This window comes from Gobio gobio (genome assembly GCF_949357685.1).
Source record: "Gobio gobio genome assembly, chromosome: 25".
NCBI classification, from domain to species: domain Eukaryota; kingdom Metazoa; phylum Chordata; class Actinopteri; order Cypriniformes; family Gobionidae; genus Gobio; species Gobio gobio.
In genome coordinates this window covers 5,060,306-5,175,488 of record NC_137121.1, presented here as the reverse complement: position 1 = coordinate 5,175,488, position 115,183 = coordinate 5,060,306, and the positions used below count along the sequence as shown (strand labels likewise).

The 115,183-nt window shown below is 37.1% G+C and overlaps 1 protein-coding gene across 1 annotated transcript; it reads right to left on the bottom strand.

Moving 5' to 3' along the window:
• Positions 1-16,881: 16,881 nt before the first annotated feature.
• Positions 16,882-91,748, bottom strand: pparab (peroxisome proliferator-activated receptor alpha b). Its single transcript, XM_079810406.1, has 8 exons — positions 91,559-91,748; positions 54,284-54,529; positions 49,567-49,724; positions 32,874-33,012; positions 26,399-26,598; positions 21,782-21,991; positions 19,687-19,930; positions 16,882-18,344 (listed from the first exon to the last, which is right to left on the bottom strand). Exons 2-8 carry the CDS (start codon positions 54,489-54,491, stop codon positions 18,100-18,102), a joined length of 1,404 nt encoding a protein of 467 aa, XP_079666532.1. The 5' UTR covers positions 54,492-54,529; positions 91,559-91,748; the 3' UTR covers positions 16,882-18,099.
• Between the last annotated feature and the right edge of the window lie 23,435 nt (positions 91,749-115,183).

The window sequence follows — 115,183 nt, the reverse complement described above, 5'->3', positions numbered from 1 at the left end:
CACACACACACACACACACACACACACACACACACACACACACACACACACACACACACACACACACACACACACACACACACACACACACACACACTGCACCTGCCCCTGCCCCTGCCCCTAAACCTACTCATCACAGGAGACATTCTGCATTTTTACATTTTCAAAAAACATCACTTAGTCTGATTTATAAGATGTTTTCCTCATGGGGACCAAAAAATGTCCCCACAAGGATGAGGATTTTGGATATTGGATATTGGATATCTTTGTGGGGACATTTTGTCCCCATAACGTAGGGATTACCAGTCCACAAACACACACACACACACACACACACACACACGTTGGGTTTTCATGTTTTATGGGGACTTTCCATAGGCGTAATGGTTTTTATACCGTATATACTGTATATTCTATCCCCCTACACTGCACCTGCCCCTAAACCTACCCATCACACACACACACACACACACACACACACACACACACACACACACACACACACACACACACACACACACACACACACACACACACACACACACACACACACACACACACACACACAGCACTTGCCCCTAAACCTACCCATCACAGGAGACATTCTGCATTTTTACATTTTCAAAAAACATCACTTAGTCTGATTTATAAGATGTTTTCCTCATGGGGACCAAAAATGTCCCCACAAGGATGAGGATTTTGGATATTGGATATCTTTGTGGGGACATTTTGTCCCCATAACGTAGGGATTACCAGTCCACAAACACACACACACACACACACACACACACACACACACACACACACACACACACACACACACACACACACACACAAACACAAAGATATTTTGAAGAATGTTGGTAACCAAACTGTTGTGTGTGTGTGTCCCCCCTACATAAAAAAAGTTACCAACATTCTTCAAAATGTGTGTGTGTGTGTGTGTGTGTGTGTTCAACAGAAGAAAGAAATGTATACAGGGTCACTAAATGATGACAGGATTTTCATTTTTGTGTGAACTATTATGGGATAAATTTTCCGCCTAAAGTATTGCTGTCACGAATCAAAAAATTATAATTAGCGTGAATCAAAAAATTAAAAACGCATGTAAAAATATATTGCACAAATGAAAAAAATGCATGCAAAATGATCAGAATAGCAAACGAGGAGTCATGCGTCAAAATATAAAAAGCGTGAATCAGAAAATGAAAAGCGCATGGGGGAAAGTTGCTTTGAAACTTAATGCATTACAATATTGCGTTACTCCCTTAAAAAGTAACTAATTGAGTTACTTAGTTACTTTTTAAGAAAAGTAATGTGTTATGTTACTTTTGCGTTATTTTTTTTTCACCTGGGCTGGGCTTGTTTTGTTTTTTTATAACAAAAAAGTTATATTTTGGGGCAAATATAAAGACCCTTTTTATCACACAGAAATGTTAAAATAAGCCTCAGGGTACATTTGTTTTATTTATAATGTTTAATTATTGCAGGTTTGCATCGTATTCTGTTTTTTCATTACAATAAGCATCATGTTAACACACAACGCCTGTGCACTTACGGTAATGCGCTACTCATTTGAAAAATATATTTTGTTGTAAATTTTAAGTTACTTTACTTTACTTGTAACTTGAAAAAGTAATCTGATTACATAACTCAAGTTACTTGTAATGTGTTACCCTCAACACTGCTTAAAAAAATAACAAGCATCTCAACTTTAAACACATTAAAAATGATATTCCACAAATCTTAAACTTGTGTTCTTAAAAGTTGTTTGCCTTGTACTTTGTGCTCTCTTACATTTTCACTCTTTTGTACGCTTGTGCTGTTTTTCTCTTCGCTCTTCTTCCACGATCTGCGCTTGTTTTTCCAAATGTTACAGTTTGAGTTTCGTGTAAATTAGGGTGGGCTTAAGTGTCCCCATTGGTCCACTAGTTCTAGATTGACAGCTCCTCTAGCCAATCAATTGAACGTGCTTATTATATTTTGATCCACGACCACGTTGTTTGCTATTCGGATAATTTTTTATTATATTTTTTTATTATTATTTTTCGATCCGTTACCGCAATACTTTAGGTGGAAAATTGATCGCATAAACGAACCCTTTAAAGGTGCAGTGTGTAAGTTTTAGCGGCATCTAGTGGTGAGGTTGTGAAATGCAACCGCTCACCCCTCCCTTTCGAAGCACTTAGAGAAGCTACGGTGGCCGACACAGGACAAAAATGTCATTGTCTGAGACAGCAGAGAGTAGCTAGCGCTCTGTAGAGAAGTTTGTCTGTTTAGGGCTACCGTAGAAACATGGCGGCACAAAATGGCGGCTTCACTGTAAGGAGACCCGCGGTGTGTGTAATTAGAAACGGCTCATTCTAAGATAATAAAAACATAACAGTTCATTATGTAAGGTCTTTATACTCCACTGAGAACATAGTTATGTATATCATATTGCATTTCTGTCAAATCCTCATAAGTATTACACACTGCACCTTTAATAACGGTTTCCATTGAGATACAAACGCGCATTCCACTAGGGGGCGCGCGGTGGCCCAAAAATACGAATCCTTGAACTCACTCAATTCTCAGGGATTTTTTTGTATTTATTGTGACGGTCATACACTAAAGATGTGCCATCGTGTACTTATGCTAGTTCTACAGATTGCATTAAAATATTAAAGAATAAGTAATTATTAAGATTTAAAAAAATAATAACAAATGACTGTGATTGGTCCACACTGAACGGCGCTGAGAGAAATAACAAAAAGGGGCGTTGACGAAATTGACAGTTAAGTTCCCGGATGTGCCGGTGTCATGAGAAATCCTGTCCGCCTGTGAAATAGTGTCCGCTTAGGACCCCAGCGCGATTCTATTGGCTGAAAGAACTTTTGAATGGGTAATCTGTTCAGAGCCTGATTACAATTCTTACAAAATCACGTTTCGATTTTTGTCGTTTAAGCCTCTGGTGCTCTTCGTTTAGGGGTTGCATTGGTTGTCTTCCCGGTCATAAGTGAAAAAAAAATGTAACTTCCTCCACCACAGTAAAACCAATGCAATTTATTTTTCTTCAATAATATTTTTTCTTTTTAATTTTGTATTTTGAGATGATTTGATGGTATTTTTTAATATTTATGCAATAATTATGGTCTATTTTTGCCATTGAAAATTATACAACATTTTTGTTGTTGTAATTTTTTGTAATTTTTGTATTATTATTGCAGTATTTCAGGTTAAAATAGAGACTAGGCCTCACACTCTTGATGTTTTAGTGTCACTCCTTTACTGCTGTGTACTTTTTTTTTTCAGCATCGTGGCCGATTTGTAGATTGTACACACAAATATTCAGAGAATTTTTGTGTTTTTGCTGATTTTCCATTCATTTCCTATGCTCATTTATGACCGAAGACAATGAACGCTACTTTTTTTTTTACGACCAATTAGCATGCTCGAATCATGACCCCAATTTTTTGTGTGCGTTTACATACCTAATGCTAAAAAAGTCACCAAGTTTCATATCATTCCGATGAAGCTGTGATTTTTAACATTTCAAAACAGAACATTTTCTGGTCAGAAATGACCGAAGAGCACCAGAGGGTTAAATTGTGTTAAAATAGTCTTTAACGTCTTGCTAAGCATATGTTTCACATACTAGTATATAACCGAAGCTATACGTTGTGAAATCAAGCATATCTCAGTTTTATTAGTTAGCGTACGTTCTAGCATGACATACAGCTTCCCGATTAGCTTAGTTTATACACCACGGTTGCACTTACCCTACATCTTAAAAGCCCACTTTAATGTTTATACATAAAAAAAAAAAAATCCAGTTTTTTATTCTTTATTATTTACATTATAGGTACATTACTATGTTATGATTTTGTATTGGTATTATTACTTTGTTTATCAATAGAAATAATTTACAATATGTTAGGCATGTTATTGCTCCCATTATAGCAATCGATTATATAGTTCAAATAAATGTCATTTGTGTGTACTTAGTATGACATATTTTATTTTTAAACAATTGCTGGTCCAGAACCATGTGTTATGAATTACTGTATTATAATCTGAATCGATTTCTATTTAAACGAAACATTGCGATAACAGCTTTTGATCAGGCATTTAAAACAGCTACCACGTTGGGTCCTAAGCGGACACTATTTCACAGGGGGACAGGATTTCTCATGTCACCCGTCGAATGTATCGCTGTTGAATCAGTGCTGCGTACTTTAATTATTAAAGAATAATACAGAAATACGCAATAAACTAGTTAAATATTTAAGTACACAGCTATTTTAGATTATAAATTAATTTTACCCCTCAAGCCACCCTCGCATAACAGCCCTTAATCCTGCCCTCGTGGACACATTTGGGCACGAAGGTCACAATTTTTTTTTCTAAATGTTATATCACTATCTTTGATCAAATGAATTCTATCAATTTATGCCTTTTTTGTGATTTTTGGGGTATTAATTAATTTATTTACCTCTAAAAGTACCATATTTTATATGTAAAATATGCTTATTTTCATGTTATATTTAATATTACTTTAACTTATCGTTAAAAAAAAACATATCATCAAGTCCAGAGAGCCAAAACCTAAAAAAACCCTTTGGTGACCTATGATGGGATTAATTTCTTTTTAAAGCTAAAATATCAATAGCCACTAGATGGCAATAACTCAATGGCTGCATAAGGGCTGAACTCTGTAAACCGATGTTTACTTATATCAACTTTTTTTAAATTGTTTTTTATAAATTGCCCAGTTATTGGCTCATTTAATTCCTTTGTTTGTGTATGTGTGAGTGACTGTTTTTTATTTGACAAAAATAAAAAAATAAAACTCGTTCTGTTATAGACTCATTCAATGGCTTTCAATGCAATGCTTTTGTGGATGTGTGTGTGTGTGTGTGAGAGTGTTTGCCACATTGAGAATGTTGTATAGGCTCACTCCTTTATTTGTGTGTATGTATGATCTGCATTGTGTTGGATTTATTGATTTTTATTGGACAATTACAGTTTTTCCCATTCATTCCTACGGGTGCCCACTTTTGTCCACGAAGGCGAGATTAAGGACTTTTTTTTTCTTCAAGCACTTAACATTGTAGAATCGAGTCAATTTTGTGTGTGTGTGTGTGTGTGTTCAGGTGGCAAACTTAGGAAAAGTAGCCAAGTCTTGTACCGCTCGGATTAAGGAAAGTATTAAAAAAAAAAAACGATTTTGCCCTCATTTGTCCAAAAGATGGCTTTAGGGTTAAATTATCCTAAATAGTATCGATGAAGAAAGAATTTGTACTGGATCCTAAATGACAATGTACTCACAATGTAGTGATCAAAGTTGTATTTTTTATGACTTTAAACCACTGGAAGGCGCTATACAACGCATTTTCTTCTATTATTAAATACTATGTGATGTGGAAAATTAGTATTGGGATTGGTCGCAACTCTTCCAAACTACTTAAACAGCGTATTAAAGATATCGGTTGCCACATTTGAGTTTTACAAAGATGTATTTTATTTTGAGACAGGACTAGATATACATTTATCAAACATTTGCCTATATTAAGCACAAAAGTACAGTAAAGTACAACAAAAACATCACCACTGAGGCCTTTATTTTTTGCAGCAGCAGTATATTAATAATCAGTTTATGAAGTCACAGATCTGTGCATCAAGCATTTATTAGAAATGACGCTGTCGGAGGCAGTAACCTGAGCTACAGCGACTAACGGGGAAGACTGAGACAATTCCCTGATATGACATTGTTAAAATCCCTTCTACGTAAAAACACCAAACACTCTAGTTAGAAAAGCAAAGTTGCTGACAATCAAACGATTCGTTTTAATCTGAGGAAAAAAAAGGACAAAATGAAAAGAGAAAACAACTTAATACTTTATGCATACGTTTGCTCAAGCAGCAAATATTATAAGACCAAAAGAAAAATTAATTTTGTGACCTTGCCAAAGGATTATAACACTTGATTTGATACTTAAAACAGTAAAGCGAGTTTCATTCATCCATGTCATGCAGTTTACAATCGGGATCTAAGGCACATCTGAATACAGAAATAGTATGCATATGTCATGCAAATTTTCTGTATGCATACATTTGCAATATACAACAACAGCACACATATGCAATGCTTGCCCTTCCATTTCCAGTGTGTGAACGAATCCGAAATGTCCAAGCGTACTAACAAGTCAACGAGGTGGAGGATGAATTCAGCTCATTCTGTTGGGATTTAAACATCACATTTACATGTCAAATCATATGAACTGCTATGAAAATAATCGGGGCACACAACGATGCACACAAAATGTGTTTTACTGCATTAATTGCTCATTTTTCTAAAATGTCCTGACAGCGTGACGGCAGGGAGTGCATCTTACAACAGAGAAACTGTCTGGATTTGTGTCGCAGGCAGTTGTCGATGATCTATATTATCATCAGTACCTCTATTCTTTACCTGGGACCGCAGGGATCACAGTACAGTACGTCAGGTGAGGAGCTCAAACACACACAGAGCAAAATCATCTTCATGAGATCGGACCTTTCCAATATCCTGCTTTATGGCAAAAATGATCACTTAGGTCATATGTACGGAAGGCCATTTATGCTACAAAAGAAAAGCATGCTTTGGTAAATCTTGATTGCGACGTAAAAAGTCCTAATTATGACATACAAAATCATAATTATGAAATTAAAAGTCAAAATTATGATCAAAATTGAAACAGCAAGTCTTATGACAATTCTAAATTATGAAATAAAAATTTGAAATTCATGATTATGAATTTTTGTCAATTTTGACACATAATTTCAACTTAGTATGTCATAATTATGAATTTGAATGTCATAATGTCAACTTTGTATGTCATAATTATGACTGTAATGACTCAATTTCGACTTTCTGGCATGATTATGACTATTTATTTATCATAAATCATAAGTTCTACGTTGTCATAATTGACTTTTCGTCCAAATTTGACTCATAATTATTATGTACTTTGTTTTTATGTGAATTTGACTAAGTGCGTCAATTATGACTTATGACTGAATGTCATAATTATGACTTTTTATGTCATCATTTGACTTAGTGTGTCATAATTATGACTTAGTATGTAATAATGTCTGCCCGAATCAATAGAGTCAACCCTCATATATATCTATGATTTTTCAGGCGCTGAAATATGGCTCATTCATGCTGCCATGTGGTTGCTAGGGTCCTCTAAATGGTTGCTAGGGTGTGGCTGCACAAATACCAGGGTGATACTAATAGACTAGATGTTTGACCAAATCGAAAAAGCCAACCGTTGTGTCTCTATGACACTCTGGTGCTGAGATAAGGCTTCTTCATGCTGCCATACGGTTGCTAGGGTGCTCTAAATGGTTGCTAGGGTGTGGCTGCACAAGTACCAGGGTGATACTAATAGACTAGATGTTTGACCAAATAAAAAAAGCCAACCGTTGTGTCTCTATGACACTCTGGTGCTGAGATAAGGCTTCTTCATGCTGCCATACGGTTGCTAGGGTGCTCTAAATGGTTGCTAGGGTGTGGCTGCACAAATACCAGGGTGATACTAATAGACTAGATGTTTGACCAAATCGAAAAAGCCAACCGTTGTGTCTCTATGACACTCTGGTGCTGAGATAAGGCTTCTTCATGCTGCCATACGGTTGCTAGGGTGCTCTAAATGGTTGCAAGGGCGTGGCTGGACAGTTACTAGGGTGATACTAATAGACTAGATGTTTGACCAAATCAAAAAAGCCAACTGTTGATTTTCTATGACACTCTGGTGCTGAGATATGGCTTCTTCATGCTGCCATACGGTTGCTAGGGTGCTCTAAATGGTTGCAAGGGCGTGGCTGGACAGTTACTAGGGTGATACTAATAGACTAGATGTTTGACCAAATAAAAAAAGCCAACTGTTGATTTTCTATGACACTCTGGTGCTGAGATATGGCTTCTTCATGCTGCCATACGGTTGCTAGGGTGCTCTAAATGGTTGCTAGGGCGTGGCTAGACAGTTTCCAGACATTTAAAAACTACTCGCCAGTCTGAGTCAAAAGAGGTCACCCACTTGTCTCTACGATGTTCTGATCCAAAGGTATCCATCGCATCTTTTTTCAATGGGAGTGGTTGCTAGGGTGTTGTAACTGGTCGCTCGGGCGTGGCTATGGCATTGTTATGTCTACTAATTGGCTGTTTGCTGGGGCAAGTCAAATGAGCCCATGACATACGTCATAATTATGACACACTAAGTCATAAACCTAAGGAAACTGTAGCGATAAAACCAAAATGGACGCCTCATCATTAGTAAAATTCCTACAAACACAATGAAATGTTAATTATTCCATGTGTGGTTGAAGTGTGCAGGTCCTCACGCTGCAGGAATTAAATAGGAATGTGGAAATCACAACATGAATTCTCCTGCAAGTGTCGTTCGATGGCAAATCTTCTCCCATATTTACATTGCACTACATAAAACTCGTTCATTTCACAACATCTGCTATATATATATATTAATAAAGATACCTTTGCTTTAGTATAAAAAGACTAAATGTCAATCAACATTAATCTAGGTAGTGCATAATACCTAGACGCATGTACAACATCTGAGCTGTTAAAAAGCATTTATCAAAAGTCGAGACAATGCCGCGGTGAAGCGGCCGCTATTTACAATGTTACAAAGCTTCAACGTTTCCAGTTACAAACATAACTTTACAGTTTAAGTGCATCCCTTTGCAGGATGGTGGCCGCAGGAATTGCGCAGGATCACGGACACAGCTTGAATGTGGTTGTCGGAGATTTGAGCAACAGTACGACTGACAAATACAATTATGCAAATGAGAAGTGACGTGCTGTGGAGCGATTCGCAACCAAGAGACTCGTTGACCTCCAGCAGTTTAATCGCTGTCTGTGTCGATGGGGTTTCTAAGTTTGCATAACAAATCCAGCCTAATTGCTATTAAAAACCCGCCCAATCAGATCGGCTGCAGACCTGAAATCTCCAAAATGGGGCGTGAACTCCAAAAGTGGGCGTGGTCTCTACGTGCATAGACTTGCGCCATTGGCTCTGGCTGTCATTGATTTACATTTCAAAATAAAAATACATAAATTAAACATTGTTTCTAGTTGATCGAAAATTAAAATGTTTTTACGCTTGGGAACGTTTTACTCTATTGATTTGTTCTAAGAAACGTCCAGGGGCTCGAGATTCGCAGGGTAGAAGGGTCCAACTAAAAATGTCCCATAACTGCTTATCTCCTGAACTGCCATTTTCTTTAGCACGCTATTCATCGCAAATCCCGACATGCAGTCGATTTCATTGGTTTAGGTTAGGGTGTAGGGTAGGTTTAGGGGTTAACATTAATGCATTGAGTAGGAAATCAGCACTGTGATTGGCATGACCAATGAAATCTTTAGAATCAGCTGCGGGGCGGAGTTTGCACTGAACTGGTTTGGGGTGGGGGGGATGAAACGCGTTTTATGTGTCTGTCGTTAGGAGGAAGCCACAGCCTATTTTGGAGCTCTCACCCTGATTTGGAGTTCCCACCCCGATTTGGAGCTCCCACCCCGATTTGGAGTTCCCACCACGATTTGGAGTTCCCACCACGATTTGGAGTTCCCACCCCGATTTGGAGTTCCCACCACGATTTGGAGTTCCCACCCCGATTTGGAGTTCCCACTACGATTTGGAGTTCCCACTACGATTTGGAGCTCCAACCCCGATTTGGAGTTCCCACTACGATTTGGAGTTCCCACTACGATTTGGAGTTCCCACCCCGATTTTGAATCCCCACCCCGATTTGGAGTTCCCACTACGATTTGGAGTTCCCACCACGATTTGGAGTTCCCACCCCGATTTGGAGTTCCCACTACGATTTGGAGTTCCCACTACGATTTGGAGTTCCCACCACGATTTGGAGCTCCAACCCCGATTTGGAGTTCCCACCCTGATTTGGAGTTCCCACTACGATTTGGAGTTTCCACCACGATTTGGAGTTCCCACTACGATTTGGAGCTCCCACTACGATTTGGAGTTCCAACCCCGATTTGGAGTTCCCACCACGATTTGGAGTTCCAACCCCGATTTGGAGTTCCAACCCCGATTTGGAGTTCCCACCCCGATTTGGAGTTCCAACCCCAATTTGGAGTTCCCACCCCGATTTGGAGTTCCCACCCAGATTTGGAGTTCCCACTACGATTTGGAGTTCCCACTACGATTTGGAGTTCCCAGCCCGATTTGGAGTTCCCACTACGATTTGGAGTTCCCACTACGATTTGGAGTTCCCACTACGATTTGGAGTTCCCACCACGATTTGGAGTTCCCACTACGATTTGGAGTTCCCACCACGATTTGGAGTTCCCACCACGATTTGGAGTTCCCACCCCGATTTGGAGTTCCCACCCCGATTTGGAGTTCCCACCCCGATTTGGAGTTCCCACCACGATTTGGAGTTCCCACCCCGATTTGGAGTTCCCACCACGATTTGGAGTTCCCACCACGATTTGGAGTTCCCACCACGATTTGGAGTTCCCACCCCGATTTGGAGTTCCCACTACGATTTGGAGTTCCCACCACGATTTGGAGTTCCCACCCCGATTTGGAGTTCCCACCACGATTTGGAGTTCCCACCCCGATTTGGAGTTCCCACTACGATTTGGAGTTCCCACTACGATTTGGAGCTCCAACCCCGATTTGGAGTTCCCACTACGATTTGGAGTTCCCACTACGATTTGGAGTTCCAACCCCGATTTGGAGTTCCCACTACGATTTGGAGTTCCCACTACGATTTGGAGTTCCCACCCCGATTTTGAATCCCCACCCCGATTTGGAGTTCCCACTACGATTTGGAGTTCCCACCACGATTTGGAGTTCCCACCCCGATTTGGAGTTCCCACTACGATTTGGAGTTCCCACCACGATTTGGAGCTCCAACCCCGATTTGGAGTTCCCACCCTGATTTGGAGTTCCCACTACGATTTGGAGTTTCCACCACGATTTGGAGTTCCCACTACGATTTGGAGCTCCCACTACGATTTGGAGTTCCAACCCCGATTTGGAGTTCCCACCACGATTTGGAGTTCCAACCCCGATTTGGAGTTCCAACCCCGATTTGGAGTTCCCACCCCGATTTGGAGTTCCAACCCCGATTTGGAGTTCCCACCCCGATTTGGAGTTCCCACTACGATTTGGAGTTCCCACTACGATTTGGAGTTCCCAGCCCGATTTGGAGTTCCCACTACGATTTGGAGTTCCCACTACGATTTGGAGTTCCCACTACGATTTGGAGTTCCCACCACGATTTGGAGTTCCCACTACGATTTGGAGTTCCCACCCCGATTTGGAGTTCCCACTACGATTTAGAGCTCCAACCCCTATTTGGAGTTCCCACCACGATTTGGAGCTCCAACCCCTATTTGGAGTTCCCACTACGATTTAGAGCTCCAACCCCTATTTGGAGTTCCCACCACGATTTGGAGCTCCAACCCCTATTTGGAGTTCCCACTACGATTTAGAGTTCCCACCACGATTTGGAGCTCCAACCCCTATTTGGAGTTCCCACCACGATTTAGAGTTCCCACCCCGATTTGGAGTTCCCACCACGATTTGGAGCTCCAACCCCGATTTGGAGTTCCCACCACGATTTGGAGCTCCAACCCCGATTTGGAGTTCCCACCACGATTTGGAGCTCCAACCCCGATTTGGAGTTCCCACTACGATTTGGAGCTCCAACCCCGATTTGGAGTTCCCACTACGATTTGGAGTTCCCACCACGATTTGGAGTTCCCACCACGATTTGGAGCTCCAACCCCGATTTGGAGTTCCCACCCCGATTTGGAGCTCCCACTACGATTTGGAGTTCCCACTACGATTTGGAGTTCCCACTACGATTTGGAGTTCCCACCCCGATTTGGAGTTCCCACTACGATTTGGAGTTCCCACCACGATTTGGAGTTCCCACCACGATTTGGAGTTCCCACCACGATTTGGAGTTCCAACCCCGATTTGGAGTTCCCACCCCGATTTGGAGCTCCCACCACGATTTGGAGTTCCCACTACGATTTGGAGTTCCCACTACGATTTGGAGTTCCCACTACGATTTGGAGTTCCCACCCCGATTTGGAGTTCCCACCCCGATTTGGAGCTCCAACCCCGATTTGGAGTTCCCACCACGATTTGGAGTTCCCGCCCCAATTTAGAGTTCCCACCACGATTTGGAGTTCCCACCCCGATTTGGAGTTCCCACTCCGATTTGGAGTTCTCTCAAAGAATTGGAGTTCCCACCACGATTTGGAGTGCCCACTACGATTTGGAGTTCCCACCCCGATTTGGAGTTCCCACTACGATTTGGAGTTCCCACTACGATTTGGAGTTCCCACTACGATTTGGAGTTCCCACTACGATTTGGAGTTCCCACCACGATTTGGAGTGCTCACTCCGATTTGGAGTTCCCACTACGATTTGGAGTTCCCACTCCGATTTGGAGTTCCCACCACGATTTGGAGTTCCCACTACGATTTGGAGTTCCCACCCCGATTTGGAGTTCCCACTACGATTTGGAGTTCCCGCCCCAATTTAGAGTTCCCACCACGATTTGGAGTTCCCACCCCAATTTAGAGTTCCCACCACGATTTGGAGCTCCAACCCCGATTTGGAGTTCCCACCCCGATTTGGAGCTCCCACTACGATTTGGAGTTCCCACTACGATTTGGAGTTCCCACTACGATTTGGAGTTCCCACCCCGATTTGGAGTTCCCACTACGATTTGGAGTTCCCACCACGATTTGGAGTTCCCACCACGATTTGGAGTTCCAACCCCGATTTGGAGTTCCCACCCCGATTTGGAGCTCCCACCACGATTTGGAGTTCCCACTACGATTTGGAGTTCCCACTACGATTTGGAGTTCCCACTACGATTTGGAGTTCCCACTACGATTTGGAGTTCCCACCCCGATTTGGAGTTCCCACCCCGATTTGGAGCTCCAACCCCGATTTGGAGTTCCCACCACGATTTGGAGTTCCCGCCCCAATTTAGAGTTCCCACCACGATTTGGAGTTCCCACCCCGATTTGGAGTTCCCACTCCGATTTGGAGTTCTCTCAAAGAATTGGAGTTCCCACCACGATTTGGAGTGCCCACTACGATTTGGAGTTCCCACCCCGATTTGGAGTTCCCACTACGATTTGGAGTTCCCACTACGATTTGGAGTTCCCACTACGATTTGGAGTTCCCACTACGATTTGGAGTTCCCACCACGATTTGGAGTGCTCACTCCGATTTGGAGTTCCCACTACGATTTGGAGTTCCCACCCCGATTTGGAGTGCTCACTCCGATTTGGAGTTCCCACTACGATTTGGAGTTCCCACCACGATTTGGAGTGCTCACTCCGATTTGGAGTTCCCACTACGATTTGGAGTTCCCACCACGATTTGGAGTGCTCACTCCGATTTGGAGTTCCCACTCCGATTTGGAGTTCCCACCACGATTTGGAGTTCCTACTACGATTTGGAGTTCCCACCCCGATTTGGAGTTCCCACTACGATTTGGAGTTCCCGCCCCAATTTAGAGTTCCCACCACGATTTGGAGTTCCCACCCCAATTTAGAGTTCCCACCACGATTTGGAGTTCCCACCCCGATTTAGAGTTCCCACCACGATTTGGAGTTCCCACTCCGATTTGGAGTTCCCACCCCAATTTAGAGTTCCCACCACGATTTGGAGTTCCCACCCCAATTTAGAGTTCCCACCACGATTTGGAGTTCCCACCCCGATTTAGAGTTCCCACCACGATTTGGAGTTCCCACTCCGATTTGGAGTTCTCTCAAAGAATTGGAGCTCCCGTCCTGATTTGGAGATCTCCAGGCTGCAGCTATACTCTTCCCGCCAATCACATTCTGAGGGGAACGGGGGAATCAAGTTCTTCCGTGCTTAAACCCACGGACCAAACCCCCCAAACGATAAAAAAAAAAATGTAATCACCGTAAAACATTGCTTAACTAGGTCTCAATCCAAGATGATCTTTCTAAGTGCTTCAGATGAATCATTATCCTGACTTTTTTTCATGCTAAAAGTTATTTTTTTGAAGTGAAAAGAGACAATACAGGTTATTAACCCATCATCACAAGAAATTCACAGAAGATGTAGGCTTTGTGTTTCTGGAAATCCAATTAATAGAAATTGGAAATCTAGCGTGCATCCCATAATGTTCACGCATTTTGACCACATGAGCGTTTACACAGCTAAAGCAATCCGTTCGAATGCATTTTCGACTACTGTTGAAGAGGTTGAAAGTGGACAAGCTCAAAGCGCATTGGACCCCGTTTACACCTGTATTTAGCATCGCCCACTTGTGATTCGATTGACCAAACCGCTTCTGAAATACCAGCTGTAAACAGAGCCTCAGTCAAACACGTCCATCCAGCGCATGTTTACACAAAAGCAATGGAAAAGCAGCACAGTGGAATAAAAAACACCTTCTGTGCAACAACACAGAGGAAATATTTTACACTATTAGCTTCTCTTTTTGGTTTATATAAGGAAGTAAAAACGTTGTTGAAGAATGAGACGTGTTGAATCGAGGCACTGCGGTTCTCTGAGAGAGAGGAGAAGAGCGACAGACTGCTGGAGGGACAGACAGATGTGCGAAGTCAGACAGGAAGGAAATGAAATCATGTGTGCAGCCGCAGGAGCGCATCGACAGCATTGCTGCAGATGCAAATGTGGGTCTATACAGAAAATAAAGTGATTTCAACTGCATTGAGTGTTTCCTATAAATTATAAAACGCTCATCAGAAATGGGCCCTTTGAGAAATGACACCACAAACGTTATAGTTACCTGAGTAGGGACGTCACAGTCACATGACGAGTGGTATTTAAACTACACAGAAAGAACTGCTTGAATGCATCAAGCCTGACAGACGCCCGTGTTTCAATATTGCATGTTGCTTCATAAAAGCCAACACTGCATTAAATGCAGCGAAAACACACTCGCAGTGTTGCTTATGCTTGACGTATGAATGCTGTAACGGGCCTTGCTCTTTCTTTTAGCCCTTGAAGCCCTAGAGGACAGTACAACAGCACTACCTGTAGGGTGGAGCGCGTGTGCTCTGTCAGAAGGCGTCGGTCGTGAGGTATTGATCTGCTTTGTATTTGGGCATCTAAAACTCGAAAGCTGCTTAGAGATGTCTAATGGTGCGTTCACACCGGACGCGAATTAAGCGTTTCGCGCGAGTGATTTACATGTTAAGTCAATGCAATGACGGCATTGACTTCGATTTAGCTAGCTCTAGTAGTGACAACAATGAGGACAAAATCATATGTGGATACCCGGAGCTGTACGATACATCTTTATACTTTATAGAAACAGGGATAAAAAGGATCTTGCTTGGAAGAAAGTGAGTGAGGAGGTCGGACAGTCTGGTAAGTTGTAAAAAACGCTCTTTACTCAATTTGAGCTCTACATCGGGTGATTTCAGGGCGATTGGGACACTTTTTGCCATTGAGATGACTTGGAAAAAGTGTCCCAATCACCCTGAATTCACCCTATTGAGACTACAAGCTAGCTAAAGCCGGCAAATTGAGCTTATTCACCGTATTTTAAAACAATCATGTCAGCCATTTCACAACAAGACGAGCCGGCTGACAGAAGCCCCGCCCATGAGGCGAATTCGAATGTCACGTGCGAATTAAGCGAGTAAACTTAAAATGTTCAAGCGTCCAACTACGCGCGAATAGCGCGATTTATTCACGCAAGTCGCGTCTGGTGTGAACGCACAGTTATGTTGCATTCACACCAGACGCGAATGAAGCGTTAAGCATGAGTGATTTACATGTTAAGTTAATGCAAAGACGCGAATAGACATTCTGTGGTGCGAATGAGTCGATTTGCGCAAATGACACGTCGTGAATTGAGCGTTTGACGCATAATTTGCGCAAATCGCGCAAGTTAAAAAATCGGAACTTTGGCGGATATTCGCGCCGCGCTAACCAATCAGGAGCTTGATCTAGTAGTGCCAACAATAGGGACAAAATCATATGTGGATACCCGGAGCTGTACGATACATCTTCATACTTTATAGAAACAGGAATAAAAAGGATCTTGCTTGGAAGAAAGCGAGTGAGGAGGTCGGACAGTCTGGTAAGTTGTAAAAAACTCTCTTTACTCAATTTGAGCTATATATATATATATATATATATATATATATATATATATATATATATATATATATATATATATATATATATATATATATATATATATATATATACACATATATATATATATATATATACATATTGAGACTACAAGCTAGCTACTGAGACTACAAGCTAGCTAAAGCCGGCAAATTGAGCTAATTCGCCGTATTTTAATACAATCAATGTCAGCCATTTCGCAACGAGACGAGCCGCTGGCAGAAGCCCCTCCCATGAGGCGAATTCACATCTGTTGTGAAGTGAATGTCACGCGCGAATGAAGCGAGTAAACTCAAAATGTTCAAGTGTCCAACTACGTGCAATTTATTCACGCAAGTCGCGTCTGGTGTGAACGTACTGGTCAAACTGAAGCTACTATTGTATTGTAGCCAGGCCTGAACCAATAAAGCAATAAATAATTCATGTTTTTCATGATCTACAAATGTCAAGTTTTACAGCAGCAAATGGTGAAATACAAAGGGCTGGAAAATAGGGATGCACGATATATTGGCCACCATATCGGTATCTGTATTTTTAATGTTATCAGGCCGATAAGAAAATGTGTCCGATATATTAAAGCAGATATAAATAATGTGTTATTTCCTTCAGCTGAGACGCTTGAGATGTGTACCGTTCACCATGATGGGTTTGAATTTCTTGAAATATGATTGAAATCATGACAAAAAACAAAAAAAAGAGTTCAAGTCAGTTTTATAGACTACATAAAATTATAACGAGAGCATCATAATTGTGTGTTTGGGACATGGCTTTAAATAATGAGACTTAATGAGGCTCTCAAAAATCATATAAAAATCTGGATTTAAATTTATCGGCCAATATATCGGATATCGGCTTTCAAATATAAAGAATTATCAGTTATCGGCTTTCAAATATAAAGAATTATCGGTTATCGGCTTTCAAATATAAAGAATTATCAGCTATCGACAATCAAATATAAAGAATTATCGTTATCGGCTTTCACATATAAAGAATTATCAGTTATCGGCTTTCAAATTTAAAGAATTATCAGTTATCGGCTTTCAAATATAAAGAATTATCAGTTATCGGCTTTCAAGTATAAAGAATTATCGGTTATCGGCTTTCAAGTATAAAGAATTATCGGTTATCGGCTTTCAAATATAAAGAATTATCGGTTATCGGCTTTCAAGTATAAATAATTATCGGTTATCGGCTTTCAAATATAAAGAATTATCGGTTATCGGCTTTCAAATATAAAGAATTATCGGTTATCGGCTTTCAAATATAAAGAATTATCGGTTATCGGCTTTCAAATATAAAGAATTATCGGTTATCGGCTTTCAAATATATAAAGAATTGTCGGTTTTTGGCTTTCAAATATAAAGAATTATCGGTTATCGACAATCAAATATAAAGAATTATCGGTTATCGGCATCGGCCAAAATGTATCGGTGCATCCCTACTGGAAACTGTTCAAGATATAAAAATTCGGAGGCGTATTTTCATTCGCTCAGTGCTTGACGTTATCAAAAAAAATCTCTGTAATGATGAAGCAAAGTCCCTACAGCGCTAGAAAACGGTTCGTTTCACTAGTTACGGCAGGTGGAAGTCACTTGGGTGGTTTTTCTGAAAACTCTGGGTTGTAAGTGTACACTATTCAAACAAGTCAGTATAAAAAAGGATATTGCTGTATGAATAAGTTGGATTTGAGGGTTTCTATTCACAGTTTCTGGCCCAAGAGACCAGTAAGAGTTTATAAAATTTCCATAAAAAGTTCCTAAAACCATAGGATTTGAGGTGGCATTGCGTTGATTTTCTCTTTAAACCAACAACCGTTGTTTAACTCAACAATAATGAAGTCCACCGATGGCGTTTTTAATCCGGGAAATAGTGCTAGACGTGGCCCTAGAGAGAAACGGCGCTCTCCGAGCACTCAGTACATGTCTCTGTAAATCTCCTGCAGTAAAGGATGCAGTGAAGTGTCTTCCGTCTTTTTGATTTCCTGCACTAACTGAGCGTGCTCCGTCACCAGCTGCCGCAGGTCCACTAGTTTCTGCAGGATTTTGGGGAAGAGGAAGCCGTGATCGGGGTGGTTGCTCTTAAGATGCAGATGAAGCACGCTAACGATGGTCTCCTGCATTCGCTCGATGTGCGGGACATTCACCAGGCCTGGCCGATCTGAAACACAACACAAATGAGTGTGAAATAAATCACTGGAAAGCAAAAGCTGCTCGATTGTTTGCAATAACTGTAATAGTTTATTAGAGGTGGGAATCTTTAGGCACTTCTGTGAATCGCAATCCGATTCTAAAATGATTCGTTTTTCTTATTAATTAAAGACTTTACTAACTCTAAATATCTCATTTATTCCCTCTTCAGCGATTCTGAATCAATTCTTGAAGACTTCAGCAAATATAAAGATTTTTAATTTGATTCCCTCTTCAGTGATTCTGAATCGATTCTTGAAAACTTCAGCAAATATAAAGATTTTTAATTTGATTCCCTCTTCAGTGATTCTGAATCGATTCTTGAAAACTTCAGCAAATATAAAGATTTTTAATTTGATTCCCTCTTCAGTGATTCTGAATCGATTCTTGAAAACTTCAGCAAATATAAAGATTTTTAATTTGATTCTTTCTTCAGTGATTCTGAATCAAATCTTGAAAACTTCAGCAAATATAAAGATTTTTAATTTGATTCCCTCTTCAGTGATTCTGAATAAATTCTTGCTAACTTCAGCAAATATAAAGATTTTTAATTTGATTCCCTCTTCAGTGATTCTGAATCGATTCTTGAAAACTTCAGCAAATATAAAGATTTTTAATTTGATTCTTTCTTCAGTGATTCTGAATCGATTCTTGCAAACTTCAGCAAATATAAAGATTTTTAATTTGATTCTTTCTTCAGCGATTCTGAATCGATTCTTGCAAACTTCAGCAAATATAAAGATTTTTAATTTGATTCTTTCTACAGTGATTCTTGAAAACTTCAGCAAATATGAAACTTTTTTATTCGATTCTTTCTTCAGTGATTCTGAATCAAATCTTGAAAACTTCAGCAAATATAAAGATTTTTAATTTGATTCCCTCTTCAGTGATTCTGAATAAATTCTTGCTAACTTCAGCAAATATAAAGATTTTTAATTTGATTCCCTCTTCAGTGATTCTGAATCGATTCTTGCAAACTTCAGCAAATATAAAGATTTTTAATTTGATTCTTTCTTCAGTGATTCTGAATCAACTCTAAAAACTGAAGAGAGAATCGCAAAGCATCAGAGAATCGATTATTTCTCCAACCTCTGTAGTTGAAAATTAAAAATGTTCAGCATGAAAGGAATTATGAATGCATAAAATCCAGCTTGTGTTGCTAAAAATGTTTTCGCTCAAATACTTGCGTATAGAATATATACAAGTATTATTGCAAAAAGTAATTTAATAAAAATCTATGAAATATATAATAAAATATAATGTAATATATCTACATTTTATTTTGATAAAATATCTAAAAAGCCCCAATATACCTCCACAGCAGATGATGGCAGCAACAAACAGTGCGAGGTCACTATCGTCCAGTTCGAGGGAGTTGAACTTCATGGCGAACTGAAACTTGGGCTCCATCATCTCGCTGAAGGGCCGTCGTAAGCTCTTCAGAAACTCTCTGGTGATGAAGCCGCTGCCATACGCCACCAGCAGACCGTCTTTATTCATGCATGACGCCAACATGGCAAAGAGCGCCTCATGGACGCCGTACTTTAGTAATGTCACCTGTCGGAGAACAGACTGCATTCAATTACCGTGCTTATACAATGTTCATATATAAAAAGACCGTGTTCATGAAGCTTAAAGGATTAGTTCACTTTTAAATAAACTTTTGCCGATCATTTACTCACCCCCGTGTCATCCAAGATGTCCATGTCTTTCTTTCTGCAGTCGAAAAGAAATTAAGGTTTTGATGAAAACATTCCAGGATTTTTCTCCATATAATGGACTTCAATGGGCTCCAAACGGTTCAAGGTCCAAATGACAGTTTCAGTGCAGCTTCAAAGGGCTTTAAACGACACCAGACGATAAATAAGGGTCTTATCTAGTGAAACCATCAGTTTCTGTGAGAAACCCAGCAGTATTTATGCTATTATTTTACCTTTTATCAGACGAACGTGATCGTCTCTGAGCTCCGCCATAACTTCTGCTAAGTGAGGTCAAAATACGAGCGTGGTTATAGATGTATACGTAAATGCCTCATTAGCGCCTGCACAGGTCAGTAGAATGAGGCATCTATGATCGATATATCTATGACCACGCTCGTATTTGACCTCACTTAGCAGAAGTTATGGCGGAGCTCAGAGATGATCATGTTCGTCTGTTAAGAGGTAAAATAATAGCATAAATACTGCTGGGTTTCTCTCAGAAACTGATGGTTTGGCTAGATAAGACCCTTATTTATCGTCTGGTGTCGTTTAAAGCCCTTTGAAGCTGCACTGAAACTGTCATTTGGACCTTGAACCGTTTGGAGCCCATTGAAGTCCATTATATGGAGAAAAACCCTGGACTGTTTTCATCCAAAACCTTAATTTCTTTTCGACTGCAGAAAGAAAGACATGGACATCTTGGATGACATGGGGGTGAGTAAAATATCAGCAAAAGTTTATTTAAAAGTGAACTAATCCTTTAAAGAGATGGTTCACCCAAAAATGAAAATTGTGTCATCATTTACTCATCCTCAAGTTGCTCCAAACCAAGCCTGTAGTGCTCCAGTCAGAAATTGAAGCTATCGCGTCTCGATCGCCCCCCGGTGGCCGGTCCCAGTATAGCTCCTAAACCCCGCCTCTCCATGTATTAGAATGGGCGCGAGACACACTAAACAATTTAATTACACTTCAAATAATTGTTTCCTAAAGATGGTTTCTGTCATTTTAGGCAGTTTTTATTACAATAATTTCATTTCAAGTGTTCGTTTTTTAAATAAGTTTAGTTTTAGTGAGTTATTTGATGCTATAAAAACGAGGGGTGTGACGTCATGATTGACAGCTGAGATTGACGGCTTCTCTGAATGAACTTGTCACTGAGGCACTAACGGACTTTTTTCTGGATTTTTGGGAGGAGATTGGAGCTTTAGCTTTAATTTCTACACTTCCATAACTGTTTATTTCACACCAACATAATGAATTGTTCTGCATCTGCGAGAGTGTGGGCGGGCTTTTGATAATCGCGCCTCTACTTCCTGTTCTCTACTGCGCAGACTCGGTCCCAAGATGTCAGCGCCGTGAGCGGGCCTATGAAAGCTTCAACTTTGGTCAGCGGAAGTCAATGAAGTCGCGTCGTCCATATTTTTTTACGGTCTATGCTCCAAACCTGTATGAGTTTCTTTGTTCTGCTGAACACAAAAGAAGATATTTAGAAGAATGTAGAGAGAGCAACTATTGACTACCATAGTATTTTTTTCCCTACTATGGTAGTCAATGGTTGCTCTCTCTGCTTGGTTACAGACATTCTTCAAAATATCTTCTTTTGTGTTCAGCAGAACAAAGAAACTCATACAGGTTTGGAATGATGACAAAATTTTCATTTTTGGGTGAACCATCCCTTTAAAGAGTTCACGGGATGGGCTGCACTAACCTGGTCATTTAAGTCCAGGTCTGAGAAGCCTGGCACGGACTTGGCGAACTCCGTCAGCTCAGTCACTGTCTCAACCGAAGTGCACTGGCAGCAATGAAATATCCGAACCTCTGCGTCCTTGTTCATCAGCCCTCCAGAAGAGCCCATCATCTTGGCCACAAAAGTCTGTTCGGCCAACTGCAGCGTCTCCATGTCGTGGATCACGAAAGGCTACAAACCAATGAGAATGAAGCATAAAGATCAAATTAAGTATCAACTGTATAGTTCTTGTGTCAATTACAGCTTATTTCTATAGCGCTTTACAATTTTTTGCCAAAACAGCCCTGACCCATCGAGGCATGGACTCCACTGTCTAAGACCCCTGGAGGTGTGCTGTGGTATCTGGCACCAAGATGTTAGCAGCAGATCCTTTAAGTCCTGTAAGTTGTGAGGTGGAGCCTCCATGGATTGGACTTGTTTGTTCAGCACATCCCACAGATGCTCGATTGTATTGAGATCTGGGGAATTTGGAGGCCAAGTCAACGCCTCAAACTCGTTGTTGTGCTCCTCAAACCATTCCTGAAGCATTTGTGCTTTGTGTCAGGAGCATTATCTGCTGAAAGAGCCACAGCCAGCAGGGAATACCGTCTCCATGAAAGGCTGGACATGGTCTCAGCAATGCTTAGGTAGGTGGTGCGTGTCAAAGTAACATCCACATGGATGGAGGACCCAAGGTTTCCCAGCAGAACATTGCCCAAAGCATCACTGCCTCCGCCCGCTTGCCTTCTTCCCAGAGTGCACCTGGTGCCATGTGTTCCCCAGGTAAGCCACGCTATATATGTCTATATTCTGAACCAGCATTAACTTCTTGAGCAGTTTGAACTCCAGTAGCTCGTCTGTTTGATCGGCCCACACGGGCATCAATGAGCCTCGGCCGCCCATGACCCTGTGGCCGGTTCTCCACTGGTCCTCCATGACCCTGTGGCCGGTTCTCCACTGGTCCTTCATGACCCTGTGGCCGGTTCTCCACTGGTCCTCCATGACCCTGTGGCCGGTTCTCCACTGGTCCTTCATGACCCTATGGCCGGTTCTCCACTGGTCCTTCATGACCCTATGGCCGGTTCTCCACTGGTCCTTCATGACCCTGTGGCCGGTTCTCCACTGGTCCTTCATGACCCTATGGCCGGTTCTCCACTGGTCCTCCATGACCCTGTGGCCGGTTCTCCACTGGTCCTTCATGACCCTGTGGCCGGTTCTCCACTGGTCCTCCATGACCCTGTGGCCGGTTCTCCACTGGTCCTCCATGACCCTGTGGCCGGTTCTCCACTGGTCCTTCATGACCCTGTGGCCGGTTCTCCACTGGTCCTTCATGACCCTGTGGCCGGTTCTCCACTGGTCCTTCATGACCCTGTGGCCAGTTCTCCACTGTTCCTTCCTTGGAGCACTTTTGATAGAGACTGACCACTGCAGACCGGGAACATCCCACAAGAGCTGCAGTTTTGGAGATGCTCTGACCCGTCACAATCTGGCCCTTGTCAAACTCGCTCAAATCCTTACGCTTGCCCATTTTTCCTGCTTCTAACACATCAACTCTGAGGACAAAATGTTTACTTGCTGCCTAATATATCCCACCCACTAACAGGAGAAGAAGAGATCATCAATGTTATTCACTTCACCGATCATAATGTTATGCCTGATCGGTGTACACACACACATATATTTAAAAACTTTTAAGATTAATCACGATTAATTGCATCTAATATAAAAGTATGAAAATATATAATATATGTGTGTGTATGTGTGTATATTTACATACATACACTCACCTAAAGGATTATTAGGAACACCTGTTCAATTTCTCATTAATGCAATTATCTAATCAACCAATCACATGGCAGTTGCTTCAGTGCATTTAGGGGTGTGGTCCTGGTCAAGACAATCTCCTGAACTCCACACTGAATGTCAGAATGGGAAAGAAAGGTGATTTAAGCAATTTTGAGCGTGGCATGGTTGTTGGTGCCAGACGGGCCGGTCTGAGTATTTCACAATCTGCTCAGTTACTGGGATTTTCACACACAACCATTTCTAGGGTTAATGAAGAATGGTGTGAAAAGGGAAAAACATCCAGTATGCGGCAGTCCTGTGGGCCAAAATGCCTTGTTGATGCTAGAGGTCAGAGGAGAATGGGCCGACTGATTCAAGCTGATAGAAGAGACACTTTGACTGAAATAACCACTCGTTACAACCGAGGTCTGCAGCAAAGCATTTGTGAAGCCACAACACACACAACCTTGAGGCGGATGGGCTACAATAGCAGAAGACCCCACCGGGTACCACTCATCTCCACTACAAATAGGAGAAAGAGGCTACAATTTGCACAAGCTCACCAAAATTGGACAGTTGAAGACTGGAAAAATGTTGCCTGGTCTGATGAGTCTCGATTTCTGTTGAGACATTCAGATGGTAGAGTCAGAATTTGGCGTAAACAGAATGAGAACATGGATCCATCATGCCTTGTTCCCACTGTGCAGGCTGGTGGTGGTGGTGTAATGGTGTGGGGGATGTTTTCTTGGCACACTTTAGGCCCCTTAGTGCCAGTTGGGCATGGTTTAAATGCCACGGCCTACCTGAGCATTGTTTCTGACCATGTCCATCCCTTTATGACCACCATGTCCCCATCCTCTGATGGCTACTTCCAGCAGGATAATGCTCCATGTCACAAAGCTCCAATCATTTCAAATTGGTTTCTTGACCAGGACAATGAGTTCACTGAACTAAAATGGCCCCCACAGTCACCAGATCTCAACCCAATAGAGCATCTTTGGGATGTGGTGGAACGGGAGCTTCGTGCCCTGGATGTGCATCCCACAAATCTCCATCAACTGCAGATGCTCTCCTATCAATATGGGCCAACATTTCTAAAGAAGGCTTTCAGCACCTTGTTGAATCAATGCCACGTAGAATTAAGGCAGTTCTGAAGGCGAAAGGGGGTCAAACACAGTATTAGTATGTGTTCCTAATAATCCTTTAGGAGAGTGTATAATAATAATAATAACAACATATTATAATATGTGTATATGTAACAGACCCAGCTTCCCGTTTCAATACTTTTCTAAACTTGTCAAGCCAATGAATTGTGTCCAAACAGGACTAAACTCCGCCGCCTCCATAAGAGAGGTCAACATGACACTCTGAGAGGCTGGTTTGCAGGGCTGTGAGAGAACAAGCGTACTGTGAGAGATGAAAGACTCATCTTAATTCAGCTGCTCTCACTCCCAACAGCTGGCCCGTGTCCTGCGGAGCTCAGGGCGAGGGGCAGAACCAACAATCAGGCTAGTGTTACAGATGCATGAGGGGAAACCAATCCTTATACTGACATGTGGCCACACCCAGTCAACTATAAACAGCCTCTTCAATAAGAGATCAGTTTTATTAATGGGCTTTGTGCTTTATAAGAAGGTGTAAAGAGACAGGAAACTGCCCTGGCCTTGTGTAAGAACATGCACTGGCCACTGCGCAAGAGCTCAAACCTGAGAAATTAAAAGGTAACACTTTAGAATAATGGTCATTAGTTAACATTAGTTAATGTATTAACTAACATGAACTAACCATGAGCAGTACATTTGTTACTGTATTTGTTCATCTTTGTTAACGTTAGTTAAAGGGTTAGTTCACCCAAAAATGAAAATTCTGTCATTAATTACTGGCTCTGAAAGGATGCTCAGGTGTGAAAGGTGTTCCGGATGGTTGTTAGGTAGTACCTAGGGTGTTCTGGTGGTTAGGGTGTTGCCAAGGTGTTCTTAATGGTTGCTAGGGTGGTCTGAGTGGCTACTAGGATATTGCTAGGGCGTTGCTAAAGTGTTCCCGATGGTTGCTAGGTAGTGTTCTGTGTTGTTAGGGTGTTGCCAAGGTGTTCTTAATGGTTGCTAGGGTGGTCTGAGTGGCTACTAGGATATTGCTAGGGCGTTGCTAAAGTGTTCCCGATGGTTGCTAGGTAGTGTTCTGTGTTGTTAGGGTGTTGCCAAGGTGTTCTTAATGGTTGCTAGGGTGGTCTGAGTGGCTACTAGGATATTGCTAGGGCGTTGCTAAAGTGTTCCCGATGGTTGCTAGGTAGTGTTCTGTGTTGTTAGGGTGTTGCCAAGGTGTTCTTAATGGTTGCTAGGGTGGTCTGAGTGGCTACTAGGATATTGCTAGGGCGTTGCTAAAGTGTTCCCGATGGTTGCTAGGTAGTGTTCTGTGTTGTTAGGGTGTTGCCAAGGTGTTCTTAATGGTTGCTAGGGTGGTCTGAGTGGCTACTAGGATATTGCTAGGGCGTTGCTAAAGTGTTCCCGATGGTTGCTAGGTAGTGTTCTGTGTTGTTAGGGTGTTGCCAAGGTGTTCTTAATGGTTGCTAGGGTGGTCTGAGTGGCTACTAGGATATTGCTAGGGCGTTGCTAAAGTGTTCCCGATGGTTGCTAGGTAGTGTTCTGTGTTGTTAGGGTGTTGCTAAGGTCATCCCCCAACCCCCGCCTCCCACTGAACATGATTTCAGCCGAACGATCTCCCCTCAGTGCCTTTTTTCGTTTGTGCCACTGCCCTTGATTTGTCAGTGCACATCCCCGTTGCTAGGATTACTTACACATGGCAGAATTCTCTTACCGGCGTGCTCGTCTTGCCCGTCAGGATGGTCCTTGCTTTGCATTTGTTCATGCTGAAGTTCTTCATGTAGGCCTCGTAGATCTGCTTGGCCAGGGTTTTCTGATCGGCCAGCTGCGGGTCCTCGACCTCTCGCTCTCCGGTTAGGATCTCCGCCTTCAACCTCAGCTTCTCCGACTGTGGCATTCGCCCAAAGCGGATGGCTGTTCGAGGGATTGAAAGATAACTTATAGATGCCTCCCAAACCAGCGTCCCATGTAAGAATTGATGCTCTCTCTGCACTATATTTTGGAACAAAGCCGATATCTGACACGCTTCACAACTGTTTCTTGTGAAGTTTCTGCAGTAATATGTGGATATAATCTGAAGAGAAGAGTTCATGACGGCCTTCCAAGAGTGCAAATCACATAAATTCGCCTGACTGCTGTGTGACTTACTTGGCACAACGTCCAGTGAGCTTTTGTTCAATATCCCTATTGTTCTTTAATGCATGTGCGGATAACATAAAACACGGACTGAAGTTGTGTCTGTAAACCTTCAATCTGCGGATTCTCTTGCAAAACAACCAAATTAATAATAATAAAAACCTTTTATTATTATTTTAAAAGCCTTTAGATATAGATATGTCCCACCCCAACATCATGTACTTTGAAAGATTAAAATGTAATAAAATTAAAATAAATACTAAAATAGAAAATGTTTTAATTATATATATATATATATATATATATATATATATATATATATATATATATATATATATATATATATATATATATATATATATATATATATATATATATATATATATATATATATATATATATCATGTTTTAGTACTTTGAAAAAGTAAGACTCAATAAAATTAAAATGAAATTTAAAGCTACACTGTGTAACTTTTTTAGTCTATTCTTAGCTAAAAACACTTAGTTCTTTCAAAAATATATGTGCTCATTAATGTATATTTACTTCTTTCAAGTAATAAAGTATTCTCGTAAGTTTATAATATGCCATTGAAAATACATAAGGTAATGGGATCTAACGGTGGTCGCCATGTTGCCCCTCCATCTTGAAAGTACATTCGCCAAAGAGGGACATACCCGTAAATTCAAGCTTCGCCTTTCGCGTTTTAACCGGTTTTAACACTGTGCGCGTCAACTTGTTCAGACTTGTCTGGTGCATGCGCAGAGAGTTTTCATCTCAGCAGCTCCAGTAACAGAGTTATACGGAGTTTTCCTGGCTTGTTTATTCCTCAAAAGTCTGTTTTTCCTTGTGTGGTATTTCTGTGCGTTAATAACTCCGTAAGTAATAATAGTTATTGTCATTGTGGATGTGTTTCAGAGTGTGTCATCATGTAATTCAGTTGATGTTACCTCAGAAGTATTTTTGTGTCAACATACAATAGCGTAATGCTCACCTATTTGAATAGTCATTCAGTTATTAACAATGTTTATTCGTTTATAGAAAATATTTGCTTGTAATGTATGTTGATGGAAATATGTATCAGGTCTGATCGGCATATTAACACTTGTTATATAGAGCGCACTGCAGTGCTAAACCTGCGCACACACTTTTGTAATCCGACACCGCTTGTTAGCAGCGGCAGCTCCGCTCCTTTTAATGCAGCTGCATTTAGCACTTATTTTGGTACAATAAGCTCTGGTTTACGGTTACATTATACAAATGTAACTTATAAGTATAGTTATACAGTTCTTAACTGTGTATATTCTGTCATGTCATTATCATGTATATTTACCATCCTAATTTGTTCTCTCACAGAAACCACATTTATGTACATATCCATGCAAACCTGTTTATGCCTTGCAATTGGATGACTGAATAAACATTACTATCATCAAAGTTCACTCTGGATTAGCTGCAGTTCTTTCTAGCCGAATAATTAGGCCAGTTGAGTTCCAACCATCCCACTGCGCACAGAATATCCCACAGGCACCGTGTCGAATGTGGACGAGGTCGAACTGGAAGCCATATTAATCTTGGACTAAATCGGCCACCGTAGGAGTTAAAACGAAATCGGAATTGAACAGAACAGAAACTAAAATTCACTGGATGGTCATATACCTTTTCACCACTAGATGGGGGAAAATATCACACAGTGTAGCTTTAAGTAATAAAATAACATAAAATAATAAAAATCATAAAATAATAACAATAATAATATATATATATTTTTACTATAATTATTATTATTATTATTATTATTATTATTATTATTATTATGTGTCTATAGGTAACAGACATAACTTCATTTTTTAAATAAAAAAAATTAAATAAAATTAAAATTAGTAATAAAATAATATTTAAAATAATAAAAATTATTAAAATAAAATAAAAAATGTATTATTAATTACTATTATTATTATTATTATTATTGTTGTGAAATATGATAATATATAATAAAAATACAACACTAAAATTTAAATGAAAAATAAGTAATAAAATAACATTAATAAGAATAATAATAATCATTTTATTCTTATTATTTTATAATTTGTATTTAAAACATGTAGTTATGTCTGTTACATATATACACATAATAATAATAATAATAATAATAATAATAATAATAATATGTTCTTATTATTTGATCATTTATATTATTTTAAATATAATTTCATTACATCCATTTAAATTTTATTTCATATTTGAGTCATATTTTTTCAAAGTATTAAAATATGAAGTTAGGTCTGTTACATATAGACACACAATAATGATAATGATAGTAATTAGTAATACATTCTTGATATAATTTTATAATTTTTATTGTTTTAAATGTTATTTTATTACTTATTTTTATTTAAATTGTATTTTTTCCAATTTAAAACATGAAGTTGGGTCTGTTTATAGACACATAATAATAATAATAATAATAATAATAATAATAATAATATTATTATTATTATTATTATTATTATTATTAATGTGTCTATATGTAACAGACCCAACTAAATAACAAAACAAAATAACTAAAAAATGTAAAAACTATAAAATAATAACAATAATGTATTATTATAATTATGCGTATATGTATATGTAACAGACCCAGCTTCCTATTTCAATACCTTCTGAACTTGTCAAGCCAATTAATTGTGTCACTATGTAATTGTGTTTCACAAGGACAATCCAATATCATCTTCTTTTCACAACCTGCTAAAGTTCAGATGATGGCATTTGCTCCAAACGGCTGTAAACCTTCACTCTGCGGATCTCTTGCAAAACAACTACATGCGCCGCTGATCACGGATGATTAATATTTGCTGAAATCCAAGGCCACTGTGTACAAATTGTGTCAGATCACGATGTCTGGTGCCTTAGAAACTCGCCCAGAGGAATTGAGTAACACAAGTTTCAATCTGGCCCGAGTTCAAATGGAGTTTGATGGTGTCATTGGACAGGCTAGTGGTTGGCATCAGAAGTGTTTCAGAAACTCTGTGTTTTGGATTGATGGTTTCTAACTGTCTCTACTGTCAGTAGTATATGCTGCACTCAAATGTGGACATCTTTAGTTCCTGAAATGCAATCCTAACACGGACGCCACAATCCCCAACAGCTAATAAGCTTACAGTCCCGGCCTGTAAACCTCCAGTGCTTGAAACAGACACGTTTGAATTCACTAACAATTTATTTATGTGATACAATTATTCATATTATCACAGAAGTAGTGGGATAAAAGTTTATAGTTTTGGATGTCAACACTGATGTCTACGGTAGTGATCAAAATAGAGCAAATCACAAATTACAACTCATATAAATACTGCAAATAAATTAAATGTGCATGTGCGAGGGTTAGCGTACACTGGTTAAAAAAATCTGGCTGTACGCGTACTCTTCTGATGACGAAATTTGCGTAGCGCGCACTGCTCTAACCCTTGCGCACACGTAGAGTGAAGTATAATTTGGGCTTAACTTGACGCTTCAAAATAACAATTTTATCAATTACATAGTTACGCCAGTAGGTGGCGACGAGTGACTGTTAAAAAAAATTATTATTCATTCAAAAGATACGGTCAAAAACATTGATTCATCCAGTAATGAAACAAGTGAACTCTTTATGAGTGAGTCATTGAATCATTCACTCAAGAGATTCATTCAAAAACACTGATTCATCCAGTAATGAAACAAGTGAAGTCTTTATGAGTGAGTCATTGAATCATTCATTCAAGAGATTTGTTCAAAAACGCTGATTCATCCAGTAATGAAACAAGTGAAGTCTTTATGAGTGAGTCATTGAATCATTCATTCAAAAGATACGGTCAAAAACACTGATTCAACCAGTAATGAAACAAGTGAAGTCTATATGAGTGAGTCATTGAATCATTCATTCAAAAGATACGGTCAAAAACGCTGATTCATCCAGTAATGAAACAAGTGAAGTCTTTATGAGTGAATCATTGAATCATTCATTCAAGAGATTCGTTCAAAAACACTGATTCATCCAGTAATGAAACTAGTGAAGTCTTTATGAGTGAGTCATTGAATCATTCATTCAAGAGATTCATTCAAAAACACTGATTCATTCAGTAATGAAACAAGTGAAGTCTATATGAATGAGTCAGTGAATCATTCATTCAAGAGATACATTCAAAAACATTTATTCATCCAGTAATGAAACAAGTGAAGTCTTTATGAGTGAGTCATTGAATCATTCATTCAAGAGATTCATTCAAAAACACTGATTCATCCATTAATGAAACAAGTGAAGTCTTTATGAGTGAGTCATTGAATCATTCACTCAAGAGATTCATTAAAAAACACTGATTCATCCAGTAATGAAACAAGTGAAGTCTTTATGAGTGAGTCATTGAATCATTCATTCAAGAGATTTGTTCAAAAACACTGATTCATCCAGTAATGAAACAAGTGAAGTCTTTATGAGTGAGTCATTGAATCATTCATTCAAGAGATTTGTTCAAAAACGCTGATTCATCCAGTAATGAAACAAGTGAAGTCTTTATGAGTGAGTCATTGAATCATTCATTCAAAAGATACGGTCAAAAACACTGATTCAACCAGTGATGAAACAAGTGAAGTCTATATGAGTGAGTCATTGAATCATTCATTCAAAAGATACGGTCAAAAACACTGATTCAACCAGTACTGAAACAAGTGAAGTCTATATGAGTGAGTCATTGAATCATTCATTCAAAAGATACGGTCAAAAACGCTGATTCATCCAGTAATGAAACAAGTGAAGTCTTTATGAGTGAGTCATTGAATCATTCACTCAAGAGATTCATTCAAAAACACTGATTCATCCAGTAATGAAACAAGTGAAGTCTTTATGAGCGAGTCATTGTATCATTCACTCAACCATTTAAAAAACAAGAATTCATTCAGATTAATTAAACTTTAATTAAGACTGCAGCAATTAACATTTTGCCAGAACCTCTAGTAAATGACATGTTATTGTATGTTTTTTGTTTCAATCTCTGTTTGAAATCACGCAGCTCTATTATCAATGTTGAAAACTGCTTCATATTTTTGTGCCAACCATGATACATTTTTATCAGGATTAATAGAGAGTTCAAAAGAACAGCATTTATTTGAAAGGGAAATCTTTTGTAACATTATAAATGATCAATTTAATGCGTCCTTCCTGAATAAAAGTTGAATAAATGATCAGTAGTGAATATTTCGGTCTGTTCAGCGGCATCAAATTTCTTCCCGAGTCATATGAACTACTGTACTTTTATGGTAATGTTTAGTCATTTTTGAAGCACAATCGCTGCAGTCCCACATGAGGGAGAATAAATGCTGACAGAACTTGAATTTTTCGGTGAACTCTCACTTTAACAAAGCCTTATATGCTGATCAGGTCTAATACTCCAGTGTCTGGAGATAACAGGATGAAGGGAGTGGTGAGGAGCGCTGGTTTTAACTTTCACTGGGATGAGCAGATGCCAAGTCTAAAGCAAGCGTCCAATGGCACATATGTTTATATCAGCTTACGACGTGAAAGATAAACCGCTTTAATAATGAAAAGAATGGAACAACCAATATCTGTTTCTTTAGTAACACAAGTCTCTCTTCAAACACAGTTTATAGTTAGTATTTCTGTCAAAATAACCACAAATAAAGAAGCATTAATTTTAGCTTTGCTGTGAGGAATGGGGTTAGGGTGATCACGCCTCGCTGTGTGTTCACGGTTCAGATTACGGACTTCGACCATAGCACGATTTCAGCACATGCCTTCGCTGGTCATAAAGTCCACGCAAGATGAGCGGTTCAGCATAATTAAAGATGACCTTTGACTCCAGACTGAAAACAATGCACTGATATCTCAAGGACAAAGATGACCGAACGCTCACAGGCTAGCTCATTTAGTCAAAGATTAACCAGAACGCTAGTGCAAGTTAACCTTGAGGAAGGAAAAGTTTCATTTAAATGTGTCGGCCAGTATTGTATGGTTTCCATGAGACACAATTACATTAAAATTAGGGCTTGAGATGCAACTTACCGTTGTGGGACATGCCCACAGACAGGCACTTCTGAAAGCGACAGTATTGGCACTTGTTTCGGTTCCTCTTTTGGATCTTACAGCGGCGTTCACACTTATCGTACTCCAGTTTGAGGCGAATGGTCCGACGGAAGAAACCCTACAAAGTTGGAGAAACAGAAAAAAAACGACATATTTTTACACAGATCAACGCATGTTTTAAATATCTGTCCTGTCCTGTACTGTACTCGTTCTATTTTAAATCTCACTATTAAACGGGCCAGAAAATTATGTACACAATCTAAACCAGGCGCTTCTGCAAATAGCCTGGCAGTACATTTGAAGGTTGTGTTTGTCCTCGTTTGTCCTTGGATCCGTCGGGGTTTCCTACACTGCCTTCCAGGCATGGTGACAGAGATTCAAAATAGGAATGAGGTTGATCATCTTTCCCATGAGGAACACATCCTTAACATTAGGGCTGAACGGTGTGATCCTAATCTTATATCATGGTAAGGGATTGGGAATACATCAAAATACAGTTTTTCTTGCTGGAAAAGTATTGAATTTGTATATATATATATATATCAGAGTTTCCGCTAGAAAAAAATGGGAGGTTTCGTTTTCCGGACATTTTGATGATATGCCGGTCAAATATCGCCTCTTAATTATTCAATTTGTGAAAAACTGAAAGCAGTTTATGTAACTTAAAAAAAATGACATAATCAGGCTGTATATGCAACATGTTTATTAGCCTAACTTTCAAATAGACGCAAAAAAAAACATGAACGTCCGATTGGCGTCAATCAACCAATTTTTTTTACTTTGGTTGCACATTTCATAGTTTAACAAACCAACCCCCTTCCTCACATAAAATATCCGAATATAGCATTGTTGTTACACAAGCAAATTTAATTATAAACTCAGTATGTCTCATTTAGTTGGTAACATTTAAATTGGCCACCGTGTGAAATGACTCCTTGTCAAATGAACTTGAACAAACAAATGACATTCTCAAATTATTCGACCCTCTTGTGAATCCGTTGCGTCGTCCTGCCTTTTCGCAGCGCGAACAGAAAATGTTTTCGTTACCATCAACTACCTGACATCTTAGCCATGGGAACTTGTCATTCCGATTGATACGCCCAACACTTCGGCTTTTTCTCCAGTGGTGGCGGAGCTGTCTGGCTCTGGACATCTGAGGCTTCAGGCGTTCCTGATTCAGTATCCTCCTTCGTGTCTGGCCTTTGAAAAAAACTTTTAAGGCTAGTCTGCCTGGGCCTGGCCATATTTAAAACGTCTCTCTATAGTTCGTGGTTTAGGTCTATATTATAGCCGTTAGGCGTGCGCTTTATTTGAAATGCAACATGCGATGTTGTTTAAAAACTTTCAAACGGTCGATTCAGATTGTGTTAGGGGGGCGGGGCCGGGATTATTAGGCAGTTTTAATCTGACAATTTGACCGAAAAGATTTAATTTTGTCGGACATTAAATTTTTTTCCCGGCCAATGTCCGGTAATTACCGGACAACGGAAACCCTGATATATATATATATATATATATATAATAATCATGTGGCAATGCCTAGTTTTGGATAATCCAGTGAATTAAATATTTTATAAATGAAAAGTACTAGATTTTTATTGCTTTAATATAAAATTAAATCTCAAAATATAGTAAAGATATCTGCACAAATACACTACAGCAGTAGGCACTATTTATATTGTCGTACCACATAATCCTAATTAACATTCATATTCGAACTGTCACAATCCGAGTACTCTATACTCGATCGCAATTTACTCGGAAGTGACAAATTCCATGGATGAGGATCCACGAACCGCATTATTAGAGCGTTTTATACGGCTGCCCGATATATTTAAACTAATGCTATCAAATCGATAAATCACATCCAATATAAAAATGTGTGTGTATAATAATATATGTGTACTGTGTATAATTATTATATATTTATAAAAACACACACTTGCATGTATACATTTAAGATTTTATTTATTTATTTATATATAAAATATTTATAATTATATATAATATCAATTATATAAATATATACATGCAAATATTTCTTAAATATATGCATGTATGTGTGTATTCAAATATACATAATAATTATACACAGTTTTACTTTGGATGCGATTAATCGTGATTAATTTATTTCTTGCTTTTGATACTTTATTTGAACCAAATATTATTGGTTTTCTTGGTGTTATGTTTTGTTGTTATTTTATGTGTGTATGAATTTTAGAGTTATTTACTATTTATGGACAGCATTTTGGTCCATTCTAATGGTTTTAAAAGTAATTTATAAATAAAAGTTGAGTTGGTTGTCATTTTATATGTGTTTTAAGTCATTTTAACCCTCATCCGTCCCTCGCACTTTGTAACAAATCCTTCCCTCACGGGTCAAAATGACCCAAAGCCATAAAATTATACTTTTTTGTTGTTGTCCAGAAAGCTTATATTTCATTTTGATAATATTTGTTCTATTTTTAATGCAATTTTTTTAGGAGTTTTTTTTGTTATTTTTTATTTTATTTACCTTTAAATGACAAACCACTGTTGTTCTGCATTGTAAATGTGTTCAAATCTAACCTCTTCATTTCTGTGTGCATTGTGACTGATAGATATTTATTTGAAAAGATGTTAAATAAAAAACATTTCCCTTGTTATATGACCTCTCGTTCATTTTAATGGGAATTCCTGTGTGTGTGTGTGTGTGTGTGTGTGTGTGTGTGTGTGTGTGTGTGTGTGTGTGTGTGTGTGTGTGTGAGTATGTATGTGAGTGTGTTCTGCATTGGGAATGTTCTATAGTCTCATGCCTTCATTTGTGTGTGTGTGTGTTAGTTTAGGGTTGTGCCAGATATTTTGTTTTTGTTTTGACAAATAAAAATAAATTCCTCACATTCCATTCATTCCTATGGGGGTCAAATTGACCCAAGAGGGAAGGATTTGTAACTTTAACCTCATAAACTGCTCGAATCCAGTACATTTTGTGTGTGTGTGTGTGTGTATTCCAAGTTCAAGTGTGACAAAATTCCTTAAGTCTTGGACCACTCCGATGAACACTCCCTTTAAAAAAATAAAAATAAGTAATTCATTTTGGATCAAAATTACCTGAGGGAAGGATAAGAGTAGCAATTGTTTTCTTAGGTTTATTTTTATTACCACACAAAAAAATCCTATTACTCGATTAATCGTAAAAAATAATCGACCGATTACTCAATTACCAAAATAATCATTGGTGACAGCCCTATTTCAGAATAAAACGCAACAATCTCAGTCTCTGTTTGTTTGGGTTTTCAATAATGTGCATTTGGGAACGCATATAAAGTCTGACACGCTTTGTGTTTCATAGTGCAAGTTTTGCACCGTTATCATTTACATGCGAGCAGTTCGGTTCACAAACTCCATCTCTGCATATGCTGAGTTTGAGTTGCTTATAACGTTCAATTGTGCAACACAACATGCATAATTTCTCCAGCTTTGTAACATAAATCACTTATAAACCCACGCCAACACAAGAGAATACATCAATATGTTTCTAAATATGCAAATTGTTGCTTAAAAATGACATGAGTACCCGATTAATCGCCAAAATAATCGACCGATTACTAGAATAATCGTTAGAGACGGCCCTTTTTCAATGTATTTGATGATTAACCTCTGCTGCCATGGCCAACATCCCCATATAACCTTTTGAAACCTTGATAATCGAAGCGCTATTCTCCTCAGTATCCCTGGAAATAACAAACAGGCCAGATCCGAAGGTCGTAAACGTATCCAAATCATGAAATCAAACAGCTTGCACAATCTGGCAAAACAGTGAAGACGACCAGCGGTTTGCCAGCGGAGCAGAGACTCAAAGTGCAGGCTGGCAAGAAGGGACGGGGCTGTGCAAACTAATGGATGTTGCTTCACACATATTGAGCCATTTTGTCCCTAGAAACACTGGGTTTCGAAAGGGAGATTAGATGGGGAGATACAGAGGGAGATGTAGAGGAAGAGGAGGAGAGGTTAGGTCGAGGACAAGAACGCGGGAGGTGTTGGTCCCGCTGGACCGCATGTTCAAATCACGGGCATCAAACATGAAATGCACAGTTATGGCTCTTAAATCTGATTCAACGAGCTACGTTTGCTGTAAAGCACATCAAATAAATTCTATATTAATATTAGGGGTGGAAATTAGGGCTGAACGATATGGACAAAATTTCATATCTCGATTTTCATGCCAGATATCTCGATACAATACGATATGACTACGTGTTCGGTGAAAACCAGAATCTGAATTAAAATGTGTTTGATTTAAGCCTACATTTCAAAAATTTGTGTCAGAAAATGTATTGTTTTTAAGCCTTTGGCACGTACGATCACACAGGTGTAATCAGTCTAGGCTGGTCCCTGAGCGGATGATCAAGAGCATCACATGATCAAATGTTGAATTTAGCCGGAGACATGCGCGCTCAGAGCTGTCATATATCACAACTTTTCAGTGTTTTCAACCACATACAATGCATTCAACAGTACATTTAGAGTTTGTAAAATACACACTGATGTCTATGGAAGAGGTAATAATAATCCTTTCCATTATAATTCGACACGTTTTATTCATATCAGATACACATTGTGTAAGTAACTTCAATGTTTACTCTACTCTATTCCCAGTTCACCAGCCACTTACTTTTAAGTATTTGGGGAGAAGTGGATGAATTCACGTTTTGTTAACATAGAGGTTGTAAATCAAACAGATCTGATTCTCTGAACTGCGTCTGCGGCACAAACTAACACGGCGGCGGCCATCGCGCATACAGCTCAACTAACGCCATCGCTATAAAGCTGTTTAAACAACAATATACTTCCACTGCATGTATTTGACAATCGGAATATCAGATATTTCATGCCATAGCTAACACATTTGTGAATATTCTGAATAAAAAAGGACAAAATGACATAAAAGCAGATCATCATTCATTCAGCGCTGTTGCTGCTGCGGTGTCACGTGACAAGCAATGACGCGTCACCATGGAGGTTTTCCAGAGTCACTAGCCACTCAGCATTTTCACTGGCCACAATTTTGACATCGATACCATGAGGAAAAACTTCCATTTAGATATTTTTAATTATTTAGCTGCTGTCACTTTAAGAGCTGACGCACGGATCCATTACACTGTTACACATGCGCGTTCTTTCTCAACGGTTTACGTTCACTTAAAACAGAACTGACTGTATTTATGTGAATACTCACCAATACTCACATTATTTAGTGTGTGTTTGACTGTTTAAGTGCAATAAGCAGCGAAAAAGAGCTCAATTTAGTGCTGAGAGGCGGCTTTATGTGTTGTCGTGTGGACAGTGAAACCGGAGATTTTGGCTTGTTGCGTCAGAGGCGGAACCGGCAATAACCTTTTTTTCCAGGCTTCTGATTGGCCAACATGGCTTTACGGTTAGGGTTATAATGCCACCTGTTGGTTTGACATGATCTTGACAGCGCTTCATAGGGTGTTTTGGGTTTTCATGTGGACGCAATTTTTTAAACGGAGGGAAAGACTCAGTTTATAAAAATACCTGTGTACGTGTGGAGCAGTGTTAATTTCGTTGACGAATAATTTGTCATAATTTTCGTCAACAACCTTTTTTCACTGACGAAAACGAGACGATAACTAAATAAAAACTAGTGAAGGATGACAAAAACTATAACAAAGATTTTCTGTCATTTTCGTCAACAAATAAAAACGAGACGAAAATGTTAGGGAGGGACGATTAGGGAAGAGATCCAGTCAGAACTCATGTCCTGTGTAACAGATGCGCACATTTGATGTGAACTGATCTAACTGCTGGAAAACACGGCTCACACATCCCCAATCCAGCGCTCCAGAGCAGCTCACAATCAATCAATAACACACATTTATGCCAGACAATTGTTTATGAACTAATGCTGATGAATAATGACAATGTTTACTTTACGATGTTTATATAGTAATGTGTTTTAGACGGTTGTAACAATGCATATTTTATCTCCTCATCTGAACTTGAATGAGCTCCTGCAACTGCAATAGTAAGGCGAGATTTCAAAATAAGAGTCCCGGTGTATTTCCAGCTGGTTTATAATTAAAAGTCACGCATTATATATTCGTTTTTGCTTACACAATAAACTGTATTTAATTGACTTCCCATTTAATTCATAGTCAGGAGGAAAGATCAGTATTTGACACATATTAAATAAAGTATCAGGGTTATAATAGTTCACTAAAACCATTAAAAAAAATCTTCGTTACTTGAAATTAAATAAATGTTAACTGAAATTAAAAAAAATAAATAAACAAACTTATTTGAAGCTTTAGCTTAACATGATATTCTAACTAAAACAGAAATTAGGGCTGTCAAAAGATTAATCGCGATTAATCGCATCCAAAATAAAAGTTTGTGTTTACATTATATATGTGTGTGTACTCTGTTAAATATTATTTATATATAAATACACACACAAGCATGTATATATTTAAGAAAAAAATATTTTTATATATAAAACATTTATATTTATATATATTATAGATTATATAAATGTATATACAGTATATACATGCAAATATTTCTTAAATATAAACGTGTGTGTATTTATATATAAATAATAATTAACAGAGTACACACACATATATTATGTAAACACAAACTTTTATTTTGGATGCGATTAATCTTTTGACAGCCCTAATTTGTTTTAGTTAGTATATCATGTTAAGCTAAAGCTTCAAATAAGTTTGTTTATTTTTATTTTTTATTTCAGTTAACATTTATTTAATTTCAAGTAACGAAGATTTTTTTAAATGGTTTTAGTTAACTATTTTGGATGCGATTAATCGCGATTAATCTTTTGGCAGCCCTAACAGAAATACAAAGTTATAAAAACTATATAGATGTTTTTAAAAACAAACAAAAAAGTGAATTGAATTCTTTCGTGTATTTTTAATGTCAAAAACAAAATCATGTCAAAATGTCAGTTCAACTGACCGTCGGTTATGTAATGCTTAAATGCTTAATGTATTACAATTTAACTAAACTCATTAGATTTTAGGAGACTAAATCTACTGTAGATTTAGTGGACTAAAATCATATGATATTTAGTCAACTAAAATCGTATGTTATTTAGTCGACTAAAACTAGACTAAAACTAAAAACAATTCAGGTGACTAAAATATGACTAAAACTAAATCAAAATATGCTGTCAAAATTAACCCTGGTGTGGACTAGGCCTTAGAAATGATTATAATTAAGTATAAGCCTGAATAAATGATAAACACTGCATCGTCACGTCACACAGGCTTTATTTAACCCCTACTATAGCATGTTGACCTCTGCACCTGTGACTTGGCTCAAGCAGTCACATAACTTACACCAGCACTGGGCGAGGACGCACCTGTTGCCCGTGTTTTAACATCAGGGTCAAGGCCAGAGCTTGACAGGCCTACTGTAAGTGAGGTGACAAATGAATAAATAGCTTCCAACGTTTCTTTGCGATCGGAGAACGTTTGGGAGGCGAGGAAAGTTATGCATCAAAACATACAAAATATACAGAAGCATAAATATGAGCATTATGGAAATATCATGAGAGATGCAGTGCAGTCATTGGTTATCGGTTTGATCAATATTCATAAATGATGACTCCGTGTCAATTGATTTTTAATGATGTAAAAGGTTTTGTACCAACTCAACTGACTGGCTTTTCTTTTTTTCATTGTCTCTTCAGACCTTCGAACCGCACATGATTTATGAGCTCCTACAACTTTTGACCTCCTTTCCACAAATTGATCATAGATCAAGTGCAACCATAATCAAAGTACTCAATATTAAAAGTGCAAATAGAGACCATTTTTTTCTTCAAGCATGATACAGAGCTAAGAGATGGTTACATCTATAGCTTTCATCTTGAGAGATATTATCATGCCTGTGAGCTGCTTTCAAACAGCGGTAACGTATTGAAATCGCGTTTGAATGCGCGCTCGCGTTTACTTTCACTTTCAATTCTGTCGTATGTAGTCTGGAATGGGTGGTGCTGAATGCGCATTTTAAAAGATAAGACATTTTCAAATTCATTTCACCAAAGCAAAACTGAAGAAACTCTCTCTAACGGAAGATGATAGGTGCAATAGATGTTCGCTTTCCCCAGCAGACCATACTCATACATTTTTCACCTGCCCTAAACTGTATTCATTCTGGTCTTCCTTTTTTCTACATTGTCAAAGGCTCTTAATGTTTCTGTGAAACCCTGCCCAATACTTGCAATTTTTGGAGTACCCTCTGTTGATGGCTTGTATAGCAAGAGACATGCTGATATTATTGCTTTTGCTTCATTGGTCGCCAGAAGACGAATACTGTCACATTGGAAATCATCATGCCCCCCCTCAAACTGCTCTTGGTTAAAATACTTAATGTCCTTTTTACACCTGGAAAAAATCAAACACTCAATCAGAGACTCTGTTAACGCATTTTATGAAATGTGGAACCCTGTTCTTTCCTTTGTTGAGCTGTACCTTTAATGGAGATTTAATTCCCCCCATCCCTTTTTTTTTTTTTTTTTTTTTCTTGGTTTTTGCTGGATAATTTGGGATGTTTAGGGTCGGGTTGTTGTTCTAGCTATTTGTGCAATTTTTACTTATTCATTTCTGGGGTTGAAAAAAAAAAAAAAAAAGCAGGATGTGATGTTTCCCATATTTGTCATGCACTTACTGTCATTTATCAATCTGCTCAATAAAAAATTAAAAATAAATAAAAAGAGAAGACATTTGTCTGACACTTCTGTTGCGCAACAAATCCTCCGCCATGGCCCTGGCGGCCTTTCGATTAGATTAGAACTACAGATAAAAAGTGATAAAAAACTACAAACATGGCGGATGTCCGGCTGTGAGGTGAAGACCACATGTCCCAAGATTCTGCGCTCAAATGTGGCGTCATCAAACTTCGCCTTTGTTTTGAACAGGCGACCTCAAGTGGACGGAAAAGTTACATAGTGTAGCTTTAAAGGGCTTGAGTGATCAATTATCAGTATTTAACCTGACGAAAAAGATATTTATTCAGTGTTATCCACATTATATTTCACCTGCAGCCGCATTGAACTTTTGTAATGACACGTTTGGCCATTAACTTTTAAATGCATTAGTATATTTGCTTTCCTGTGGCTCAAACAGTAGAGCATGGCGCTAGCAACGCCAAGGTCATGGGTTCGATTCCCAGGGAAAGCAAGAATTGACAAAATGTAAAATGTGTACCTTGAATGCAATGTAAGTCACTTTGGATAAAAGCGTCTGCCAAATGCATAAATGTAAATGTATATTTAAACTGCAAACACATGAGGAGAGTCTCTGCATTAAAGACCCATGAATGGCAGATCAACGTGGCACGAGATCTCGTCACACACTTATTAATAATAATAGTGGTCGACCGATATGGATTTTTTGATGGCTGATGCCGATATCTTAAAGAGCAGGGTGGCCGATATAAAGCCGATATATTTATAATTAACATTTACGTATATTATAAATATATATAAGCAGAAAAAAACTAACCAGCCAATATATAAAACTAAAAAAAAGTCAAATATCGTCCGATATATCGGCCTTGGTCAACCACTAATTATTAATGTATTATAGTAATTTACCCATTAGATGTTAAGTTTTGATTGATGTAGTTTAATGATTATTGAAAATAAAGAAAGGACTAAACACAAAAGCATAAATTCTGCATATTAGTTGTCAGGTAAATATTGTGATAATATATGAAAACATCCTACTTTGAAACATATATATATATGTTTGTCAAAAGATTAATCGCATCCAAAATAAAAGTTTGTGTTTACATAATATATGTGTGTGTACTCTGTTAATTATTATTTTTATATAAATACACACACAAGCATGTATATATTTAAGAATTTTTTTATATTTTTTATATATAAAACATTTATATTTATATATATTATAGATTATATAAATGTATATACAGTATATACATGCAAATATTTCTTAAATATATACATGAATGTATATACACACACATATATTATGTAAACACAAACTTTTATTTTGGATGCGATTAATCACGATTAATCTTTTGACAGCCCTAATATATATATATATTTATGTGTGTGTGTGTTTCAAACCTAAAACAATATTAAAACACCTAACAACAAACAACTGGCTCCAATAGCAGTAATGAAATAAAAATAACCGCAGATTCAAATTTATAACACTTCAAAATGCATTAATTTCCAGTAAAATAGAAGGGTCTTTCTGGCCTTCATACAGCTCTTAGACATTAAAACACACGTGAACACACTCTTTTTTGTTGTTCTTCTGACAGCAATATGACTAATGTGTCCAGTCAACAGATGTTCCTTTAGACTCTGAGGGCAAAACATCCTCACTGACCTCCGTGAGGCCGGTTTTCTGCTCCCAGCCAATAAGAAGAGAGAGTCCTGGGGCTCGAACAGGCCATCAGTGCATGCCAGGGAAGTTTAGTATAATGCCTCTATACATCATAGATATACGCATATTTCAGGGTGAAATTGTCTTCAAAGAAACTTCTACTGTAGCAATTTTGCGTTTAAAAGATGTCTAATAGCCATCCATCCCTGACGTCTAGGCTAAAACAAGGCAAAATCTAATCATCCCTCCATCACAAAAAATGTGCATCTATCCATCATAAAAGTGCATCTATCCATCATAAAAGTGCATCCATCCATAATAAAAGTGCATCCCTCCATCATAAAAGTGCATCTATTCATCATAAAAGTGCATCCATCCATCATAAAAGTGCATCATCCATCATAAAAGTGCATCTATCCATCATAAAAGTGCATCCCTCCATCATAAAAGTGCATCTATTCATCATAAAAGTGCATCCATCCATCATAAAAGTGCATCTATCCATCATAAAAGTGCATCCATCCATAATAAAAGTGCATCCCTCCATCATAAAAGTGCATCTATTCATCATAAAAGTGCATCTATCCATCATAAAAGTGCATCCATCCATAATAAAAGTGCATCCCTCCATCATAAAAGTGCATCCATCCATAATAAAAGTGCATCCCTCCATCATAAAAGTGCATCTATCCATCATAAAAGTGCATCCCTCCATCATAAAAGTGCATCTATCATCATAAAAGTGCATCCATCCATCATAAAAGTGCATCTATCCATCATAAAAGTGCATCTATCATCATAAAAGTGCATCTATTCATCATAAAAATGCATCTATCCATCATAAAAGTGCATCCATCCATCATAAAAGTGCATCTATCATCATAAAAGTGCATCTATCATCATAAAAGTGCATCCATCCATCATAAAAGTGCATCTATCCATCATAAAAGTGCATCTATCATCATAAAAGTGCATCTATTCATCATAAAAGTGCATCCATCCATCATAAAAGTGCATCTATCCATCATAAAAGTGCATCCATCCATCATAAAAGCGCATCCCTCCATCAAAAAAGTGCATCCCTCCATCATAAAAGTGCATCCATCCATCATAAAAGTGCATCCCTCCATCATAAAAGCGCATCCCTCCATCATAAAAGAGCATCCCTCCATCATAAAAGTGCATCCATCCATCATAAAAGCGCATCCCTCCATCATAAAAGCGCATCCCTCCATCATAAAAGTGCATCCATCCATCATAAAAGTGCATCCCTCCATCATTAGTGCATCCATCCATCATAAAAGTGCATCCATCCATCATTAGTGCATCCATCCATCATAAAAGTGCATCTATCCATTATAAAAGTGCATCCATCCATCATAAAAGTGCATCCATCCATCATAAAAGTGCATCCATCCATCATAAAAGTGCATCCATCCATCATAAAAGTGCATCTATCCATCATAAAAGTGCATCCATCCATTATAAAAGCGCATCCATCCATCATAAAAGTGCATCTATCCATCATAAAAGTGCATCCATCCATCATAAAAGTGCATCCATCCATCATAAAAGTGCATCCATCTATCCATCATAAAAGTGCATCCCTCCATCATAAAAGTGCACCCATCCATCCCCATCATAAAAGTGCATCCATCCATCCATCATAAAAGTGCATCCCTCCATCATAAAAGTGCATCCCTCCATCATAAAAGCGCATCCATCCATCATAAAAGTGCATCCCTCCATCATAAAAGTGCATCCATCCATCCATCATAAAAGTGCATCCCTCCATCATAAAAGTGCATCCCTCCATCATAAAAGTGCATCCCTCCATCATAAAAGTGCATCCATCCATCCATCATAAAAGTGCATCCATCCATCATAAAAGTGCATCCATCCATCATAAAAGTGCATCCCTCCATCATAAAAGTGCATCCATCCATCATAAAAGTGCACCCATCCATCCATCATAAAAGTGCATCCATCCATCATAAAAGTGCATCCATCCATCATAAAAGTGCATCCCTCCATCATAAAAGTGCATCCCTCCATCATAAAAGTGCATCCCTCCATCATAAAAGTGCATCCCTCCATCATAAAAGTGCATCCCTCCATCATAAAAGTGCATCCATCCATCCATCATAAAAGTGCATCCATCCATCATAAAAGTGCATCCATCCATCATAAAAGTGCATCCCTCCATCATAAAAGTGCATCCATCCATCCATCATAAAAGTGCATCCATCCATCCATCATAAAAGTGCATCCCTCCATCATAAAAGTGCATCCATCCATCATAAAAGTGCATCCCTCCATCATAAAAGCGCATCTATCATCATAAAACTGCATCCATTCATCCATCATAAAAGTGCATCCCTCCATCATAAAAGTGCATCCATCCATCATAAAAGTGCATCCATCCATCCATCCATCATAAAAGTGCATCCATCCATCCATCATAAAAGTGCATCTATCCATCATAAAAGTGCATCCCTCCATCATAAAAGTGCATCCATCCATCATAAAAGTGCATCCATCCATCATAAAAGTGCACCCATCCAACATAAAAGTGCATCCCTCCATCATAAAAGTGCACCCATCCAACATAAAAGTGCATCCATCCATCATAAAAGTGTATCCCTCCATCATAAAAGTGCACCCATCCATCCATCATAAAAAGTGCATCCCTCCATCATAAAAGTGCATCCATCATAAAAGTGCATCTATCCATCATAAAAGTGCATCCCTCCATCATAAAAGTGCATCCATCCATCATAAAAGTGCATCCATCCATCATAAAAGTGCATCTATCATCATAAAAGTGCATCTATCATCATAAAAGTGCATCTATCCATCATAAAAGTGCATCTATCATCATAAAAGTGCATCTATCATCATAAAAGTGCATCCATCCATCATAAAAGTGCATCTATCCATCATAAAAGTGCATCTATCATCATAAAAGTGCATCTATTCATCATAAAAGTGCATCCATCCATCATAAAAGTGCATCTATCCATCATAAAAGTGCATCCCTCCATCATAAAAGTGCATCTATCCATCATAAAAGTGCATCCATCCATCATAAAAGTGCATCTATCATCATAAAAGTGCATCTATCATCATAAAAGTGCATCCATCCATCATAAAAGTGCATCTATCATCATAAAAGTGCATCTATCATCATAAAAGTGCATCCATCCATCATAAAAGTGCATCTATCCATCATAAAAGTGCATCTATCCATCATAAAAGTGCATCTATCCATCATAAAAGTGCATCCATCCATCATAAAAGCGCATCCCTCCATCATAAAAGTGCATCCCTCCATCATAAAAGTGCATCCATCCATCATAAAAGTGCATCCCTCCATCATAAAAGCGCATCCCTCCATCATAAAAGAGCATCCCTCCATCATAAAAGTGCATCCATCCATCATAAAAGCGCATCCCTCCATCATAAAAGCGCATCCCTCCATCATAAAAGTGCATCCATCCATCATAAAAGTGCATCCCTCCATCATTAGTGCATCCATCCATCATAAAAGTGCATCCATCCATCATTAGTGCATCCATCCATCATAAAAGTGCATCTATCCATTATAAAAGTGCATCCATCCATCATAAAAGTGCACCCATCCAACATAAAAGTGCATCCATCCATCATAAAAGTGTATCCCTCCATCATAAAAGTGCACCCATCCATCCATCATAAAAAGTGCATCCCTCCATCATAAAAGTGCATCCATCATAAAAGTGCATCTATCCATCATAAAAGTGCATCCCTCCATCATAAAAGTGCATCCATCCATCATAAAAGTGCATCCATCCATCATAAAAGTGCATCTATCATCATAAAAGTGCATCTATCCATCATAAAAGTGCATCTATCATCATAAAAGTGCATCTATCATCATAAAAGTGCATCTATCCATCATAAAAGTGCATCTATCATCATAAAAGTGCATCTATCATCATAAAAGTGCATCCATCCATCATAAAAGTGCATCTATCCATCATAAAAGTGCATCTATCATCATAAAAGTGCATCTATTCATCATAAAAGTGCATCCATCCATCATAAAAGTGCATCTATCCATCATAAAAGTGCATCCCTCCATCATAAAAGTGCATCCATCCATCATAAAAGTGCATCCATCCATCATAAAAGTGCATCTATCATCATAAAAGTGCATCTATCATCATAAAAGTGCATCCATCCATCATAAAAGTGCATCTATCATCATAAAAGTGCATCTATCATCATAAAAGTGCATCCATCCATCATAAAAGTGCATCTATCCATCATAAAAGTGCATCTATCCATCATAAAAGTGCATCTATCCATCATAAAAGTGCATCCATCCATCATAAAAGCGCATCCCTCCATCATAAAAGTGCATCCCTCCATCATAAAAGTGCATCCATCCATCATAAAAGTGCATCCCTCCATCATAAAAGCGCATCCCTCCATCATAAAAGAGCATCCCTCCATCATAAAAGTGCATCCATCCATCATAAAAGCGCATCCCTCCATCATAAAAGCGCATCCCTCCATCATAAAAGTGCATCCATCCATCATAAAAGTGCATCCCTCCATCATTAGTGCATCCATCCATCATAAAAGTGCATCCATCCATCATTAGTGCATCCATCCATCATAAAAGTGCATCCATCCATCATAAAAGTGCATCCATCCATCATAAAAGTGCATCCATCCATCATAAAAGTGCATCCATCCATCATAAAAGTGCATCTATCCATCATAAAAGTGCATCCATCCATTATAAAAGTGCATCCATCCATCATAAAAGTGCATCTATCCATCATAAAAGTGCATCCATCCATCATAAAAGTGCATCCATCTATCCATCATAAAAGTGCATCCCTCCATCATAAAAGTGCACCCATCCATCCCCATCATAAAAGTGCATCCATCCATCCATCATAAAAGTGCATCCCTCCATCATAAAAGTGCATCCATCCATCATAAAAGTGCATCCCTCCATCATAAAAGCGCATCCATCTATCCATCATAAAAGTGCATCCCTCCATCATAAAAGTGCATCCATCCATCATAAAAGCGCATCTATCATCATAAAACTGCATCCATTCATCCATCATAAAAGTGCATCCCTCCATCATAAAAGTGCATCCATCCATCATAAAAGTGCATCTATCCATCATAAAAGTGCATCTATCCATCATAAAAGTGCATCCCTCCATCATAAAAGTGCATCCATCCATCATAAAAGTGCATCCATCCATCATAAAAGTGCACCCATCCAACATAAAAGTGCATCCCTCCATCATAAAAGTGCACCCATCCAACATAAAAGTGCATCCATCCATCATAAAAGTGCATCCCTCCATCATAAAAGTGCATCCCTCCATCATAAAAGTGCATCCATCATAAAAGTGCATCTATCCATCATAAAAGTGCATCCCTCCATCATAAAAGTGCATCCATCCATCATAAAAGTGCATCCATCCATCATAAAAGTGCATCTATCCATCATAAAAGTGCATCCATCCATCATAAAAGTGCATCTATCCATCATAAAAGTGCATCTATCCATCATAAAAGTGCATCCATCCATCATAAAAGTGCATCTATCCATCATAAAAGTGCATCCATCCATCATAAAAGTGCATCTATCCATCATAAAAGTGCATCCATCCATCATAAAAGTGCATCCATCCATCATAAAAGTGCATCTATCCATCATAAAAGTGCATCCATCCATCATAAAAGTGCATCTATCCATCATAAAAGTGCATCCATCATAAAAGTGCACCCATCCATCCATCATAAAAAGTGCATCCCTCCATCATAAAAGTGCATCCATCATAAAAGTGCATCTATCCATCATAAAAGTGCATCCCTCCATCATAAAAGTGCATCCATCCATCATAAAAGTGCATCCATCCATCATAAAAGTGCATCTATCCATCATAAAAGTGCATCCATCCATCATAAAAGTGCATCTATCCATCATAAAAGTGCATCCATCATAAAAGTGCATCCATCCATCATAAAAGTGCATCCATCCATCCATCATAAAAGTGCATCCATCCATCCATCATAAAAGTGCATCCATCCATCATAAAAGTGCATCCATCCATCATAAAAGTGCATCCATCCACCGACTTCCGGTGGAAGAGTGACCTCTGACCCCACACATGATATATTGGCCATCTAAGTTGGCTTGAGGGTGAGTAAATCATGGGGTGATTTTCATTTTTGGGTGAACTATCCCTTTAATAGGACACAGGTCTCACCTTGCAGCCCTCACACGCGTGAACTCCATAGTGGTATCCAGACGCGCGGTCGGAGCACACGCGGCACTCCAGGTTCAGAGAGGTGGAGGTGAACTCGTCCTGTCCCGCCGGGCCACCGTACACACAGGACGACGGGCTGGATGCAGGAGTCAGTGCATCTACACCAGTGAGCAAACAAACACAACAGATGTGCACAGGTACAAGAGATCGCCATTAGAAAAGCAATGTCATTCAATAGAATAGATTACAATGTTAAAATGACAATTAAACGGACTAAAATAAATACAATATACACTATATTGCCAAACGTTTTTAAAGGGTTAGTTCACCCAAAAATGAAAATTCTGTCATTAATTCCTCACCCTCATGTCGTTGGACACCCGTCAGACCTCCGTTCATCTTCAGACACAAATGAAGATATTTTAGTGTAAATCTGATGCTCTGAAAGGCCTCCATTGGCACAATGGCACGGTTCACTCTCAAGACCCTTAAAAGGCACTAAAGACGTCGTTACAAAGTCCATCTCACTACAGTGGTTCTACAATAACTTTATGAATCGGCGAGAATAGTTTTTGTGTGCAAAAAAACCCTAAATAACGACTAATATAGTGATGACGATTTCAAAACACGGCCTCATGAAGCTTCGAAGCGTTATGAATCAGTGAGTCGAATCAGCAGTTTGAATCGCCAAATTTCAGCAGTTTGACACGCGATCCGAATCATGATTCGACTCACTGATTCATAACGCTTCGAAGCTTCATGAGGCGGTGTTTTGAAATCGTCATCACTATGTAAGTCGTTATTTAGGGTTTTTTTGCACACAAAAACTATTCTCGTCACTTCATAAAGTTATTGTAGAACCACTGTAGTGAGATGGACTTTGTAACGACGTCTTTAGTGCCTTTTAAGGGTCTTGAGAGTGTAAAGTGCCATTGAGCCAATGGAGGCCTTTCAGAGCCATCAGATTTACACTAAAATATCTTCATTTGTGTCTGAAGATGAACGGAGGTCTGACGGGTGTCCAACGACATGAGGGTGAGGAATTAAATGACAGAATTTTCATTTTTGGGTGAACTAACCCTTTAAAGACAAAACATTAAGCAACCTCTTTCTGAGAAATGCTCTGACTTTCTGCTGCTTCATCATCACACATTTCCGTGATGTCATTTCCTCATTTCTCAGGTATGGTGTTTAAACCTCAACGCTCTGATTTCTTATAAATCACTTGTATGTGCGCTGTCTAACTGTTATATGGTGAAACAGCAGGTTATGACTCTGAAACGAATCAAGGTTTAAATTTAGGAATTTAAAGTTTGTTCACAGAAATAATGCGGATTCCATTGAGCTTCTAGAAGTGAAAACTCGGTCAGGCATTCCAGAACCACAAGCTGAAGTTGATTCATCAAAAACAACACAACAAGGTCTAAAAGGTCAAACATGTCAAGTGATTATGCGCATGCATTATATGTGATAAATCAATGGAATATGCGCTGAATGCAATGGAGAAAAACCTTAATTTCCTGCCTGACAGTATATGAAAATAATTTGGCTGCATAATATGTTAATGTCCACAACATTCTCTATGCACATTTTAAGATGATTTTAGGCAAAAAGGCTGAGAAATGCATTGTAGTCTACGGGAATTTCATGTTTTGTTCTATTATAGCGCCACCAAGAGACACAATTCTACCATTTTTTGTATGTGTCATAGGAGTGAGCCCATACATGTGTGTGTCAATTTTGGTGAAAATATCTCATTTCGTTTTGGAGTTATAGACTTTTATTTAAAAAAACACATAAAAAATGACTGACACCTGACTTTGATTGGATTTTACTCCCCCTAAACTATACTATCAATATTTTGACATTTGGGCATTAACATCGACCTATGTCTCTGAACTTCTGACGCTGATTTCGTCTCGATCGGACTAGCAGTTTCGAAGATATCAGCTAACTTTTTTAAGCGCTAAATTACCACGCTACACAAACCATACGCCAAAGCCTGGCAAGTCTGGTATCGTTTGACTTGGCAAGGATTCAGGAGACAAAAAAAGTTACTTCCATGAAAATAAGTCAATCACACCCAAAGTTATAAGCGTTTGGAAAAAAAAGATCCACTAGGTGGCGCTGTTTCAAAACATCTCAGGCTCCTTCAGGGCATCGTGCTGATGACCCATACCGAGTTTTGCAACAATCCGTTCATGTGTTCATAAAATACAGCATTTTAGCACATAATTAAAAATGTCCGACAGCCAAAATGGCCGATATGGTAAAATTAGACGACTCGGAATGACATCCTGAATCGAACGAGACCACTTTTCATGATTTTTGGACAAACGGTTCAAAAGTTATAAGCAAAGCCATTTTTCGTATCGGACCAGTAGGTGGCGCTGTGCCGAAACGCTGCATGTTGCCTCAGGTCATGCTTGTGATGACATGTACCAAGTTTGGTCTGAATACGATAAAGTGTCGCGGAGATATAGCCTTAAGTGTATTTTCGCAACCTCTAAGTAAAATTTGTTTGCTCGTTTATCGAAAACGTAATTCCATAACTTTTTGTCGGCATGGTCTGAAGATGATCTGGTTAAATTTTCGTGAAAATCAGAGCAACGGCCTAGGAGAAGTTCGAAAAAGTAAATTTTTTGAAAATGCAAAATGGCGGGAACATTTTCATAACAGAAAATGACTTTATAGGACTCGGCTTGAGCCAAGGAATCAGAGGATTTTTTTTTGTTTCTAGCCATTAGGGTTCAAAAGTTATTAGCATAAACATGAGTAACATTTTGGACAGGTGGTGGCGCTAGAGGGATTTTTTTAGAGACTCCAAAATTGGTGTGGTTAATGTTGTCCTCTATCTGTGTGCCAAATTTCATAACTTTCCCACAAGCGGTTCTATGGGCTGCCATAGACTTCAATGGCGGAATAATAAGAAGAAATCTAACGATTTCAATAGGTGCCGTCGCACCTTTCGGTGCTTGGCCCCTAATTGACCTATCGGTAAGCCCCGCCCCCCTTAGTTACTGTTGCTAACGCGGACAAACAAACAGAGTTGATATATCTTACAATGACAGATGTTAGTGTGAAAACCTTATCCCGAGATGTTTTTGGACACAGAATGTAGCGTATATCCCGTCCGAATGATGGACAAACTTTACTGATGGTTTATCAAGTTTATTATGTCCTTTTTCACTCCAAAAAATCATCGTAAGAGCTGAACAAACAAAGCATAAGAAGTGCGCATTAACGTCTCATTCACAAACTCTCCGTTGCATTACCATTAACAAACACAGCAAATTACACAAAACACTCAAACAACTAACAGTAAACAAACATATACACAAACCGCATGACTTTTCAGGGGTGCAGTTAATAACTGGTAAACTTTGTATATGCAAAACAACTCTGATAAACTGCGTGCGAGCTCTTCCTTTCATTACCAGGAGACTATAATACCCATCAAAATAGGAGTCCTCCTTAGTAGGACAGATAATGTAGACCTTAAACATATCTAAAATTAAATTAATTTACATATAACCAGTTTAATATGGAGAGGCACTGAAATGTAGACCTTCGTGTTTTTGACCTACAGTGTACATGACGTGAGAACAGTGTTATTATGGTTTGTATGTTAGCAGGGACTTTAATCGTAACTTAACGAGAGTATGACAAACCGAAAATCCTCTCAGGATACCTGGAGTCAGTGTTACAGTACCTCAGGCACGACATTCTAGCATTTTTGTAGCATAAACGCCATCAAACCGATGATAGCTTTGGATTTTCCAATGTTTCTCTATGGCGCTGACGCCTAAAGATGTCCGAGTTCCGGTCCCAGCGCAACTGATACTCAACTGCTATTGGCTCATCTGCGTTCGAGGGGAGGGGCTTACCGATAGGTCAGTTATAATGTAATGTAATGTAATTGCATAGAGACAGAGCGTATTTAGGCCACGCCCACACTGGGGGGGAAAGCAATCCAACGCTCTCCATTGACTTTGCATTGCGGGAGGCTGCCTCATTGTCATTTCGGACTTATAACAAAAAATAGAACAATGTCTAAAAGCTGATATGTGACAAGGTGTACAGCAAACAAGCTAAAAAAACACAGAAATAAGTTTTTATAAGCTGTCGACCCAAAAAAACGAGCGTTTAAGAAGATAAAAGTGGATACAGGCAATACAAAGTGAAGCTTCAGCAGGAAGAATGGGTACATTTTGGGATCCTGACACTCAGTATGCCTCAATATGTCTATGTGTGCAGTAAATATGTTGTCACTGTTAAGTCAAATATACAAATGTCCGTTTTATATATTATATTTACTGTCGCTGATTACGTTCCCTCTAGTCGCCGTAGTTCTCAGTGTAATATGACCCGTCGCGCGCTGTCTCAATGGCCTGAATCCACTTTTTTGTCCTTAAACGCTCGTTTTTTGGGTCAACAGCTTATAAAAACGTCTGGGTTTTTGCTTCTTGGTTTTGTTTAGCTTGTTTGCAGTACACGTTGTCACATATCAGCTTTAATACATTGTTCAGTTTTTTGTTATAAGTCCGAAATGACAAGGATGCAGCCTCACGCAATGCAAAGTCAATGGAGATGTTTTGATTGTTTTCCCCCTCCGGTGGGCGTGGTCTTCAGATAATGACGCGTGTCGCTCTGTCTCAATGGCAACGTGTCTTTTCTTAAAAAGGCAGAGTGTGTTTGAGTGGCAGTATCTGAGTACCTAACGCAGTGGAGCTCTCCGATCCGGAGCCCAGACCCGACGACTGGTTCTCGGTCACCTCGAAGCTGCTGAGAGCGTCTTCATCGATGGGCTGAGAGATGTCCTGAAAGTCTCCCATTCCCCCGATGAAGTTCCTGCACAAGGGGCTGTCCCGCACAAAGTCGTTCAGCGGCGACGGGGCGCTGTAGTGGTTCTCCATGTCTACCATGTTGGCGGACAGAGGCAGAGCGTGAATCACACATCAGCCTGGAGGAACGACATGGACATACAGTATTTAGTTAAGAAACTGCAAACCGCAAAGACATACGACTCAATACATGATGAAGCATTCAATTCTCGATTATTTATATATATTTATACACTTACCTAAAGGATTATTAGGAACACCTGTTCAATTTCTCATTAATGCAATTATCTAATCAACCAATCACATGGCAGTTGCTTCAATGCATTTAGGGGTGTGGTCCTGGTCAAGACAATCTCCTGAACTCCAAACTGAATGTCAGAATGGGAAAGAAAGGGGATTTAAGCAATTTTGAGCGTGGCATGGTTGTTGAGTATTTCACAATCTGCTCAGTTACTGGGATTTTCACGCACAACCATTTCTAGGGTTTACAAAGAATGGTGTGAAAAGGGAAAAGCATCCAGTATGCGGCAGTCCTGTGGGCGAAAATGCCTTGTTGATGCTAGAGGTCAGAGGAGAATGGGCCGACTGATTCAAGCTGATAGAAGAGACACTTTGACTCAAATAACCACTCGTTACAACCGAGGTCTGCAGCAAAGCATTTGTGAAGCCACAACACACACAACCTTGAGGCGGATGGGCTACAACAGCAGAAGACCCCACCGGGTACCACTCATCTCCACTACAAATAGGAAAAAGAGGCGACAATTTGCACAAGCTCACCAAAATTGGACAGTTGAAGACTGGAAAAATGTTGCCTGGTCTGATGAGTCTCGATTTCTGTTGAGACATTCAGATGGTAGAGTCAGAATTTGGCGTAAACAGAATGAGAACATGGATCCATCATGCCTTGTTACCACTGTGCAGGCTGGTGGTGGTGGTGTAATGGTGTGGGGGATGTTTTCTTGGCACACTTTAGGCCCCTTAGTGCCAATTGGGCATCGTTTAAATGCCACGGCCGACCTGAGCATTGTTTCTGACCATGTCCATCCCTTTATGACCACCATGTCCCCATCCTCTGATGGCTACTTCCAGCAGGATAATGCACCGTCACAAAGCTCCAATCATTTCAAATTGGTTTCTTGAACATGACAATGAGTTCACTGGACTAAAATGGCCCCCACAGTCACCAGATCTCAACCCAATAGAGCATCTTTGGGATGTGGTGGAACGGGAGCTTCGTGCCCTGGATGTGCATCCCACAAATCTCCATCAACTGCAGATGCTCTCCTATCAATATGGCCAACATTTCTAAAGAATGCTTTCAGCACCTTGTTGAATCAATGCCACGTAGAATTAAGGCCGTTCTGAAGGTGAAAGGGGGTCAAACACAGTATTAGTATGTGTTCCTAATAATCCTTTAGGTGAGTGTATATTTTGATAGATGGATAGATGGATGGATGGATGAATGGATGGATTACAGTTTTTCAAACTACTCAACATGAATCAGTTTCTTCTCATTTAATTGAGGCACAACAAAGAACAGCTTGTCAGATAGTAGCCCTACTAAAAGCTTTATGTTGTCTGCAATATTTTTATCAGCAGTAAATATGGTTAAGTTCACCCAAAATAGCCTTATCTAAACGTCTGTGTTGTGTCTGCCTGACACACAGAGAGAAAACCAGAGAGCAAACCCAGGCCACAGGAGCTGCAAGCTTAAAAGAGACTTTGCAGATGCAGAGTAAACAACATTGAGGCGTTAAGCATTTACTCACATACCGCTATAGGTCTATTTTGAGGTTGTGCGGGTTTTGATGAACTCATGACACAATGGAAGTGTTAATAGTTCAACTGAGGGCTAGATCACATGACTTCAAAGCAAGATTATAAATGACACATGTACAAATAAAAGCACAGTAGTGAGAGTTTCACATGAAGTGACCATGGTACTTTGAGTTTTTATAAGCAATGAGATAACATGGAGAGCAACTTCTCAAACTACTTCTCAGAAAAGACCCCATAATCCCACGTGTGTCTCCTCTTCAAGTTAATTTGATCAATTACATTTAAGTAAAGTTTAAGTATATGTTACATATGTAGCAAGTATACTAAAATCAATGTACTAGAGGTATACTTGTAAGTGTACTACTGCAATACTTCTTGGGACTAAATTGGCCCGCTTTTTAGTTTATAAAAGTATACTTTTAAGTGTACTTTAAGTGTAACAGTAGTAAACTTTGAGTACACAACATTTTTCAAAAAAGTTTTTCTTTTGTATTGCAACTATAGCGTGAACTATAAACTATAAACATGTAAGATAGTATGTAAAACATATGCATACTACCTCAAAGGAAGCCAATATGTAGAAAAGTATTTAATAGGCAACTCTATCAAAAGGGTCAACACATTTAATACTTAATTTCACTTTTCTTAAGTATATCTCAATCAAAAGAGTACAAGTACAGGCCAGACTTTTCTCTATACTTGCAAGAAGAAGTCAAGTATACTTAGAATACTTAAAGGGGTGATGAATTGAGAAATCGACTTTCCCTTGAGCTTTTGATATATAAAAGGTCATTGTGATATAAGATTATCCTGTAAGTTTCAGAGCTGAAAACGTCCTTGTTAGTTAAAGGAAAGCTTTTATTGACACCAGGCCCAGCAAACGATCAATCTCAGAATATGCCACATCTTGATGTCATCGTGTGGTGAAGCACCGCCTCAACAGAAGAAGAACAACGCCTGATTCTGTAGCCCCGCCCACCGACTCGTGCCTGAGATGATATAGGCCCACATGGAGCTAAACCGCATCGAATTTCTAAGCAGTAAACATACCACATAAGCTTAATTCAGATTTATTTTTAATGAATATCCAGCTCATGTGGGGAAGACATTGCGCGTATGTTCCTTCATTTCACCGCGGATTCGTTTGTAAACAAGAGACTGGATTTCCAGACAGGATGAGATTACGAATGAATGAAGCAACTCACTAATGTGAGTAAAACATGTTTTTTATATGTGATAGTATTGCATTGTTACAGATCGTATTGATTATGTGTACGTGTCTCACTGAACATTAGCACGCTGTCAACGGCTGGAGAATCCTTTATTTGTGGTGTTGTTGGTTCATTGCGATTCAGGATCAGACTCGGACATGCATGGGCCAGGGCTCGCAAAGCCCGACGTCCCGGGTCTATGTGTTTTTCAGACGGGCTACAGGCTATGTTAAAGGGGTGTGTGTGTGTGTGTGTGTGTGTGTGTGTGTTCGTTTCGTGGTTATATTCACCGATTGGGCGGGCCAAGTAATAAAAAATAACATTCCAATCAATCGCGGAGATGAGAGATGATTCATTGTGTTTGTTTGATAAAGATATTTCGCGAGTCAAATATCACGCTTTCAAAACAATTCCCACATGTACTGAGGGAGCTAAAGCTAATTAATTTTGCAAATCTTATCCAATCCTAGCCGTGGGCGTTTACTTTCAAGTCTTCAGTGCGGCACGCCCATAAAAACAGAGTGTTCCGTGAGAGAGTCTCAAAACCAGGGCAGAAAATAACCTATTACTTATTCATTATGATGTTTTTGAATGTAAAAACCATGCTAACGTCATAAGTTGACCTCAGACAACAGTAAAAAAAAATGACACCTTTAATACTTTTCTGAAGTATATCTCAATCAAATGATTGAGTACATGTATAGGCCAAATATACTTAGACTTTTCTCTATACTTGTCAGTATAAGTCAAGTATTCTTAATACTTAATTCTTAGGTATATCTTGATTAAAAGAAGTATGGGTAAAAAGGTCAACTGAAAGTATACACTCTTATTTTAAGTTTAAAAGAAGTATACTAATAATGAAACTAATGTTTCAAAGTGTGCTCAGACTTGTATGGAATCAAGTCAGATATCTCAGAGTCTTACTGGATGACAAACAGTGACTCTGACAAACAGTGAGAATTTCAGGAGAAATATCTTGATACTGAAAGTTAGTTGTCTTCTATTAATAGTACAAGCGCATAAAAAATGGTATTACCATGCTGTTTATAATACAGAGATTTAGACTAAAGGAAAACTGAGTCCTTCAAGACCTGGAAGCGACAGCTAGACATTCTTCATGTTTGACTTTCACGTCACGACAATGACGAAGACAGAAATAGACACATTCACTCAATGTCACTGAAGAACAGCAACAAGACAGAAGGGAAAACAGTTGTAGACAGGAAACAATGAGAAAATGTAGAAGGAGGACAAATACAGCTGGTCTTTGTGTCTCTTAGGGGTCAAAGAGGGACATGACACTCTCATTCAGACATATTCAAGGTCATCGATCCACACTGAGGTCACAGATGGACAGAAATACCCCCAAATACCCAACCTACACAAATAATCCCCAAAAGGAACAAACGTCACTTACAGATCGACTATGATTTCTGCGACGCGAAAAACACAATTCAAATGAATGAATGAATTAAACTGTTCATATTTTATTCCTTTATTTGATTACCATCATTTTTAATAATACATTTGTATTAAATCATAAACCCAGAAATATAGACAGCACAGAATGTGTGAAAAAAAAGGACAACTATGAAATTGTTAAAGTTTATGAATTCAATTGATTCGATTTTTGATTCTTAAAATTCCATTAAAATTTTTAAGTGTCACTGGCCCATTGTTTACATTTTTAAAACAGTAATATCCTATACTAAACCTAAACTAATCTTGACAAACTATATATCATTTGAAAGCTTACAATCTCTAGTTTTCAAAATAAGTTACAGAGGAGCAGTAATTTATCAATTTGCAACACAACACACAAGGCGTGTTCAGATTGTTATTTTGAAATAGCGATGAACAGAAAAAATCTTGAAAGATTGGCAGAAACCGGTTTGTTTTCATGCCAAGAGTTCAAAAGATAACATCCATTCATTTTTTTTTTTTTTTTAGAAAAAAAGGTCTGAAAATGTTTTAAATGTAAAGAACAAAACAACAGATTCTCTGTTTGTGATGTGGCATCAAGATATAACGCTCATACATGTTCTTTTTATGTTTATTAGAGGTTGAATTTGTGTCAAATACTGCCAAATACTGCCCATACTACTTCTGAATATGATGTCTACTTCCTAAATTGTATGAAAATTATGGAAATATGTGGTTCAGATCACTCAAACCATATATGGAAATGGAGATGCCCTTATTTGGTCAGTAATGTTAGATGTCATCTAGTGAGAAAGTTTGGTACTGCGCCCAAACAAAATCTGATTGAAAGCTCATTTTTTGAGATATCAGCCTAAAATTTGGAACACATCTTGTTCAGATTTTTGGCTTTGATTTTATTGCAGTTTTAGAGTCCAATATGTTTTGTAAAATGTATATTTTATATAAAATATAATATTTTTACATTTTCATAAACTTAAACTTTTATCACTTTTTTCCTGTTTAACATACATAATTTGACATCTACAATAATCTGCCAAATGTATTTTTTAAAACAAGACCAGCCTCATTTCTATATTCCAAAGCATTCTTGAATTACAACCATTTACGTGTGAATAGTGCATTTTAAGGGGCAGTTAACAGGTTAAACCATTAAAACGAATCCTGGGAAAAATAAAATGGATTTCATACAGCCCTAAAAATGTAAGATTTGTTAAACTTTTAATAAATTGGTGTTAACTTTTCATGATTTAAACTAATTAGACATGATTTTTGATTACTTAAAGTTAACGTAAACATTCACACTGATTTAAACTAATTAGACATGATTTTTGATTACTTAAAGTTAACGTAAACATTCAAACTGATTTAAACTAATTAGACATGATTTTTGATTACTTAAAGTTAACGTAAACATTCACACTGATTTAAACTAATTAGACATGATTTTTGATTACTTAAAGTTAACGTAAACATTCACACTGATTTAAACTAATTAGACATGATTTTTGATTACTTAAAGTTAACGTAAACATTCACACTGATTTAAACTAATTAGACATGATTTTTGATTACTTAAAGTTAACGTAAACATTCAAACTGATTTAAACTAATTAGACATGATTTTTGATTACTTAAAGTTAACGTAAACATTCAAACTGATTTAAACTAATTAGACATGATTTTTGATTACTTAAAGTTAACGTAAACATTCAAACTGATTTAAACTAATTAGACATGATTTTTGATTACTTAAAAGTAAACGTAAACATTCAAACTGATTTAAACTAATTAGACATGATTTTTGATTACTTAAAGTTAACGTAAACATTCACACTGATTTAAACTAATTAGACATGATTTTTGATTACTTAAAGTTAACGTAAACATTCAAACTGATTTAAACTAATTAGACATGATTTTTGATTACTTAAAGTTAACGTAAACATTCACACTGATTTAAACTAATTAGACATGATTTTTGATTACTTAAAGTTAACGTAAACATTCAAACTGATTTAAACTAATTAGACATGATTTTTGATTACTTAAAAGTAAACGTAAACATTCAAACTGATTTAAACTAATTAGACATGATTTTTGATTACTTAAAGTTAACGTAAACATTCAAACTGATTTAAACTAGTTAGACATGATTTTTGATTACTTAAAGTTAACGTAAACATTCAAACTGATTTAAACTAATTAGACATGATTTTTGATTACTTAAAGTTAACGTAAAAATTCAAACTGAATTCATACAAAATTAAATGGCAAAATAACGGAATCCAAATTAGACTTTCTCTACACTTATATACCTATACTTCAGTATAAGTCAAGTATACTTAGAATACTTGATACTGATTTCATAGGGCCCTAATTTACGTGTAATTATAGACAAAGAAACAGTTAATACCCCAAGTGAAAAAACGTGATCACTCGCTAAGCCCCGCCTTTAACAACCATTATCATCATCTTGGGGAACTAAACTAAAAAAAAATTAAAAATGTGGTACTTGCATAGTGCAATTTATACTACTTTTTTAATCAAGTATGCAATATGCAATGCAAAACATTTCAAATAGTAGCAAGCAAACTGTGATTTATATTCAAATTGTGAAAATATTGTGCAGCAGTCAATAAAATACAGACTTTAACATTTAGCTTTTGAGCGCTTGAACACTAACTGCCTCCATGCATCCCAAAAAAACCCGACTAATCAGCTGCATTAGAATAAATACTGCTTCCCGATTATGTAAGACTTGTGCAAAACAAAGGTCCTGTATGTAATGCGAGCTTGTTGAATGTGTGCCGCTCCATGTTTAACACCTACTCGCTCCTGTGATGACAAGCCACTAAACACGGTGCATCGCCCCCAGCCAGGACACGCTGTTCCAGCTCAGCCTGAGACACACCATGGCAGGAGTCAGAGAGAGGGCAGCCAGTGGTCACAGACCATGGGCGATTCGCCAGGGCATTTCCAAAGCACCACAAGAAGTACACGTGTACGGTATTTATCAGGCTGGACAGTACAACGATATGGCCTGTACAGTTCATCCAGGGCAGCGACAAAACTCTTTGCAATCTAGATCAGTGGATGCTGTCAAAACATTTCTGTCCTTAACAGAATTTTAGTTTTTTTTACCAATGTCCACTTAAATTTATTAGTGTTTGGCTTGGATAATGAACCGAAACGAACGCTCGTCCTTGTGTCAATTCGGAAATCTACTGAAAATTCAAAAAATTATTTATGTATTCATTTTATTTTAACATTTTGAGTCGTCAAATTTTTTTATATAGCATTTCTCAATAATATCTTATAATGTTAATATCTCATAATATCTTAATATCTCTTAATATTCCTGATGTTTAGCAGATTAAAGCTGGACAATAACATTGTTTACATTTGGCAACGATAAAAGCATGAGTACTGTGTGTATACGGAAAAAGTTCTTATACATTCATATACACTGAAAAAAATGATTCGTTGAATTTACTCCATTTTTTTATCGTAAGTGGTTGCAATCAATTTATTTTATCTCAATTTAAACAAAAACATATGCAAGTCCCATAGAACCAAATCTTTTTTTAAAATTTAAATCAGAAAAAGAAATTAAAATTATTTAAACGAGCACAAATTAATTATGCTTAATTTAATCGGGCCATAATCATTTTTTTCAGTGTATATCCAACTTTATTGTATAAAGCGTGATAATATTTTTGCATTCATTCAGCCAGTTTAATCCTCTGGTACTATTTGTGTGTCGGTCAAAAAATGGCTTCTTTTTTATTTCAGTTAAATGATTGTACTATATTTTAATTTGATAATGTTTTTTTTATTTCATATTTTGTATTTTTAGGGGATTTTATGGTACAAAATGTTATTTATGCAGTAGTTAAAATCCATTTATTCACTTTTTGAGCATGGACCTGAAAATGATATTTCCAACTTAAACGGTCATAAATCTTTAAGGCTTTGGAGCACAGACTTAAGTTTGGTCTTTTTTTAAAGACGACACTAGGCAGATTATTGCTGAAGTGAAAAAAGTTTTTAAAAAGTGACCTTGAAAGAATTTACATTTATTGTTATGAAAAATGCACAAAAATACAATTTTCAATATTTATATGAAATAAATAATTTTCCAAAACATGTTTTACTCTAAAACTTTAAGATAATCAAAGCAATAAATCTAAACAAGTTGTGTTCCAAATTTGAGGTTGATATCTCAAAAAATGAGCTTTCAGTCAGATTTTGTTTGTGTGCAGTACCAAACACTTCCACTAGTTCGTCTCCCATTCGTTTCCATTGCGCTCATGTTTGACCGCGAAAAAAACAAGCGTGATTATTTCTTTCAGGACCATTTAACCATTTCAAACCAAGTCCATGATTTGTGTGTGTGTGTGTGTGTGGGTGTGTGTGTGTGTGTGTGTGTGTGTTCACACAGCAAGTACTAAACCCTTTACGAAGTTTCCAACCTTTCCGAAAAAACTCAAACGTAAAAATTTCGGTCAGAAATGGCCAAACAGTAGCCTGACGTCGTCGTACTCAGATTCAGAGTCTGATACTGCTCTATTGGGGTGTGATTATGGGGTGTTTCAACCGAACCAGGAAAGAAGATGCCTCTGCACTCAATTGGATAGACCTACAACCAATCAGAGCAACGGAGCGACGCATAGTTGTCAACAGAACTCAACTGCTGGAAGAAGTAGAAGAAGAAGTCGAGTATTAACGATCTTTGCCGGCGTTGTAAAATTTTATTTTTCCATTTTATTACGAAATTCAAAAACATAAATACCGTTTTGGCGCTGTGGCGCGAGATCGCTCTGGCGCAGCTCAAGAACTGATCTTCTCTTCGGCCTTAATACCAATTACAGCGCGAAATAAACATCAATGCGCATCTGAAAGTGTGTTAAAACATAGAGTACAACTTACCGAAATCTGTATCATGTCACATGGACTCGCTCAATCAGTGTTTCAACCGCGGAAAGATGTCAATAAACAGGTTGTAGCGCTTGTAATTTACCTCAGAAAAACCGTATCCAGTGTCCATAAACTCGTTAGTCGGCTAGAAAAATAACTTCAAGAGAGGAGCATTTTGCTAAATATATGCACCATATTACATATTCATATAATTTTTTTACAAATATTTTTCAATATTTATTGCATGTTTGAATAAATCTGGCAAGTTTTTATGACAGCAACCATTTAAATGTTTATATTTCAAAAAACGAATTGGAGTAGGTATATGATTATGTAATTGTAAAGTTAATATTATATCTTAATTATTATTAAAAAAAACATAAGAAATTAAAACATTTGCCATGTATTATCCAAAATAATTGATATTGAATCAAATCGGAATCGAATTGCAAGCTTGTGAATCGAAATCGAATCGAATTGTGAAATTTATGTCAATACCCATCCCTAATATATATATATTTGATACCACAGAAAAATGAAGACCTGCTTTTTCATTACTTGACCAGTAGAAAAATACCTATACAAGCATCTAGTGAACTGATGCAATATGTGATAAAAGCAATATATCAATTGTATATAATTGCAATTTGCAATTTGTGTGATTACATTGTCACAGCCCTAAATCAACAGTATACACTGAATTTGATCAAAGAAATGTCCTGTTTTTAATGATAATATCCCTTTAAGTAGCAAGAAACTGATGCTTAATATTTCAATATTTATTGCATGTTTGAATGAATCGAATCGGAATCGAATTGCAAGCTTGTGAATCGAAATCGAATCGAATTGTGAAATTTATGTCAATACCCATCCCTAATATATATATATATATATTTGATACCACAGAAAAATGAAGACCTGCTTTTTCATTACTTGACCAGTAGAAAAATACCCAGATTAAAAAATACCTATACAAGCATCTAAAGTATTGATGCAATATGTGAAAAAAACAATATATCAATTATATATAATTGCAATTTGTATGTATATATATATATATATATATATATATATACATAATAAAAAAATCAATTTTGCAAAATCAATTGCAAAAAAACAATTTGTATATATATATAAAAAAAAAAATCAGGTCTCCAATTGGAAATTTTCTAGTGAGCGATCACATCTAAATTTTTCAGTTGGCCAAATTGATTTTCTGTGAATTGATGCAATTTCATTCAATTAAAATTCAAGAAATTACATTTGGCCAACTGAAATTTTTTGAAAATTTTCACTAGAAAATTTTCAATTGGAGACCTGATTTTTTTTTAATATACAGTATATGTGTGATCAGTGTTGGGGAAAGTTACTTTGAAAAGTAATGCATTACAATATTGCGTTACTCCCTTAAAAAGTAACTAATTGAGTTACTTAGTTACTTTTTAATAAAAGTAATGCGTTACGTTACTTTTGCGTTACTTTTGCGTTACTTTTTCTCACCTGGGCTGGGCTTGCTTTTTAGTTTTGTTTTTTAATAGCAAAAAAAGTCCTTTTTTGTGCAAATGTAAAGACCTCTTCATACCAAAATTGAAATAATAGGCCTCAGGCTGAGGTATAAATGTGATGCCATTCTGGATAATGGAAGAATAGGACGCAGGAGAAAAACGTTTTACCAATAAAAACAAAAAATCTAGTAATTTTTGCTCATGGCTTAACTGAATCATCAAAGGTCAGCAGCAAGACATTAGTCAATAAAGGTAGATTAAATGCATAAAAATATTTGTTCTATTTAACATTTATATATTTGAGGTTTGAGTACTCTGATTTTGCATTTGACTGATTTTATTCATTTTGAGGAGTACAGAATCTTCATTGTGCAAGTGAGATGAGTAAATGCTCACATTTAGTCTAGAACTACAATAACCATCATGTTCACACACACACACACACACACACCTCTCCACTTATTTTTCTCAACATGAGGACAGGAGAGCTGTCAGTCAAATAAATGTGAAAAAGTAACTTGCGTTACTTTTTTGAAAAAGTAACTCAGATATTTTGTTGTAAATTTGAACAGTAATGCGTTACTTTACTAGTTACTTGAAAAAGTAATATTATTACGTAACTCAAGTTACTTGTAATGCGTTACCCCCAACACTGTGTGTGATTACATTGTCACAGCCCTAAATTAACAGTATACACTGAATTTGATCAAAGAAATATCCTGTTTTTCTGAAGCTTTTTTGAGCATACACAATATATTTAACGACAAATGAAGTTAAATTAAAGACAAATATGAGGAGTAATGGATTAGTTATTAGCTTTAGGACAGAGTCTTGGACGGCCAAGGACGATCTTAGTGAATCAATGACAGCTCCTGCTATAGCATTATCATAAGAGCGGATTAAAACCGAGATATAGGACGGCTCAACTAAATACACTTACAGTCTGTGCGAATGAAGCCTCCCGAAAGTCATCAATGCATGAAATCTATCATGAAGTCTCAGCAAAACAATACAAAAAGCTTCATTCCCACTAGGATTAGAGTTAGTATGTGCAAAACCACAACAAAACCCCACCTTCCTCTTGAGTTTATACACGTGATCTGATGTTTGTGTGTCTTTATACATGGAAAGTACTAATCGTCCGGCAGGGTTCAGTGGCAAATGCTTCACGCGCCTGAAGGATGGGTCTTGTTTCAAGTTGCAATTCAACACACAACGTGACCTTAATCGTGGGTTGGGGGTGGATGGGGGGGCGACACTGTCAACAAAACCGGACACCAAAAACGATGGCCCACTTCTCACGGTAACATTAAGGCTGCAGAACATCAGTGTGTGTGTGTGAGTGTGTTTAGCAGTGCTGAAACGAGCCGGGTCACATGACTAAACGGCTCTTAATCTGTGTTCAGTGAGGGATCAGTGGATGTGCAGGCCAGGGTTCGACTCGAAGGCCAACAGTATGAAAACCAGACTAACTGAAACTAAGAAACTGCTAAGATCTGAAAAGGAAAATAGTGCAATTGCTGGAATCAAAATCTACACTATACCTGAAAAAGTAGTGGCCTCAGTTCATCTCCAAATACAACATCTTCACCTCTAAAACAACTGGCAATCTGCACATATGGGGGAAATAATATTAGCTAGTAATACATTTTCATGATTCAATCAAATCCTGTGAAATTAAATCAACTAGACCCTTGCCCTGGGTGGGATATCCATCACATTATAGAGGTTTGATGCAGATTTAAGTCACTCCAGCCCAATTTCCCAATTGCCCAGCAACCATCCAGCATCCATCCAGCATCCATCCAGCATCCATCCAGCATCCATCCAGCAACCGCCCAGCATCCATCCAGCAACCATCCAGCAACCGCCCGGCATCCATCCAGCAACCGCCCAGCATCCATCCAGCAACCGCCCAGCATCCATCCAGCAACCGCCCAGCATCCATCCAGCAACCGCCCAGCATCCATCCAGCAACCGCCCGGCATCCATCCAGCAACCGCCCGGCATCCATCCAGCAACCGCCCGGCATCCATCCAGCAACCGCCCAGCATCCATCCAGCAACCGCCCAGCATCCATCCAGCAACCGCCCGGCATCCATCCAGCAACCGCCCAGCATCCATCCAGCAACCGCCCAGCATCCATCCAGCATCCATCCAGCAACCGCCCGGCATCCATCCAGCAACCGCCCAGCATCCATCCAGCATCCATCCAGCAACCGCCCGGCATCCATCCAGCATCCATCCAGCAACCGCCCGGCATCCATCCAGCATCCATCCAGCAACCGCCCGGCATCCATCCAGCAACCATCCAGCATCCATCCAGCAACCGCCCGGCATCCATCCAGCAACCATCCAGCAACCGCCCGGCATCCATCCAGCATCCATCCAGCAACCGCCCGGCATCCATCCAGCATCCATCCAGCATCCATCCAGCAACCGCCCGGCATCCATCCAGCAACCATCCAGCAACCGCCCGGCATCCATCCAGCATCCATCCAGCAACCGCCCGGCATCCATCCAGCATCCATCCAGCAACCGCCCAGCATCCATCCAGCAACCATCCAGCAACCGCCCGGCATCCATCCAGCATCCATCCAGCATCCATCCAGCAACCGCCCAGCATCCATCCAGTATCCATCCAGCAACCACCCAGCAACCACCCAGCAACCACCCAGCATCCACCCAGCAACCACCCAGCAACCGTCTAGCAACCGCACATTAACCGCACAGCAACCACCCAGTATCCACCCATTAACCACACATCAACCACCCAGTATCCACCCATTAACCACACATCAACCACCCAGTATCCACCCATTAACCGCACAGCAACCACCCAGTATCCACCCATTAACCGCACAGCAACCACCCAGTATCCACCCATTAACCGCACAGCAACCACCCAGTATCCACCCATTAACCGCACAGCAACCACCCAGTATCCACCCATTAACCGCACAGCAACCACCCAGTATCCACCCATTAACCACACATCAACCACCCAGTATCCACCCATTAACCGCACAGCAACCACCCAGTATCCACCCATTAACCGCACAGCAACCACCCAGTATCCACCCATTAACCGCACAGCAACCACCCAGTATCCACCCATTAACCGCACAGCAACCACCCAGCATCCACCCATTAACCGCACATCAACCACCCAGTATCCACCCATTAACCGCACAGCAACCACCCATTATCCACCCATTAACCGCACAGCAACCACCCATTATCCACCCATTAACCGCACAGCAACCACCCAGTATCCACCCATTAACCACACATCAACCACCCAGTATCCACCCCTTAACCGCACAGCAACCACCCAGTATCCACCCATTAACCGCACAGCAACCACCCATTATCCACCCATTAACCACACATCAACCACCCAGCATCCACCCATTAACCACACATCAACCACCCAGTATCCACCCATTAACCACACATCAACCACCCAGTATCCACCCATTAACCGCACAGCAACCACCCAGTATCCACCCATTAACCGCACAGCAACCACCCAGTATCCACCCATTAACCGCACAGCAACCACCCAGTATCCACCCATTAACCACACAGCAACCACCCAGTATCCACCCATTAACCACACATCAACCACCCAGCATCCACCCATTAACCGCACAGCAACCACCCATTATCCACCCATTAACCGCACAGCAACCACCCAGTATCCACCCATTAACCACACATCAACCACCCAGTATCCACCCCTTAACCGCACAGCAACCACCCAGTATCCACCCATTAACCGCACAGCAACCACCCATTATCCACCCATTAACCACACATCAACCACCCAGCATCCACCCATTAACCACACATCAACCACCCAGTATCCACCCATTAACCACACATCAACCACCCAGTATCCACCCATTAACCGCACAGCAACCACCCAGTATCCACCCATTAACCGCACAGCAACCACCCAGTATCCACCCATTAACCGCACAGCAACCACCCAGTATCCACCCATTAACCACACAGCAACCACCCAGTATCCACCCATTAACCACACAGCAACCACCCAGTATCCACCCATTAACCACAGAGCAACCACCCAGTATCCACCCATTAACCGCACAGCAACCACCCAGTATCCACCCATTAACCGCACAGCAACCACCCATTATCCACCCATTAACCACACATCAACCATCCAGCATCCACCCATTAACCACACATCAACCACCCAGTATCCACCCATTAACCACACATCAACCACCCAGTATCCACCCATTAACCGCACAGCAACCACCCAGTATCCACCCATTAACCGCACAGCAACCACCCAGTATCCACCCATTAACCGCACAGCAACCACCCAGTATCCACCCATTAACCACACAGCAACCACCCAGTATCCACCCATTAACCACACAGCAACCACCCAGTATCCACCCATTAACCACAGAGCAACCACCCAGTATCCACCCATTAACCGCACAGCAACCACCCAGTATCCACCCATTAACCACACATCAACCACCCAGTATCCACCCAGTATCCACCCATTAACCGCACAGCAACCACACATAACACACAAGCAACTGCATAGCAACGGCCTGGCATTGTGGTGGAACAACTTTTGCACAATCAATCACAGTCATTTCACCTTGACTTTGTGCAGTGCTCAATACCGCATCTACAGGGTAAAACTGAAAGAAGCTACAGCGTAAATTCGCCAGTGTGTCTGTTACAGCGCCTGCAGGCCTCAGCAGAGAGTCCTGGCTCATTAACGCACAATCTCTCCTGAGCTGCTTACGGTTTGCCTGTCTCTGACATGGTCATTTAGTGTGATGGGCGTCAGACGGACTTAAGCAGTCAACACAACTTCAGTAGCTTCTGAGACGACAGCAGATCAGGTCAAAGCGCAGGAAATGACACGTTTAAAACTGCTCTGTGTTGACTTAGACTGAAATTCCCCTCGGGGATCAATTAAGTCAGTCTGTCTTTCCGTTTGTCGCTGGGTTTAGAGATACCTGCCTTGCCTGAGTAAACCAAAATGTGGTTTTGCATTTCAACAGGTCTCTTCAAAACCAACGTGCTGATGTTGCAATAAATATGTAAAACGTGCACGGTGAAAAACTCTGAGGGAGGAAGTGCACATTTCATGCATTAATTTACAAGAAAAGTGACGGATAAAAATGATCAATTTACCCTAATGTTGTTCCAAAAACCTTCCTAATAATTCCTAACCCTTCTTTGAAACACAAAAGGAGATGTTTGGCAGAATGTCCAAGTTTCTGTTTTCAAAAGTGCATAGCGATTTGTATGTACATGTTCTAGTCATTGACACGTTGATGTTAACACTTACAGGTGGTTAGGATAGAAAAAACTTGTCAGCCCAACCTGAAAATCTTGTTTTAGGAAAATAAACATCGGGGGGAACCGACAGAGTGAGAACATTCCCATTCTTTTACTGAACAGCTATAAAAAAAGGGTCTGATTAGACGTCTCCGATTCCAAACGGTACAACACAAGTCAGACAAAGACCCTCAGAAAGAGACAAGGAGAGATTGTGCTTTTTGCTTATGATTTTGAGAGCAAAGAAAACATCACAGAGAGGCAGACAGAAGAAGAGCAACATGTTCTGACACGAGAGGAAATCTGTGATGATAATTACTTAGGACTAAAGACCTCAATCTAACATGAAGCGGGACTAATGGAGGCCGATTTGGTTTTCCTTGTGGATTTTCTGAAATACTTGTTTCTGATTGGTCAATCATGGCCTTCTGTGGCCACATATTTTCCTGCTTAACTATTCATTAGCCCAGGCAAGTAATTCCCTGTTTTTTTTTTTGTTGCATTCTCTTAACTCACACGTAATAAAATAGGTCAACTCAAGTCAACAGTTCACATCCATTCAGGCCCGGTTCTATGGGGGTGCTAAGCACCCTTAAACTAAAGCAAAAGCACCCTCAGTTGATACTGTAAGAATATTGGCGCAACAGATTTGGCAGATTTGCAAATTTGTGTCCGTCAAATGCATCTAATTACAGGGTGTTTTTGCAGCGGTGATGCCAGTAACACGTTACTCTAATCCAGTGGCGGGCACACCTAGGCCTTCAGTGGTATCCTACCTGAATTAATTCACCTCTTAATAAAATTAAGATTTAATTATTTTTATGAAGTTTTATGAATTAATATTATACAGAAACGCAGTAGGCTATAACAGGGCGTTTCATCTCTCATGCTGCGTTCACACCAAACGCAAATAGAGCGTCTAGCGCGAGTGATTTCAATGTTAAGTCAATGGAAAGGCGCCCGTCTGGAGGTCCTGCGGCGCGATGGACGCGATTCCGCCTCGTTCACGCTGGACGCGCGAATGACGCGGATTGGACGCGAATTGAGCGTCTTGCGCGAATGGTGCTTTTTGTGCAGTTTGAAGCGAATTCGCGTCTGACGCCCGAGTTGAAAAATCGGAACTTTGGCGTCAATTCGCGCCGTGTAAACCAATCAGGAGCCTGCTCGCTGCGGTCACGTGGTAAAGTGACGTGATGAGAAACCCTGCATAATTTAAAAATACTACTATTGTGTCACAAAATGTAGTTTTAAGACTTTTTTTCAGGTGAAAATGTAGTTTAAAACTCAAATCTGTGGTTTATGTATAAAGAGAGCGCCTATTTAAAAAAATTATCTTGTGTTTTTGGAGTTGTGAGATCCAGGCGGGCGCTCAGCGCTCATTAACCCCAGCGAGAGAAGCCTTTCCTCGGCCAGTCCTTCTGGCGTCTGCCGCTGGCTCTGATGTCCTGTAGTGGTTCGTCTTCTGTGGATCTAACGGCTGATCTTTGCTCTCATGGATCTATAATTTGTTGTCTGCCAAATCGTTTTGACTGAGGGCAAAGAGAAAAGTTTCATAACTTTATTTTTTTAGGATATTTAAATATACATGCAGTGAAGATAATGTTGCCTGGACCACATTTGTGTGGCTATTAATGTTTAATATATATTTTTTAATGAAAATGAAAAGAGGCAGAGTGGTGTTTTATGACATATTTCTCCTGGAGCGCCTTGAACGTGCGTCTATTTCGCTTCAAAAGCTTGATTTATACGCGTGTCCAATTCGCTGTGGACGCGCGAATGGATTCAAAATGTACAAGCGTCCAACTAGATGCGGTAGACGCTATTTTCACGCTTTATTCGCGTTTGGTGTGAACGCAGCATCATAGTCATTAGTTCACTTGCGAGTGAACCGTGCATTGTGCCAATGGAGGCCTTTCTCAGCCATCAGATTTCAACTAAAATATCTTCATTTGTGACTGAAGATGAACGGAGGTCTGACGGGTGTCGAACGACATGAGGGTAAGTAATTAATGACAGAATTTTCATTTTTGGGTGAACTAACCCTTTAATTTCTTCTCCTCTGTCAGCCATTTGGGTTTGAAAAAACGCTATTAAAACTACAGTTTGCTGGTTATTCTGACTAGACTACTAGTACGCTCTCTCTGATCATCCAATCAAAGGACGTGAAAGTGCAGACGTTATTGTACGCCAGCCAGGTGGCCCCTCTGTCGCCAACTCAAAATCTGATTGGCTGATTAAATCAAAGTGATTATCTGATTGGTTAAAATTGCCATTTCATTGCTAGCGGCGCCCGCGATATTGATTCTGAAGGCCTCAAGGCAGATTTCTTTGACCTGGCAACACATGATGACTCAAATATGATTAGATAAAAGCTCTAACATAAACAAACACTACTGGAAGCAGCGCAACCAAGAGAAAAGCGATGAAGTTAATAAAATAGACTATTGGGAATAATTTAACACACATTCATGGGAAAAATATTTAAAAACTTAAGTCTGTGATTCTGATAGTGATTAGGCCAGCAGAGAAGGCCTTGCTGGCCCTGACGGCCCACCACTGCTCTAATCTGAATACTTTTTTCCGGTAACGAGTAATCTAACGCGTTACTATTTCCAAAGCAGTAATCAGATTAAAGTAATTTACCCAAATTACTCACTGTGAGCTAAAAATATAAATTTTTGCTTTCTTCTTGCGTCTCGGGGAGAGTATTTATGTTATGTTTATGTTTTTTTTTCAGGAAATATTTTTTAATTTCAATTTAAAATGTCAGGAGATACATTTTTGAACGTTACTGTTAAAAATACACTTCCAATAAAGTGAGTGTATTTCTATGTTGAGGCGGCAGGGGTGTTGTCGGCGACTTCTGAATGTAACTAATAAAGTAACTTGTAATCTAACTTAGTTACTTTTAAAATCAAGTAATCTGTAAAGTAACTGAGTAACTTTTTAAAGGAGTAATCAGTAATCAGATTACTTTTTCAAAGTGACTGTGGCAACACTGGTAATGTAGCCAATCACAGTCGATCTCTTGAACTCGCGATTAGGGGTGTTTAAGTTAGTCAGAATCTCAGTTTTTATTCAGTGCTGAGTTAATGCGGGCTCTCGAAACCTCTCATTATCAAACAAAGTCACGACATGATGCATGTAAGAGATTTATTGTTGACATTTTTATAATGTAACTTTGTGAGATCACGATGAACTGACAAAGCACCAACATTTTAGTGATCTTATAGCGATCTTGGCTCACTTTCGAGGCTACAGTCTATGAAATTCATTGAATAAATCTATTGCTGCTAAGAGGGTCGATGGCCAATTTGCAAATAAATATAAATGCCACTCTGCAAGAGACAGAAATATCCTCCTGAGACCCAGATTAGAGGTTTCGCCTCTGTAGAGGACATTATTTAGCGCAACATACACAGTTTTAAGTCTGGATATTCTTATTAAATATGAGAATTGTTACATGTCTTTTTACATGACATATTGTCCCAAAACACATTAATATGCAAATGAGATACAGTGTTTAGATGCATTGCATAGAATGGGAATGGCATTTATGGCCATGTTTACACACATATTGCATAATGGTATATCAAATTATTATGTTATCTTTCATAATATTAAGAATCATCTTTATACAAAGTTTGGATAAAAAAAAAAAAGCTTGAAGCATAAAAATGTATTGGTTAATGAAAAAAAATTCCCATTGTTTGTCTATTCATGTCTTATAATTTTCTCAATAAATAGTTCTGGTGTCCTCTACAGAGCAGAGGATACAGCATATAACATAGTATTTTTATTTTTTTTAATATCCAGTGGTTTTTTATGCCCCAAACAATGTAATGACCTACAAAAATCGCATTAAATAACACATTAAAGCAATGTAAAGGCAGATTAATAGATTATTAGACAAACATTTGTAGCAAAATATTTTTGAAATTCCAATTATTGGTAAAAGTGATGACTTGTAAATAAATAATCATAGGTTTCTCACTGTACACTGCTATGGTGGAGCCGATGCTTAGCCTATCTTCACTTTACTAGAGCACCCTCAGTGATTTCAGAAGCACACTCAGTTATTTGATTCTAGAACCAGGCCTGCATCCATTTATTTATTTTGTAAGCAGCTGTGGAATAAGCAGGTCATTTACAGTTAGATGGTAATTTTGTGCAATGAAACTCCTTAAGGGTAATTTAAGCTTTGTGTTTATTTAGCGTTTATGACCGTCTGACTGTATATTATCTCTTACACGTCTGACACTATACTTATAGTTACTCATTAATCTAGTCAGATTGAGTTTCACACTGTACACTTGTAAATCCTGGGTTAACGTTCTTATTTGCATGTCTACGCAATTAAACTTTGATTGCATAGACATGCAAATGCACATGCAAATAAGAATGCAGAGACCTAAAACCATTTGTTTAAATGGTTTAAAACATCGTAGGTCTCTACACATTCAAACTAGTGCGTTGGTTACTTCACATGCGAGTAAGGTTGGGAATCGAAAGTTGATTCCTATTCTGGAATCAGATACTTAAAGTCAGGAATCTGAAAATTGTTTAAAATAAAAATTCCAATTCCACTTATTGATTCCTTTAATGTGCTTTTATGCTGCCTTCATTAGACACGCAGGATTAGTATTTAAATAGTCTTTTTGCGGTTTAATATTCACAGACATCACTCTATATCACCAGATGCGTTCTCAGGTACTGAAATTTGATTATTGATTTAAAGTGAATCGGTACTCGGTAGTACCGACGTAATTCGGTCGGTGCCCTTAAAAGCAGGGCTTAAAAACGGAAAAAAATATCAATGGGTTCACTCCGAGCAGAATCGATATTTTAACGTTTCCGTTTTTGCGTTCCTCAATAAACATTACTGTTCCGAAAACGGTTTGATATGAAAAAATACCGGTTAATAACGTTATTTTAATTTAGCCTATACTTTAAACAAATATGTATAAATAGACTTATTTTCACTCAATAATAATATAACGCATGGTAATTAAACTTCAATATTTAATTCATAACATTTTTAAAACCAGAAATACATGCATTAGAATTACAAAGCATAAACAGCAGACCTGTTTTAATGGAGCGTTAAACAATCGAAAGTGGCTCTTATGCCTAATTCTTTTCAGAAGAGTGATAACATTCTTTGTACATAACTTTTTTTCAACACGACTTGTTTTAAAAATTGCATGAATAAAGAAAAAATAAACTGGATAACCATTGCTCTTTTAATGCACCGTCAACTGCTAATTTCAAAGCAAACACTGCGCAACACGTCCTTGCATCACATAATCAAATTCAGTCAGCTAATAAAGCTTGATAATTTAATGCAATATAACATATCATTTAATACGAAGCATCAACCGTCTATATAGAAAACATTGACCTGTCCTGTATTGGCAATCTGAAAGACTATAGGAAAAATGTTTGATAGATGCTAGAAGACTTGGACAGGCTTAAACAAAATCCATAAACTAGCCTAAATCGGTCTGTTTGAGCTTAAAGTCTGTACTGCTTATTTAAACGTACGAAAATAATGTCCTCCAATACCTGCGCTTTCATTGATGACCTCAGCGGGGAAAGAAATGTACTTGAGGCATGAAAATTCGCGCTCTACACTGACTTGCGTTACCGATAGATTCATTGATGACTGCTGCGCGGGCATTTCACTCACGCTTGATCCGTCAACGCCACACGCTGGACTACTCTATTCATAATTGGTCACTGCCAAATTAAAATATTAAAGAGAACGATAAAATAACGTTATTAACCGGTTAATGGTCATTTCAAATTAACGTTTCTGTTCATAACGATTCAAATTGATTTTGATTTCGTTTCCGTTTTTGTTCCTCTTAAAATTTCGTTCGTTTCCGGTTTTCGTTTTCGTTCCTTGAACCGGTTCAGAGCCCTGCTTAAAAGTACCGAGTTCGGTACCCAACCCTACAGGCGACGCCCTCACACGTCCTGGTTCATCGGGTAAAATAGCAATTTCTCACGATTTACAAATAGTTGGGAACATTTGGGATATTGTAAGTACTCAAATGAACAAAATATACAACACTGGCCTAGTGGTGTTTGGATATTTTACTGCAAAAAGTTACATAGTGCACCTTTAATATAAAAAGAAAACAATGCAGTGTTATTTTACATTAGATTTCAATTTCTTTGCTCAGTTGTATTTATTTTAGGGCTGTCAAAAGATTAATCGCGATTAATCGCATCCAAAATAAAAGTTTGTGTTTACATAATATATGTGTGTGTACTCTGTTAATTATTATTTATATATAAATACACACACAAGCATTTATATATTTAGGAATTTTTTTTAATTTTTATATATAAAACATTTATATTTATATATATTATAGATTATATAAATGTATATACATGCAAATATTTCTTAAATATATACATGCTCATGCGTGTATTTATATATAAATAATAATTAACAGAGTACACACACATATTATGTAAACACAAACTTTTATTTTGGATGCGATTAATCGCGATTAATCTTTTGACAGCCTAATTTATTTGCTTATTTGTTCATATTGTATTACTGACTGTTAACTTCTCTTTAATAATGTTTGAAATGTGTATTAGTTAGTCTAGTTTATTAGTATTCATGGTATTCGGCTGATAACAGAATGTTTTACAAAAATACAACAAATATGTTTGATATCTAAATGACCACATTGGAACTGAAACTGAAAGAATTGGAATCGATAAAATTCAATCCACAGAATTTTGTTGCATGGACAACACAACTTAGGAACGACATATGGGTGAGTAAATAATGACCGATTTTAAACTATTACTTTAATATGGGAAAAGAACATTTTCTGTAAATATACTTTGGAAAGACTACAGTTACAAAACACTGAAATACTCCACAGATGTCATGACAGATAAAGCTGAAACCTAAAGAAAAAATAAAGGTCAACTAAAACTAAAAGAAAACACAAGGTAAACTCAATGACCCTCGCAGAACGTCCGGTTATGCAAGTTTATGGGGGGTTGGTGCTTCAAGCAGTGTGTCTGCTTTAGTAATTTAAACACCGGCCCCGCAGCGAGAATAGGACAGTCTGCTTTGTGTCCAGGGGTCTGTTGCATTAGCCAGACAATGCAAGTTACAACTAAACCAGTGTGTTAGCAGAAATGACACATGTTGGAATTACCACAACTACGGGTTTCCAATTTGTTGAACTAGCACTAGTTCTAGTTTACAGAGATCTTAGGACTTTCTAGGACATTCTATAAATGGAGCCACCAAATATAACAACCTGTCACTCACATGAGATCCACCAATAACAAACCAAAATCAAGCCCCGCACTACATTTGTTCTTGTTTGAGAAGCAGTTTCAATCGGGTATCAAAATAATAGTCCAAATGACTTCTAAAGTCACATGTTGTGATATGACAGTCATTATTTGTTGAATACAAAAAATTATGATTTAAAACATGTCAAATTCGTCTATCCCATGACTTGAGATGACAGGAATATAATGCATGATGAGTTATGCTGTATTGTTTTGGAGTCCTAATTTCAATCCAACCTGAAGAACTGGTCGTGCAAACCTACCAGAAAATTATGAAACATCAGTTATTATTCACTGAGATGGAAAAAACCATGTGGTAAATCTGAGACAGGTACTGTAAGATCTGGGTCAAATTACAGAGAGTCATGGCAATGCATACTGCAACACACAGAGTGTGTGCGAGAACCCGTGTCCCGCCCGTATCTGCTGACGTTTCACTGTCAAAACAGCCGAAATATTTGAGCTTATTGGGACTCAACCGCAGTTATATCACTGAACGCAATGCTTTTGCTTGTCACAGTAGAGCTGAAATCAATAAAAACAGGTGGACAAATGGATGAAGATGCTCAGATTTTGGCCCGATAAGAACATTTGGGCCGATAACGATTAGGGCTGAACGATATGGACAAAATTTCATATCTCGATTTTCATGCCAGATATCTCGATACAATACGATATGACTACGTGTTCGGTGAAAACCAGAATCTGAATTAAAGTGTGTTTGATTTAAGCCTACATTTCAAAAATTTGTGTCAGAAAATGTATTGTTTTTAAGCCTTTGGCACGTACGATCACACAGGTGTAATCAGTCTAGGCTGGTCCCTGAGCGGATGATCAAGAGCATCACATGATCAAATGTTGAATTTAGCCAGAGACATGCGCGCTCAGAGCTGTCAAATATCACAACTTTTCAGTGTTTTCAACCACATACAATGCATTCAACAGTACATTTAGAGTTTGTAAAATACACACTGATGTCTATGGAAGAGGTAATAATAATCCTTTCCATTATAATTCGACACGTTTTATTCATATCAGATACACATTGTGTAAGTAACTTCAATGTTTACTCTACTCTATTCCCAGTTCACCAGCCACTTACTTTTAAGTATTTGGGGAGAAGTGGATGAATTCACGTGTTGTAAACATAGAGGTTGTAAATCCAACAGATCTGATTCTCTGAACTGCGTCTGCGGCACAAACTAACACGGCGGCGGCCATCGCGCATACAGCTCAACTAACGCCATTGCTATAAAGGTGTTTAAACAACAATATACTTCCACTGCATGTATTTGACAATCAGATATTTCATGCCATAGCTAACACATTTGTGAATATTCTGAATAAAAAAGGAAAATCTATATCGTCTATATCGTTGCTTTTTTCAATAGTAATATCTTGAAAGTTCATATCTAGATATAGATACGATAACGATATATCGTTCAGCCCTAATAACGATAATTCTTTATGTTTGAAAGCTGATAAACGATATATTGTAGCCTAGAAATCGAGACGCCCCCTAGCGGCAGCAAATGTAATTTGCAGTCAGGGTCGTCTAGCAACTCTCCGTTGGCTTGTGAGCTGGAAAAACCAAACTCAGGTCAGGCCAATCACATCGTGTATAGAGTCGGTGGGCGGATGATACACTGTGGGCCCTATTTTAACGATCTGAAACGCAAGTGTCAAAGCGCGAAGCGCAAGTAACTTTGTGGGCGGGTCTCGGCGCTGTTGCTATTTTCCCGGCGGGATAAATGGCTCTTGTGCCCGACGCAAATCTAAAATGGGTTGGTCTGAAGTAGCTTCATTATTCATAGGTGTGGTTTGGGCGTAACGTGAATAAACCAATCCGAGCGTCATCCAACATTCCCTTTAAAAGCAGGTGCGCAAGTTCCATTATGGATTGCTATTATTATGGCGTATTTACCAGGCGCACGCCAGGAGCGGTTCACAGCCGAGGAGACTGATGTGCTTGTAAGAGCAGTGAAAGACAGAGAAGTGAAGCTGTAATGTTGTACATTATGGTAAAGGTGATTTCAGTCTTTTTTTTTTTCAGTCTTTCAGTTTTTTCAGTTTTTCAGTCGATTTTTTTTCCTGGTTCTTGACGGACAAACCAATTTGTCAGATGTCCTTATATACATATATGTCTTGCCACTATTGGGCAAACAGGTCTTATCCTTAATTATTACAATTAGCCTGAATCATTTGTAAGCTAGATTTATGCCTATTTTTTCACATCTTCGTGGCACACCACAATGATTTCCGTCATCTCATGTGTTAATATTTTTTTAGTGTAACAATTTATGATTTACAAAAATAACTGTTGCATCTGTGTAGATTACATGAGCAAAGTGTATGCGCGTTGTGCACGCTATACATTATGGTCAAGCATGCGCCCTTAAAATAGCATAATGAACAACGCGCAACGCGCCACTGACTTTAGACTAGGTTTTTTCTGGTCAGTGGCGCAATTGTTTAATGGAACAGCAAAATAGCACCAGGGATTGTTTGCGCCGGAACACGCCTCCTTTTTTGCGCTGAACCGCCCAGGTAGCGCAAGTTCATTCACTAGTTTAGCGACGTGCTTCTGTGGAGGGAAAAGCGCGCTTTGCGCGGGTGCAAAATAGGAATGACACATGCGTCGGTGTACAAAGTCAATTGCGCTGGGTGCAAGATAGGGCCCGTAAACAAAGAAGCTGGCGAACATTGGTCTTTCCGAAACGGCTTTGGCCGCGACTCTGGAAGACTTGGAGTTCAGCTTTTCTTTGAGGAAATAACAAGAAGCAATTCTTAAAAAAGGAAGATGTGTTCGGAGGTTTGCCATCCGGATACGGCGAAAGTTTAATCTATCAATTAGCTTTGCTTCACCTTCTTCGTTGCTCTGGTTGGTTGTAGCGCTATCCTATTGCGTGCAGAGGGACAACTGTTTATCCCACCCCTTTGAATTGAGCCCTGCCAATGGTGTGTTCCCAGACCCAACATCTTGTTGTGGCTCTGGCTTGTCAGGCTAGATATATTGACCAATAAATCCAGATTTTCATAATTTTCGAGAGCCTGATTGCAAAAGTGTCTCTCTGTAAACAAGTGTCTCAGCTGAAGGAAATAATCCATTATTTATCGCCTTTAAAGGAACACGCCATTATTTTTGAAAATAGGCTCATTTTCCAACTCCCCTAGAGTTAAACGGTTGACTTTTACCGTTTTCGAAGCACTTTTAGCATAGCTTAGCATAGATCATTGAATCTGATTAGACCGTTAGCATCTCGCTCAAAAATTATATTACACAGCGCCTGAAAATAGGCTAACTTCCGTCAACATAACCAACATTAGGGCTGAACGATATGGACAAAATTTCATATCTCGATTTTCATGCCAGATATCTCGATATCGATACAATACGATATGACTACGTGTTCGGTGAAAAACAGAATCTGAATTAAAATGTGTTTGATTTAAGCCTACATTTCAAAAATTTGTGTCAGAAAATGTATTGTTTTTAAGCCTTTGGCACGTACGATCACACAGGTGTGATCAGTCTAGGCTGGTCCCTGGAGCGGATGATCAAGAGCATCACATGATCAACAGAGACAGGCGCGCTCAGAGCTGTCATATATCACAACTTTTCAGTGTTTTCAACATACTGTTTATTTTAGGTTTCAAACATATAAATTCACATAAGTACTAAAAAAACAATACATTTAGAGTTTGTAAAATACACACTGATGTCTATGGAAGAGGTAATAATAATCCTTTCCATTATAATTCGACACGTTTTATTCATATCAGATAAACATTGTAAGTAACTTCAATGTTTGCTCTACTCTATTCCCAGTTCACCAGCCACTTACTTTTAAGTATTTGGGGAGAAGTGGATGAATTCACGTGTTGAAAACATAGAGGTTGTAAATCCAACAGATCCGATTCTCTGAACTGCGTCTGCGGCACAAACTAATGCTGCCTTCACGTGCTATCGGAAATTTGATGATTCCGACTTCTGAAATCGTGATTACGAGCGCATTGCATTCAAGTTTCAAAATGTGAGGGCGTTCATGTGCAATGTTTACCTAGGAAACTCGTATTTACGATAATTCCGAGAGCACGTGAAGGCAGCATTACACGGCGGCACCCATCGCGCATACAGCTCAACTAACGCAATCGTTATAAAGGTGTTTAAACAACAATATACTTCCACTGCATGTATTTGACAATCGGAATATCAGATATTTCATGCCATAGCTAACACATTTGTGAATATTCTGAATAAAAAAGGAAAAAATGACAAAAGCAGATCATCATTCATTCAGCGCTGTTGCTGTTGCGGTGTCACGTGACAAGCAATGACGCGTCACCATGGAAACGCCGCCCCCCTCTCAAGTCCCTGTAGTGCGCGCGCGCTGGCTTTAGCGGTGCATTCAAGGGCACTCGTAAAAATGATGTTTGTTGTGACTGCCAGAGTTGTATGCAGGGCGAGCGCGGAGAGGGGAAATCTATATCGTCTATATCGTTGCTTTTTTCGATAGTAATATCTTGAAAGTTCATATCTAGATATAGATACGATACCGATATATCGTTCAGCCCTAACCAACATGACAACCTGCTTGCACAGTAGGGCTGTCAAAATTGCTCAAATGACGTTCGAATATTCCCTCTAAAAAAAGCACGAATATTCGAACTATTCGAACATCTGGTTGCGCATTTTATCAATGACGCGCATTACGTCAATAACAGGACAAATGAATACAAAGACACATAACTACTTATATAGGTAGTCTATTTAAGTTTAAACATATTTGACAACGTATTACCAACACAAAAACAAGTAAATCAACTAATGGCTAAAGACCGCAGACCTCATCTCTCTCGCCCTCACACTCTCTGCGCATGACGGTTTAAATGAACACACACACATTTTGAGAGCTGATCAAGAGTTTTGTGCAAGCAATTTAAGGTCGCGACTCTTGTCCCAAATATAGCCGGCTTCATTCAGTGATTGAAACAAATATTAATATAAGTTTTTACAGCATATTATTGAACGCTCCGAGCGAGCTGTGCTGTGGTAAACATGGAACGTTTCCTTGACATGAAACGGTAAATAATCTAACCAGTGTAAGCAGTGCATTTATCCTTCATTCATGCAATATCTCTTCAGTCAGTACCTCGGCTCCACTGCTGGACAGAACTCCAGCCTGCCCCATCCACGACACTGATCGCTCTCATGTCCTTACAAATGAACAAAATTTATTTCTCCGTTATGGCCTCTTGTCGTGTTGCAGACAGAGAGCTTGTGGCGGGCGATGCAAAGTAAGGGGGGTCCAGTTTGCACATACAAATTAGTTGCTTATATTTACAAAACGAGCCTACAAAAGCATAAAAAAGCCTGTTTAATAAAGAAAAGTTCACGAAACTAAGTGAAAACTCACTAAAGTGTTTAGTGAAATTAGGAAACATTTAGATATCATAAATTGTATAAGTTAACGTTACATTTCTACATACATTTTGTTCTCATGTCACAAGTAATATCAAGGTTTATTTTGATCTGTTTTACATGATTCTTTTGTAGTGTGGTTTTCGGTGAAGTGTACTAAAATAAATATCGTCACCGGTGTACATTAGCCCACTTCTTCTCAACGCTTTTCCTGATAGTTTATAGAACAATTACTCCGAGTCGCCATCTGTCGTTTCAATGAAAAGCACAACGGCGAGCGCGTCAAATATAAACACCTCGTCCGTTTGGGGAGGAGCGCACGCAGTCAGCGGAGGCTCGCGCTGCGGAGACGGGCCAAAGTACACAAGGCTTCAGGCACGCTAGCACGCCCACTCGCAAAGCAGACAGCCACGCCTCTACTACCGCGGGCGTTTTTCCCCCCACATTTTTTTATTTATTCGAATATTAATTTTCACCTTCGAAATTCGTTTTTTAAAAACTATTCGAATATATATTCGAATTTAGAATATTCGTTGACAGCCCTATTGCACAGAGAGCGCTGGGGACTATTTTCCGGCGCTGTGTAATATCATTGCGCCGCTACACTCATGGGACGGCTCACAGCTCTTGATTATTACGCAGGAATGAGAGTATAGTTCCAAGCCATATCGGCCTAGAAAATCACAACTTTTCATTATCCGTTGGTCTTAGTACACGATGTAACTACAGAAGAGTCAAGTTTTAAATAGGAAAAATATTGAAACTCTGGTCATTTTTAGAGCGAGATGCTAATGGTCTAATTAGATTCAATGATCTATGCTAAGCTATGCTAAAAGTGCCACCGCCAGACCCGGAGATCGGATGAATGGATTCGAAAACAGTAAAACTCAACTGTTAACTCTAGGGGAGACGTAAAATGAGTCTATTTTCAAAAATAGTGGCGTGTTCCTTTAATATATCAGCCAAATTTTCTTATTGGGCCGATAATGATAGCACTAAAAAATGACCGATACCGATATGGTGGCTGATATATCGTGCATCCCTGCCAATAATACTAATTATTAGTAGAGCAAATATCATTATTACACTTACTCAAACTTTGGGTTAGGATAAGAAAAATCCAAATCTAGAGACTTGAATATCAAAGCGACTATTCCTAAACTCAGTGAATCAGTCCAGGTCTTCTGAGATGGCCATTTAACACACAATAAACGCTCTATTCCAGCTCTGCAAACACATTAAAAGCATAAGCAATCTGTCTGATAACACTGCAACAGCTTTATCGTGTTGAATATTTGACCAAGGCGCCCTTAACGTCGCAGATGTGCTGAGGCAGAGCAGTTCAGAGTAAATTACACCAGGCCCTGGAGAAAAACAGCGCAGTAAACGCAGATTAGAGGAAGCCTGCGGGACGCTGAGAAGGTCTTGGAAATGCGTGCTCAGCTAGCGGATACAACACAGAGAGGTCACCACTGGATTAAAGGACAGTATTAACCACTAAATTATCAGTAAGTGTGTCTGACATGATGTACCGTTACGACAAAGTACTGTTGTGATACCATAGTACAATAATGGTGTCAGATGGTAATTCCACTTGATACTCAATGATTACCAAATTCATATATCATGGTATTTACATAATACTGCAAGTAGAGATGCATGCACAATTAATCCTTCAAAGATCTCGATTTTAACACCCATGCACTTGTATTCCAAAATGACAACGATTTTTTTAAAGTTGCCAGCCAGAGCCAGCATTTTTGATAATTTTTACAAAAGTTTCATGAACCCTAGAATATTTTGTTGTATGAATATCTAAACATGCAAATTCTAGCTTTGTGCAGTTTTTTTTTAATTAACCCTTGAATGAATAAGTTTCATAAAAAAGCAACATTTTGAGCAAAAAGCTGAAGAAATCCCTACGTCCGGATGGGATTCAGAACAATGATCAAAACACAGATCAAGTCCATCAATGCTGCCATAGCTCGTCCTGGGTCGACATTTAACTTTTAACATTTAACATTAGGCTGTTTTGATTTATATGCTGTTATATTACGTAAGAATCTGCTTACATATGTGATCGCTTGTTTCTGCTTCTTCTTCGCCTGTGTTTTGATCAGATTCTGTACTCTTTCAGAAGATGTGTAATAGTGCCCCCCCAGCGTATAACACTGGAAAGCTGGATAATCATTACACCTTTGACAGGTACGATCACAGTGAACATTGAGATCTGATCAAGAGAGAGCGGTTTTCATGTTGTTATTAAGTATGAAACGGCTTCACAAAGCACACAGTGTCATTATTTCTGTTACAATCATTCAAATGATCACAGAAGTACTGGGATAAAATTTTGGATATGAACACCGATACACAGTAAATCGCCTTTTGAAAGTAACTTGAATTCTTCAAATATAGTACAATAACATTATCACACCAGTAGGTGGCAACAAGTGACTGTTAAAAAACGTATTTGTCATTGAATCATTCAAGAGATTAGTTCAAAAACGCTGATTCATCCAGTAATGAAACAAGTGAAGTCTGAGTGAGTCATTGAATAATTCATTCAAGAGATTTGTTCAAAAACACTGATTCATCCAGTAATGAAACAAGTGAAGTCTTTATGAGTGAGTCATTGAATCATTCATTCAAGAGATTCATTCAAAAACACTGATTCATCCAGTAATGAAACAAGTGAAGTCTTTATGAGTGAGTCATTGAATCATTCATTCAAGAGATTCATTCAAAAACACTGATTCATCCAGTAATGAAACAAGTGAAGTCTTTACTAGAGAGTCATTTAATCATTCATTCAAGAGATTCGTTCAAAAACGCTGATTCATCCAGTAATGAAACAAGTGAAGTAAGTTCTTTGCAGCCGACACTGACTCAGAAAAACACTAGTGAAAACTAAACAATTAAAACTAAACTAAACTAGTTACTAATAAAGAATTAAAATGTCTCCTTGCTATTTTTTCTGACACATTCATAATCATTGCTTTTGCCTGTGCTTTGTGGAAAGCTTTATGCATGCGCTTGAGCGCGGAATAGGCTATATATTACCCCCTAATACAATTAATAAAAATTTGTGATTATGACTAATGGCTTAAATTAATGAGTACTTGTCGACTAGAAAAATCTTTAGTCAAGGGCAGCCCTAGCCTGACGTCGTCATACTCAATTCTAGTCAGAATATGAGTCTGCTCCTGCTCTGTTGGGCTTTGATTATGGGGTGTTTCAACCGAACCAGGAAAGACCTCAATTGGATAGACCTACAACCAATCAGAGCAACGGAGCGACGCATAGTTGTCAACAGAACTCAACTGCTGGAAGAAGTAGAAGAAGAAGAGGAGTGTAAACGATCTTTGCCGGTATTGTAAAAAAGAATCGGATCAAAACAGGGCAAATACTTTAAAGATAATTAGCAAATATGACTATATGTCCAGGTGGAAACTGTCAAAACGGCAATCCCTCAGAAAAACACATGCATCATATTCAATGTCAACAGTAAGAAAAAGCCAATTTAAGTGCAAAAAGTGCCCAATACAAGAGATCGGAAGAAGCAGACATTCACACACGGAGTACTTAACCAACACGATCATCATTTCTGAGAGAAATAGTAAAGGTGAATGCATATACGAACAAGTTCTCCATTTAGTAAACAAATTCAACCCAAGCGCTCTTTGGTGACGTGGATGATTACGTTACTGTTGATCATCTGTCCATCATCGTATAAAGCCCGCCCGGACAATTTGATTGGTCCGAACAGCTCTAGTTTCAGCATAGTCGCTCCACAAAGGATCAAATTTCCCAAAAACAAATGTGGGCGGGGCTAAATTCGTCTTGCATCCAGGCTCGGGCAGCCCTAAAATAGACTAGTAAATGATGTTAACTTGTTTAGTTGTCTATTCAGAATTCTCTAACTCCAAGTGAGATTAACCTACGAATATAAACAAAGCCTGATTTACATACTTTCCTTGTTTTCACTAATATTAATGTTAAAGGCACAATATGTCATTTTTCGCTTATGCTTGATTACGCCTTGATTTCGCAGAGCTTTTATTCTGCCACAGTCGTCGCCTCTGCTTCTTCCACTCAAGTGTATGTGAGATAATACAGCGCTGTTTTATCATATTATGAGTTAGGGTCGCACGATTAATCGAAATCGAACCGCAATCGTGATTTGGCTCATGTGCGATTAAGAAAGCGCAAAGGCTGCGATTTTAATTAGGGCTGTGCGATAAAGAAAAATGTGATATCTTGTTAAATAATGCGATATTCGATATGCGATACGATATTGCTTTAATTGTGTAAAAACTATTTAAATTATATATCGTTTTTTTTAACTGAGAATGATACCATTTATGTGTTTCACATTTTTTCTGGGACAAGAAAGCATCGCTACAACTTCTGAGAGTGACCAGCAGTGTTTTAGCAAAAATTAATGTCACAAATCTAACAAATTTTAACATCAATGTAATTAAACAAAAACTGTAATGCCACTATTTAAATACCAAAAACTCTTTGCTTGATTTGGTAATATACAGTTAGATCAACCTAAAACTTAACATCAAGAACATCCAGGAAACAAAGACACCTGAACTAGGGGTGGACGATAATTTGTGTTATTTTAATCTTTGTTATTAAAAATAAGAATTAAAATTGGATCCTATTGACACGCATTCCATTTCTTTCCCCAACTGATATCTTTCACTAAAAGCATAACCGAGTGTGTTACATGAATATTCATCAAGACAGCCATTTTGACACAACTGTGTGTGTATTGATAGTTGGAGTGTGTAACAAGACACGAAACAGAATTGAAGGGATCACACACTTTCAGAGAGGCGGCTTGTGCGCACGTTTCAGTGTGTGTGTCAGACAGCGCGAGACTGCAAGGAGTTGTTTTTCGCAAGTTATTGCGTTTAATAACTCTTTTTAACGTCAAGCAAGTCACATAAGTGTGCTCAGTCTATTCTCTGCTATATGCGTCAACCTAAAACGTACACTTTTCACAATGTTGAATAGCCTATTAAAATCTTTCAGATATCGCGTGCCATTGCGTAATGCATATCGCGATATGTACATTTGCGATATTTCCGATAATTTCGATATATTGTGCAGCCCTAATTTGAATGAAATAAATATATTCTAGGCTTGCTACGATAGTCGGTGTTGCCGGTGTTACCGGTGTCCAGACTCAACACCGGTTACATCACTTGCCCACCGTGGCACCGCCCACCGTCTTTTTGATTTTTTTATAGTAATAAAATAATTTAGTTCAGTTAGAGAACAGACAATACAAATAAAAACTGAACGTATCTGCTTAATAAAGCAGGATCCGACCGTGAGTCTCGGCAGCGGCAGGAGTCATTCATCAGATTTAAGAGTGAGGAGCTGACGGAGATGATCGCGGAAGATTTGGTTTCAAAGCGAAACGTAAAAGCGTCTATTTAAGGGAGTTTGTCATTTGTTTTGTTGTTGTGTTTTTCATTAAAAATAATAGGCTAATGAACCCACAATTCAAGCAACCTGCAGCCGAATTGGCGCTAATTCAAAACCGAAAGTAAAATGTGCACGGCCGCACAGAGCGCGCATTGTTTACTTTCGCCTGGCTCCGCATTGCGAGCCTCCGCGCTACGCTGACTGCGCGCATTTATTTTTGCCGCGCGCACCCTCGCGCTCGTGCGGGCGCGTCGAGTATAAACGAGGCTTTACGGACGAACTGTTATTCATTCATGGCGTGCATCTCAATCATAGACTGATCAATGCTTGATCAGTGCCCTGACTACTGAACTAGGGAACTGATTGAGACGCACCCATGGCCTCACAGAGCGCGCATTTACAGACGAGCTGTCATTCACGGTGTGTGGATACGCAACACTGGCGCGTTTTCAGTTCAGAGCGGTCGTGTATGTTACTTTCGGTTAGATAGAATTAGTGATTTAAAAGCCTCCGCCGGTGATACCGGTATTACCGGTGTTGTCACACATCAATTAACCGGTGGGAAAATTTCCTCACCGTCACATCCCTAATATATTCCCAGCGTGTCAGTGAAGAGCGGCTCTGAGATCAGTAAACGCTGCTCCGTCTGAAAGCACTGCGTCAGTCACTTATAACATGCGTTTGAAAAAGCCACGTGTCAAACATTTTCACAAACTAGTAATGCGAAGCGTTCATAAACCCGTTGTCCAACAAAATACAACGTTTCATAACAGGTTTTAACTCACTTCATTTCGTCAGTCGAGGTGTGGTCTCGTATCACAGACAGTCGATCAGCACTGAATACTTTATTATTATGAAAATAATAGTTTTAATCCCCATAGTGGATGCATAAGAGGCTCATATTTCATATTAAAGACATAGACATCACAGATAAAAAGCACCGATTTTTTTAAATAATAATAGTTTTTTTTTTACAATAAATCCTTAGACCTTTCTAATGATTTTTTTTAGTCATACGCTGTCTGCATATTAACCAAGCCTGTAGTGCTTCAGTCAGAAATTGAAGCTTTCGCGCCTCGATCGCCCCCCGGTGGCCGGTCCCAGTATAGCTCCTAAACCCCGCCTCTCCATGTATTAGAATGGGCGCGAGACACACTAAACAATTTAATTACACTTCAAATAATTGTTTCCTAAAGATGGTTTCTGTCATTTTAGGCAGTTTTTATTACAATAATTTCATTTCAAGTGTTCGTTTTTTAAATAAGTTTAGTTTTAGTGAGTTATTTGATGCTATAAAAACGAGGGGTGTGACGTCATGATTGACAGCTGAGATTGACGGCTTCTCTGAGTGAACTTGTCACTGAGGCACTTAACGGACTTTTTTCTGGATTTTTGGGAGGAGATTGGAGCTTTAGCTTTCATTTCTACACTTCCATAACTGTTTATTTCACACCAACATAATGAATTGTTCTGCATCTGCGAGAGTGTGGGCGGGCTTTTGATAATCGCGCCTCTACTTCCTGTTCTCTACTGCGCAACTCCGGTCCCAAGATCGCTACTGCGCAGACTCGGTCCCAAGATGTCAGCGCCGTGAGCGGGCCTATGAAAGCTTCAACTTTGGTCAGAGGAAGTCAATGAAGTCGCGTCGTCCATATTTTTTTACAGTCTATGATATTAACAGGTAACTTTTTTGTTTTCTGTAAAATATAAATATTATTATTATTATACTGTTACGTTTATTCTTAAATGCTCTATTGAAATTTTTTAATAATGAATGCTATTGTAATAGTAATATTTCTTATTTTTATTTAGCGATAATAATAATCACAATAATTATTATTAGTCATATTAATATATAAACACAAAATGCACACTTTTCATTTGTAAAAATTAAAATATTAATCACATTTTAAATCACAATCGCCATTTTAACCGGAATAATCCCAATTAGATATTTTCCACAAATCGTGCAGCCCTATTATGAGTGTGTTGAAAGTTATGTTATAACGCTACTTGTTCACACTGCAGTAAGAGATCGAGTTTAGTCATGGTATACATCAAGAAAAACAGATTTAAGACTGACTGTGTTGAGCTGGAGAACAACTGATCCAAACAGTCGCTCACCTGTCTAATAAAACACATCATATATTAAATCGTCTTTGGTGTTTCCATGATTTCTATTAAATAAAACGGAAATCGAGGGTACCACAGGTATGATGTCATTGATAGGCGACATCCGTGTCCTGGTTAAAATATCTTATTTCTCTGGATTTAAACATTCTTGGAAACATCCGGGATAATAAAAAGACAAAATATATAACACTGTTTGTGTTTTTTGGATATTTTAGTCCAAAAATCTTACATATTGTGCCTTTAAAATGTTAAAAAAAAAAAATTGTATATTGTATATTAATAATGTCAATGTTTAAAGTGTATCTACACACTCACTCAAATGTTTCACCACAGGAGCACAAATCTCTTGCTCTTCTCAAATCCAAAAGACATAATGTCAACAAAACGATCTGCTGTATGATTTTAAACAGACATATATACTGTAAATATCTAAAACATAAAAAAATAGAGTAAGAGTAACTATAGAACAAAACAGAACATGACTGAACGTAATAGAATAAAACAAAGCAAAATACCAGATTTAAGACGGACTGTCTCTTTAAGAAGAGAATAAAATAGAAGTGTCTCCTTTGACTTCACATAACAACACTGACTCTGACAAACATTGACATTCACCTTTAGCGGCAGCAGCCAGTGCTCGTCAAACATCGCGTCTCGAGGCGTCAATGAGCCGGTGGCGGTGCTGTCAGCGCGGTCACTGCAGCCGAATATCATTTATATAATTCATATAAACACATAACCTCCGCCGAGTCTCGCCGCGCGCCTCCGCCGCTGTCAAACTGCAGCTGCAGGTCTCGCGCGCCGCACGGAAACGGCGTCACGACGCACAGATGATCGCGCGGACGCACGGACACACCCCCCGACACACCTCAGCGCTCGGCCAATCAGAGCGCAGGACGGCCCACTTAACCGAAACACTGGTAAAGTAAGTGTGGAGGATTGCCAGTACATGAGCAGATGAGATTGTTGGAATGGTTGGACAGTGTTCAGGGGACATTTCTGCACGTCTGCGTACAGTAACATTCACATCTGCACACTCATCATCCCGCAAACATCATGTAAACAATGCAACAGGCCTTCAATACTGTACTGTAGGACATATATAAATATATTGACTTCCATAGTATATTTTTCCTATTATAGAAGTCAATGGATGTGTTTACCAACATCATAATATCTTCTTTTGTGTTCAACAGAAGAAAGAAACGTTGATTTGGGAATAAATGATGACTGAATGTTCATTTTTTGGGAGAACTGTCCCTTTAAAAACTCTTTCAAAAGCACTTTGAGGAGAAACACAGGGCTTATGTTGTGAAATCTTCCAGACACAAATGTTGGGGTTGCAGTGATATTGCCCAGGGGGGCAAGTGGGCGGGGAGGAGATGTGGCAGATTGCAAAAGAAGAGTGAAGGTGAGGTCCTCTCCTCTGGACAACCTCCAGAAACCCCTGCCAGCCGAGGGACCGGAGCCCGTCACGTAGCACCGAGTGCTGGGCAGGAACGGCATGGCTGGCCGCGGGAGAACTGGACGGCTCCCAAGGTCTGAAGCACAAGTTTCCTTTTTAAAGGGATAGTTCGCCCCCCAAAAAAAGACAATTCTGTCATCATTTATTCACCCTCAAGCTGTTCTAAACCTGTTTGAGTTTCTTTCTTCTGCTGAACACAAAAGAAGATATTTTGAAGAATATGGGTAACCAAACATTTGCTGGTCCTCATTGACTTCCATAGTATTTTTTTTCATACTATTGAAGTCAATGAGGACCAGCATTTATTTTTGTTTCATATTGGAATGCGTTTATCTATTTCAATCCTTTAAAATTTCATGCAATGTGTTATTTCTTTGCAATTATTGTGAAATTTACTAGCAATTTCTTAGCCGAAATTGTTTATACACCATTTTTTTTCTGTGTCAAATTGTTCAGTTGAATCACTTTGAAAATCATAAATGTTTCTCTAAAAAATGGGTAGAACTATGAACGCTTGTTTCTGCCACAGAATAAAAAAACATTAAAAGGTAATTGCGACTTTTTATCTCTTTTTTTCTTGCAATTCTGCTTTATGTCTCGCAATTCTGATTTTATATCTCACAATTGTGACTTTATAACTCGCAATTGTGCGTTTATGTCTTGTAATTCTGAGACAAAATGTCAGAATTGCGAGATGTAAATTGTAAGATAAAAAGTCGCAATTATCTTTTAAAATGTTTTATTCTGTGGCGGATACAAGCTTCCATTGTAGAACAGCATTATACAAAGAAAATATGTTATTTTATAATTGGCTTTAACTTTAGTACACAGCAACAAAAAACAGTGTTAAATGAACACTCCTCAGAGTTTATTTGAGTAAAATTAACACTAAAGCAGTGTTAATAAGATAATAAAGTGATTAATTGAATGTTGATTGACCATTAGTGATGAACACCTGATGATAACAAGAATCACTGAAGGACAGTGTTTGCTTTAGTTGGGCTCTTGATCAATCGATCACATTGGCTGCATCCAAAATCACATACTTTCTTGAGTAGGTATCTATTTTGAATAAATAATTACTTTGCAAACACTGAAATAGTATGTTATATATAATATGAATGTGTGTAGAATGTAATCCGGATGTAGTACAAATCTTATAAATGTATGGGCTGGCGAGGGGGGCCTTTTACCCACAGGGTAAAACCAGCATGCTCAAAATAACCACTTTAGGAAAGTTTGCACTATTTTCTGTTTATTTTGATAAATAAAATAATACATTTTTGTCCTATAAATAAACTGCCATTAAAATATGTTAATATAAACATATATTTTAAAATATAGAAACAAAATTATTTTAAAAAGTAAAGATTCTGAAAGCATTGAAGGAGATGTGTAATATAGTATAGATTTACAGTAGTAACAATAAATTATATTTTATTATATTATATGATATATGATATTATATAATAGTATAATATCTTTTAAAGGGGTGGTTGATTATGATTTCACTCTTTAAACTTTAGTTTGTGTATAATGTCGCTTTTTGAACATAAACAACATCTGCAAAATTACGACGCTCAAAGTTCAAAGCAAATGTAGATATTTTCTTTTAAAGAAATCGCTTTTTAAGGACTACAACAAACGGTTGGTAGGTACTACAAGAGATTCTCCACGGGTTAGTGACATCACAAACCCTAAAATTTACATAAACCCCGTCCCCGGGAACACGCAACAAAGGCCATGTTGAGAAGAGGAAGAGTTGTTGTAGTCGAGCACATTTAGGCGTTGCTCAAGTTGTCGCATTCGTCTTTTCACATTTACTGCAATACAGTACGAAACACAAATGCAATAGCATTTCATGAAAGCAAGTTATAACCGTTCTTAAAGTAAACTGTTCTATCTTCATGCAGCAGATATTCTCTGGCTCTGTGCATCTTACAACAGTTCACACGTGAGCGATTTATAGATTTCCATGACAGAATAAGTTAATAAATGACTTGAAGAGTTAACTCATAAATTCATCAACTATCCATTCAGAAATGTCCTGTTGCAGTCTACATATCGTCACTTCTTCTTGAGTCTCTCCATCATTGTCGTGTCAACAAATGGAAAAGTCTGACAGCTGTTTATTATCATGTTAATTATTGTGCCTTTTACCCCAAACACCATGATTTTACATATTCTTCCGTTATTGAAAAACTGTTGCCTTGATACCATGAACAAAACAGAAAATCGTTAAGGAGACATTTGTCTCAAAATATAAACAGTTATTTAAATCTACAACACATCAAATATTAGATCAGATTAGCGCAGAATCACACTCTAAAAAATGCTGGGTTAAAAACAACCCAAGTTGGGTTGAAAATGGACCCTAACCCAGCAATTGGGTTGTTTTAACTAAGTGAATAGGTCGTTTTAACCCAGCGGTTGGGTTAAATATTTGCTTAAAACAACCGAATTGCTGGGTTAGTCCATTTTCATCCCAACTTGGGTTGTTTTTAACCCAGCATTTTTTAGAGTGCAACTTTGCGCTGCTGCCCGTGATCGGGTCAAGGATCGGACAAATTTCCACGTGCATCTTGTACAGCGGATGTTTTAGAAAGTGCTAAGGCAAGTTTGTGTGCCATCTAGTGGTTTAGACTGGGGAAAATGAAATCAATGGCGCCTTTAGCCCCGTTTACCCTACTCTTTTTCACCTATTATACAACCCCAAATCAGAAAAAGTTGGGACAGTATGGAAAACGAAAATAAATAAAAAAAGAAGTGATTTCTAAATTTACTTTGACATGTATTTCATTGCAGACAACATGAACACAAAATATTTAATGTTTGGCTGGTCAACTTCATGTCATTTGTAAATATGCATCCTTTCCTGTCATTCAGACCTGCAACACATTTCAAAAAAAGTTGGGACAGGAGCAATTTAGGGCTAGTAATGAGGTAAAATTGTTAAATAATGATGTGATTTGAAACAGGTGATGTCAACAGGTGATTGTAATTATGATTTGGTACAAAAGCAGCATCCAAGAAAGGTCTAATCCTTTAGGAGCAAAGATGGGCCGAGGATCGCCAGTTTGCCAACAAATACGTGAGAAAATTATTGAAATGTTTAAAAACAATGTTCCTCAAAGAAAGATAGGAAGAGATTTTGATATTTCACATTCAACAGTGCATAACATAATTAAAAGATTCAAGGAATCTGGAGGAATTTCAGTGCGTAAAGGACAAGGCCGCAAGCCTAAGCTGAACAACCGTGATCTCCGATCCCTCAGGCGGCACTGCATCAAGAATCGTCATTCATCTAGAAGCGATATCACCACATGGGCTCAGGACTACTTTGGCAAACCTTTGTCAAGTACCACAATACATAGTTACATCCACAAATGCCAGTTAAAACTGTACTGTGCCAAAAGGAAGCCCTATGTTAACAGTGTTCAGAAGCGCCGTCGACTTCTCTGGGCTCGGAGGCATCTGGGATGGACCATCACACAGTGGAAACGTGTACTGTGGTCAGATTAATCAGTATTTCAGGTATTTTTTGGGGAGGAATGGACGCTGTGTGCTCCGGACCAAAGAAGAAAAGGATCATCCAGACTGTTACCAGCAACAAGTCCAAAAGCCAGGGTCTGTCATGGTATGGGGTTGTGTCAGTGCCCTTGGCAAAGGTAACTTGCACTTCTGTGAAGGCACCATTAATGCTGAAAAGTACATAGAGATTTTGGAGCATAATATGCTGCCTTCAAGAAGACATCTTTTCCAGGGACGTCCATGCATATTTCAACAAGACAATGCAAAACCACATTCTGCACACATTACAAAGTCTTGGCTGCGGAGGAAGAGGGTTCGGGTACTTGACTGGCCTGCCTGCAGTCCCGACCTGTCTCCAATAGAGAATGTGTGGCGCATTTTGAAGCGCAAAATGCGACAACGAAGACCCCGTATACTGTTGCCCACCTTAAGACTTGTTTGCAGGAAGAATGGGACAAAATTACACCTGAAACACTTCATCACTTGGTGTCTTCAATCCCTAAACGTCTTTTAAGTGTTGTGAAAAGGAATGGCAACATTACAAAGTGGTAAATGCTTTACTGTCCCAACTTTTTTTTAAATGTGTTGCAGGTCTGAATGACAGGAAAGGATGCATATTTACAAATGACATGAAGTTGACCAGACAAAACATGAAATATTTTGTGTTCATATTGTCTGCAATGAAATACAAGTCAAAGTAAATTTAGAAATCACTTCTTTTTTTTTTTCTTTGCGTTTTCCATACTGTCCCAACTTTTTCTGATTTAGGGTTGTAGTATGCAATTTCAGATAAAGCCCTTATTACCGCATGGCTCAAGCTGATTGGTTCTGCTGACCCTGCGGCCAATGAGATTGCTTGCTGAACATTTAAATAGTCTGGTTCAGTGTTTGCTGTAGGCTAGTTCCTCTGAACCCCTCCACCTCCCCAGCTCCACCTGCATAAATCTGCATGCTAAAACTATTCCAAGAGTTTTCATAATTGAATTTAAATTTAAAGACAACATTTTGCCTTTGTAATGTCACACTTAACATTATCCTCACTCAGTAAAAACATGTCCTTGTGCATGAAAATAAATGGTTTCTGACCTTTATCAATAGACGACCCAAGATGATAAGAATAGCATGCAAGAGTTTTAGCAATGGAAACAGGGATTTGCAGTCATTTCATGATCTTGCAAAACAATGAGCTTTGAAAGTATGTTTGACGAACCATCAGAGAATAGTCGTGGCAGAGACTTTGATTAAAATCCTGGACAATGAGATTGCAGGATGCTGAAATAACGGGACTTGCATAACGTATGGTGAAAATCTCTGCAGAGCACAGCTGGGATCTCTCCTGAAACCTGAGGAAAAGCTTTCCTAACAAAAGAGCTTTTAGTTCAGTTTGGTTTCTTCTTTTGTAATTTAATGCAATATTTAATTAGCCATGACCATGGCATGACATTTGATATCGTTGTTTTAGATTAATATTGTAATTAATACACTTTATAAATGTAGAACATTTAAAATACAACTTGCCTGACATTTATGACAGAACAAGGTTCAAATTTACTTTAATTATGAAGTGAATCTTGTCCTAATCTATAAACTATGTGACCGTGCTTTATTGTGTACACTTCCTCAACAGATATTACAACAAGTAATATCTTTGTTTTTAAGATAAAAAAAATGGTGTAATATATACACACACACCGTTCAGGCATAACATTATGACCACCTTTCTAATATTGTGTTGGTCCCCCTTTTGCTGCCAAAACAGCTCTGACCCGTCCAGGCATGGACTCCACTAGACCCCTGAAGGTGTGCTGTGGTATGTGACACCAATATGTTAGCAACAGATCCTTTAAGTCCTGTAAGTTGCGAGGTGGGGCCTCCATGGATGGGACTTGTTTGTTCAGCACATCCCACAGATGCTCGATTGGACTGAGATCTGGGGAATTTGGAGGCCAAGTCAACGCCTCAAACTCGTTGTTGTGCTCCTCAAACCATTCCTGAAGCATTTGTGCTTTGTGTCAGGAGCATTATCTGCTGAAAGAGCCACAGCCAGCAGGAATACCGTCTCCATGAAAGGCTGGACATGGTCTCAGCAATGCTTAGGTAGGTGGTGCGTGTCAAAGTAACATCCACATGGATGGAGGACCCAAGGTTTCCCAGCAGAACATTGCCCAAAGCATCACTGCCTCCGTCCGCTTGCTTTCTTCCCATAGTGCACCTGGTGCCATGTGTTCCCCAGGTAAGCCACGCACACACACCCGGCCATCCACGTGATGTTGCCCATTATTCCTGCTTCTAAGACATGAACTTTGAGGACAAAATGTTCACTTGGTGTCTAATACACTCACCTAAAGGATTATTAGGAACACATACTAATACTGTGTTTGACCCCCTTTCGCCTTCAGAACTGCCTTAATTCTACGTGGCATTGATTCAACAAGGTGCTGAAAGCATTCTTTAGAAATGTTGGTCCATATTGATAGGAGAGCATCTTGCAGTTGATGGAGATTTGTGGGATGCACATCCAGGGCACGAAGCTCCCGTTCCACCACATCCCAAAGATGCTCTATTGGGTTGAGATCTGGTGACTGTGGGGGCCATTTTAGTTCAGTGAACTCATTGTCATGTTCAAGAAACCAATTTGAAATGATTGGAGCTTTGTGACGGTGCATTATCCTGCTGGAAGTAGCCATCAGAGGATGGGGACATGGTGCTCATAAAGGGATGGACATGGTCAGAAACAATGCTCAGGTAGGCCGTGGCATTTAAACAATGCCCAATTGGCACTAAGGGGCCTAAAGTGTGCCAAGAAAACATCCCCCACACCATTACACCACCACCACCAGCCTGCACAGTGGTAACAAGGCATGATGGATCCATGTTCTCATTCTGTTTACGCCAAATTCTGACTCTACCATCTGAATGTCTCAACAGAAATCGAGACTCATCAGACCAGGCAACATTTTTCCAGTCTTCAACTGTCCAATTTTGGTGAGATCGTGCAAATTGTAGCCTGTTTCTCCTATTTGTAGTGGAGATGAGTGGTACCCGGTGGGGTCTTCTGCTGTTGTAGCCCATCCGCCTCAAGGTTGTGCGTGTTGTGGCTTCACAAATGCTTTGCTGCATACCTCGGTTGTAACGAGTGGTTATTTGAGTCAAAGTTGCTCTTCTATCAGCTTGAATCAGTCGGCCCATTCTCCTCTGACCTCTAGCATCAACAAGGCATTTTCTCCCACAGGACTGCCGCATACTGGATGTTTTTCCCTTTTCACACCATTCTTTGTAAACATGTATATATATATATATATATATATATATATATATGTCGTAATTATACATAAAACGTAATTATAGCCCTTGTACACACAAACACACACATATAGCAATCTGATAACTAATAAAGGGATATAACAGATAATAATATAGAACAATAAAAATGGTATTAATCATTATTAATAAAGCACAGGCTTATAACATAAAATCGAAAATGATTAGTTAGCATGATCACCTGTTAAAGTGTATCATTGGATCCAAATTTGCCACAGGCAGTTATAGAAATACCCATCAGTGACCGAGAGATGGCGCCATGACTCTCTTGTACAGTTAACATGATGACACACGTTAGCGAGCTCAGCAGTTTTTCCGATGATTCAGCGCCATTTTGCAGAGATACATTCCTAATAAATGTTTGTGTATATTGTAGTATAAAGGCTGTCGTGCTTTTTAAACAGTTTTCCTGCTTTTTCCCCCAAATGGGAGGCAACAAATGCTCCACACGGCCTGTGAATCAAGGGAATTGTTGACATTATGACACTGCTATTTAACGCTGAATCATGGTCAGTATGATATAACAGCATGACAGAGCTTTATATAATGTTTTTTTCCTCTGTCTAATAATGTGTATATCTCTGTTCATGTGTTCCAGTCCCAGTTTATGATCTGCCCAGCCTTGAGGTGATCCAATAATACAGGTAGGCCTTTATGAATGACCACCGAGACACACTAGCATGATAAAGTTATTCTCTTTATGTGTTTATGTCGAAATTACACTAAAAGTGTTTACATAAAGGCCCTAAGCAAGTCATTAAGGGCATTATACGTGTTTCTTAAAGGGACAGTTCACCCCAAAAAAAATTAATTCTGTCATTAAAGGGATAGTTCACCCCAAAATTTTAATTACCCAATGATTTACTCACCCTCAAGTCATCCTAGGTGTGTATGACATTCTTCGTTCAGTTGAATAAAATCGGAGTTATATTAAAAATGTCCTGGCTAATCCAAGCTTTATAATGGCATTGACTTGATGGGTCGTTTTTGAAGTCCATAAAAGTGCATCTATCCATCATATAACTGCTCCACACGGCTCTGGGCTTTTAATAACGTCCTTTTGAAGTTAAGTAGCATGTTTGTGTGAGGAAAATATCCATATTTAAAACTTTATAGACTAAAATAACTAACTTCGGGCGGTCAGCGGTGCACAAGTCGCTTGCGCTAAAAGAGTAATAACCCTTGACGCATACTTATTGATGAACGCAGATCATTGGTTATTCTTTTAACGTAAGTCGACTCTTTTAACGTAAGCAAGACCTTCGTTCATCTTCAGAACTCAAATGGAGATGTTTTTGATGAAATATGAGAGCTTTCTGGCCCTCCATTGACAGCTACGCAACTACCATTTTGTTGCTTCAAAACGTTCATAAAACTAATCCATATGAATTGAGCGGTTTAGTCCAAATTTTCTGATGAGACTCAATCGCTTTATATGATGAACAGATTTAATTGTCTTATATACTGTATAAACAGTACCAAAAGTTTGGAAACATTACTATTTTTGCTGATTGGAAACAGTTATGCTGCTTCATATTATTTTTTTTATATATTTTTTTCAGGATTCATTGATGAATAAAAAGTTAAAAAGAACAGCATTTATTAAAAATATAAATCTTCAGTAATATTATACACTACTGTTCAAAAGTTCGGGGGCAGTAATTATTATTTTTGAAATATATTAATATTTTTATTCAGCAAGGATGTGTTAAATTGATAAAAAGTGATAGTAAGTAAAGACATATATTGTTAGAAAATTTAATAAATGCTGTTCTTTTTCAACTTTTTATTCACCAATGAATCCTGAAAGAAGTATCACAGGTTATAAAAAAAATTAAACAGCACAACAGTTTCCAACATTGATAATAATCATCATATCATAATGATTTCTGAAGGGTCATGTGACACTGAAGACTGGAGTAATGATGCTGAAAATACAGCTTTGATGACAGGAATAAATTACACTTTACAGTATATTCACATAGAAAACACTTATTTTAAATTGTAATAATATTTCACAATATTAAAATTTTTTCTGTATTTTTAATCAAATAAATGCAGCCTTGGTGAGCAGAAGAGACTTATTTCAAAAACATTAAAAATAGTAATGTTTCCAAATTTTGACCGGTACTTATATACATATATATTAGTGCTGTTGTCAAATCGATTAATCGCATCCAAAATAAAAGTTTTGTTAACATAATATGTGTGTACTGTGTATAATTATTATGCATATATAAATACACACTCATGCATGCATATATTTAAGAAATATTTGCATGCGTATACTGTATATATAATTTAAACTATATATAAATATAATTTTTTGTATAAAAACATTTGTATTTTTCTTAAATATATGCATGCACGTGTGTGTATTTATATATACATAATAATTATACACAGTACACACACATATATTGGACTAATATATATATATATATATATATATATATATATATATATATATATATATATATATATATATATATATATATATATATATATATATATATATATATATATAATTCCCAGAATTAGTTTTTTTTTTTTTTTGCATTGGACAAACAAAAGTGTACATTTGATTAAAAATGGTAACTTTTTTTTTAGATTATCATCAAAGGTTTAAAGATAGTTTATGATGCACGTTCATAGAGTACAACAATAAAATCTATACATAAAACACATTTCATGATTTAAAAAAAGTTTCATTTTGTCATCTTTATATACAAAAGAATCAAAATGTGACATTAAACCCTAATGTGTGTGATGTGCATGTCGCTGGTTAGAGTCTAATATATCTACACAATCAAACTACCGATTTAAAATAATTGTATGATATTGAATTCAGTTCAAATTCTGCAAAGTCTGGAAATAGTGATTAAACGAGCTGTGTGCAAATATTGTAGTCTTTCTTTCTCAGGCAATTTGAAACAAGACGCAACAAGAGATGTATTTATTAACAGTGTTTATTACAGGAATAACAACTGATACACCACATACAACTTAAACAGATATTGCAGGATGGATGGGATTTATAATTTCTCATAATGTTTACAGTTTAACCCACAGCCTTCCAAAATATCTAAATGACTTAATGAACGCATATATTGAAGATAAGGCTCATGCATTTTTAAAATAGCTAACAGGCTTTAGTTTATCTGCTTTATTTAGGGATTACATTAGCATATGGACTATGAATAGATGTTTATGTATTGTTAATTTGATCATGTGAATGTACCTGTGTCCTGAGGATGGCATGAGAGATGCAGCGCCCCCTGCTGGTGTCCCGCTGCCGTATCGCTGCCCTCCAGGGAAGGCAGTAGGTTGTATAGTTATCTCCTGATGGGGCAAAATCACTACCCTGAAACCACACAACCTACTACCTCACCCTGTACGAACATCAGGAGCGAGCGTCATTCGGGGACCCTGCAAAATAATGAACTTCACGGCACAGATTGTGTTCAAAATGAAAGACATCCTGAATGCTGAGGCCTGAAATATTCCTCATTTAAATAATCCCAGCACATATGCTAATCTATGCATGATTAATATGCACATCATGTAATTGAGTTTTGATATTTGTTTGATGGATGTAGTGCAGAGACTTCATCCATCCAAACCCAGTCCTGTCTGGTCGTTTTCCGGTCCATCCTTCGCAGAGTTTAAGGAGGAAGATGATGGTGATATTACAGCCTCTTCAGGAAAGACAGTAAGTTGTATAGTTATCTAACAGGAAGGGTGTCACCCTAAAACTATACAACCTACTACCTCACCCCAAAGGACAGTGAGATCGGCTGGAGAGACGTCAGCGCTCGAGCCCCATCTGGAAATAACCAATAACCAAAAAAAAAACCAACAAAAAAAATGTGTTACTTGAAGAAACCCCGCTGCTAAATATAAATGAAATGACGAAATTATGGAAGCGTGTTTCCTCCGCAGAATAAAAAATAAAAATAGCACTTATCACAAATTTGAAATAAACTTATAATTGTGAGAAAAAAGTAAAATTGTGATTATAAACTCACATTTGTGAAAAAATGAGTAAAATTGTGAGAAATAAACTAATAAACTTATAATTGTGAGAAAAAAGTAAAATTGTGATTATAAACTCACATTTGTGAAAAAATGAGTAAAATTGTGAGAAATAAACGAATAAACTTATAATTGTGAGAAAAAAGTAAAATTGTGATTATAAACTCACATTTGTGAAAAAATGAGTAAAATTGTGAGAAATAAACTAAAAATTTTGAGAAATAAACTCAAAATTGTGAGAAAATTTGTTAAATTGTGATAAACTCAAAATTGTGAGGAAATTAGTTAAATTGTGATAAACTCAAAATTGTGAGGAAATTAGTAAAATTGTGAGAAATATACTCAAAATTGTGAGAAATTTAGTAAAATTGTGAGAAAATTTGTAAAATTGTGAGAAATAAACTTAATTGTGAGAACATTTGTAAAATTGAGAAATAAACTAAAAATTGTGAAAAAATGTGTAAAATTGTGAGAAATAAACTCAATTGTGAGAAAATTTGTAAAATTTTGAGAAATAAACTAAAAATTGTGAAAAAATTTGTAAAATTGTGAGAAATGTACTCAAAATTGTGAGAAAATTAGTAAAATTGTGAGAAATAAACTCAATTGTGAGAAATAAACTCAAAATTGTGAGAAAATTTGTAAAATTGTGAGAAATAAACTCAAAATTGTGAGAAAATTTGTAAAATTGTGAGAAATAAACTCAAAATTGTGAGAAAATTTGTACAATTTTGAGAATAAACTCAAAATTGTGAGAAAATTAGTAAAATTGTGAGAAATAAACTCAAAATTGTGAGAAAATTAGTAAAATTGTGAGAAATAAACTCAAAATTGTGAGAAAATTAGTAAAATTGTGAGAAATAAACTCAATTGTGAGAAAATTTGTAAAATTGTGAGAAATAAACTAAAAATTGTGAGAAAATTAGTAAAATTGTGAGAAATAAACTCAATTGTGAGAAAATTAGTAAAATTAGGAGAAAATTAGTAAAATTGTGAGAAATAAACTCAAAATTGTGAGAAATAAACTCAAAATTGTCAGAAAATTTGTAAAATTGTGAGAAATAAACTCAAAATTGTGAGAAAATTTGTAAAATTGTGAGAAATAAACTCAAAATTGTGAAAAAATTTGTACAATTTTGAGAATAAACTCAAAATTGTGAGAAAATTTGTAAAATTGTGAGAAATAAACTCAAAATTGTGAGAAAATTTGTAAAATTGTGAGAAATAAACTCAAAATTGTGAGAAAATTAGTAAAATTGTGAGAAATAAACTCAATTGTGAGAAAATTTGTAAAATTGTGAGAAATAAACTAAAAATTGTGAAAAAATTTGTAAAATTGTGAGAAATAAACTCAAAATTGTGAGAATTTGTAAAAATGTGAGAAATAAACTCAAAATTGTGAGAAAATTAGTAAAATTGTGAGAAATAAACTCAAATTTGTGAGAAATAAACTCAAAATTGTGAGAAAATTAGTAAAATTGTGAGAAATAAACTCAATTGTGAGAAAATTTGTAGAAAATTTGTAAAATAGTGAGAAATAAACTCAAAATTGTGAAAAAATTTGTAAAATTGTGAGAAATAAACTCAAAATTGTGAGAAAATTTGTAAAATTTTGAGAAATAAACTAAAAATTGTGAAAAAATTTGTAAAATTGTGAGAAATAAACTCGAAATTGTGAGAAAATTAGTAAAATTGTGAGAAATAAACTCAATTGTGAGAAATAAACTCAAAATTGTGAGAAAATTTGTAAAATTGTGAGAAATAAACTCAAAATTGTGAGAAAATTTGTAAAATTGTGAGAAATAAACTCAAAATTGTGAGAAAATTTGTACAATTTTGAGAATAAACTCAAAATTGTGAGAAAATTAGTAAAATTGTGAGAAATAAACTCAAAATTGTGAGAAAATTTGTAAAATTGTGAGAAATAAACTCAAAATTGTGAGAAAATTAGTAAAATTGTGAGAAATAAACTCAATTGTGAGAAAATTTGTAAAATTGTGAGAAATAAACTAAAAATTGTGAGAAAATTAGTAAAATTGTGAGAAATAAACTCAATTGTGAGAAAATTAGTAAAATTAGGAGAAAATTAGTAAAATTGTGAGAAATAAACTCAAAATTGTGAGAAATAAACTCAAAATTGTGAGAAAATTTGTAAAATTGTGAGAAATAAACTCAAAATTGTGAGAAAATTTGTAAAATTGTGAGAAATAAACTCAAAATTGTGAAAAAATTTGTACAATTTTGAGAATAAACTCAAAATTGTGAGAAAATTAGTAAAATTGTGAGAAATAAACTCAAAATTGTGAGAAAATTTGTAAAATTGTGAGAAATAAACTCAAAATTGTGAGAAAATTAGTAAAATTGTGAGAAATAAACTCAATTGTGAGAAAATTTGTAAAATTGTGAGAAATAAACTAAAAATTGTGAAAAAATTTGTAAAATTGTGAGAAATAAACTCAAAATTGTGAGAATTTGTAAAATTGTGAGAAATAAACTCAAAATTGTGAGAAAATTAGTAAAATTGTGAGAAATAAACTCAAATTTGTGAGAAATAAACTCAAAATTGTGAGAAAATTAGTAAAATTGTGAGAAATAAACTCAAAATTGTGAGAATTTTTTTTTAAATTGTGAGAAATAAACTCAAAATTGTGAAAAAATTTGTAAAATTGTGAGAAATAAACTCAAAATTGTGAGGAAATTAGTAAAATTGTGAGAAATATACTCAAAATTGTGAGAAATAAACTCAATTGTGGGAAAATTTGTAAAATTGTGAGAAATAAACTAAAAATTGTGAGATTTTTTTTAAATTGTGAGAAATAAACTCAAAATTGTGAGAAAATTAGTAAAATTGTGAGAAATATACTCAAAATTGTGATAAATAAACTCAAATTTGTGAGAAATAAACTCAAAATTGTGAGAAAATTAGTAAAATTGTGAGAAATAAACTAAAATTTGTGAGAATTTTTAAAATTGTGAGAAATAAACTCAAAATTGTGAGAAAATTAGTAAAATTGTGAGAAATATACTCAAAATTGTGAGAAAATTAGTAAAATTTGGAGAAAATTAGTAAAATAGTGAGAAATAAACTCAAAATTGTGAGAATAAACTCGAAATTGTGAGAAATAAACTCAAAATTGTGAGAAAATTTGTAAAATTGTGAGAAATAAACTCAAAATTGTGAGAAAATTTGTAAAATTGTGAGAAATAAACTCAATTGTGAGAAAATTTGTAAAATTGTGAGAAATAAACTAAAAATTGTGAAAAAATTTGTAAAATTGTGAGAAATAAACTCAAAATTGTGAGAATTTTTAAAATTGTGAGAAATTAACTAACAATTGTGAGAAAATTAGTAAAATTGTGAGAAATAAACTCAAATTTGTGAGAAATAAACTCAAAATTGTGAGAAAATTTGTAAAATTGTGAGAAATAAACTCAATTGTGAGAAAATTTGTAAAATTGTGAGAAATAAACTAAAAATTGTGAAAAAATTTGTAAAATTGTGAGAAATAAACTCAAAATTGTGAGAAAATTAGTAAAATTGTGAGAAATAAACTCAATTGTGAGAAAATTTGTAAAATTGTGAGAAATAAACTAAAAATTGTGAAAAAATTTGTAAAATTGTGAGAAATAAACTCAAAATTGTGAGAATTTGTAAAATTGTGAGAAATAAACTCAAAATTGTGAGAAAATTAGTAAAATTGTGAGAAATAAACTCAATTGTGAGAAAATTTGTAAAATTGTGAGAAATAAACTAAAAATTGTGAAAAAATTTGTAAAATTGTGAGAAATAAACTCAAAATTGTGAGAATTTGTAAAATTGTGAGAAATAAACTCAAAATTGTGAGAAAATTAGTAAAATTGTGAGAAATAAACTCAAATTTGTGAGAAATAAACTCAAAATTGTGAGAAAATTAGTAAAATTGTGAGAAATAAACTCAATTGTGAGAAAATTTGTAAAATTTGGAGAAAATTTGTAAAATAGTGAGAAATAAACTCAAAATTGTGAGAATTTTTTTTTAAATTGTGAGAAATAAACTCAAAATTGTGAAAAAATTTGTAAAATTGTGAGAAATAAACTCAAAATTGTGAGGAAATTAGTAAAATTGTGAGAAATATACTCAAAATTGTGAGAAATAAACTCAATTGTGGGAAAATGTGTAAAATTGTGAGAAATAAACTAAAAATTGTGAGATTTTTTTAAAATTGTGAGAAATAAACTCAAAATTGTGAGAAAATTTGTAAAATTGTGAGAAATAAACTCAAAATTGTGATAAATAAACTCAAATTTGTGAGAAATAAACTCAAAATTGTGAGAAAATTAGTAAAATTGTGAGAAAATTAGTAAAATTGTGAGAAATAAACTAAAATTTGTGAGAATTTTTAAAATTGTGAGAAATAAACTCAAAATTGTGAGAAAATTAGTAAAATTGTGAGAAATATACTCAAAATTGTGAGAAAATTAGTAAAATTTGGAGAAAATTAGTAAAATAGTGAGAAATAAACTCAAAATTGTGAGAATAAACTCGAAATTGTGAGAAAATTTGTAAAATTGTGAGAAATAAACTCAAAATTGTGAGAAAATTTGTAAAATTGTGAGAAATAAACTCAAAATTGTGAGAAAATTTGTAAAATTGTGAGAAATAAACTCAATTGTGAGAAAATTTGTAAAATTGTGAGAAATAAACTAAAATTTGTGAGAAATAAACTCAAAATTGTGAGAAAATTAGTAAAATTGTGAGAAATAAACTCAAAATTGTGAGAAATATTTTTAAAACTGTGAGAAATAAACTCAAAATTGTGAGAAAAGTCATATTTATGAGAAATAAACTCATAATTGTGAGAAAAAAAGAAATAAACTCAAAATTGTGAGAAAATTAGTAGAAAATTTGTAAAATAGTGAGAAATAAACTCAAAATTGTGAGAATTTTTTTTTAAATTGTGAGAAATAAACTCAAAATTGTGAAAAAAAATTTAAAATTGTGAGAAATAAACTCAAAATTGTGAGGAAATTAGTAAAATTGTGAGAAATATACTCAAAATTGTGAGAAATAAACTCAATTGTGGGAAAATTTGTAAAATTGTGAGAAATAAACTAAAAATTGTGAGATTTTTTTTAAATTGTGAGAAATAAACTCAAAATTGTGAGAAAATTAGTAAAATTGTGAGAAATATACTCAAAATTGTGATAAATAAACTCAAATTTGTGAGAAATAAACTCAAAATTGTGAGAAAATTAGTAAAATTGTGAGAAATAAACTAAAATTTGTGAGAATTTTTAAAATTGTGAGAAATAAACTCAAAATTGTGAGAAAATTAGTAAAATTGTGAGAAATATACTCAAAATTGTGAGAAAATTAGTAAAATTTGGAGAAAATTAGTAAAATAGTGAGAAATAAACTCAAAATTGTGAGAATAAACTCGAAATTGTGAGAAATAAACTCAAAATTGTGAGAAAATTTGTAAAATTGTGAGAAATAAACTCAAAATTGTGAGAAAATTTGTAAAATTGTGAGAAATAAACTCAATTGTGAGAAAATTTGTAAAATTGTGAGAAATAAACTAAAAATTGTGAAAAAATTTGTAAAATTGTGAGAAATAAACTCAAAATTGTGAGAATTTTTAAAATTGTGAGAAATTAACTAACAATTGTGAGAAAATTAGTAAAATTGTGAGAAATAAACTCAAATTTGTGAGAAATAAACTCAAAATTGTGAGAAAATTTGTAAAATTGTGAGAAATAAACTCAATTGTGAGAAAATTTGTAAAATTGTGAGAAATAAACTAAAAATTGTGAAAAAATTTGTAAAATTGTGAGAAATAAACTCAAAATTGTGAGAAAATTAGTAAAATTGTGAGAAATAAACTCAATTGTGAGAAAATTTGTAAAATTGTGAGAAATAAACTAAAAATTGTGAAAAAATTTGTAAAATTGTGAAATTGTGAGAATTTGTAAAATTGTGAGAAATAAACTCAAAATTGTGAGAAAATTAGTAAAATTGTGAGAAATAAACTCAAATTTGTGAGAAATAAACTCAAAATTGTGAGAAAATTAGTAAAATTGTGAGAAATAAACTCAATTGTGAGAAAATTTGTAAAATTTTGAGAAAATTTGTAAAATAGTGAGAAATAAACTCAAAATTGTGAGAATTTTTTTTAAAATTGTGAGAAATAAACTCAAAATTGTGAAAAAATTTGTAAAATTGTGAGAAATAAACTCAAAATTGTGAGGAAATTAGTAAAATTGTGAGAAATATACTCAAAATTGTGAGAAATAAACTCAATTGTGGGAAAATGTGTAAAATTGTGAGAAATAAACTAAAAATTGTGAGATTTTTTTAAAATTGTGAGAAATAAACTCAAAATTGTGAGAAAATTTGTAAAATTGTGAGAAATAAACTCAAAATTGTGATAAATAAACTCAAATTTGTGAGAAATAAACTCAAAATTGTGAGAAAATTAGTAAAATTGTGAGAAAATTAGTAAAATTGTGAGAAATAAACTAAAATTTGTGAGAATTTTTAAAATTGTGAGAAATAAACTCAAAATTGTGAGAAAATTAGTAAAATTGTGAGAAATATACTCAAAATTGTGAGAAAATTAGTAAAATTTGGAGAAAATTAGTAAAATAGTGAGAAATAAACTCAAAATTGTGAGAATAAACTCGAAATTGTGAGAAAATTAGTAAAATTTGGAGAAAATTTGTAAAATTGTGAGAAATAAACTCAAAATTGTGAGAAAATTTGTAAAATTGTGAGAAATAAACTCAAAATTGTGAGAAAATTTGTAAAATTGTGAGAAATAAACTCAATTGTGAGAAAATTTGTAAAATTGTGAGAAATAAACTAAAAATTGTGAAAAAAATTTGTAAAATTGTGAGAAATAAACTCAAAATTGTGAGAATTTTTAAAATTGTGAGAAATAAACTAACAATTGTGAGAAAATTAGTAAAATTGTGAGAAATAAACTCAAATTTGTGAGAAATAAACTCAAAATTGTGAGAAAATTAGTAAAATTGTGAGAAATAAACTCAAAATTGTGAGAAATATTTTTAAAACTGTGAGAAATAAACTCAAAATTGTGAGAAAAGTCATATTTATGAGAAATAAACTCATAATTGTGAGAAAAAAAGAAATAAACTCAAAATTGTGAGAAAATTAGTAAAATTGTGAGAAATAAACTCAAAATTGTGAGAAATATTTTTAAAATTGTGAGAAATAAACTCAAAATTGTGAGAAAAGTCATATTTATGAGAAATAAACTCATAATTGTGAGAAAAAAAGAAATAAACTCAAAATTGTGAGGAAAAAAAAGTCAGAATTTTGAGAAATAAACTCGCTATTGAGAGAGAAAAAGTCTAATACAAATTACAAAAATATGCAACAAAATTGCTAAAACATTAACCAAAATGAAAGTGAAAACAGGAAATATAAAAAATTAAATGTACACGAACACTAAATTACGAGAAAGAGTCTTCAGTGGCGTCCGCAGCTCCTGTGGGTCGAAACTCAAGTTTGATGACAAAACATTATTAAATATGGAGAGTGGAACTGAACTTTGATTTGAAAAGGGAATCAATTTAAGGGTAAAAGCAGAGTAAATATAGAGAAAGGCATGAGTGAAAGAAGAAAGAAGTTTTCAGTGTGCATTTGCCCTGAAGGGCTCAGACTCATGTCCGTCTGCATCTGTAATGAAGAGTCTTCTTCTTCTTCTTCTTCTTCTTCTTCTTCATTATCTGCTGATGTTCTCTTCAGCTGAGCTCAGATCTGGGTAAAGGATCCGTCTCTGCAAGACAAAAAGCCAATAATCTGTTGGTGGGCGATGCACATGCGGGACATGTGGGTCATTTCCCAATCCCAACCCGCCTTCTCCCATTGCTTCTGCCAGGCCTCTATAAACACAACACAAAAATCCTACAAAATATTAATATTTAAATATTCTATTTTTTTAAGATTAAAATTAGAGTAATGTACTACAGATATTTAATTTAAGTATTTTAATTATTTATTTAAATATTTTATTTTATATTTAAATACTAAATAATAATTATTAAATTAATATTATATTTGATTAAGTATAAAATTAGAGTAATGTAATCAAAATATTTAATTAAATAAACAATTATTTTAATTATTCATTTAAATCTTTTAAATACTAAATTTTAATTAAATTAATATTATATTACGTTTATCATTAGAGTAATGTATTAAAAATGTTTAATTAAATAATTATTTTTATTATGTATTAAATATTTTATTGAATATTTTATTGTGAAAAGAATATTAAAAAACAAAATACTATTATTAAACTAATATGATTAAGTTTAACATTAGAGTAATGTAATAACAATATTTAAATTATTTTAATTATTCATTTAAATATTTGATTTAATATTTAAATTCTAAATAATTATTCAATTAATACGATTTTAATTTCTTAAGTTTAACATTAGAGCAATGTAGTAATTTTTTTATTAAATATTGAAATATTCAATATAACTATTAAATTCATATTATATTTTATTAAGTTTAACAGAGTAATGTAATAATTTTTTTAATTTTGTATTAAATATTTAAATATTAAATAACTATTAAATGAATATGATATTTATTAAGTTTTACATTTATAATAATGTAATAAAAAATATTGAATTAAACAAATAATTATTTTAATTATTTATTTAAAGCTTTTATTTAATATTTAAATACAAATGAATAATTATTAAATTAATAGTATATTTTATTAAGTTTAACAGAGTAATGTAATAAAATATTCTATTTAATATTTAAATTCTAAATAATAATTATTAAATTAATATTATAATGTTATATGTTTATATGATTGATGTAATTAATATTAAACACTGATTATTATACACATATATTAAACACATGTTAAATATTAAGCACACGCTCTACACTTCACCCAATGGTAACCTCCAAAAACGCTAACATAACACAAACTTTTAAATACCAACATAACCAAACATTAAGCATTAAAAAGTCTCTCACTTTTCTCATCTTGTTAAAAATGCATCAAATTACACTTTATTTAAACATTTAGTATCCGAATTCAGCCCCTTTGCAAAGCATGATGGGAAGTGAAAGTCTTATTTCTTTGGGTTACTTGATTGAAACATGTTATTTCAAAATGAAAACATCAAGTTATGTCAAAGAGTAACGGTTTAACATGAATCAATTACATTTGAACCAGAAACCTAATATAATGGTGTTAAATCAAGATGAATTGCTTAAATAAAGTGAACAGCATCATAAAATAATTTTTTTGAGTGTACTATTGCTAACCGATTTCTTGTGTTTCCATAATGTGGCGATGCAGACGTGAGGAATCCAGACAGCTGAGTTTGCTCGGCAGATGCTAAATAGGGCAGGACCGGCCCCCGGGTTCCCAGGGCAGGGGCCCTGAAGCTGCTATTTTTATATGCCAACAGCTCCTGTTACAGATGTGCGGGACGGGACGGACTGCGCCAGGCTTGTGTCTGGCTGTTTGACCCCTGCGTGACCTCGCATGAGTTACAGCAGGGCATGGAGGGCGAACGCAGCGAGAAGGTAAAACACACGAGTGTGCATCTCAAAACAGCCACACACAGATGTGAAATCCCTGGAGTAATGATGCTGAAAATACAGCTTTGATCACAGAAATAAATTACATTTGACAGTATATTCACATCGAAAACACTTACTTTAAATAGTAATCATATTTCACAATATTACTGATTTTACTGTATTTTTACTTAACCCCTTAACTGTCATCCCCCTTTTTGAGAATACACATGAAAATGCACTATCCAAACTTAAAGGATTAGTTCCCTTTTAAATAAACTTTTGCTGATCATTTACTCACCCCCATGTCATCCAAGATGTCCATGTCTTTCTTTCTGCAGTCGAAAAGAAATTAAGGTTTTGGATGAAAATAGTCCAGGGTTTTTCTCCATATAATGGACTTCAATGGACTCCAAACGGTTTAAGGTCCAAATGACAGTTTCAGTGCAGCTTCAAAGGGCTTTAAACGACACCAGACGATAAATAAGGGTCTTATCTAGACAAACCATCAGTTTCTGAGAGAAACCCAGCAGTATTTATGCTATTATTTTACCTCTTATCAGATGAACGTGATCGTCTCTGAGCTCCGCCATAACTTCCGCTAAGTGAGGTCAAAATACGAGCGTGGTTATAGATGTATACGTAGATGCCTCATTAGTGCCTGCACGGATCAGTAGAATGAGGCATCTATGATCGATATATCTATGGCCACGCTCGTATTTGACCTTACTTGCCGGAAGTTAAGGTTTCTCGCAGAAACTGATGGTTTGGCTAGATAAGACCCTTATTCATCATCAGTGTTGGGCACGTTACTTTAAAAAAGTAATTAGTTATAGTTACTAGTTACTTCTTACAAATAGTAACTGAGTTAGTAACTGAGTTACATCATTATAAAAGTAACTAATTACCAGGGAAAGTAACTAATGTGTTACTTTTTTTTTCCTTCAAATGTTCAAATATGTCAAATAACTTGGATGCCCCCAATATTAAATATGTTAAATGAATGAATTGGACACTAAATAGAATAAATTATTATTATAAAACATTGTACATTAATGTAGCTACACTATTGTAATGTTGCTGTGGGACAATGTGAGAGACACCTGTCAAATTCAATATATTATTGTAAATATTATCAGTAGACCTACTATAGTGTACATATTGTGTAAATATTATCAGTAGACCTACTATAGTGTAAATATTGTGTAAATAGTATCAGTAGACCTACTATAGTGTACATATTGTGTAAATATTATCAGTAGACCTACTATAGTGTAAATATTGTGTAAATAGTATCAGTACTTCTTTACTACTCCTCTGGTAGTGGAGCTCACGTTATCACCTGGGTTTTTAGCCACTAATGTTGTGGCTGTGATGACGTGAGGCTTCATTAGATTAGAAATAGAATTACTTTCCACCGACGAGGAGAGACTCTTTCTTCTTGGGCATAAACTGCACGTTACAATAAACATTCTTACCTTTCACCTCAACGAGGGAAAAGTAGCGTTAATACTTTCAGTTTGCGAAAGCTACCTTTGAAGTCGTTGGACTGCCATCGCTGACTGGGCATATGCGTGTGCGTCATAGGTGTGTGTGTGAACTCAACCTATCAACGCGCGCGCGTTGCGCGTTGCAGGTCCGACTGACAGAGAGCCTGTTCGGATGAAAACCGCTTCAATGAGCTCAATTATAGTAACGCCGAATTTTTTTCCCTCAGTAACGCTAACGGCGTTGTAACGGAAGAAACAGTAATTCGTTTGATTACTCGTTACTGAAAAAAGTAATTCCGTTAGTAACGCCGTTTATCTATAACGCCGTTATTCCCAACACTGTTCATCATCTGGTGTCGTTTAAAGCCCTTTGAAGCTGCACTGAAACTGTCATTTGGACCTTGAACCGTTTGGGTCCCACTGAAGTCCATTATATGGAGAACAATCCTGGAATGTTTTCATCAAAAACCTTAATTTCTTTTCGACTTTAGAAAGAAAGACATGGACATCTTGGATGACATCAGGGTGAGTAAATTATCAGCAAAAGTTTATTTAAAAGTGAACTAATCCTTTAAAGGGCTGTAATTCAAGAATGCTTTGGAATATAGACCTAAATTTGGTCTTGTTTTAAAGCAGACACTCCGCAGATTATTGCTGAAGTGAAGGCAAAATATGAAAGTATGAAAAAGTTATGGAAGTTTAAATTCACTGTAAATAAAAAATACTGTACTAAATATTTTTTATTTTATATAAAATATATATTTTACAAAATGTTTTAATCTAAAATTACTATAAAATCAAAGCCATATGTGTAACCAAGTTCTGTTCCAAATTTGAA

What these genes read in the sequence shown, in the direction of transcription:
- pparab (XM_079810406.1), bottom strand. Translation starts at nt 54,491, where the DNA reads ATGGTAGACATGGAGAACCACTACAGCGCCCCGTCGCCGCTGAACGAC. An exon ending in ACGCGTGTGAGGGCTGCAAG is followed by an intron (nt 33,013 to 49,566) that starts GTGAGACCTGTG and finishes CCAACTTTGTAG; the next exon opens with GGTTTCTTCCGTCGGACCAT. An exon ending in ACCTGGACTTAAATGACCAG is followed by an intron (nt 19,931 to 21,781) that starts GTTAGTGCAGCC and finishes GTTCTCCGACAG; the next exon opens with GTGACATTACTAAAGTACGG.